General features: G+C 43.6%; 1 protein-coding gene across 1 annotated transcript; it reads right to left on the bottom strand.

Moving 5' to 3' along the window:
* Nucleotides 1-45,343: 45,343 nt before the first annotated feature.
* On the bottom strand, nucleotides 45,344-104,505 carry LOC134608431 (complement component receptor 1-like protein). Its single transcript, XM_063451235.1, has 10 exons — nucleotides 104,421-104,505; nucleotides 96,115-96,221; nucleotides 87,320-87,511; nucleotides 84,020-84,116; nucleotides 78,726-78,805; nucleotides 70,891-71,073; nucleotides 66,588-66,767; nucleotides 62,033-62,236; nucleotides 50,105-50,329; nucleotides 45,344-45,509 (listed from the first exon to the last, which is right to left on the bottom strand). The coding sequence occupies exons 2-10, from the start codon at nucleotides 96,158-96,160 to the stop codon at nucleotides 45,499-45,501; spliced, it is 1,218 nt and encodes a 405-aa protein (XP_063307305.1). The 5' UTR covers nucleotides 96,161-96,221; nucleotides 104,421-104,505; the 3' UTR covers nucleotides 45,344-45,498.
* Between the last annotated feature and the right edge of the window lie 14,338 nt (nucleotides 104,506-118,843).

Genomic DNA, 118,843 nt, shown 5'->3' with positions numbered 1-118,843 from the left:
TAACCCAGTTGCGTATCGTTTAGCGTTGCCTAATGCCTTACGCATTCCTAATTCATTTCATGTTTCCTTGCTAAAACCATTAATATGTAACAGGTTCTCCTCCACAATCGCCCCTCCCCGCTCAGTTCAGGTGGAGGGTCAGGAGGAGTATGAGGTCAATTCCATCGTTGATTCTCGAATCTCCCGGGGGAAACTGCAATATCTGGTCGATTGGAAGGGTTATGGTCCTGAGGAGAGAAGTTGGGTACCTCAGGAGGAGGTGCATGCTCCCCGTCTCCGCAGGGCGTTTCACTCTCGATTCCCTTCTCGCCCTGGTGTATTCCGCCCGGTGGGCGTATCTGAGAGGGGGGGTACTGTCAGGGTACCTGTGGTCTCTACCTCCGAAAGAGGTAGAGACTTAGCTGTTCCTCCATCCAGACGGCCTGATGGCTTCCTTCCCCACGGTCTATCCGGTCATGCAAGGCCGGCCGCGAGGGAGTGACTGCCTTTTACAGCATCTAGGCAGGAAGTTGTCATCAGGACACTCCTCCGGAACGACCTGTCACTCAATTGCTGCAGGACCAATCAGGACGCCTCGGAGGCGTGGTTACTGCTCTGAACAGGGTATTTAACAGAGCTTCTTTCATTAGCTCATTGCCCTGTCGTGGTTCTAGCTTGTTCTAGTCACTCAGTGCTTGTGTATTCTATTATCCCTTTTGGTTTTGACCCGGCTTGTTTACCTTACTCTGCTTATCTCTGTTACCCTTGATTCGGCTTGTCTCTCGCTTACCTGTCTTCTGTTACCCTCGACCTCGGCTTGTCTTTGACCATTCTATACTGTACTACTTACGTTAGTCCGGCCATTCTAAGGTCCGGTATACGTATCTGGCTACTGTTTGTACTCTGCGTGTTGGATCCCTGTCCCGATCCTGACAGTTTTAATGCCTTTTAACGGGGCTAAGGGTATGGGGGGAGGGCAAGCCACCTAAATGGTGGGTTTAACACTATAGGGTCAGGAATACATGTTTGTGTTCCTCACCCTATAGTGTCCCTTTAAATTTCTCATCTTTCATCCTTAGTTTCTCCTTGGCTACTTTTTGTCTCAACTGGAGTAACGGTCCTAGAATGTAATCTTAGAGGTTATCTTTCTAGACGTCCTATGGTATATTCACTAAACAGTGGAGTGAGATATGTTGACAATTGAACTGGATTTCATATTATGTTAAAATAGCCACGAAAATATAGAATTTCTCTAGTGCAGCTATTTTGGGTTACATTTCACAATTACGTTTTCAATTCACCGCAATAAACTCTTTTTATTAAAGTCCTTCAAGTACTAGGTTACATACTAAGAGGTAGGATTGTTTATTATTATTATTATTATTATTATTATATGATTATTCCTTTGCAGGGGAATTTCTGTAAATAATCCCTGGTCCTTTAAGATTCACTTCATAGGGATCTAATGCATGAGATTTCGTAAGGTGCTATTGCCCTTTTTTTAAGGAAAGAGGTGAACCAGTACACACTGTTCGATTATCCTCTACGTGAGCAAACATGTGCTGGATATATTTTTTAAAACCCTTTTTTTGTTCCGACAAAGTTATATAACTAAAATACAAAACAAAACTGATATATGCCTCACCTCTTTCACCTTGTCTAGCCTCTTTGAAAATACTGTCCTGGATGACCCCTTGCTTCCTACAAATGAACTTACTCTTAAAAAGAAACTCACATTGTATAGAACTTAAATTAAAGAAAATATTGCATACCTAAATTAAGAATTTAACTACAATAGGCCATGGCCATACCTAAATGAAGAGGTTTAGTATAAGGTGTCTTATAGTGAACAATTTGGTTCAACAACTCCATTGATAGATACTATTTTTTTCTTTGAGGTGCTTTTCAGTAACATGTGGAGACATGATATCTATTTCATTGTTGGTTTGCACATGGTCCACAACAGGGCCGGACTGGGAGAAAAATTCGGCCTGGGCATTTTTTTATCACAGCGGCCCACTAAGAAGGGGGCAGGGAAGAGGAGGTGTGTTTTGTCATCACCAATGACAAGCACGCCCCCTCTCAAAGATAGCATGTTGGTTCAATGCTCTTCCAGGGCAGACCATGCACAGAGCTCTGCTGAAGAGCTCTAGCATGAGAAAAAAGCCCTGTATTTGTTCTGCACAGTGCAAGCAAATTTAATAACATGCTTGCACTGTGTTTCCTTGCAACTTGTCTCTGATGTCTCTATAAATGGATACCAGGAGACAAAAATGCCAGGAAAGAGTATTGTGCATGTGTTTGGAGATTGCTTGTGGTAGAGTGAGCTGATTGTGGTTTGGTATTGTGTAATAAGGTTGGTTTTAGTCATGTTGTGTTTGTGGTGTAATGTGATGCATATGTGGCTAGGGGTTGTAGAGAATGTGTGCTTATTCTCTGGTCTATATCAGATGTTTTATAGCCGTTGATTTTTTTTATTATTTCTAATGTTTTCAGCTAAATAGAAAGTAAATACAATGATGGTGAAAGCGGACACCCTTGACGTGTCCCATTTCTAAGTTGGAACCATGGGGCAGTAATGTTTGGACCTCTAGTACGCGCCAATGGATTCACATAGAGGGCCATAATGGCTTTCTTGATCCAACCATCGAGGCCATAATGTGACAATGCAGCTTCTAGGTAACTCCAGTTGACTCTGTCAAATGCTTTTCCAGCATCGATCGACAGAGCCAAAACTGGGACCTTATTTCTATTAGCATCATCTAGAATATTGATGATTCTCCTGATGCTGGTATAGGAATTTCTGCCTGGGACGTATCCTATTTGATCTTGGTGTATAATCAGTGGTAAAAGTTTCTTTAATCTAGCAGCCAAAACTATACCAAGTTTATGTATTTATTGCTTCACTGGCATGATATAGAAGATTTACACATGTATTGCATTAATAGAATTACCCTGCCACCCATGTGTTTTTGCCAACCAGGGCATATATGTGTGACTGCGTTGATGTGCATGTGTGCGCGCATGACTTGGGGGAGGAGGGGTGGAGTCTTGGTCCCAGGCAGCGCAATGTCTTAGGTCGACCCTGTGGAGTTGGAAACATGAAAAGTTTCCAGCAGGGGGCAGGGAAGAGGAGGTGTGTTTTGTCATCACCAATGACAAGCACGCCCCCTCTCAAAGATAGCATGTTGGTTCAATGCTCTTCCAGGGCAGACCATGCACAGAGCTCTGCTGAAGAGCTCTAGCATGAGAAAAAAGCCCTGTATTTGTTCTGCACAGTGCAAGCAAATTTAATAACATGCTTGCACTGTTTCCTTGCAACTTGTCTCTGATGTCTCTATAAATGGGTACCAGGAGACAAAAATGGCAGGAAAGAGTATTGTGCATGTGTTTGGAGATTGCTTGTGGTAGAGTGAGCTGATTGTGGTGTGGTATTGTGTAATAAGGTTGGTTTTAGTCATGTTGTGTTTGTGGTGTAATGTGATGCATATGTGGCATGGGGTTGTAGAGAATGTGTGTGTATAGGGGATGTAGCAAGTGTGTGCATACAGGCTATAGTGTGTGTGTGTGTGTGTGTGTGTATAGGTGATGTAGTGTTTGTAGAAAGTGTGTGTTTAGGGGTGTAGTATGTGTTTGCTTACAAGGAATCTAGTGTGTGTATAGGGGATCCAGAGTGTGTATGTTATAAATGTTAGAATGGATTGTGTGTGTGTAGGGGTGGGGATAAATAAACAAATAATAAAATAACTATGCAGGCATTATGTCCCCCCCCTCCCTTCTTACCTTTAGCCTGGGAGGGGGGGACCGGCACGCTGGTATCTGGGACTGGGAGGCGGGGTGGCGGTGTTCCCTGGTGGTCCAGTGGTGAGTGAAATCTAGCCTGCGGGCTAGAGTTCACTCTCACGAGATCCTGTTATTGCTATGGCAACGATCCGGATCTCGCGAGAGGAACCCGGCAGAGCTGCAAGTTAGAGCTCCACCGGGTCCTCTCTCCAGGCTGGCTGTCTCCCTCCCTCTCTCCCTGCCTGCGGACGCATTTGACAACATGTGGGCTGGTGAGGGAGATCTTTGATCTCCTCACCGGCCCTTCATGGAAAACAGCGGGGCCGGTGCTCGGATAGTGCCGGCCCTACATATACCGGCAGGGGAGATCCTGGGACCTCCCCTGCCGGCCTCGGCCCCTGGCCACCACGGCCCACCGGGCATTTGCTTATTTTCTGGTCTATATCAGATGTTTTATAGCCGTTGATTTTTTTTATTATTTCTAATGTTTTCAGCTAAATAGAAAGTAAATACAATGATGGTGAAAGCGGACACCCTTGACGTGTCCCATTTCTCAGTTGGAACCATGGGGCAGTAATGTTTGGACCTCTAGTACGCGCCAATGGATTCAACCATCGAGGCCATAATGTGACAATGCAGCTTCTAGGTAACTCCAGTTGACTCTGTCAAATGCTTTTCCAGCATCGATCGACAGAGCCAAAACTGGGACCTTATTTCTATTAGCATCATCTAGAATATTGATGATTCTCCTGATGCTGGTATAGGAATTTCTGCCTGGGACGTATCCTATTTGATCTTGGTGTATAATCAGTGGTAAAAGTTTCTTTAATCTAGCAGCCAAAACTATACCAAGTTTATGTATTTATTGCTTCACTGGCATGATATAGAAGATTTACACATTTATTGCATTAATAGAATTACCCTGCCACCCATGTGTTTTTGCCAACCAGGGCATATATGTGTGACTGCGTTGATGTGCATGTGTGTGCGCGCATGACTTGGGGGAGGAGGGGTGGAGTCTTGGTCCTAGGCAGCACAATGTCTTAGGTCGACCCTGTGGAGTTGGAAACATGAAAAGTCGTAATTGGTTACTAAAAATGTTTAATCCCTTTATTGGCTAGGACTAATATTGGTGTAGTTTTAGGGTTAGTATTGGTGCAGGGTTAGGTCTAGTGTAGGAGTAGAGTTAGGTTTGTTTTTGGAGATTTAGGGATAAGTAAAGATTAGGAGGATCTAGGCTTAGAGTATATCTACCTTCAGTATGCCATGTCCTGTGACTACCATGATGATATGCCCTGTGCAGACATAATGTTACTGGCCCCTTACATGATCAGCCACTGCTAGGTGTGACTGCGCTGCAACAGGAAATGGATCAGCTGAACCAGGAGTTCTTACAATTACTGACTAAAATTGAAACTATACTGCTAGTGATATAAAGTTGCATTCCTAGCACTATAGGACCCTATAGAGCCCACCTCGCTCGCGCCCTCCCCCAGTGATAAAAGGGTTAGAACATTTTTGTCACTTACCTTAATCCACTGCCGATGTCCCTCTGGAAAAGGCTCTGTCACCTCTCCTCCGCCGCCGATGTCAGCCGGCCGGAGAAACCTAATGCGCATGCGTTACGATCACATTAGAACTTCCATATAGGAAAACATTGTATAGTGCTTTCCTCTGTGGTTTTAGCTGATTCTTGATGTCCTCGTGCACAAAGTGAGGATGTCCAGCATCAGTTAGGAGACCAAAAGTCACCTAACCACCCGGAAGTCCCTCTAGAGGCTGTCTCCACTAGAGGTGGAGTTAGCCCTCCAAGGTAATTATTACAGTCTATCAATAACTGTAATAATTACAATTGCAGGTTTAAACTGACTGGGGCACTGCACCCAGCCCACTTCAATGAGCTGAAGCGGTCTGGGTGCCTATAATGTCCCTTTAAGTCATGGCCAGAACCCAGGGCACAGTCAAGTTGTGTTGTATTACTAGTGCTTGTTTTTTCATAACCACTGTAAGACATTAACCCTAAACATTACATTTTACCTTTCTTTTCTTCCTATACTAGGAATCCCTTCCCCAATTTTTTATATCTTATACTTCATAATTTTTATGTTTCATTCCGCTTTTTGAATGATTAGAATTGTTAGTGTGTTATGAGCCATCATAATAGTGTCTGTAAGAACCCCCATGAATCTCATTTTCTCAACCGTCTCCATCAGTGGATAAAGGTAGGCTGCAACCTTGAAGACCATTATACTGTTGAATTTACTGGTTTATTGGTGTAGTTTCTAACTCCAGCGTGCAACATCTGGAGTTTACGCATATTTGCACAGATGTGTTCTCTAGGCCAGCCTCAGATTTGCGTTTTTTTTTTTTTAATCTAGGTTACATGGTACACATACTAGGCATTAGGCATGCATAGCTTGTAATACTTTGAAATGCTCTGTTCTCACATTCAGTTGTAATGATTTCACCTGCTAAATAAACTTTATAAAGAAAAATACAAAACAGTATTCTTTAGTATGTACAATGTATGATGATGTATGATTTGCCCCTGGGCGAAAGACTGGATGGCAAGTCATTTTAGAGATCTCAAACAAATTTGGTAGTCACCAATCGGAGATTTTTGTCACACTGAAGTTACTTTATTTATAACTCATCACAACTTTGGATTTAAATATTGAATTTTTTTTTGTTGACTGGTCTTATAACATTATTTCTCCAAAGCTTTGATATACTGTAAATTGTTATTTTCAGTCACAAAAATCTTTACAGATCTTTATAAATTACTTTTGGCCTATATATTGTTGTTTTGTTCCTGAGTTTGACAATTGTAGATTATGTCTTACAATCAACATTTGCCTTTTGTTGTTAGAAAATGCTATTGCTCTTTTCTGCATCAATAAAATATCTTTATAGTGGATATAAAATTGTTCTCAGTGACCTGCTGATAATAAAATTGTTTAATGTCATAATGCTGAATTTATATTTAACACATACATGGCAATAATATAGTATAACTTAGTGCCAGTAGCATGATTTTCAGGTGTTAGAACTTAGAGGAACACGACAGCATTAGGAATACAAACATGTACAGTATTCTACAGTGCTACAGTGTCCTGAGACCTGTCTATGTGTCTACCGAGGGGTGTGAGGGTTTAAAATGTGAGAAATACTTACCTTTCAGCCCCCACTACACCAGCCCTTATCGCAACATGCTTCTGCGACCTCTTTTTTTTTTTTTATTCTTTATTTTTATTGTGCTTCGAGTGAAAAATATACAAGCTCGTGGTGCCCCAATAGCATTCTTCGAGCATATTTTCAAGCACAACAGTTAGAGCATTAAGATTATCGTTACATTTTTGTTTAAACGTTAGAGTAATGCTGAGTAGATCAGAATATTAGTAAATGTGAGTTACAATAGCAAGAGTTGTGGTCCTAGCCACAAATTAATTGACATGACTGTCATAAGTTAGTAGCATGCTGAAAGATACATCATCCTAACAAGCGGAACGTACAATCTGTCCAGAGACATGTGTAGGAGAGGAGTAATGGGGCTTAACGACATGTGGATGTCTGGCAACAGACATCGATAGAAATTGTGGACATGCTTAATAATCAGTAGTATGTTGTTGGAGCATATTAAGTATTATCATATTAAGTGACATCATAGTGCACCATTTTGATCATGATAGCGTTCCCCATAAACTTCTGTTACGGACCGTTTCAGCATAAAAGGGGAAAAATCGGTTTAGGCGATAATCCCCTTTTCCCAAAAAGGCACAGCTACTGTAAAAGCACCAAAACTCACGAACTGGATGTAGATGAATAAGGTAGCACTCCAGCTGGAACCTCACAAATAGCTGCTAGCAGATGAATAGGAAAAGCAGACATCAGCTTACACTCCTAGCAGTCAAATCTCCAACAGCATACAGTGAATCCCCCCAAGAACGAGACAAGGCTCCGTGTTGAAGGTCAAGCAGTGGTCTGTTTATTCAGGGCTACCTGCCCCTGTATTTATGCAGGTCTCCCACCTGGTGGACACTCCCCTAGGGGACCAGATGGAAGACTGAAACAGCAGACAGACATGTATCATTTTCGTACACACAGCCACAATACTTTCCCACCATGCATCTTGGTTTCCTCCTCCCTGCCCTGGAGATAATTAATGAAGTAATTCAATTATCTCCTAAGACAAAGGCCAGACTCCATTATGCACATGGTGACACAGAAACAGACTATCACTTTAAAATACATACAGACACATTTTATACATAAAACACAGACATGTAACATATCCCCAGATAGCTCAGGTCTGGGTGCACATTATTAGGTGAATGGCACCCAGATCACACAAATACATTTTAATTGCCATGGAGCCAAAGTCTTTAATTATACGAACAGGCTCCACGGCAGGCTATCTGGGTTACTACAGTTCACATAAAACAAACTACCGAATTTCCCTGCATTCACCAAATTCATACGAATGAGAACCAGGGCTGGAGGTTCAGCGGTGCCAGCACGTAAAAGTGTCCGATTTTGGTGCATGAAAGCCGGGCAGAAAAGTGTTGGCTGCCCGGGGAGCTCCAGAACAGCGCCACCTAGCGGCCGCTAAGTGTAACAGCGGCCACACAGTTAACAGGCAATTAACCGCAGCTTCAGGGAGGTAAATTGGCAGCACACTCCAGCTTCTGGGTGGCCAATTAACAACGCCGGCCGGCTTCCCACGGCTCTGGGGAGGTTGGTGAACGGCTGTTTGTTCGGTAGATGAAATCTACCGAACTGCTGTGCAGAAAGGGATAAATAAATCCTTCTGCACAGTAAAATTAACCCTTTAGCTGCCGGTCCATAGTCCAGAGGCAGCAGGCGGGCAACCAGGCTCCTCCAATACAATGTGGCGAGATTGGTTTCGTCACAACTTCCGCTAGGTAAAGGTGCTGTCTGGACATGACAAGTAGGAATAGTGAAGCACACTGGGCTGACATGTTTACTTAAACTTTGGTATCACTCTTAAAAATAACAAAATTAAAAAGAGTATGAAAGTAAGTATGCTGAACTAACTTTTACAGCTAAGGTATACACTACATTTTTAGGGTGTAACACAGAGGCATGTTAGTGGTACATATTAGGCAAAACCAGATGAGCGTCCCAATGTGTGAGTGTGTACGACATACTGGTAGGCTCTTGCGCTGGTCATTCGGCCAACCTGCACCTTCTGGTAGAGGGCTGATGCGTCTCTTGTATGGTAGTTTTAGCCAATGCCCAGCTTGTGTTGGTGTGCTATAGCTGGGGTGGGCAGCAAGTCTAAGTCCCATCTTGTGGAGCAAGGCGACCGGCCCAAAGAGGCAACTCCCAATATGAAGGTGCCTTGTTGGTATTTCTGATGATGGGGGTGTTCAGCCCTCCTTTGTGGGTTGCCATCTGGCCTTGGTGCTTCCTACCTGATGTATGGTTGCTTTGCTGCCTGGAATGTCCATGCACAAGCTTCTTCCATTGGTGGTGGTGCGGGCCTTAACGCTTGATTTGGGCCACCTTTGGGCACCGAGCCACCTGTCCGCCGCTGGGGTTCCCGAGTATTTTTGCAGGCCAGAATCTCTGGAATGCTTGGTCGAGATGGTGTATCATGTTGTCCAGCGATTCCAGGAGGTCTGGCTCTGCTCTGCGCGGTTCGTGCCTCTGTATCGAGAGGTCATTGTCCGGCCGCTGTTCATAGTTTTCCAGCCGTTGCCATCTTGGCTGAGACTGGATCGGGTGAGTTCCCTGATGCCGCTTGTCGTTTCATGGCAAAACCTGTTAGCGTGTCGATTGTGCCGGGATATCCCTCACCGGCAAGGGGGGAAACGGGGTCCTAAGCGCTTCAGCGTATTCCTGCATGACAGCTCGCGAGGAGGTCGGCCGCCTCTCCCACACTTGCATCTGCTGGTAGGCCGCAACTCTGTGTCTGCTTCAGCGTATTTCTCCGAGCACTGCAATACACCCAGTTGAGTCTCGGGGTAACACCGATGCTCTGTTGCTACAAATTAGTAGGTTCGTCGAGTTATATCAGTAATAAGTCACTTATTTGCAGGTTCCTACTCGAAGCTCTGGTTTAGTGTGACCAGTCTGCTCAGTGGCCAGGTCCCGCCCCGACCTCTCTTATTTAAAACCCTGCAGGGTAGGGTCAACTCATTAGATGAGATCTTCAGTTGATCGCTCTTGGCAAAGAGATGAGCCCAGAAACGCTGGGAGCAGTCTCCACTAAGAAGTCAAACAATTCTTCAAATGCTTGGTTTGACTATTGACATTGTAAAAGGGGGGTTCAGGGCATTCCTGGCACCATATCCACTACAGTTTGATGTAGTGGTTATGGTGTTTGGAGTGTATCTCTAAGAAATTCCACTTCATACTAACACTTAATATAGGTGGTAGTGTGACTATGGCTATATAACCTATTTATTATCTTTAGCTAAAACAGATGTTAAGCTAGTGGCATGGCTAATAAAAACCGTATATTGTATTTAGTAGCAGAGCACTAGACATCCAGAGCTGCCTCCAAATACAGTAGCCACACTTGCTACCCACTTAATACTCTGCAATAAAGCTGCCTTGGATACTCTATTCAAGTATTTTTAGTGGCAGAGCCAGAGATACTTACCGTATCTGTCCATTCATGGGATAGGTGAACCTGTTGATATCTGTGCAGTTTCTTAAGCACCAGGTGGAGAAGGAAGAAACTACTTGGTTCAGAGTAATAGAGTGTTGTTCGGGTTCAGGGGCGTCTTTAATGTGGGGCAAAAGGGACAGCGACCCTGGGCCCAGTTACTTTTGAGGGGCCCAAAGCAGCTCCCCCATTTGCCCTCGGCCCGTAATAATTTTTTAGAATCACAGATCCTAAAAGAAATTAATGCGGGCAGTGGGCCCCCACGCACTTAGGGCCACCCAATGGCATTGTGTCCTCAGAGGCCAGGTCAGTGCTGTGGCCCTTTAATAGCGCGACCGGGCCCCTGTGATGTCAGCTGGTGCTGAAAGAAAGTGACAGCTGGCTAGTTACTCACAGCTAACTCTGAGCGCCATGCGGGAGGAAGGAGGAGAGGAGGGGAGTGTAGAATGAGTGCTTCTGATTCCCTACACTATCAGCAGCCTCTGGACCCCAGGGAAGCCACCTTCCTGAACTTAAAAGGTAGGAACAGGAGGGTGACTAAAAAGATGTACTTTTTGCATGTTTGTTTGTGTGTATCTATCTATATGTGCGTGTGCATGTGTGTCTGTATTTGTATCTGTGTACCTATTTATGTGTGTGCGCATGTGTGTCTGTCTGAGTATATATCTGTGTGTGCATGTGTGTCTGTATGTGATTCTGTGTGTCTATATGTGTGTGTATGTATGTATGCATGTGAATCTGTGTGTGTATCTGTGTGTCTGTATGTGTAAAGAGGCCATACTAGATTTAGTGTTAACAAATGGAGAATTGGTATCAGATATTACTGTAGGTGAAAGTTTAGGATCCAGTGATCATCAGTCAGTGTGGTTTAATATAAGAACAGTGACTGAGTCACACCACACAAAAACAAAAGTTTTAGACTTTAGAAAAACAGACATTTCTAAAATTAGAAGATGTGTATAGGAGTCATTGTCAGACTGGAGCAACTTAAATGGAGTACAAAATAAATGGGATTATTTAAAAGCTGCACTACTGAAGGCAACAGAAAATTGCATTAGGCTTGTCAGTAAAAGCAAAAAATTCAAGAAACCACTGTGGTACTCCGCAGATGTGGCCAAAATAGTAAAAAACAAAAAGTTAGCATTTAGTAATTATAAAAAAAACCAGAGTGAGGAAGACAGAATGACCTATAAGATTAGGCAGAAAGAGGCTAAGCAAGTTATAAGAGCTTCCAAATCACACACAGAAGAGAAATTAGCACAGTCAGTAAAAAAGGGGGACAAAACTTTTTTTAAATACATAAATGAGAAAAGAAAAGTAAAACAAGGATTAGTTAGATTAAAAACAAAAGAAGGAAGGTATGTAGATGAGGATAAAGGTCTAGCTGACTGCCTCAATGAATATTTTTGTTCGGTATTTACAGCTGAAAATGAAGGAAAGGGACCTCTGTTAAAAAAAAGGATAAATGAGTCATTTATTACACGTGAGTTTACAGAGGAAGAGGTTCTATTTCAACTGTCAAAAGTAAAGACAAATAAGTCAATGGGACCTGATGGAATACACCCAAAGCTATTAAAAGAGCTTAGTGGTGTACTAGCAAAACCATTAACAGATTTATTTAACCAATCATTGTTAACAGGAGTAGTCCCAGAAGATTGGAAGTTAGCGAATGTTGTGCCCATTCACAAGAAAAGTAATAGGGAGGAGTCGGGCAACTATAGGCCAGTAAGCCTTACTTCAGTAGTGGGGAAAGTGATGGAAACCATGTTAAAGGATAGGATTGTTGAACATCTAAAAACACATGGATTTCAAGATCAGAGACAACATGGGTTTACTTCAGGGAGATCATGCCAAACTAATCTTATTGATTTTTTTGATTGGGTAACTAAAATTATAGATCAGGGTGGTGCAGTAGACATTGCTTACCTAGATTTCAGTAAGGCTTTTGACACTGTTGCACATAGAAGGCTTATCAATAAACTGCAATCTTTGAGTTTGGATTCCAATATTGTTGAATGGGTAAGGCAGTGGCTGAGTGACAGGCAACAGAGGGTTGTAGTCAATGGAGTATATTCGAAGCTTGGGCTTGTCACCAGTGGGGTACCTCAGGGATCTGTACTTGGACCCATTCTCTTTAATATTTTTATTAGTGATATTGCATGGTAAGGTGTGTCTTTTTGCGGATGATACTAAGATATGTAACAGGGTTGATGTTCCAGGAGGGATAAGCCAAATGGCAAATGATTTAGGTAAACTAGAAAAATGGTCAGAGTTGTGGCAACTGACATTTAATGTGGATAAGTGCAAGATAATGCATCTTGGACGTAAAAACCCAAGGGCAGAGTACAGAATATTTGATAGAGTCCTAACCTCAACATCTGAGGAAAGGGATTTAGGGGTGATTATTTCTGAGGACTTAAAGGTAGGCAGACAATGTAATAGAGCAGCAGGAAATGCTAGCAGAATGCTTGGTTGTATAGGGAGAGGTATTAGCAGTAGAAAGAGGGAAGTGCTCATGCCATTGTACAGAACACTGGTGAGACCTCACTTGGAGTACTGTACACAGTACTGGAGACCATATCTTCAGAAGGATATTGATACCTTAGAGAGAGTTCAAAGAAGGGCTACTAAACTGGTTCATGAATTGCAGGATAAAACTTACCAGGAAAGGTTAAAGGATCTTAACATGTATAGCTTGGTGGAAAGACGAGACAGGGGGGATATGATAGAAACATTTAAATACATAAAGGGAATCAACACAGTAAAGGAGGAGACTATATTTAAAAGAAGAAAAACTACCACAACCAGAGGAAATAGTCTAAAATTAGAAGGACAAAGGTTTAAAAATAATATCAGGAAGTATTACTTTACTGAGAGGGTAGTGGATGCATGGAATAGCCTTCCAGCTGAAGTGGTAGAGGTTAACACAGTAAAGGAGTTTAAGCATGCGTGGGATAGGCATAAGGCTGTCCTAACTATAAGATAATGCCAGGGACTAATGAAAGTATTTAGAAAACTGGGCAGACTAGATGGGCCGAATGGTTCTTATCGGCCATCACATTCTATGTGTATATGTGTGCCCGTATGTGTATGTGTGTGTCTGTATGTCTGCATGTGTGTGTGTGTGTATCGGTGTGTCTGCATGTGTCTGTTTGTCTGCATGTGTGCCTGTATGTGTGTCTGTTTATCTGATGTGTTCTATATGTGTCTGTGTATCTTTTTGCATGTATAGCTTTGTGTCTGTTTGCCTGTTTGTATGTTTATATCTGTGTGTCTGTATGTGTATCTATCTGTGTGTCTTATGTATGTGTGTGTGTGTTTGTGTATCTGCATTTATGCCTGTATGTGTGTCTGTATATCTGTGTGTTTGTGTATCTGCATGTATGTCTGCATGTGTGTCTGTCTATCTGTGTGTCTGTGTGTCTGCGTGTGTCTGTAGGTGTGTCTGTGTTTCTGCATGTGTCTATATGTGTGTATGTGTGTATGTTTATATCTGTGTGTCTGTATGTATTTCTGTGTATCTGTTTGTCTGTGTTTATCTGCTTGTATGTATATCTGTGTGTCTGTATGTATATATCTGTGTGTATGTGTATCTATATGTGTATCTGTGTATCTGCATGTGTGTCATTGTGTGCCCTGGATACAAACACATATATGTACACACACTCAGATACAGACTGTCATGGGAGTCGTACCCCAACACACAGGAAAGAGGAAACCCACAAAAGGTAGATCAGAAAGGTGTATTAACAAGCCTTAGAATGGCCGTACTTAACGTATAAATACAACAAGAAACAGGGTTAAGATAAATCAAGGACAGGAATAACAAAAATACTGTTATTCAAGACAAAGCTGGAGTCAGGATACCAGAAATCACAAGTCAAAAATGAAGCCGGAGTCAGGAGACCAGAAATCAGAAGTCAAATACAATGCCGGGGTCATGATAGCAGAAATCAAAAGTCAAATACGAAGCCGAGGTCAAACACAGGAAATCACAAGGTAATTACCAGGAGCACTAAACGAGATCCAAACAGAAACCACAATAGGGCAAAGAATGGAGGCTAAAACAAGCCTTAGAGCTCAAAAGAGTTCCCATTGGTCCAGGTCATCTCTGCGAGCCCAAACAGCATTGCATCGCCTAGATGACATGGTCCCTTTAAGGTAATGACTTCATGGCTTTATCTTTTATTTATAAGGGTTGCAGTTTGTCCCGTGAACCAGCAGAAGGAGTTGTTCGAGTGACCGTAGGTAAGTATATAGGACTGAGGCAATGCGGTCATGCAGTGCATTGTGCCCGTGTGGCCAGAGGAGAAGCGCGCCGCGGGCGCCGGGTAAAGGTAAGTTTGTCACAAAAACAGACAGATTTACATAAAATCTGATACGCAAACATAAGTAACAATTCACATATTTTAGTCACACTCGGTTTTTGTGGGTGCAGAAGGGTGGCTTTTTTGGGTGTCCAGTGGAAGCCAGCTGGCCAAGGCTGATGGTATATCCCTCATTTGCATTCTGTGAAGCAGGACACTGTGGCGCAGTTCAGTGATGTGATTGTGTCACTGGCTCAGCCCATAGGGGCTAAACATGTACAGAAAGGGTTCACCCAAAGTATTGGCAGGTTAGCCTGGTCTCAATGCATGCCAAGCTGTCTGCCAATCAAGCAGTCAAACCTACTGAGGGCAGGATTTGCAGGTAGCACTGTTTCAGGTCCTAGTACCCTGAGTGCAGTATGAGAATGTCTAATGATGGGCTTACACTACACTTTTTAGGGACAATTTTATGGTTTTCCTTAAAAGTATGACACTAGGGAACAAAGTCAGGATGTCGAGAAAGGAACCGACAATTGTGACAGTCACACTCAAATTGGGACTGTAAGGGTGCATGTGATGGAAGTTTGGTCCTCCCACTCCCTCATTTGTGTGCGTGCCAACCCTTCCTGTGCGGCTCTCTCCAGGATGGGCTGACTTCTTCCCAGTAAGCCGCAGGGAAGACTTGATGGTGCACAGACCCGGTCCAGTGCACTATTAAAGGGCCACTGATCAAATAACCCTTCCACTTAGCCTCAGCTACTGCCCTCATGGCTGCATGACCACCAAATCGTGCACACATGGTTCTGGTTTTATTGTTCAATTTTGTGTGTGTTTTGGTGAAGGCTCTGCAGATGTTGTATAGGACAATCATGGAAAGCTTGGGTGGCATTTGCCTTGTGGTCCAGTCTGCCCTGGGCCTCAGCAAAGTGTCTGCGGAACCAGTTGAAGAGCGGGGCAAGGTGTAGTTCATTTACTGCGCTCACCAAGAGCCCTTCCCTGATGAAAATGAATCCTTTCCTTAGACGAGCTTGCACTTTTCACTTTTGTGATGGATTCTATACTGTGCAGGCATTAAAGATGTATGAATATTAACTCTTTTCTTTCTTTGACCATACACTCCACTTGTGTGATTGCATATACAAGATGGATTCAATATTATACTTGTACTGGTTAAAAGTTTCACTCTGTAAAATACTTCTAATGCAACTGAACAGCCTGAGCCTACTTAAATCTGGTTGAAACATTGCTGGGTCCACTTGTGGCGCAATAAAGTCAAACAACTAAGGGTGAGAATTGAATACTTAAGGGTGGAATTTATATTTCATTATTATTGTTAAATTGACATCTGTGTATGTGCACTGCACTCTTACTTGAGTGTGTATAACTATGTGCTGGCTTCCTTATTCCAATCATTCATTTTTTCTTGTTGCACGTGCAGAATTTACTGTCATTGCTGAGGTGACCGCTTCATGTTTCCTCTCCAAGCGCTGCCATTTGAATGGTCCTGAGCTGGGTGAGAGTTTTATTTTGACTATTGTAAATATGTCCGCTATTGATATATTTATATATTGATATATTTTATATTTTATATATATATAAATTTATTTTTTTGCCAGACTTGCGTACTAAGATCAAGACCTATGAGCGTGCATAACTTCCTAGTAAGGAGAGACAGTCCATATTTTGATCTCAAATCTCTCTTTTCTATCCCAATGTCGCTCTTTCCTAGATGTTCCATATTGTTGGTGTGTCTGAGTGTATACCAGATATCCACAACAATATTGCTCACAGTAATGTGTCTTGACTGCTGACCCAATACCAAAACCTGTTACCCCCCAATAACGACATGACACCTGAGTGTTGGATAAGGGCAACCGCCACAGCTTTATTTAAACTTTAACACAGCCAGCATTTCCACCTGTCAGCTGTTGGGGTGACTACCCAACAGACAGATACTCCGCGTCTTTATCCAGAGTTCGTACAGCATGCCTTCTGCCATCAGCCCTAGCAGGCTGCGACTCCCCAAATCCTTTTATTGTGCATTACATGCGCTGGCCAGGAACTCCGCCATAGCTGTGACAAAACAAGAACAGAAACAAACAACATCACAAGCCAAAACCATCACATAAGCATAGGTAAAGGGAGGGAGGGAAACTGTTCCAGACTGCTCCTTCTGCACTGTTGAGTACCCTCCCCTCTACTCCCCTTCTTATCCCCCATCTTGGCAACTATGTATCCATCTATCTCCCACCCCCTTACTGCAGGGCAGCAGTCATGCTGCCCCTTCCTTGCAGTCCAGGTGATATCTTTAAATTACAATAAATATGTTTAGAATTCAGTCACCGTAACTAAGATACATTGTTCTTGTTCTAATTTACAATTTAATTGCATGAATTGTTAATAGTAAATCCCCTAAACTTTCCCAGAACAGTCCCGCCTCTGGCCACACCCCTACTCACAACCCTAAAATTAAAATGTCCTTCCTTTTCCAATTCTAATGTTTGAAAGGTGCGTGGGTGAAGAAACCTGCCTCTGCTCACATTGTTGACTCATTATAGATAAAAAATTATTATTTGGCTAATTCCTGCCAACTTGTTTTTGAGATGTCATTGGGATTTTATTACAGGAAACAGACAACCATGAGCAAGTGCCACATAAAAGAGTTTTATAATCTGTATAGTCACTCTTGTGACTCACAAGACCCTACAAGTTAATAATGCTGAATATTTTTATTTTGTTCATTCTTAAAAAAGCACACTAATCGCCACAATCAATACCGTTCATTATGGTAGTTATGATGCAAAATGCCTTTGGTTGCTATCCTCCATGTCTTATCAATGTGTTTTCATGTTGTTTGACAGAAGACAGGGCTCTCCTTGGCACATTCATCTTTGCAGTGAACTTCCATATTATCTGTCCAAAGCAAGCTAACTTTGGGTGGTTATGATAATCTCATTCCTCCCAACATTTAAAATGGATGAAGAGGGACACTTTCATTTTCAGGGCCGGCGCTTCCTATAAGGCGAACTAGGCAGCGGCCTAGGGCGCCATATAGGAGGGGGCGCATTGCGCCCCCATCGCCGGCCCTTTAAATGTTGCAGCCGCCTGGCCTCACCTTCCCTTCCTGTAGCGTGGCCAAGCTCCTCTCCGGTCCGCGACCCGGCCGGACTGACAGGAAGTGCACACTCAGTGTGCACTTCCTATCAGTCTGGCCGAGTACAGGAAACAGAAACTCCTGTACCGCGGACCGGAGAGGAGCTTGGCCATGCTACAGGGGAGGTGAGGTTAGGAGGAGAACTGGGGCAGGGGGAGTAAGGAGAACTGGGGGAGGGGGGTAAGGAGAACTGAGGGGGTAAGAAGAACTGGGGGAGGGGAGGAGGTAAGAAAAACTGGTGGCGTAAGAAGAACTGTGGGGGGTTAAGAACGAGGGGATGGAGGTAAGAAGAAGAGGGAAGGTGGGGGAGTAAGAAGAAAACAAGGGAGGGGGGAGTAAGAAGAACACAAGTCCTCCACTTGTCTTCTTCTTACTCCCCCCTCCCTTGTTTTCTTCTTAGAAGAAGACAAGTGGAGGGGGGGTAAGAAGGGGGAGGAGGAGTAAGAAGAGGGGTGGGGGGAGTAAGAAGAAGTGGGGTGGGGGGAGTAAGAAGGAGGGGGGAGTAAGAAGAGAGGGGGAGTAAGAAGAAGACAAGTGGAGGGGGTAGTAAGAAGAAGAGGGGAGGGGGGAGTAAAAAGAAAGGGGGGATTGGGAGTAAGAAGAAGAGGGGAGGGGGGAGTAAGAAGAACACAGGGAGGGGAGGGGAGAAGAACACAGGGAGGGGAGGTGAGAAGAACACAAGGAGGGGGGAGTGAGAAGAACACGGGGAGGTGAGAAGAACACAGGGAGGGGGAGTGAGAAGAACACAGGGAGGGGAGGTGAGAAGAACACAGGGAGGGGGGAGTGAGAAGAACACAGGGAGAGGGGGGTGAGGAGAAGGGGAGGTGAGGAGAACACGGGGGGAGGTGAGAAGACACGGGGGAGGTGAGGAGAAGGGGAGGTGAGGAAAACACAGGGAGGGTGGGTGGGTGTGAGAAGAACACAGGGAGAGGAGGTGAGAAGAACACAGGGAGGGGGAGTGAGAAGAACACAGGGAGAGGGGGGTGAGGAGAAGGGGAGGTGAGGAGAACACGGGGGGAGGTGAGAAGACACGGGGGAGGTGAGGAGAAGGGGAGGTGAGGAAAACACAGGGAGGGTGGGTGGGTGTGAGAAGAACACAGGGAGAGGAGGTGAGAAGAACACAGGGAGGGGGAATGAGAAGAACACAGGGAGAGGGGGGTGAGGAGAAGGGGAGGTGAGGAGAACACGGGGGGAGGTGAGAAGACACGGGGGGAGGTGAGGAGAAGTGGAGATGAGGAGAAGAGGAGGTGAGGAGGACACAGGGAGGGTGGGTGGGTGTGAGAAGAGACCCCCAGGGGAGGTTGGGGGGAGAGGAGAGACCACTAAGGGGCAGGGGAGGGCTCTAAGGGGCAGAAGGGACAGCTCTATAGGACAGGGGGCAAGACAAAGAGCTCTTTCACACTACACGCAATCACACACAAATTGCATCCCAATACATACACAGAAACACACAATGCATCCCTTACACACACATGCAAACACACACACACACACACTGCTTCTCTTACATACACACAGAAACAATGCATTTCTTACACACACTCAATGCACACACTTACAGACACACATCTTGCATCTCTTATGCAAACAAACACAGATTCAAACAATGGATCCCTTACACACAACCACAAACACACACTGCTTCCACTACACACAAACACACTGCATCACCTACACAAACTGGTATGACTATACACTACATTCCATAAGCACACACATTAGATCCTCTACAATAACACATAACACATCCCCTACACACTACACTCCCTGTGAGCGAATGTAATGGGTGGAACATATAGATGGACTTATGGGTGGGCCTTATGGGCATACTCACCGTCAGGCCCTGGGGCCCAGACCTTGAGCTGTGTAAGGGGCCTCAAAAAATGGAGCTGCTTCCTGTTTTCCCAGAACATTGAATTTTGTGACCGCAGTTACAAACAGCATCCAGAGTTCTACACCAGACCAGTGCCAAACTGCAGCCAGTGCCCATCAACATCTTCATCTGGTTGTAAGTAGGCAATCTAGTATATTATTAGAGACACTAATCTCGAATTAACCTCACATTAAAGGGACCCTATAGTCCCCAGAACCACTGCAGCTTAATGAAGTGGTTCCGGTGTCTATAGCCTGTCCCTGTAGGCTTTTTAATGTAAACACAGTGTGCAGCACTGGCGTTAGTTCATATGGCAGATCATATGGGGGGGGGCATTGTGATGTCACATGGGGGGGGGGGGGGGCGGCAAATTTTTATTTTGCCTAGGGCGGCAAAAATCCTTGCACCGGCCCTGTTCATTGTGTTAGTAGGGGCTGTGGCCAGGGGCTGGGCGGGACAGTTCTGAGAAATTGTAGGTAAATAAAATTTAATTTAGAACAACGTGACTTATTTATACAGGCTGATTTCTAAATATATATTCCTGTAGTTTAAAGATATTACTGTGAGTATTACTACTGTGATGTTATCGGGGCTGGAGTGTCTGGCGGCATGTTACCTTTAGTAGTTAAACCCAAAGGTTGTCTATTGGTCTGCTCTCAGACTATCACAGCTGTTCTCTGACTATCAGTGGATGTCTATTAGGAGAGACAGTACATACAGACACTCTTAACTCACCACTAACCTGGCAAAACCTTCCAAATATTGTGGTGGCAGGGAGCAAAAAAAATGAGGGTCAGCAATGTTGATCGCTGGACAGATTCGGGGTTAAACTATTGGAAAATGGTTTAAACCCTGAGGTAAGACAGCCCATATACTCTTGCTTGGAGAGACAGGGTTATACCAGGAGACAGGCTGAGGGGAGGACTTAGAAGTATGGCCACTATGACATGCGTGCTTACAGCACATGCCAACTATGCACAGATTTCACATTAGACAGCCTCTCATTCTGGGTTGGTTAATAGCACTGATGGGGGTGGAGTTACGCTTCCAGCCGCATACTGCTCTAACACTGTATGTTGTACAAAATCTCTGAAGTGGTCATGGTGGTTGTAGTAACCCTTTAACAGGAAAATTGAATAAGCAGCATGGCTCTGACTGTGACATTTATCTCCAACACCACATAGGACACTGCCACAGACCTGCCATTTTTGAAAATTATTCTATTGTTTTTGCTAATGTGCTCGTTAGTTGACAACAGTGAAGTGAACGCATGAATTTCAAGTGAACACATGAAGCAACAACAATGATATAGTACTGTCACAGGGAATGATGTCACACAAGGTGACGCCACTTGAATTATCAGTTTAAAAAAAGGACAAGAGCTCAAATAAATGAAAAATAAGAGCCAGCGCAAGTAAGGAGATTAACATGTTGCTTGCAGTCTTTTCTGTTCTGCTCATAAATTCCCCAGAACTTGGGCAGCAGAGAGACACTCTTTATCACTGAAAACCTGCAACATTAGCTTTGCAGCATGTGGATTTGGCTCTGAGCTCTCTGTGTGGTCTGTGATTGACTTAATAGTGCATAATACTTTTTGCTACCCAGCCAATCACAGAAAGTTGTTGAGCTGCGCTCATATATGCATGACGCCAATATGCTGTAATAAGTAAAACACAAAATGTAAAATGAGGGAAGCACATCAGATGTAATAGTGAACACAAGGTTCTACATTTGTTTATTGGGAGGACAAAATACATTTCAAAATGTCTGTACATTTATTTTGTCCTTCTAATAAACCACCGGTAGCACCTTGGGTGCACTATTACATCTGATAGCGCTGTCCTCATTTTTCCTTTTGTATTCTATTGTATTTCCCTGCTTGAGTGGTAGATGCATGCTTCACTGAGTTAGATTGTGTTTAATCTACATTTTTTGGTACTGCAGTAACCTAACCTTACCTTACAGCCCAGACACTGTGTGAAAGAGCATGGTTGTCGGGTGATTGGGAGGAATGCTTGCATATCATGCGTCACACAATCACATCATGTGAATTAGCAACTCTGCTGCCCACTTCCTTGACAGCGACCATTATAGCTAGAATGCTACAATGGGTGGTGCCAAATCCAGCCACACACCCCACTATAAATGTTTTTTTTTTTTTTTTTAAATAAAGAAAAAGAAAAATAATAACTTTTTTTTTTTCATAGTGAGGTGTTTTGCTGCAATGTGGCACTGCTTCTCCAGTAGCTAATTGTGTTTTTTTTTAATTCTTTATTTTGTTGTGCTTGCAGAAAAACAAATAAGCATGCATTGCCCCAACAGCAGTTGCTTGCTAGTTAATTCAACATTTATGAACATGCGTTCAAAACAGGCAGAGAATAACAGTGCACATTTTATATTATAAAGTACGGTAAACATAGTTGTAGCCTACGTGTCAGCTATAGACTAGTGTAAAGTCGGCAGTTAGTACTATTGACACTGCTGGGATGTGTTTTGTAAGTATAAGCTTGACGGGAAGATATTTACGGATGTAGTGTTCCCACTCTATTCATCGCTATGATTTTTATTTTGATCTAATGGAGCATAGTACATGCATGGCTTAGGGTTACGCTTGTTTCTCTTACTGGTGTGCGACTTATATTTATAGATGTACAATTGTAGATTATGCTAGCTTTAGTGTACCTATAATCTTAATTTTATTAATGACAGGAGGCGAGTATTTGCTTAAGTCTCTCTTTACTAGAACTCCACAGCAGCACAGAAAAACAACCAATCAGAAAAAAGTTAGGTACTATAAAACTCCCCTCCCCATGCATCATTTCCTCTTTCAAGCTGCGACAAAACAGAATAAAAGGCAGAAAACATAATGGGGAAGAAACGAAGTCCTAGATACGATGAATACAACGATGTCCACCCTCCGAGAGTAACTGTCGAACCAGATAGCGATGAAGAACTGTAAACTGAAACGAGAGAAAAAACAGAATCGAAAGGGTTGGTTAGCCAATGAAATGTACTCTGAACAAAACATGTAGGTACCCAATGTAGCAACCAAAATTACCTTAATATGTAGATATCCCAACCCTACATATGAAAACAGACATGAGAACAAGTGACAGGTAGCAGAGACAACAAGCAGAGTTGCATACGTACCTGATAAATCTAAACTATTAACATTAAACAAGGGAGGGATAAGAATGAGTGGGAAATACTCGCCTCCTGTCATTAATAAAATTAAGATTATAGGTACACTAAAGCTAGCATAATCTACAATTTTATAACATGACAGGAGGCTTCGTATTTGCTGTTTCAACGCTCAATTCGCCAATCCAACGCTGTTTGTGTCGCTGGTACCTATTCCAGGAGATATCAGAGTAATCCAAAGCGGACATAACAACTGCGATAAAGGACAGAAGACGGATCAATGAAGATGCCAACCGCCGAAGCATCTCAAACACGGATAAAAAACACCATCTGCCTGTAGATCCATTGTACGTGGTGTTGCGATCTGTTTCCTAGCAGTCGGTCCATGAGCCAGCAATCTGACCTATCAGCCATTTTCCTGTAGTTGCAAAATATCGAAGGTCATTTGCGAAAACCCGCGAAAAGAAATTGCCACCCTGTCTCAACTCTTGATCTGTAAGGTGGCTCCTCCGATCGTGCCAGGGTCATCCGGCGATGTGGCCTTGCAGGTAGATCTCCAATCTCAAGAGTGCGTCTAAGTCCATCACCAATATCACAATAGAACCGAGTAGGATCTTTCGTTCCCTCCTGACCTACCCGGTGAGAAGTTTCATCCTAGAATAAATTAGTATGCAGGCAAGAGTGTGGTCAAACCAGCCGTATCCTAAGTGATTCCAATAAAGCAAATGGACTGTGTAATCCTCGTCTGCAGTAGAGAAAAGACTCCAAAAGGACGTCCATTCAGGGTTCTGAACTGAACTTGTGTGGATGAACTGTGGTCGACTAGCCTGGAAATAGAGAATCCCAGAAATATTCAAAGGCATGGGAAGCCGGAGTGGAGATTTCCATCCAGATATGTCATCATCTAAGAGTGACAGATGTACAGATCCAATGGTGATTGGGACCTGGAAACCACGAAGAGTCCTCACGTGCTGTAGTGAGAGAGTGAAATAATCCGATTACCCGTAGCACGATCCTGTTCCATGCCCGACCTGTCAAAATTTGTGTAGGGGTTCCTGGTATACACGCCACCTACAAGATGGGTTATAATATATGGGTTATAATATAGCGAGACCCTTAGGCCCCTGTACCCCTGACTGTCCCGGCATGTAACTCCCAGAGTAGACCCTAGGACAAGGGACCCAGGAATGTGAGTTCGATAATTGAAGTCAAAGCCTCCCTATAGAGGGGTACCTCCCTTCTTATCTTGGAGTCCCGCGAACACATAGCGTTCACCAATGCGCAGGCAAGGCGTAAAGTCCCCTCGCTCCTGACAGGCGACTCCAGAGAGCAGATACAGTGAAAAAGAAGGGTCCAGCTTCAGCCGTCCGAAACATGTGATGTCCTGTTAGAGAATGTCGGCAGCCCCGTCTGAGTCTGCCACCATCCTGAGCCGTACTCCAGCGGTAGGACGTGACCCGACTTTGGTGTCTGTGCAGGAGTCGGGGCACACCAGGTACCTCCATAGAGACTCGTAGGTCTCCTTGGCGGTAGTTGAAAAAGTGGGTTAGTGCGAATCCAAAACAAAACGGCTCCCTTGAGGGATATATAGAGTATAGATGGAAGGCCCACCATCTTCGAACCCTGGTCACCAGGTATGTGCTCCGAGGAGATGGGGCAGTACCGCCATCTTATCCCAAGATTGTAATGACCGGGGAACTCAAGACAACCGGGGTTTCCAGTCTTACCATGCAATCCATGCACACGGTTTACCTTCAGACCGGGTAGTAGGCCTTCTCTAGTCTTGTTACCTGAGCAAGACAGTACCCGTCTGCTCCATGAAGGTCTCTGTATCTCCTGTCATCTTGATGCGCAATGGTCTGGATATCCAAAACTGAAAGCAATTCCCCGATTTATATGGTGCAGAATATACCAAAACCTGTACTCTCGTACTACCCGAGGCTCATCCGTTAGCCCTACCATCTCCAGGAGTGTGTGTAAATAAGTGGGAGTCTCCCCCTGTATACCTCTGAGGGTATTTCTCTCGTGTGGTACAGTGGTCCGGGGTCCAGTCGATCCATTACCGGAGATAAAATAGAGGGATCCAGTCTAAATATGTATACCTTGCATGACCAGGCAGTCCTCCATAACGGGATCAGTAGCACGGACAACAGATCTAATAGAATGCCGGAGGGACGCCCCTCTATGCAGTCATCAATATCTTGTAGAGGTACAAGCCTGAGTGATGAACAAAAAGGACGGCACCGTAGAGCGTCGAGCGTATGAGAGAGCCGCGCCCTCTAATAATGTGATCAAACTCCGTGATAGCGTCCGGCTGATAGCCTTAACGGGCCGCACCCGTGAATAACCACACAGGAGAGTCTACATCCGTGACCGGTTCTCTCTATGGGAAAGCCGGGTCTGTATATGAGAGGGGTTCGCTCTCCGTTCCTGAAAATAAAATATCCTCGGATCGAGGTGATGGAGGGCCGCACCCTCTTGTGATCCAAACTAGGGTCCCTAGAGACTCGGGGTGACCAACTGCAGGGTACACCAATTCTAATATCAGCATAAGGCTGAGGGCAACCTACGGAAACAAAGATGGAAAACTACCAACTGACAGTCCGGATCCCGTGCGTGCGTGCGGGGTCCAGGATGACCGTTGGTAGCCTGAGGAAAGTTGGAGACGTTCTCCGCAATCCACGAGCGCCTGGGAGGTCGGAGAAGGTCAAGTCAGGCCTCTCGACGACCCGAGCGAAAAAAGAAAAGGAAGTCACGAAAACAAAAAACTAAAATAAACGTAGATAAGGGTAAATACGAAAATTCTATCTCAGATAGAAGGCAAATATCAGGCCGGAAGGCAAAACAAGTAAGCCCCACTGAACAGGGCCTGGAGCCAACCTTAGGCAGGAAAAACTACCGATACCTATATGGATACCCGGAGACAGATATAGAGTTAGTTGGTAAAGACAAGGAAACACCGCGGTCCCCTGTAGGTATCTGAGTACCGGTCCTTGTCTGTGCGAAGTTCTCCTTGGAGACGTGCCGTCGCCGGTCTGGTGTAAACCATGGACGTGTGCCCGGGGTCATCATAAGAAACCTTGCCCTTCAGACATGAGGTTTAGGGCCTTCACCCTTCCCACCACACTCAGATGGACGTATACTGGTGTCCTCTTGGACAGTATGGCAATGGTGTGTGCCTGGACACCTGCCTATCTCCATGACACTGGTGGGTACTGTGTTTTCCTCAGTGATAATCCCAGAAATGCACAGGCCCAGCAAACGAATGGACACAGAATGGACACAGAATAGTTGGCCAAGCAAATAGGCACAGACATAGCAGGCCGTTAATTGGGTACAGACATAGCAGGCCGTTTAATTGGGCACAGGCATAGCAGGGCGTTTAATTGGGCACAGGCATAGCAGGCCATTTAATTGGGCACAGGCATAGCAGGACGTTTAATTGGGCACAGACATAGCAGGCCGTTTAATTGGGCACAGACATAGCAGGCCGTTCTAATGGGCACAGACAAAGCAGGCCGTTCTAATGGGCACAGACAAAGCAGGCCGTTCTAATGGGCACAGACATAGCAGGCCGTTCTAATGGGCACAGACATAGCAGGCCGTTTAATTGGGCACAGACATAGCAGGCCGTTTAATTGGGCACAGACATAGCAGGCCGTTCTATTGGGCACAGACATAGCAGGTCGTTCTATTGGGCACAGACATAGCAGGCCGTTCTATTGGGCACAGACATAGCAGGCCGTTCTAATGGGCACAGACATAACAGGCCAATCAATGGGGCACAGACATAGCAGGCCAATCCTGGTTGTGTATTATTATATAGTATTATTAATATGTTATTTATATATAGCGCAATCCAATTCCGCAGCGCTTTACAATGGGTATTGAATAACTAATGGGGACCTCTGAGTTGGGTAGAGTTCCCAACAAATCGTAGCTCCTCAGAGCATCCTGTGACATAGGGCCCCCAGACTCCAACCCTTTTAGACAGCATAATACTGTGTTAACATATAACTGGGACTAGTAGTCCTTAAATGCCCAGCAGGCAATAGTGGTATCCCAATTGTAATAGGTATAAACTGAAAATGTTCCAGTGATAACTGCGTCCATTAAAAACGTGACGTAGTGAGCAATACATAACTGAGAATAGGGTATGCACATGGGCATGCAGACCAGTCAGATTTCTTCATCCATAGTATGCATCATCAGCATGCTGCCAGAAGGTTATATTACCCATGGTATAACTTCAGGAATAGGGCAAAAATAATAGTCAACTCAATGCACTGTCTTATTGAGCTTGGAAGGGACCACCTTCCAATTCTACAAGTCACAGAATCTGATGGAATTTAATCAGTGTCAGCATAGACTGGTCTCCCATACCAGTTTGAGCCATAGTCAGGTCTGCTTAGCTTTGTAGATATGCCATGGACAGAGCATAGCATGCTAGAGGAGTTGTCTCTCTGACTCCAGAGATGGATTAGGCACATATCAACTGATGTATGAGCATATGCACCAAATAACACTTGCTTACTTGGCAATAAGCAGGTATCACCTATTTGTTTTAAAAACAAAAAACCAACTGGTAGCAGAAAACTAATTCTGCTGATCCCTGAGCTCACTGGCAGACTGGCTCTGTATGCATCATGTTACAGAGCCAGAATGCCAGCGAGGAGAGCACTGCGGTCCGACCACCGCGTCTGGAGGAGGGGCTGCGAGCAGGTGCGCCCTCCTCTCGCCGGTCCGCTGCACGTGGCTCCATTAAGAAGCCGGCCGCGACGAGGCGGCCACGTGTGTGGGCTGACCCGGCCGCCGGGTACTCGCATCTGACCGCGAGTAACCCAGGGTGCCGGCATGCTCACACTGGAGCTCGGGGAGACAGCGGAGGCAGCCAAACGGCTAGTCTCCTGCCTCCCCGAGCGGAGCGCCCGTAGCCCGCGGGGGCTAAAAGAAGGGTGCTAGGGAGTGGAGTGGGGGGAGGGAAGAGGGGCAAAACTTAAAGGATCCCCAGGAAACCCCCCTAAAACCACCACCTGTAGGAAAACATCCCCAATAACAATGAGCAATGAGGAAAAAACGGGCAGAAGCCCAAAGCCACTATAAAACAAACTAAAATATATACATAATAAATATAAAAATTAAATACAGTATATACATATATAAACAAGAAACATATGACTAAATATAATAAACATTAAATATATATAAAAGGAAAATAATGATAAAAATATATAATAAATAACTAAATACAGTAATAAACATTAACCCCTTAAGGACCAAACTTCTGGAATAAAAGGGAATCATGACATGTCAGACATGTCATGTGTCCTTAAGGGGTTAAATATATAAAAAGAAAATAATATAATATATAACTAAATACAGTATATACATATATAATATATAAAAATAAATAAATACATAATATGGTAACTGAATAATATAAATATAAATCATAAATAAGTCAAAATAAAACCCAAAGCCACCCACTATAAGCAGGAGGCAGTGGTACTCTGACCTGTACTGTCTGCAGAGCAGCAAAGAAAGAGGAAATGATGCATGGGGAGGGGAGTTTTATAGTACCTAACTTTTTTCTGATTGGTTGTTTTTCTGTGCTGCTGTGGAGTTCTAGTAAAGAGAGACTTAAGCAAATACGAAGCCTCCTGTCATGTTATAAAATTTGTAGTCATCTAAGTGTGTCGTTTGGGCAGGATCATTTAACTCTGGCTTGGTCAGCCTCGGGCACCACCATGGGGTGTGTGGAGGTCAGTGGGGTCGGTTGCCTGCCTTTCCCCGGACGGGTCTGCTTAGTGGACGTCGGGTGGGTTTGTCACGGCCTGTTTGTTTTGTAGATGTCTGCAGCAGTGTGTGTCTGTCTGGAATGGTGACCTGTGTTGTATGTATGTGTTGCTCTATCTCCCATTTGTGCTGGATGACTGCCTTGTAGGTCCTAGCGTGTGTGAGTCTGTGGGTATAATTTGTTTCAGTGTGTGTAGTGCTAGATCAATGTTTTAGAGTCCAAAATAAAGTCCAGGATCAGCATTCGGTCTTATCCAATGCCTAGTCTCGGTAGTGGGCTCTTAGGGCCGTGGGAGACCCGGCAACAGAGACTAGTTACGCTGGTTTCACATTCTTGGGCACTTTGGGAGGTCTGCTGCTGCAGCTCGTGATGTGAGAACTTCCTTTGTAGGCTGCGGTCCTTCCCGTGTAGGGGCTGTTGTGCTTCTTGATGTGATGCTTCCCACTGTGCCGTCTGGTCCGCCGTTTCTGGGGTAGTTGTTCATGGTCTAGGCTCCTGGGCGGTTGCTGTCTGGGTGGTCTTATGTGGGAAGCTTGCGTCGTTCATTTGCTGCTGATGCCCGGGGGGGGCTTTTGTTATTTCCCACCTTTTGGTTCGCGGCTTGCGGGTACTTGCTGGTGTTTGTTACTGCTTGTGATGAGCCGCTGGTCCGTGAGGGCTCCTGTGGCGTTTAGCGGGCCCCTCGTTGCTTGGTGAGTCCATCTTCTGTAAGCCGCGTGGTTGCGAGCTGTCCGCCATTTTGGGGTATTCCTTCTGGGCTATGTTTTGCGGCCCAATTTGTATTTAGGCTCGGCCGACAGCATTGGTGGTCGCCCGTGGGGACCGGGATAACCTCCACCGGTCCAGAGGGGGTGGGGGTCCACTGGACGCCGTTCAGAGACCCAGGGGGAGCGGCCGTCTCTCCCTGGCTCAAGCCCGTGTAGGCCCCAGGCCTTGGTCGGGTTACTCCGGTGCCTTGCCGTTGTATGAGTGGTATCATTTTGTGAGTCCCCATCTGGTGGGTAGTTTGGTTGCCGATTTGGGTCGGTGGCTGTTCGTGGCTCCGATTTTCTGGCCCAGAACCTGGAGCTCAGACAAAACGTGTCTGATCCGTTCAGCGGCCAGGCTCCGCCCCCCGCTAATTGTGGTTTATGTGGTTTCATGCCCTCTAGTAAATACTAAGTAATTTTGTTATTAAACCAGCTGGCTTCACAATTTGTCTTGTGTTTTTTTCTTGATTAAGCTGTTAATTTTAACATTTGAACGTCCTATCCTATCCATTGTTGTGTGTTTCCCCACCATTGACTTTCCTTGGACTATTATTTCATGCCTGTTATGTTACTAAGATCTATTGTGTTAAGATTGACCATCAAGAAGCTTGGAGTCAGTTTTACACCCAGTCTTTACCTTTCTGTTCTCCTTTATCTGACCTATTGTCAATGTGGTGAATTTAATATTTTACTCCTAATAGTAAGGTCACCCGATTTAGAGAACTTTAGCAATTGTAAATGACGGAAAGGTATCTGAAACTGAATAACAAGCCATCACTTGTGTGAAAAGACGATTGCCTATGCTGCCTCTGGCAGACATTAAAAAAAAAATCAATTTGTGGAGTTTGCTTTATTTAGTAATGATTTTGTTCAGATGGACAAAATCTGGTGAAAATAGCTGACCAGAATGGCATTCATATTTACTGTAGCCAATTCCAGTCGGAATTCAGTCAAACTGATTGAATCTGCACCAACTGGCCAGTTGCATTTCGTGTCGGCTTTAAAGGGACACTATAGTCACCTGAACAACTTCAGCTTAATGAGGTTGTCCAGTTGAGAACTATAGCTCCCTGCAGCCTTCTCTTGTAAACACTGTATTTTCAGAGAAACTGGCTGTCGCTGGAATCCAGATGCACCCTTCATCTTTCCAGCCTAGTGTTTGAGAGCTTTTCTGGGAAACTCCCACCCTACCTGAACAAAATGCTTTCCCCAGCTGTTCCCACTTCCTATAACCTCCGATCCAGTACCAACACTTTACTTAGTCTACCTCAATACAAAAAGAAAGCCCGATCCTCCTTCTCCTACAGAGCGCCGCAATTGTGGAACGACCTCCCGCACAATTTAAAATCTTCCCTAAGCCTAAAGTCCTTTAAGAGATCCCCCTCTACATACCTCAAAACAGAATGCACCTGTCATGGTTGATTATATATTTCCTACCTGTTCTATGTTAAATTTTGTATTTATTGTATATTAATATATTGTTTTTGTATTTTATTGTACCCTAATGTAACAATGCAATGATTTGTGGACCCAGAACATACTTGAAAACGAGAGAAATCTCAATGTATCTTTCCTGGTAAAATATTTTATTAATAAATAAATAAATAATATATGCAGAACTGGCTTGTAAATGGTCTGTGTGCTTGGTTTGATAATCAACTCTAATCCCATAATCTCAAGACACAAACTTTTGGGATCTGAAAAATAATGCAATGAACTTTTCACAAAAATTTTAATTGTTGGTAATTTGAAGTGAATTTTAAATTGAAAGAAACGCTATAATGTTAAAAGGAAACTCCAGTGCCAGGAAAACGATCCGTTTTCCTGGCACTGGAGGGTCCCTCTCCCTCCCACCCCCCAATCCCCAGTTGCTGAAGGGGTGAAAACCCCTTCAGTGACTTACCAGGGGCAGCGACAGGTCCCACGTCCCTGCTTTCTCCTCCCCCGCCGTTCCTCCTTCTGCTTACGTCGGCCGGTGGGCGAGACTGATCTCGCCCGCAGGCCGAGGAGACCTAATGCGCATGCGCGGCAAAGCCGCGCATGCGCATTAGCGCACCCCATAGGAAAGCATTGAAAATGAGGACGTCCAGCGACGCTCTAGCACAGAAAACCTGTGCTATGAAGCAGGAAGTGTCCTCTAGTGGCTGTCTAATAGACAGCCACTAGGGAGGACTTAACCCTGCAAGGTAATTATTGCAGTTTAAAAAAAACTGCAATAATTACACTTGCAGGGTTAAGGGTAGTGGGAGTTGGCACCCAGACCACTCCAATGAGCCGAAGTGGTCTGGGTGCCTGGAGTGTCCCTTTAAAGGAACACTATAGTCACCAGAACAACTACAGGTAATTAAATTTGTTCTGGTGAGTAGAATCATTACCTTCAGGCTTTTTGCTGTAAACACTGTACCTTCAGAGAAAATGCAGTGTTTACATTACAGCCTAGTGATAACTTCACTGGCCACTCCTCAGATAGCTGTTAGAGATCCTTCCTGGGTCATGGCTGCCTAAACTGCATCCAAACATTTAGTGTCTCCTCCCTCTGAATGCAGACACTGAACTTTCCTCATAGAGATTCATTGATTCAATTCATCTCTATGAGGAGATGCTGATTGGCCAGGGCTGTGTTTGAATTGTGCTGGCTCTGCCTCTTTGTCAGTCTCAGCCAATCCTATGGGGAAGCACTGTGATTGGATCAGGCTACCACTTATGATGATGTCAGCAGACTGTTTTTTTTAAGGCAAACAGCATGCAGAGTTACAGCTTCTGGCTTGAATACAGTAAGATTTTGCTATATTTATGGAGGCGTGAGGGGCCCAGGGGGGATAGATGGTGGTGTTAACACTATAGGGTCAGGAATACATGTAGTTGCACTGGTGACTATAGTGTCCCTTTAAAATCAGTGTATTTTACATCTGAACCCTGTACAAAACTATAGGATCAGAAATATTTACCAAACACTTATGTTAAACTGATTTTAAACTAAAGGTATCAAGACTCGAGGCATTCAATAAAATTCACTTTCAAGTCTAACTTCAGTTAAAGGGACACTATAGTCACCAGAACAACTACAGCTTATTGTATTTGTTCTGGTGAGTATAATTAGTCCCTTCAGGCTTTTTGCAGTAAACAATGTTTTTTTCAGAGAAAATGCAGTGTTTACATTACAGCCTAGGGATACCTCCACTGGCAACTGGTGAGGTGGCTATTAGGTGTGCTTTCTAGGGCACTGCTGCACAGTGTGCAGCACAGACATTCAGTATCTCCACCCTGTGCATGGAGACACTGTACTTTCCTCACAGATATACATTGATTTAATGCATCTCTATGAGGAGATGCTGATTGGCCAGTGCCGTGTTTGGCTTGTGCTGGCTCTGCCCCTGATCTGCCTCCTTGACAAGCTCAGCCAATCCAATGCTTTCCTAATTTATAAGAAACCCGACAATTTAAAATCCATTTTGGCTCCTAGTGTTTTACCAGAATTGAAGAACAAAAAAAGAGTTGGATAACTCTAAAGATAGTTTCTTGAGAGAAAAAACGAAAGGGTTTTACAAGTGCGGCAGATGCAGCACCTGTAAATCCCAACCATATAAAACACTAGATTTTAAAATTAATATTACAGGGGAGTCTTTTACCATTAAACATTTTATAAATTGTCAAAGTAGATATGTAATTTATTTGTTACAGTGTAAATGTGGCATACAATACATAGGCCGCACAATAAGGAAATTACACACAAGGTTACTGAAACACTTTGGTGGAATTAGGAGGAAGACTACAAAACACAGTGTACCAAGACACTGTAATAGAATAAAAGGGAATTAAGGTTAGAAGATTATGGATTTCACGGTGCTCCAATCACCAAATGTGAGTCACGTATCCACATATAATTAATACAATATATCAACAAAGGTGAAAGGTGAGAGCACTCAATTCAAATGTACCCTTATTAGCACATAAAAAACAGCCTCCTCGCAAATCTGAAAGCAAGAATAAAGTGCATATAGGGTAATAACGTAACAGATAAATTGGTATATAGTCTGTAACTGGTTCAACTCACATGGTCTTGAGCCACTTATACAAGCTGGCTCAGACTAACAGCATATATCCTCAGTATCTGGATGTTGGTGCTTCAAATCGGATCCCCTCTTGGTCCTTAGATATCTTTTGTTCCAATCACTCAGGATGCAAAAAGTGTTGTAAACAAAAACTTTATTGGACGCACTCTGGGTACCAAGATACAAATAAAATGAATAAAATAAAAGTTACCACTTTCATAAATAAAGTCCTCTGGACATCAAAAACAACACGTTTCGGCAATTCGCCTTTTTCAAGAGTTATTTTTCATCTTCCTTTTCGTCCGTTAAAATATCGTCCTTTGGCGCCTTTTCGATGTATCCCACTTCCTTGTTCCGGTTTCCGGTCACGTCAGGCGTACCGTCCATTGAAAATGACGGCATGGCGTAGCGTCCATTGTAAATTACGTCATGACGCTCTCTCCGTATCAGTGTCATGACGTCCATATAGGGGCGGAGCTAACTGCCGTCCGGACTGCCCGATTTAAAAATGGCCTTTCAAGAGTTCAAAAGAGGGCACCAAATGCAATTTTTACATTTAAAAGTCTCTACATACATCCTGTATTCCCTTTCTTTCTAAAAGGGTTTATTTATTAAAACATAATACAAAGACATAAAAGAAGGACATATACATCAAGGGAAACTGGTTAAAAACATCAATTGGACCTATTTTATTGGAAGAAAAAGTTGGGAAAGACAATTAGCATTCTTATTTAACAATCTTATTTAAATTAAGCATCCTTAGGTAGATTAAAAGTATATCCAAATAAAATTTGAGGTCAACCCAAAAATAATCCTTAAATTGAGTATAAACTCTACTACCTAAAATCAATTGAAAATTAATTTGGACAAGTGAAAGCTATTATAAAAAATATATATAAATATAAAAAGGTATATAAATTATATACAATATATTATTTAAAAATCCTTTAAATAAAAAACCTTACTTAAAAAATAGGAAAAAGGGGATTATAGATATGGGGTAATCTCAAAGTCTACGTTAAGTCCTTGTGGTGTTAAAGTGTCCAAATTAAAAATCCACTTCATTTCAGTTCTATTGAGTAAAGTGTCTTGATCTCCCCCTCTCCAATTAATATCTACTTTCTCTATTGCCATAAAGTTTAATTCTTTAGGGTCACTATTATGGTGTTCCATAAAGTGTTTTGAAACACTATGATTAATGTATTGGCGATTTATGTTATAGATGTGCTCCCTAATTCTAATTTTGAGACTACGAGAGGTTCTCCCAATATACTGTAGTCCACATGGACATGTTAACATGTAAATAACATTTTTGCTATTACATGTTAAAAAAGATTTAATCTCGTATTCTTTTTTAGTAGTGTTTGATAAGAATTTGACTACCTTTCTATTTTTACTTATTCTTAGTTTACATCCCCTACATGTTCCACAATAATAAAAGCCATTTGGTTGTTTTAAAAAATTATTTTTATCACTCTTTTCAATGTCTAAAAAACTTTTAGTTAAAACTTGTTTAAGATTCCTAGCCCCCCTAAAAATAATTTTCGGCTTATCTTTGATAAAATTGGTTAGTTTATCATCCATTTTTAAAATATGCCAGTTTCTATTAATTATTTTTCTCAAATTATTACTTTGGGTACTAAAATCGAAAACAAGGGATACTTCCTCTTCTCCACTTTGAACCGGGTTTTTATTTTTATATTGCAAAAGGGATTGTCTATCAATTATTTCAACTTCTTTAAATACTTTTTGTAAAGAGGTATTTTTGTAGCCTTTTTCCTCAAATTGCCCCATTAGTCTTTCTGTCTGTTGTACAAATTCTTCATTTTCAGTACAGTTTCTTTTAATTCTTAACATTTGACCTTTTGGAATATTTTCCAGCCATGGTCTAAAATGGCAGCTCTCGCAATCAATGAAACTGTTGACGTCAACTGTTTTGAAATAGGTTTTACTTAGAATTTTCTGATTTTCTACATAAATTGTCAAATCCAGGAAATTAATTTTCTTGTTGCTAATATCATGTGTCAAAGTAATATTCCAATCATTATTATTAAGTTATTTAAAAAGTATTTTAAGTGATTGCTCACTCCCTTTTCAAATTCAAAACACATCATCAATATAGCGTCTATATAGGACCAGATTTGCCCCGATCTGTTCATTCCCAAAAATGAAGAGATCTTCCCAAAAATACATAAACAGATTCGTGTAACTTGGGGCAAATCTGGTCTCCATGGTCGTCCCTTTAACCTGTAATTAAAATTTATTTTCGAACCAGAAGAAATTGTTTATAAGTATTATATTGATTCCTTCTATAATAAAGTTAATTTGGACATTTGACAGATCACTAAACTTCTTAAGAAAATAAATAGCAGCCTCACACCCCCTTTCATGATCAATATTAGTGTATAGGCTGCTGACATCAGCAGTCGCCATTATATAATTTTCTTCCCAATTAAATTATCAATCATATTTAAAAGACTTATCGTATCCTTAAGATATGCTCTACACTTTTTTACCGGATCTTGTAAAAATTGATCTATATATTTTGAAAGTGGAGCTAAAAGTGACCCAATGCCGGAGACTATAGGCCTCCCTGGTGGATTTTCCATGTCTTTGTGTATTTTCGGAAGTACATAAAAGACAGGGATTTTAGGAAATTTGACATTCAGGAACTCAAATTCTTTTTTGTTTAGAATCCCATTCTCAAATCCTTTATTCAAAAAGATCTGATATAATTCCTTTATATCCTTAAGGGGGTTCTTTTTAAGCTCTTTATACGTACTGGAATCTTTTAATTGTTTATATATTTCTTCTAAATATTTGTCCTTTTCCCAAATGATTACTCCCCCCCCCCTTTATCCGCGGGTTTAACCACTATACTCTTGTCTTTTTGTAAATCTTTAAGTGCCTTTCTTTCCTCTATTGTAAGATTATTTTGATATTTATTTAGGGGTTTAATTTTTTTAATTTCTTTTAGGCAGGATCTTTCAAATGTTCTTATCGAATCTGTCTTAAAATTTTGTGGATAAAAAGATGATTTATTTTTTAAAAGAGTGTGTTTAAAATCATCCTCCACTTTAGTCATGTTTTTCAGGGGCATGGTACTAAAAAAATTCTTTAAACATAGTTTTCTTGTGAACCTAGGTCTATAAATGTTCTAAATTTATCTGCCGCACAGCTAGGAGCAAACTTAAAACCTTTATTTAAAATCTGAATGTGCGAGTTAAATTTTTTTCGGATAAATTAATAATTCTAAAACCGCCTCAGATCAAGACACTTTACTCAATAGAACTGAAATGAAGTGGATTTTTAATTTAGACACTTTAACACCACAAGGACTTAACGTAGACTTTGAGATTACCCCATATCTATAATCCCCTTTTTCCTATTTTTTAAGTAAGGTTTTTTATTTAAAGGATTTTTAAATAATATATTGTATATAATTTATATACCTTTTTATATTTATATATATTTTTTATAATAGCTTTCACTTGTCCAAATTAATTTTCAATTGATTTTAGGTAGTAGAGTTTATACTCAATTTAAGGATTATTTTTGGGTTGATCTCAAATTTTATATGGATATACTTTTAATCTACCTAAGAATGCTTAATTTAAATAAAATTGTTAAATAAGAATGCTAATTGTCTTTCCCAACTTTTTCTTCCAATAAAATAGGTCCAATTGATGTTTTTAACCAGTTTCCCTTGATGTATATGTCCTTCTTTTATGTCTTTGTATTATGTTTTAATAAATAAACCCTTTTAGAAAGAAAGGGAATACAGGATGTATGTAGAGACTTTTAAATGTAAAAAATTGCATTTGGTGCCCTCTTTTGAACTCTTGAAAGGCCATTTTTAAATCGGGCAGTCCGGACGGCAGTTAGCTCCGCCCCTATATGGACGTCATGCCACTGATACGGAGAAAGCGTCATGACATCATTTACAATGGACGCTACGCCATGCCGTCATTTTCAATGGACGGTACGCCTGACGTGACCGGAAACCGGAACAAGGAAGTGGGATACATTGAAAAGGCGCCAAAGGACGATATTTAAACAGACGAAAAGGAAGATGAAAAATAACTCTTTAAAAAGGCGAATTGCCGAAACGCGTTGAGTTTTTGATGTCCAGAGGACTTTATTTATGAAAGTGGTAACTTTTATTTTATTCATTTTATTTGTATCTTGGTACCCAGAGTGTGTCCAATAAAGTTTTTGTTTACAACACTTTTTGCATCCTGAGTGATTGGAACAAAAGATATCTAAGGACCAAGAGGGGATCCAATTTGAAGCACCAACATCCAGATACTGAGGATATATGCTGTTAGTCTGAGCCAGCTTGTATAAGTGGCTCAAGACCATGTGAGTTGAACCAGTTAAAGACTATATACCAATGTATCTGTTACGTTATTACCCTATATGCACTTTATTCTTGCTTTCAGATTTGCGAGGAGGCTGTTTTTTATGTGCTAATAAGGGTAAATTTGAATTGAGTGCTCTCACCTTTCACCTTTGTTAAGACACTGTAATAGTTGTCAAGATTTTAAATTTGAAAATTTTAGCTGTATTGGCATTGATCGGGTCAGCCCCCATTGGAGAGGGTGAGATATAGAAAAACGTCTGGCTATGAAAGAAACAGAATGGATCTATAAATTAAAAACTTCCATCCCAGATGGCCTTAACACAGATCTAGACATCTTGGTTTTTATGGACTAATTCCACCAAGATGTTACTACGTATACCAGGTTCACTGTTGCACAACAATATGTACTTTTAAACACGTTTTGTATGTACGATCACATGATATGATGAGTTGATTATGTTGGTAGTATATGTTGCTAATTTCCTCTTTTCCTTCTTCCCCATCATTTTTTAATATATGCTTGAGAATGTAATTTTTTAATATGTGCTTGAGAATGTAATTTTATAGATATAGACACATATTTTTAACATAAGATCATCCTCTATGCTTTTTGCCATTTTGCTATATATGCTATATATATCTTATGCTGGGTCATTTCTGCTCATTTAAATTTTAAATTAAATTTAGTATCTTTTGGAACCATTTTTAATTACTTTTTTCCACTATGTCCTTGTTTCTTATGCTTTGGAAGATAACGTCATTTTAATATTATGCTGTTATATGATTTTTTTTCTTTCTAAAATTCTGTTCTTGGGATTTTCGAAGATTCGGTTTGGTAAAGATTATGCTTTTTTAAAACTATGTTTTTTTTAAACTATCAATATGTACTGTTTATTTATTTTATATAAAGTTTTACTATATATCTTTGATGATTGTAGCTGTTTTGATTGTGATTTTGATTATGACAGTATGTTGGATTCATATATTGTCTCTACATACATGACAATTTATTTTTCTCTCTCTCAGATAATTACTTATTTCGTTTTCATTTTAAGTTTTAAGTTCTTAAGACACTCCTAATATGTGCACCCAATATACTATAGCATTGGGGCACATATCGGCTTTTTTATGTGAGTTTGGATGCTGTCCCTGGTGCTTAGAACAATAAAGTTTGTCTGTGTTCCATGGTGGAACGCACATGCGCGACGGACGCTGGCGGATGGTATGTCATCACGTCTGCGTCCGGTTGCGCATGCGCAGACGCACAGAAGGGACGCCACCCGGCATATTTAAATGCCTAACTAAGAAGATTCGTACAAGCTCCTGAAGAAGTCTGAACATTGAAAAGACGAAATGCGTTGAGCAGCCTTCTACCTGGACAGTTGAAGCATCTGGTGGTGAATAATTTGGTTTATATCTTTCTGCAGTTTTGCACAGACCTCTACACAGATTGCCTTACCGGGAGTTTTAGCCTATTTAAGGCACCAGCTTTTTAGCACATATTGGAGATTTTCAATTGTGCCACATCGTTTGTGAGTGTTTTTATTATATATGTTTTACCACTCTTAAATTAAAGTTGATGTTTTCTCTTTCTCTATTTTTTATGTGAATGTTCCTTATCCATCTGCTGGAGGGTAACTATATTCAGCATTTGTATTTGGTGATAAGTGGCGCCCTATTTCTGTATAGTATATACAGTTTTGTTTTGCACATTTCCTAAGGGAAAGCATTGGGTTGGTTGAAATCACCACTTCTGATGATGTGTCAGGGTACCTGCTGTCTCTACCTCTGTGGAGGTGAGACACTTGGACGTTCTTCCTCGCAAAAGGGTTGAATCACTCGTTCCTCGCGGTTCCCTCGGTCGTTTACACGCCGGGCGCGAGGGATCCACTTCCTTTTATGACGCGGCGTTCAGTAGCCGACGTCATGACGACAACCCAACCCGATCTGTCAATCAAGTCCCAAGCACGAATGAGGATTCGTCGGGGGCGTGATTACCTGTTTAGAATCAGGGTATAAAAGAGGGCTTTCTACGTTTGTTCATTGCCCTGTCGTGGTTCTAGCTTGTCTAGTCACTCAGTGCTCTTGTATTCTGTTAGTTTCTTTGGTTTTGACCCGGCTTGTCTGTTCTACCTCGTTTACCTCTATTACCCTTTGACTCGGCTTGTCTCTCGTTTACCTGCTCTCTCGTTCCCTCGACCTCGGCTTGTTTTTAGACCATTCTTTACTACTACTTACGTTAGTCCGGCCATTCTAAGGTCCGGTATACGTACCCTGTACCTGTTTGTACTCTGCGTGTTGGATCCCTGTCCCGATCCTGACATTACGACAGGGCCATGGATCCTGCAGGTACAAACACTCAGGTTGGTCCTTCCGATTCTAGATTTGATGCCATGGATCACAGAATGGACCAGATGGCTCTAGCGCTGCAAGCTTTATTATCTCGATCTAGTAATCCACCGGAGGAGATGCGTGCTACGTCCATCTCTCCTGTAAGTTCAGGTCTAGAAGTAGCCACTGTAGGTGCTTCTTCCCGTATTACACCTCCTGTACGTTATGGTGGTTCTCCGGAGAAGTGCCGTGGTTTCTTAAACCAAATTGGTATTCATTTTGAATTACAACCTCGCTCTTACCCTACAGATAGGGCAAAGGTTGGATTCATTATCACACTCCTCATTGATAAGGCTCTGAGATGGGCCAATCCTCTGTGGGAGAATGAGAATCCGTTAGTCTATAATTATAATGCCTTTGTCGCTGCTTTTAGAAGAACTTTTGACCCTCCAGGTAGAAAGGTCAATGCAGCTAGATTACTATTGCGCCTTAGACAAGATAACCAAACCCTTGTGGATTATGCACTAGAGTTCAGGTCTTTGGCGGCAGAAGTTAAGTGGAATGAACAGGCCTATATAGACGTATTTGTAAACGGATTATCTGATGTAATCCTAGACGAGGTGGCTACTAGAGAGCTCCCTGAAAATTTGGAGGATTTAATTTCTTTTATTTCTCGTATTGACGAACGTTTAAGAGAGAGACAGAACACTCATGATAATATTCGTAGACCTTCCTTTAAACTAGCGCCTTTATTTCAAAGTCCTCAAACCACTATCCCAGTTTTTTCTGAACCTATGCAAATAGGCAATACTCGCCTCTCAGAAGAGGAGAGACAGTACAGAAGAAAGGAGGGATTGTGTATGTATTGTGGAGTAAGAGGGCACCTTCGCCTAAATTGTCCTAATCGTCCGGGAAACGCTCGCACCTAAGTTTCTCTAGAGGACAGGCCTTGGGTGTTTCTATTTTGTCCTCTATACACAATTATAAAGATCACAGGCTTCTACTACCGGTTTCTTTAGCATGGGAGAAGGGAGTAATAAAGACTATGGCATTGATAGACTCCGGAGCTGCTGAGAGCTTTATCGACCAAGTTTTTGTTTCTAAACACTCTATCCCATCTCAGCTAAGAGATACTCCCTTGGCCGTTGAGGCCATAGATGGTAGACCATTATCTGAACCTGTGATTTCTCATGAGACTATACCTGTTATTTTGACTGTTGGTATCTTACACGAGGAGGATATATCCCTTATGCTTATCTCTTCCCCTTCTGTTCCTATAGTTCTGGGGTATCCATGGTTAAAGAAACATAACCCTATTATTGATTGGGAGCTAGGGGAGATAACTTCATGGGGTCAGGGTTGCCAGGACAGGTGTTTACAGAAAGTCTCACCACTTTGCGTAGGTAATACACCGGTTAACTCCACCCAGTCTACAGACTTACAAATACCGTCTCGATACATAGATTTAAAGGCAGTCTTTGACAAGAAGAATGCTGATACTTTACCTCCACACAGGTCCTTTGATTGCAAGATTAATCTCCTACCTGGTACTATGCCTCCGAGGGGCAATGTATATCCTTTATCCACTAAGGAGAACTTAGTCTTAGAGGAGTATATCCGTGAGAATCTAGACAAGGGATTCATTAGGAGATCATCCTCGCCTGCCGGGGCCGGGTTTTTTTTTGTGAATAAAAAGGATGGCACGTTAAGGCCTTGCATTGATTACCGAGGTCTGAATAAAATAACTATCAGAAATGCATACCCAATTCCCTTGATTACTGAGCTCTTTGATCGTTTAAAGGGTTCCAAGATTTTCACCAAGTTAGATCTCAGAGGGGCGTATAACTTGGTGAGAATTCAGCAGGGAGACGAGTGGAAAACAGCGTTCAATACTCGATATGGGCACTATGAGTACACGGTAATGCCTTTTGGGCTCTGTAATGCACCGGCAGTATTTCAGGATCTGATCAATGAAGTTCTTAGGGAATTTCAACAGGATTGTGTTATTGTATATTTAGATGATATACTAATACACTCTAGAGAAATTGAGACCCACCACAGACAAGTCAGAAGGGTATTGCGCAAACTCCTACAACATGGGTTGTACTGCAAATTGGAGAAATGTAGTTTTGATCAATCTCAGATAAACTTTCTTGGTTACGTGATTTCTGGGGAAGGCTTTAAAATGGATCCGGATAAACTCCAGTCTATTTTAGATTGGCCATTACCTAGGGGTCTCAAGGCCATTCAGAGGTTTATTGGATTCTCCAATTATTATAGGCGCTTCATTAAAGGATACTCTTCCATTATTGCTCCTATTACTAATATGACCAGACAGGGGGCTGACACTAAGACTTGGTCTACTGAAGCTCTCGTTGCCTTCAAGACACTTAAGGAACTTTTTGCTTCTGTACCAATTTTAGTTCACCCCGATACAACTTTACCTTTCCTACTCGAGGTAGACGCCTCAGAGACAGGTATAGGTGCCATCTTGTCTCAAAGGTTAGGCGTGGATAAACCATTACATCCATGTGGTTTTTTTTCCAAGAAACTATCTGGGACTGAAAGCAGATATGATATTGGTGACAGGGAACTACTAGCTGTTATCATGGCCTTAAAGGAGTGGAGACATTTATTGGAGGGGACCTTGCATCCTGTTACTATTCTGACGGATCACAAGAACTTGTCTTATATTGGGGAGGCCAAGCGCTTATCCGCCAGACAAGCTCGTTGGTCCTTGTTCCTCACCCATTTCAATTACGTGCTCACTTATAGACCTGGTTCTAAGAACTCTAAGGCCGATGCTTTGTCTCGCCAACATGAACCTTCTACTATATCTGAGACGGTTTTCTCTTCTATAGTTCCCAAGTGCAATATTATCGCCAACACTAGCCTCAGGATTCATTCTCCGTTGCTTGCCGAGATTATGAAGCTACAACATCTGGCTCCTAGTCAGAGTCCTGAGTCACGGCATTTTGTTCCTGCTGAACTTCCAACTAGAACTGCTACAATGCTTTCACAATAGTAAGGTGGCTGGGCATCCTGGCATTCGTAAGACATGTTCCTTAATAGCCAAAGATTTCTGGTGGCCCACCTTACGTAAAGATATTAGGGATTTCGTCGAAGCATGTGAGGTCTGTATGAAGACTAAACGACCTCAGACGCTTCCATGTGGGCTTTTGCATTCCTTGGAAATTCCCGAGAAACCATGGACCTGTTTGGCTATGGACTTCATTGTCGATTTACCTGTTTCTAAAAAACAGACTGTGATTCTCACGGTGGTTGACAGGTTTACTAAGATGGCTCATTTCGTGCCCTTACCTAAACTTCCATCTTCCCCTGAATTGGCTGAGATATTCGCTAAAGAGATATTTCGTTTACATGGGATACCTTCCGAAATTGTTTCTGATAGAGGTTCCCAATTTGTTTCCCGTTTTTGGAAGTCATTCTGCTCTCAAATGGGTATCGAATTGAATTTCTCTTCTGCCTATCATCCCCAGTCTAACAGAGCTGCTGAACGCACTAATCAAAAGATCGAACAATATTTGCGTTGTTTCGTTTCCGAACACCAGGACGATTGGGTTGGTCTGATTCCTTGGGCAGAGTTCGCACACAACAATCTCGTTTGTGATTCTACTCGTTCTAGCCCCTTTTTCATGAATTATGGCTTTCATCCCTCCATTCTTCCCTCGGTTTCTCCTTCCCAGGGAGTACCGTCGGTTGATGTTCATGTTGCCAATCTGAGGAAGTTGTGGGATCAGACTCGACAAATTCTTCTGCATAATTCCATGTTGTTCAAGAAACACGCTGATAAACATAGAAGGGCGGCTCCAGTCTTTGTTCCAGGGGACAGGGTATGGTTGAGTACCAAAAACATTCACTTGAAGGTTCCTTCTATGAAATTCGCTCCTCGTTACATTGGACCTTACAGGGTCCTGACTCGAATTAACCCAGTTGCGTATCGTCTGGCTCTTCCATCTGCCTTACGCATTCCTAACTCCTTTCATGTTTCCTTGTTAAAACCCCTAATATGTAACAAGTTTTCCTCCACTGCATCCTCTCCTCGCTCTGTTCAGGTTGAGGGACAAGAGGAGTATGAAATCAATTCCATCATCGATTCTCGTATCTCCCGGGGGAGGTTACAATATTTGGTTGATTGGAAGGGATATGGTCCTGAGGAGAGGTCTTGGATACCTCAGGAGGATGTGCATGCGCCTCGCCTCCGCAGGGCTTTTCACTCCCGTTTTCCATCTCGTCCCGGTTCCTTCCGCCCGGTGGGCGTTTCTGAGGGGGGGGGTACTGTCAGGGTACCTGCTGTCTCTACCTCTGTGGAGGTGAGACACTTGGACGTTCTTCCTCGCAAAAGGGTTGAATCACTCGTTCCTCGCGGTTCCCTCGGTCGTTTACACGCCGGCCGCGAGGGATCCACTTCCTTTTATGATGCGGCGTTCAGTAGCCGACGTCATGACGACAACCCAACCCGATCTGTCAATCAAGTCCCAAGCACGAATGAGGATTCGTCGGGGGCGTGATTACCTGTTTAGAATCAGGGTATAAAAGAGGGCTTTCTACGTTTGTTCATTGCCCTGTCGTGGTTCTAGCTTGTCTAGTCACTCAGTGCTCTTGTATTCTGTTAGTTTCTTTGGTTTTGACCCGGCTTGTCTGTTCTACCTCGTTTACCTCTATTACCCTTTGACTCGGCTTGTCTCTCGTTTACCTGCTCTCTCGTTCCCTCGACCTCGGCTTGTTTTTAGACCATTCTTTACTACTACTTACGTTAGTCCGGCCATTCTAAGGTACGGTATACGTACCCTGTACCTGTTTGTACTCTGCGTGTTGGATCCCTGTCCCGATCCTGACATGATGTCAGCCAAGGAGGCAGATCAGGGGCAGATCCAGCAGTAGCAGAATGGAATAAAGGTAAGATGTTACTATATTTAGGGTGGTAACAGGGGCTAGATGGTGTTTTTAACAGTATAGGGTCAAGAATTCCTGACCCTATAGTGTTTCTTTAATAATCCAGTTAGTGGAGCATCAAGACAACCATATTCTGGGCTGCCTGCAAATTTTGAGAGTCTTACTCCAGGACAAAATATGTGAATCATGGGACAGCAACAGAATTTATTAAGTCATAATATTCAACCAGCCACAGGAGTGAAAAAATAAGCCTTACAAATTACTGATTTTCACAATAGCCCTTTTAATCAGATTTGTTGTATTGAATATATCCCAAGGTACTCTGTTAAAATATCTCTGCAGTACGGTCAGACATTAGAGCTCTCTTCATTATGTTGAATATAAAATTGTTCATTATTCCGTTACATCAATGTGAGTTTCAGTTCTTGGCTAAAACCAAATATAAAAAGTCAGCATTAGTCACAGAACAAAAAAAAACAAAAAAAATCATTGTTAAATACGTATTTTGTTGTAAATTAGACTGGATTAATTGTAATTGATATGTCCAAAATGATATACATTAATATATTTTCATAAATGGCATTTTAAAATAACTATTTTATTTAATAAATATTTGAATAACTCATCAAGGCCCATGATTATGGCAAATTCCTTCCAATAATTACCACCTGTCATGTTATTGGAGATTACGGGGTTAAATAAGTGTGTAAATGTGCACATTAAAACCCATAACTGATTGTAATAAGAACTATTACCCTATGGTTTTGGCTATTACTAGAGTCTTAGCTAAATTCCTAGTAACCCATGCCTCCCACATTTGGAAAATAGAGCTAACAGTTTACTCCTTATATAATAGGTAAGACACGATCAGGATTATTCACTGTGAGAATTGTTTGGAATACCAATGAATTTTAAAGGGACACTATAGACACCAAAACAACTTCAGCTTAATGAGGCAGTTTGGTGTATATGCAGTTTCACTGCTGAATGCTCTGCCACTTAAGAGTTAAATCACCTGGTTTATGCAATCCTAGTCACACCTCCCTGTGTCTGACTTGCACCGCCTTCCTAAACACTTCCTGTAAAGATGGATCTAATGTTTATACTTGCTTTATTGCAAATTCTGTTTAATGTGTAATTTCTTGTCTCCTGCTCTGTTAATAGCCTTCTAGACCCTGCATGAGCCTTCTGTGTGTGATTAAATTATTTTTTTTAGAACAGGAGATAACCAAGGGTGGTGTGACTAGGGCAGCATGGACAGAAACAAAAATAATTTCACTCCCACATGGCAGAGAATTGAACAGTAAATATACAGGGACAGAATCTATGCACCCAAACTGCTTAATTAAAGAGACACTCCAGACCCCTAAAGCACTCTACCTTGCTGAAAAGTTATGTGGTGAATAGCTCAATCCTCTTTTTTTCATTTTGCTAAAAGTGCAAATTTAAAAATGGACACTTTTAGGAATTAACCTGGTTACACCCCATGACTTTTAATCAGACAACATATTCTTTAACTTCCTGGTTTTGTTAGGTCATTGGAGCTAAACTCAAGAGGCAGGAATTGCTCAGAGCACCTGCCTTGCAAATACTTTTAGTTGAGCTGCATTGGGAAGTATGTGATTGGGCTACTACAGAAAGTTTGGGCTGGTTAGAAAGGGGAGGTTTGAAAAGGCAGCAGATAAGACAACTGCAGCTTTTATAAGCTGTTTTAGATTTCCTCCCAATTACAAAAATTCATAATTAACATAATTAAATGCATGCAAGTTTTCATTTGGGGTATGTCAACTAAGCAGTGATTTTCACTTATTTTGTATTTGGGCAGTGGAGTGCCCCTTTAAGCTAAAGTTGTTTTGATGTCTATAGTATCCCTTTAAAAATAGTTAAAATGAAAACATCCTCCAAATTAGCTTTGTTTCCAGTTGAGCAATGTTAGACTTAATATTGACATTTATTTAAATTCACTATGAATTCATACTATTCTCACTGTAGTAAATAGTCATGTAATTTTTTTTTTCAATGTTATTATTAAAAATAAGCATACAATGTTATTCCTAACAGCCAGCAGATATTTGCGTCCAAAAATTACCAACTAGTTTCCATGTTTTATGGACTACTGGGACTAATGACTCTACTCATTGAGAAGCCTCTTAATCTCAGCCATGAGTGCAGGTGATGAGGGTGTAGGGCAGGGATAAAGCTGCTGCAGCCGGGAAAGAGGAAGCAGGAGCCAAGGAGGACAGGAAGGATTGAGCCCTGTGGATGCTCACAGGCTCACTGGCACCTGTATAAGTATTCAGGTGACTGTCACATCAGTTAGCTCAGGGCAGCTAAAGGAAGGAGGAAGAAAACCTGTCTGGCTGGCTGACTGATTGACAGACAGGGAGGTGTTTTGTAACAGATGTATAAATAAAAGTGCCTATTTTTCAATAAAATGGTTTACTTCATAGACATAAAACATTTCAACTAACTGAAATACTGTGTGTGTGTTGTGTTATCCTTTAACAAGAATATGTGGCTCGATCGGTAAGCTGGTACAATAACGTACCAGTTTGTCTACAGATGGGTGTCATCAACTAATTCTAAAGAGGAGGAAAATAACTCGGCAAAATGTATGCAACAACTAGAAACAAAAATTCCTATAGAGAATACGTTTAAAATCCAAACTTTACTGATTTTTAAACCTCAATGCATCATTCTATTAAATGGTATGCACATATAGTGTTGGACAAAGCAATTTGTGACAAATATCGCAGAACAAAAATATAATAAAGTAAATGTTAGTGATAGGACGAGTGGGTTATATTGGATAGAAGCTGTCATCTGGGGATTCTGCTGTCGAAGGACAGCTTGGTCAAATTCATCAGGAGTTTAATAGATACACATTGAACCAGACAAATTGGAATATCTGGATATGCATACCTTACCAACGAACCTCAACTGAGTAAAGAAAGATTGATCAATCAAATTAGTCCAGAGGGAGTTAATTATATACACCGTGGACTGGACTAATACAGGTTTACAGTTATGGGGATTATTGGAGAGGATACAATGTACGTTAGGTACATCATTTAGTAACAGAATGTGTTTATATATGGCAGATACAGTGTGTATCAATTAGCACTGCATGGAATTTATAGCTGCTATCCTATATAACCTACTCTTCCAATCACCAACATCCACTTTCTTATTTTTTGTGGGATATTTATCACAAATTGTTTCGTCCAGCACTATATATGTCTATATATTTTTAGTCTTCTGACATTTGTTTTTTTTAAATCAATAAAGTTTAAATGTTCTCCTTATTCTTTATTTACATTTTTGGACTTTAGGTCTAATAATTTATATCTGTAGTTGCTGTATTATTCTTAGGGTTATTTCCCTCCTCTTGAGAATGCGATGACACCTACGGTATCTGTAGGCAATTTATTAGTCTAATAATCTCTATTTCTAGTTGTTGTGTAATGTGCTAGAATTATGTGAGACCACTTAAAAGGATATCACAACAAGACATCCGACACTGCACAATGACCCGAATAGCTGAATACTTAGTAGGTTTGTTTGAAAGGTTACTCTTATCCTTTAGAAAAAAAAATTATTTTCTTTTTTTTTTTTTTTTTTTTTACAGTTAATATGCCATATTATGCCCTATTCATTGGATCCTCCCTAAACTAAGCAATAAAACATGCAAATAAAGTCGTTGTTTTTTTTGTAACTTATCTGGAATCCAGCAGCGGGCGAAGCTCCCTACGCTGCCTTCCACGCCTTTTCCAACACGGAAGAGCTTTTGATTGGACCATTTCGCCAGCTCAGAGCACATGCTCAGAGCAAACTGATTACATCTATCGCTGTGCATGCATGTCATTTTTGCACAAATTTTATATTGGGCAGCCAGGAACAGAACTGTAGTGAAAGATGGGGTAGGAGCCACACTTTAGGCCTTTACCCGGCATGATTGGGGTCCTGGTGATCGTATATATAGTAATAAATATAGATTCCAAAAGAGAGCCAGCACTCAAGGACTTGTATGAAAAATATGAAGGCTTTTAATCCAAACAGTCAACGTTTCAGTTCACCATAGTGAACTTTCCTCAGGACATAAGCCTTCATATTTTTCATACAAGTCCTTGAGTGCTGGCTCTCTTTTGGAAACTATATTTTCGTGCAGTTGAGCACCGGGCCATTTAAAGGAGGAAAGCTGGAGTTCAAAACTTCTACTAAATAGTGATAAATATATATATATAGATATAGCGTAGATTGGATTAGCCGTAATAGTCCAGTACACAAGATGCCAAAATACCAGAGTATTGCAGTATGCAATATGCAATGATACCTTTTTTATTGGACTTCTGAAGAAGAGAGGGAAAACTCTTGAAAGCTTGTCTTTGAAATATTATGTTAGTCCAATAAAAAAGGTATCATTGCATACTGCAATACTCTGGTATTTTGGCATTATATATATATATATATAAAAATTAGTTTTACCTATGGAGCACAGATCAGATTGGCATGCACATTTACATGTTCTTCATGTTTATCTTTGAATTACAAGATAACTTTCACTTTCAGTGCCGTAGGGGCCCGCAGCACATTGCAGCATGAAAAGGTCCATTTGACCTTAAAGCTGGTCTCACTAGGTGTAGCATTTACGTCAGAAAAGCTGGTTGCAAATAGTTTGACAACCTTCCTTTGGGCCACTGAGCACTGGTTGCAGCTTTCAGTGGAGCTTGAAGCTCCCTCTAGGAGGCCCAGCTCATTGGCGAGAGCTTCAGCACTGCCAGGCTTAGCTCAGTGCTTTAACTAATGGCTTCACTGGAAGATCCACCCAGGATCCGGCAGGTACCAGGTAAGTTGTCAAACTATTCTAAAATAGTTTGACTATTTACACTGAAAAAACACCAGGGTATTCCTGGTACCATAACCACTACAATGTGCTATAATTCCCTGCTTGATTGTCACCTTACCACAACACACTGTTATCACAATAATATAATAAATACATAATATAGTAGTAAATAACTCACCTGGAACACAAACTGGGAGTTGTGGAGTCCATATATACCTTGCTTTAAGGTATTTATAATCACACTTACTAGTTTCACTTTCTTGAATTATAAAGCCAGGATCACACATTATCTGAATTGTGTCACCATTTGAAAATGCATGACCATCTATTTCAGGAATATATTCCTTGTTATTCTTAAGGATAACTTGTCCATTGGAAATAACTGGGGAACTGCAACCTAAAGCTAGAACAAAACAAATATCACTGTGTATTATATTTTACACCATGACAGGAGGCTTCATATTTTACATTATACTCTTTTACTAAACGCCAGCAGCAAACAGATCTTACACTAAAGAAAGAACAAAGATCAGCACAGTATACAAGGGCACCTCCTCTTTCTTTGATGCTCCTGCATGCAACAGGTCAGAGTATTGATTATCTCGATCATTATTTTATTGCTTATATTTCTTGATTTGATTGTATTAGTGCTGTTTTTATACCTTATCTGTGCCCCCTCCTGTCTACCCTCTGTTTTCGACTGTATTTCTCCCCCTCAGATAGGGGCCTTTCAGGCCTCCTGCTCCGTATTCCTGTTTTACCTCGCTTCAGTTAGGATGAACTTGCTTTCCCACAGGTGAGTCCTGTTGGGGTTATCCAACCTGCGGGGTTTACAGCAGGCACGCTAACTCTCTACTTTTAGAATTGGATATTTCTAAAGACTGTTGTGTTCTGAAGACAATCCAAAGCTATGTCGTGGAGTTTCATTCACCACAGCCTCCTCCTCCCCTCGCAGGGTCCTCATTGACAAAAAGATCTCCATGCTTTCCCTAAGGGTGGAAGAGGTCAATGGTGGCTTCTTCAGCAACATTTTCCTGGTGCGGAACAAGACCGGAGACTACCGACCTGTCATCAATTTCCATTTTTTTTGGCAGGGGCATCCCTGACAATTCACTTATCTTGCATTCGGTCACAGTTCTGCTCCATGGTGCTTCACAAAGCTTCTTTAACCTTTTGTTTCTCTTCTGCTGTCCAAGAGCATTTGATGCCTTAATTACCTGGCCAATTTACTGATTTTATGCAATTCTGCTTCTCAGCTGAGGTCTCAGACGGCATTTACTGTTCACTTTCTTGAATCTTTAGGTTTTGTGGTGAACAAGGAAAAAAAATCAGCGCTCTCTCCATTGCAGGTTATACAGTTTCTGTAATATCGCCCGCGGGTCGCACTTACCTTTGGCGCAATCCCACGTGGCGGTCTGGTGTACAGATGGCTGCACAGTCTCAGTTGGTTGCGCTCGCGGCCAGCATGACGTATGACGTCTGCCTCTGCGCATATAAAATATTTAAAGGGACAGTAGGTCCTATAATAGATAAACACAAAAAAATGTACAAGTGTATATATGGCGCCAACAGTGAAATATATAAAATATACAATGTTAGGTAGTGGCACCTTATTAGTGAATTCAGCTCTAAAACACTAAATAGAAAATATCAAACCAAGAAATAAAGTGTGCTGTGCCTTTAAAATCGTACCATACATTATCATGCAATTCAGATAACCAAATATCTGCAGAAAAAAGTGCTTAAATCCTGTGCAAATATTTTATCAAAAAAGTGCTTTAGTTTACAGTGCAATAACCTATCACATGTATGTGTAAACAGTCAATTAAAGTGCTTATTGTGCCAATACACTGTGACAATATAAAAATATTATATGAGGAATTCAACATGAAAGATAAAACACATATAGTGTAATATTGTTTAAACACCAAATACATATAGAGAACCAGTTATGTGCATAGCACTCACAAAAAAGGAGCAGGTAAAAAACTGCTCAGACTATATGCACCTTGAATATATATCCCAGCCTTGTATGCAGGAAAACAATGAACAACCAAACTCCAATGTGAAAAAACTTTATTCTTTATCCCCTTAACGCCGTTACGGCGTTCTATGCCGTCCCCATTTAAATGGGCTTTAAAGCCGTTGCGGGGGCATAGAACGTCGTAACGGCTTTCAGCCCCTGGAGCCTCCAACTACTCACCTCTGCCGCGATCCTCTTCTGGAGGACTGCCTGACAGCCCAGGCAGCCCTCCCATGGCAAATCATGGCCCCCTATAGATGGCTGTGGATCTGCCAGCAGGGAGACTGTCTGGGCTGTCAGATAGTCCCTCTGCTGGTGGGAGGTGTAAAAAAAACAATTTATTAAACATGTTTTAAAATAAAATACATTTGTGTGTGTGTGTGTGTGTATATATATATATATATATATATATATATATATACACACACACACTGTGTGATCACGGTAATTGGCCACAGGGGGAGTGCGATCTGCAGGGGGATCCTGCCAACAGGCTGACACATAGTAACTCTGATCGCAGTGACAGGCTGTCACTGCGATCAGACTTAGCAGATCGCGGTCACTGACTAAAAGTCCTCCTCAGTAATCCCAGTAGCCTGCACTTCTGGATTCCCATGTAGTAGCGTTCGTACTCAATGTAGCGTAATTGCGTGCTTATGTTACTACATACGGCGTGATTACACGTTTTGCCACTACTGGCTTCCTCAGATCACATCCTCCGCCTGTGTCCATCGTAATTTAAAGCAGCCCAGTGAGCGTGCCTCAGTTCATAAGTCCGATATTCTAAGTATTTGGTCATGTTATTTAAACACATTGTGCATATATTGGTCCTTTGAACGAGCCTCAAATTATAAGTCTGATATTCAGAGCATTTAATTGGTTATGTTGTTTAAAACCACATTGTGCATATATTCAGTGGTGTATCCTGGTTTTGTGCTGCCCTAGGCAGGACAAAACTCAGGCGCCCCCCTCCCACCCACGCCACCCTCACCCAACCCTCCCCCCCCACCCGCGCCACCCCCACCGAACACTTCCCCCGTCCCGCCTTCTAAATACACACACACACACACACACATTCACTGACAAATACGCATACACTAGGTAACAGAAACACACACACTAACAGACACACTCACTAGCAGACACACTCACTAGCAGACACACACACAGTCTAACAGACACACACACAGTCTAACAGACACACACACTGACATACACACACACTGACATACACACACACTAACACACACACACAGACCCACACACATACAGACATACACACACACACACAGACACACTAACAGACATACACACACTAACAGACATACACACACTAACAGACATACACACACACACAAACATACACACAGACATACACACACACACACAGACCCACTAACAGACATACACACACTTACAGACATACACTTACAGACATACACTTACAGACATACACACACACACACTAACAGACATACAAACACACTCAATCACTCACATATTTAGTACATTTTTTTTTTTTTTAAATTTAACCCCCCCAGCCTCCTTACCTTTGGGAAAGCTGGGGGGGGGGGGGGGGATATCTGTCTCCCTGGTGGTCCAGTGGCTGCTGGGCAGTGCGGGTAGGTGGGCGGCCGGCGAGGGAGCACTTCCTCTGAGCGGTCTGCTCAGCTCCCTCGCGCGCCGCAGAGTGATGCTGGGAGGCGGAGCCGGAATATGACGTCATATTCCGGCTCCCAGCCTCACTCTGCGGCGCGCGAGGGAGCTGAGCAGACCGCTCAGAGGAAGTGCTCCCTCGCCGGCCGCCCACCTACCCGCACTTCCCAGCAGCCCGCCGGCCGCCCAGCATGCCTTGTTAGCCGCAAGGCTAACAAGGCATTTGCCCTGGGCATTTGGGGGCGGCTTTTTTTGCCGCCCCCTGAAAAATGCCGCCCAAGGCAAATGCCTTGTTTGCCTTGCGGCTAATACACCCCTGCATATATTAGAACTCTACTTTGAATATGTTCCTTTCATGGAACAAACAAGGAAAAAATAATTAACCCCTTAAGGACACAGCTTCAAAAGGTTGTCTTACCCTTAAAGGACCACTCTAGGCACCCGGACCACTTCAGCTTAATGAGGTGGTCTGGGTGCCAGGTCCTTCTAGGGTTAACCCATTTTTTCATAAACATAGCAGTTTCAGAGAAACTGCTATGTTTATGAATGGGTTAAGCCTTCCCCCTATGTCCTCTAGTGGCTGTCTCATTGACAGCCACTAGAGGCGCTTGCGTGCTTCTCACTGTGATTTTCACAGTGAGAGCACGCCAGCGTCCATAGGAAAGCATTATGAATGCTTTCCTATGTGACCGGCTGAATGCGCGCGCAGCTCTTGCCGCGCATGCGCATTCAGCCGACGGGGAGGAGAAGAGGAGGATCGGAGGAGGAGAGCAGGAGGAGAGCTCTCCGCCCAGCGCTGGAAAAAGGTAAGATTTAACCCCTTTCCCCTTTCTAGAGCCGGGCGGGAGGGGGTCCCTGAGGGTGGGGGCACCCTCAGGGCACTCTAGTGCCAGGAAAACGAGTATGCTTTCCTGGCACTAGAGTGGTCCTTTAAGGACAAAAGCCATTTTTGCATTTTTTGCTGTTTGTGTTCAAACGCAATTTGCATCTCTGTCATTTTTTGCACCAACACATATTATATACAGTTTTTTAGAGGGCAAACAGCTTTAATTTGATGTCACATATACATAGCCAAGATCTCATAAATTATAAAGAATGCCAAAAAAAAAATGGGGGTAAAAAGTAATTAAAAATAAATTCATTTATGTGTCATGATTTATAGAGTACATAATATGTATAGGATTTCAGCTTATTTTGAAAGTTACAGGCCACAAAATACAAGGACTAAAATACAATTTTAATGTGAAACAATTTTAGAAGTTGGTATGTTTGTCTTGTAGGTTTAGTAGCCATCAAAGAAAACAAAATTGCCACACAAAGATATATATTTATATAAAGTAGACATCACAGGCTATTTACCTAAGGTTAGTTTGACACTTTTTACATAGCCATTTCATCGCCATTCTCTGCTAAATATTGGAGAAAAATTGTGTTTTTTCTCTATTTTGGCATATACACATATAACAAGGTTTTTGTAATGTGTATTCCGTCAAGCTGGTGTGTGCTATTCCTGCACAGAACCCCATATTTTGTTCAGCTACATCTGCTTAGTATAACGATACCCCGATTGCATGCCTTTGGCACTATTCTGTAAAGCTACAATGCCATATAAGAGACAATGCTATTTCAGTTTCTATAGTTAGAATTTTCGTAGATGGATTTGACAGGCCTATGTCTCATTTTAGGGTATTATAGCAGTGTGACTGTTCAATTAACCCCACAAAGGGCTTTCATTTGATAAAGCAGACACCCCAGGGTATCTTACATGGCCTTAACTTGTCACCATTTTTTCACCAATTTATGTCAATGTTTGTGGTGAGGGAAAAAAATGCATTTTTACATATATGTTGCATTTTTGCTCAGTATTTCTTACACTTGATATGTACCACTGTCATAAAACCCCCCAAATTATGCTCAGTTACATCTTCTGAGTAAAACAATATGCCCAATGTATGAACTAGACACTTTTTTGTGAAGTTACAGTGCTGTAAAAGAGAAGTGACAAGTTAAGGTTTTTAAGTGTGAATTTCCATGGAGGGTTTTTATGCGTCTATGTCCCACTTTAGAGCACTTGAGCAGGCTACATATTCCAACTACACCATAGAGGCATACCATTTCTTAAAGAAGACATCCCAGGGTATTTCAAAAGGCATATTTTGTACCTTAGCGTGGGATCATTTTTCCGCTAGCTTGTACCAAGTGTAGTGGCATAAGCGTTTTTTCTTCCTTTTTGACACACAAAGTGAGTTTGCACAGTATATTTTGCAAACCTTATGTGTGCCACGACTGTATAATACTTCATATGTTGCTCAGCTATGTCGACTGAGTACAGCAATACCCCCGTATGTACCTTTGCCAGATATATGTGGATGTTGAAGGAGCACATTTGAGACGCAACCATTCAGTTTGTTTCTAACTTTGAAGTTTTACGGTGTGTCCATGTTCCATTTCGGAGTAGTTTAGCTGGTTGGTTATTCAAACTTCTCCACAAACACATACTATTTATTAAAGAATACACGTTGGGGTAATTCAAAAGGCATATTTTGAACTTTAGCGTGGGATCATTTTTTTTCTCTGGTTTGTTCCAGGTGTAGTGGACATTTTTTTTACTTTAAAAGAACACTATAGTCACCTAAATTACTTTAGCTAAATAAAGCAATTTTAGTGTATAGATCATTCCCCTGCAATTTCACTGCTCAATTCACTGTCATTTAGGAGTTAAATCACTTTGTTTCTGTTTATGCAGCCCTAGCCACACCTCCCCTGGCTATGATTGACAGAGCATTTCAAACAGATGTAATTTACCTTAAATAATTGTATCTCAATCTCTAAATTGAACTTTAATCACAAACAGGAGGCTCTTGCAGGGTCTAGCAAGCTATTAACATAGCAGGGGATAAGAAAATCTTAATTAAACAGAACTTGCAATAAAGAAAGCCTTAAATAGGGCTCTCTTTACAGGAAGTGTTTATGGAAGGCTGTGCAAGTCACATGCAGGGAGGTGTGACTAGGGTTCATAAATAGTGATGTCGTGAACGGCCTGCCGAACCGTTCGCGAACTGTCCGCCTGGCTAACAATAGCGTGTTCGCGGCGGACGAACATACGCGATTTCCGGTCCGCCCCCTATTTGTCATCATTGAGTGAACTTTGGCCCGGAAGCAGACACATCCTGGGAGGGAGGGTCTGCTGCTGATTGGCTGGAATGTGTCTGCTGACTGTGAGGTTCCGGGCCAAAGTTCACTCAATGATGACGAATAGGGGGCGGACCGGAAATTGCGTATGTTCGTTCGCCGCGAACACGCTATTGTTAGCCGGCGGACAGTTCGCGAACGGTTCGGCAGGAAGTTCGCGACATCTCTAGTTGTTGGTGTAAATAATTTGCTTGTCATCTATATTTTTGTATGCACCGTGACTATTTTTTTGCTCATAATAAATATTCCTTTATTAAGTTCTGCCTTTGTCTGGTAAAGGATCACGTTACCTGAAGAGACTAATTGGTATTTTTGCAATTCCTTAAATATTGTGCGAATTTGTATTTAGTGGGTTTTAATTATTGATTTACCTGGGGCACCAAGGCACCCCATTTATAAATTGTCTTGGCGGTGGCAGCGTTAAAATAGTAGTAGTTATATTATTATGTTTAAGTGTGGGTGGTGTTATGTCATTATTTCCCATCTAGTGCAGACAAATAGTGTACTTTAACCCTTTCACCACCACAACTACGTCATGCACACTCTTGAAGTAGGGTGCGTTCGTGACAGCCTAGTCTTGAGTAAAAATAAAGTTTTGTGTGTTATTTTCCTTGGGAATGGCGTGTCCTGTCTGATTTGCTTAGGGATTCCAGTAACAGAGTTGTTGTGGCTGTTTTCTGGCTGCACTGAACCCAGGGACATGTTAAGAGAGAGCTAGTCATGAGAGCCACAACGGCCTTTGTAAAGGCATTAGTTTGTGGCAGCACAAATAGACGTTTCCAGATACTTGCCTGGTAGAGGAACAGAAAAGGCAAAAACAGAGGGGAAGATACCTGCCTGGAAGAAGAGAGATGCAGCATGGTCCGGTGGAAGAGGTCCTCGGCAATTCCAGTCAAGCTTCAGCAACTGGTTTTGAAGCGCTCCAGAGTCCCCTGGTAGCAGCAAGGAAGCTGACCTGGTGGATGAACTTAGTACAGAAGCTCAGTCATCAAAAGAAGTAGCATTTTTAAGAATATTTGAAATTTTGCAACTTGGGTCACATAAATGTAATGGATCCCCTATACTCCGGCGAGTATATCCGCTGTAGTTCTCACAAACCCAGTGAAGCAGTGATTATAGGTACTAATTCCTGAAACATCAGCCTAGACTTGATGAAGTGTAGAAACAAATGTGTTTAACCCCTTAAGGACAGCAGCATAGTACATCCCAGCCGTCCTGGGGACTTGCCTGCTCGCTGGCGATCCCACGCCGGCGATCGCGATGGGGGGACTTGCCTGGCATCCCAGGGAGTCCCCCTGCGTCTGATCCGGCCCTCCTGGGCCATGTGATCGCAAGATCCTTGCGAGGACCTCACGTTAACACGGACGGAATAGCCGTCCATAACAGTGCCAGCAGGGGGAGTGTCTGGAATGACAGGTAGTCCCCCTGCTGCCTGTAATAAAGTAAAATAAAGTTTTAAAAAGTTTACAATTAAATAATATATACTTGTATATATATATATATATATGTATATATAATCTAAGTGTGTGTATAAATATATATATATATATATATATATATACACACACATATATACATACATACACATATACACACACTTACACATACACGGTCTAAGTATATTTAAATATTAATATACATTAATATCAAAATACACGTAGAATACACGTAAAAATGAAAAATAAAAAAATAAGTCATTAAAAAATATATATATGTGAAATTTTGTTATATCAAAATACACCTAGAACGGATTTTTTTTTATATATATATATATATATATATATATATATATATATATATATCCCTATATGTAAATAAAAATAATTAGAAAAAATATATATGTATGTATATGTGTATATGTGTGTGTATATAGTTAAGATCCTGATGAAAGTTTCTGCCTCCTGCTAAGACGTTCCATATCAGATGGTGGTGCTGGTTGTTGTGGCGTGCTGACAAAGCTTTTCCACATTTCGGCCATTCTAACCCTGCCTTCTGAGGTGTTGGCGGTGCCCCAGCTGCGTTGGCGACCTCTTCCTTCACCTTGTACTTCCACTGAGCCCCCGGTGTCAGTTGGGAATGCCCTCAGCAGCGCGTCTACCAGCAGTTGTTGCGCAGGCACTGCAGCATGCAGTTGCTCATGTGTGCCAGGCTGCCCAGAGGCAAGCTGTCCTCTGTGGTAGGTGTATTGTCTGTTTCCTCCATATCCCCCCAGCCACACTCCAGTGATGCCCACGAGCTGCGTTGGGTGCCACCCTGCTGTGAACACGGTTCCTCCTCATCCTCAAGAACTGTGCCTTGGCTGGACAATTGTGTACCTGGCCTATGCTGGTGCAGGAACCCACCCTCCAAGCCACTGGTGAATGACTGACCGGATAACCGTGGAAATGACCTCTCTTCCTCCTACTCTTCCTCCTGTGCCACATCCTCTTCCATCAAGCGTTTTTTCAAGGAGACATAGAAGCGGGATAGCAAGGCTGAGAACGGCGTCATCGGCACTGGCACCTACACTAATAAGAGCTCATGTGACGTGCGGCACTATGTGACTCCAGCTTATATATAGAGCCTGGGTCACATGCTGCACTGGCTAATCACAGCCATGCCATTACTAGGCATGGCTGTGATGGCTTCTAAGGGCACACCAGTCAAACGCTTGTTGATTGGCTGGCATGCAGCCTTTCAGAATGCGCCATTAAATCGCCGAACACCGAACTCCAACCCGAACATACACTGAAATGTCCGTGTTCGGATCCGGGGTCCAAAAACTGTAATGTTCGGTACAAACCCGAACTTTCCAGTTCGGGTTCGCTCAACTCTAACCAAGACTATGGAGTATGAGAAAAAGTGAAGATCAACAGTGTTAAAAGCAGCAGAAAGGTTTAAGGAGAATTAGGACAGAATAGTGACCACAAGATTTAGCAACGATTAAATCATTAGACACTTTGGTCACAGCCGTTTCAACAGACTGACAAGACTCACTCGAGATAGGGCGGTAGCTGGATGGGGAGTTAGGTTCAAGGTTGGGCTTTTTCAGAATCGGGGTTACAGTTGCATGTTTAAAGGGTGAAGGAAAAATTCCAGAGGAGAGGGAGAGGTTGAAAAGTAGTGAAAAGCAGAGCAATAGAAGGAGACAGAGTGCAGATGAGATACGAGGGAATAGGATCAATGGAACAGGTTGTGGGGCAGAAGGACTGGAGCAGAGACCACTTCCACTGTAGCAGGTGTGAATGAGCGTAGAACAGCAGAGGGAGTGGGGTTGGGGGAGCTATTGGTTGGAGACAGAGAAAGATGAGAGATTGTGTTGTATGTATTAGTCAGTGTGCAAGTATGGATAAAGGTTTTAGGTAATTTGTGTGTGTGTGTATGAATGTATGTATTAGGCAGTTTGTGTTAATGTGTGTGTATATATATTATTTTCTGAAATCGGGGGCAATTGCAGTTCAGACAGCAGCAGGCCTGATATTACCGTCACACAGGCGCTGCCCTGAAGACGCTCTCTCACAGCCCAAGTCAGGCCTGACAGCCGGGACTGTCGCAGAGCAGTCTGAGACTCAGGTAAAAGCTCAGGGCAAGTGCTACCATCAGGTGGCCACCTTAGGCCATAAAGCCATGGGGGAGCAATATCTAGACTCTGGGTGACCGGCAGGAGGAGAGCGCACAGCCAGTCACTTCATGTAGTATAGCCGAGCCGACTGGTCCAAGGTAGAGAATCTTTATTCTCTACATGGTCTAAAAGAAAGTTCTAAGTGAGAGAACTGAACTGTTGGTCCAGGTAGAGGAAAAATAAGCTCCTCTACTGCGATCTGCTTGACCACACTACATAAACTGAAGTAAATAGGTGTGCAAGGGAAGAAGGAAGGAGGGTACACAAAAGAGCCTGGGGAAGGGGACAATAACACAGAGAGGGGGATGGGACAATGATATACAGAAGGGCTGGGGAAGGGGACAATAATACACAGAGGGGCTGGAGAAGGGGACCACGACACAGAGAGGGGCTGGGAAAGGGCACCATATGGAGGCATTATGACAGCACTTGCAAGCTACATAAAGTGAATCAGCTGATCATTAAGTTTAATTTTAGTTTTATGTATCATCATATAACAATGTATGAGGGCGTGTTTTAGTGGGCATGGTTTTGGGCATTTCATCCTTGGACACAGGCAACAAGATTTCTTGGGCCGGTTGTTTGTTTATCAAAATGTCCTACCCACGTCACTTCCGTGAGGGGTATCATCTGTCCCTTGTGCTGAACATGCACGCTAGCACTCATAATTGGCTTGAAAACCTGATGGAGGCTGGGAGCATGTGCGAGACCAGTGCATACTCCCATTGATGAGAAATCAGCTGGACTGGGAACTCCTTCACAGCAAAGTCCTGGAAGGTTTTACACTTACATTATAGTTCGTGCATTCACTAAGCACAGGACATGGGACATTTAGGGTTAATGTTGGGGTTAAAATTAGAAGGCATTTTTTTATTTAGAGATTAGTGTACCAAGGGAAAAACATTAAAATTAGAATTATGGCAAGGGTTATTTGCCTTTTACCCCAAAGGGTCAGGGTAAGGAGCGAGAGAGGTTAAATTTGTGTTTTTAACCCTCACTTAACCGTAAATGTCCCATTTGCCTGTGCTGTAGTAAATGTACTAACTTAAATTGTCAGTGTGAAGCAAGCATTACTTACTTTCCAGCACCTTGTTCCCAGAGTTCCCAGTCCAGCTGATGCCTCATCATCGGCATACTCCCAGCCTCCCTCATATTTCCCTACCCCAACAGGAGTGCTAGCGTGCATGTGCAGCACAGGGGACAGATGTGGGTAGAGAAGTTTTACGGGGTAGGGGGTTTTGATAGAACACCAGCCCAGAGAATTCGGAGGGATCACTTTATTTCAGACTTCACAAATAATGGAAATATTTCAGAGCCATACATGAATAACATATGCGTTGTAAATACCAGACATTGTGTACTTTTTGTCTTTTGTGTATTTACACCTCTAATTGACATTTTTGATGCTATAGCTTCCTTTATCTACCTGGAAATATAAAATAAAAGTACAGTTCATATATAAATTGGGATAGTGGTGATGGACAAGTAAACAGAAGAAAAATATTCAAATAAAGCAATGTTTTGAAAGAAATTAAGCTGTAAACCTGATAGAAAATCTTGATTTGCACAAGAATATATTAAGTTCTCTATTAATACCTATATATTTGTGTTCACAAAAAAGAATGCACACTTACATTTCTCACAGATAGGCACAGCAGGACTCCACATGAAATCAGATCCACAGGTTATTTTATAGTCTCCTTTTAAGGAATACCAAGTATTACATTTCATTTGTATGGTATCCCCCACATTATATCCTTTTTCCAAAGTATCATGGAAGGATGTTGGGGTTCCAGTGGTATATCCATTAATCAATGTAGGTTCTTTACAGTAGGCAGCTGAAAAGAGCAGAAAATTTATTTTTTTTAAAAAAGTGTGTGTATATGTATATATATATATATATATATAGCGCTTATATAATCTTTAACAGCTGTTTGTGATTGGTTTTATAATTGGGATTTGTATTGGCAATTATCATTGGCATTCTCAGTGATGTAAATCCTCTATACTTTGTGACACCAGATGTACTCAATATCAGATAAGCAAACATAGTCAAAGACAAAATACATAGATCTGCCTCTAAAGATCAGAAAAGTCAAGGGACAACTGGAATCAGTTATGATGACAAGAAACATGAATTCAACAGTAAGCTAAATAGATGAAACATACTGCTCTGACAAGAGTCTGCAGGGTTTTTGCTAAATAGAGAATTTAAGGTAAATTCAAATTGAACTTCAAATTTAAGGCCAGGGAAGAGAAACTGGAAGCATAGCTGACAGAATTTTTCTATTACGGTTTGTCCATTTTGACCGCAAAACCCCTTAAGGACACATGATGGAAATATTCCGTCATGATTCCCTTTTATTACAGAACGTGTGTCCTTAAGGAGACACTACGCATTCAGACCACTTAATATCAATAATAGGACACAGGATGTAGGTTAATCCTCGGAATGAAACCTGTGGACCAGAGGGTTACATGCAGATACCATACTCATCCTCTTGTAAGAGGTGTTATTGTATAGGTAAATTTACACTATAGCACCGAGACCACTTAATCTCATTGAAGTGGTCTGGGTCCAGAGCCCCTGTTCCCTTAACCCTGTAAGTAAAAACATTGCAGTTTTAGAGAATGTTTATATTACAGGACTAAGACTGCCTCTATTGGCTTTCTATCAGACAGCCACTAAATGCACTTTCTGCTGCTTCATATAGTATAAGGTCCTCAGCGCTAGAATCAGGTAAGTGTTTTAAACTCCTTCATTGCTGGGGAGGGGAGGGGGTGGGAGTAGTGGGATACTATAGTGTTAAGAACACAGTTTTGTATTGCTAACATTCTAGTGTTCCTTTAAGCGTTGCTACTTTAAAGTCTTGGTATGAACCTTTCCATTCTCTTTGTTTTGTTTTAGTTCCCTTTGTATTCGATTCATTTAACCCTTGCAGAGCTGTTGAGCAGACAGCCTGTAGTATCTGCATTCAGGACCAAGGGAGAGTGCACAGCTTAGCGGACAAGGGCACATGTATGAGTGTGGGAATGAATGAATTATGATTGGCTGTTTATGTGTGGGAGTGTTGGATGTGAGGAAGTAGGCGGTGAAAAAGTAAGCTGACATCAGTTCCACTTGGGATCCGGGCCAGCAACAGTTTGAAATTCCTCCTGTTGTTTGGACCTGTTGGTGATTTCGGCCTGTGACATGGATGTTGAGGCCATCCGTTCAGCCCTCAGGGCTGAAGCAGCAGTGGACGGTGGACGGCAGCTCTGCCTACTCCAGCCCCAGCCGTCTGGCGGTGCGGTCTCCCCTACCCGCGGTGTGGCTCCCCCTGTTTCCATTCCCGCAGCAATCCTCCCTGGGTGGCCGCGCTAGCGCGGGTCAGCTCACCCACCCTCTGGCTCGTCTGAGCTCACGTGCCCCTCCTCGAGCCCAGTATGGGAGTCGCAGCCCGGGCCAGATTTAGCAACAGGTCCATGCACATGAGCCACATGGCGCGTGGCATGCATCTCCTGCAGTTTCCCTTTTTCTTCTGCTACCCCTCCTCCTCTTTTCTCTCCCTCCCCTGCTCAGCTACACCTGTCTGGACTGTTCCTGAGGCCCCCTCCTCTCCCTGTCCTTACCTGTTTTGGCAGCCTCTTGATCTGGGGTGTGGGCTCACTGACTCTCCACTACTTCGTCAGGCTAAGGGTACAGTTGCCGGATCTGTCCAGCAGTTGGCGTCTGGAGCTCCTGTGAGCATAAGAACCACAGTGCAGTCTCAGGATTCCATTTCCCAGGTGTCTGCTCCGACTTCCAGGGGCGCCACCAGGTTGGAAATTAGGACTAAGTGGGTTTATGTCGGAATTGCGGGGTGTCCTTTCTCAGTGGGAGCGGGGTGCGCTGATGCAGGGGCCCCAGGGGTTGGATAGTCAGCTGCGCTCTGTGTGGTAACTTCTGTCCCCGTGGCGGGTTCACAGGCAGGTGGGGTGGTAAGCTTGGTTCCCAGAGTGGCAGTTGGTTGCGGGTTGGCGGCCCCCTTGGTGGGTTGGCGGCCCCCTCGATGGTGAGCAACCCTGGGGATTTAGAGGATCCAATGGGTGTTGTGGACGTGGCATAAGGGGCGCCGTATATCTGCTGGTTGGGCGCCCTGGGTTTGCATCTGAAGCCGAAAATTAGGGAAAAAATCTGGAAAGGGGAATTTGTCGAGATATTTTCACTGTTGCCCTTGGAGGACAGTCCTCCTCTGGGGTACAAGAATGGGAAAGAGTCTGATAAAGATAAGGAAAAATGTTGCTATGGGAAGATTCCCAAGTCTTTCGGCGCCATTTTGGCCAGCGTGATTGGGGAGAAGGCATTGTTCTGTTATCAGGACACCATATGGAACGCTTGTCATACTTATGGTGGCCAGGGTTGGTGGCTATATGACGAGCAATTTTGTCGACGGCTCGAGGTTCGCCCCTCTATATTGTGGTATTAGATGGACATTGGCCTCTGGCTCTCCATCATGACTCGCCTGGTGGCGCACCAAAGGGGGATTTCGTCCTTTCTTTGGGGGAGGGCAGCCCATCGGCCATACATCAGCAACCAGGTTGGAAATTCAATGACGGTCAAGGCAAGTGGGGTGCATCGTGCCAGTTTAAGCATGAATGCTCCCACTGCGGAGGTGCCCACTATGCCTCGCGATGCTTTAAACAGGGTAAGCCAGGGGACAAGGACGACTTGGGAGCTAAGGGTGATGATGCTGGTGGACGTAAACAAGATGTGCCCCTGGCTCGGCTGCTATAGAAACAATTGGGAAGCTGGATTACTTATAGAGGGCTTTGAACGTGGGTTCTGGATTCCCTTCTCGCAGCACCCGCCCTTGGGGGTGGTTCGGAATTTGAAGTCGGTGCAGGACTTTCCTAAAGTGGTCCTGGACAAGCTTCAGAAGGAGGTATCGCTGGGGCATGTGGTGGGGCCCTTTGATGTTCCTCCACTGCCCAATTTGCACGTGTCCCCCTTGGGTGTGGTGCCCAAGAAGGAGGCGGGGAAATGTAACTTAATTCATCATTTATCATACCCTCATGGGAGTTCTGTAAATGTAGATATCTCTGCGAAGCTGTGTTGGGTGTCTTACGCTTCATTCTATGCAGCTGTTCGCATGGTCTGGGTGGCGGGCCCTGGGGCATTGCTGGCAAAGGCGGACGTGGAATCGGCATTACGCTTGTTGCCAGTGCATCCGGCCATCACCTCTTTGGTTGTGTTTTCGATGGTCGGTATTACATGGATATGTGCCTACCGATGGGCTGTTCCATATCCTGATTTTACTTTGAATGTACATATCCTGTTTTTACATTCTTGAAATGGGTGGTGCGTCAGGAGTCGGGATCTAGACGACTTTCTGTATGTGGGCCCGGCGAATTCCCTGCCTTGTCGAATCTTGCTCAACAATCGCCATCAGGTCTTTGAAAAGGAGGCGGACAATTAATTTCGCCCGGATGGTGTACATTTGACTGAGGTTGGGCTCGACCTCTTTAATTTGGCGATCCTGGAGGTGGTGGAACAGGCCTTGGGTTGTGAGATGGTTTGTCCTTGCCAAATAGGGTGGGAGATGGTTTGCGGGTAGACGAGTAAGGGGATAATGGCCGGGTCTCATCCTCCCCTGTCGCTTATGGTAAATCGTAAGGGGTACCAGGTTGGACGTGTCCCCACCAAGCTAAAAGCCAGCTGGTGGGGAGCATTTTGGTCGGGCCCCCACCGAGCTAAAAGCCGGCTGGTGGGGAGCCCAAAAGGGAAGAGGAATTTATTATGCAGAGGGGAAGATCCTTTGGGGTGAGTTAGATTGGCAAGGACGTTTTGAGTACATTAAGAGCATACTGTATGACATTATGCACCGTTATTTATATGATAAGTTATGTTGTACAGTTTTATACAAATTGTATTCGTTACAGTATTTTGATTTTTAATAAATGCTGTGGCCTGTTATATCCAAAGTTTTAGTGTCTGTCGTTATTTGGAGAGTTCATGGTTGGTTTAAATGGGATATCTCATCCAATGCCCACTACGTACATACAAGTCCTTACCCTCATCCCACATGTTATTATTCTAGTTTCACTCTTTATATTTGTTCCAGACTTCTCATTTAACCACTCTGGTCCTTGTGTCTTAACAATGGATTAAAGACTAATATTGGTGGCATTTTTGAAAGAAAAATAAAATGAGTATAAAGCTGTACTTACCAAGACAGTCTGGTAGTGAAGGCTCCCATTCGCTTTTAATATTGCATTTTACAGTGCTGGTTCCATTCATACGAAAACCATTATAACAATCAAAAATCACAACACTGTTCAGTGAGTATGGAGTAGTAAATCCTGATATCTTTCTTGAATAGGGCACATTTGGAATAGGGCAATCAACAGCTGTTATACAAATATAAAAATGTAGATTAATGCCAAGTATATAGAATTCAATTCTGGAAAAGCACAGCATGTAAACATTGAATGTCATGCCATATCATGCCAGCAGGAATAAGCTCTGCCATTCTCTTCTCTACTTGCTCTGTCATATTAACTGAAATTAAATGTTACTACATCTTATCAGATGAGTAGAAGTAGAAATATACGTATATGTTTTATTTGCCAAACTTCAAAAGAAACTATGATTTATAAAATGTATTTAGATTTTAAAAAAATATGGTTTAAGGTGTGTTTTATCAATGTGTACAATGTTGGAATAGCTTTCATTAAGGCAAAATATATATATATATATTTTGCCCCTACATTGTCCTTATTCTGCAATCGACTGCCATCCAGTGAAAGAGTTTACCCTGCCATTTTCTATAACTATGACTTAGCAGCTTAGCTGCATTGGCCACAATTCTGAGGATTCAAAGTTAAACCATAAATGCTTAAAGTGATGAAGAGGTGTTTCCAAACAAAGTGTGCAACTAAACTGCTAACAAATATAAATTGGCACTGTATTGGCAGAAAATGGCCCAGTGGGCAGGTTTATTTTACTTTTCGTCATAGTTTAAGGTTGTCAGATGAGTAAAACATTAAAGATAAATCTGGAACAAGATTTTTCTTTTTACTGATTGTTTTAAATGAATAAAAGCCCACTGGAAATCACTAAATAAATCACTAGAAATAAAATCACTGTTAATCTGCAGTTGCGGTATCAGTTATGCCTCTAAATTACTATTGCAATGCAGTACATGCATTGGGAAGTGAAAAAAGGTATTGCTTCACTTTAAGTACATTTTTGTTTTACATACATGCTTTGGTCCCATTGTGCACTTAAAAGTGGGGTATGCCTGTACTGTGTTACCCTGTTGTAACACAGGAAGACTTGGCTGACCAGTGATGGCCGATATGGCTGGAGTAACAGCCAAATTTCCTCATTACAGTCTTTCAAGTCTGTCATTAATTTGGCCTATAGATGACAAGACTAAAGTCATCATGGCATGCAAATCAGTCATGTTATGTCTGTTGGATCCAGAGGCGGCTCTAGACTTTATGAGGCCTTAGGCGAAATGCAAACATGAGGCCCCACTAACAAAAAAGTGTCACATATACACATTGATGCACTGTCTACCTGTGTATGTGCCTGAGAGTGTGTCTGACAGAGAGTATCCTTGTGTGTGTGAATGTATGTCTCTGTGAGCATGTTTGCGTTTTTGTCTGAGACCCTATGTGTATGGGGTAGCTGCTTGAAGTGTGTTGTGTGTATAGGGGGGGTGATGGTGAGAGGGAGAGATGGGTGATGGTGAGAGGGGGGTGATGGTGTGGGGGTGATGGTGAGAGGGAGAGGGGAGGGTAATGGTGATAGGGAGAGGGGGTGCGATGGTGAGAGGGAGCGGGGGTGCGATGGTGAGAGGGAGCGGGGGGTGCGATGGTGAGAGGGAGCGGGGGGTGATGGTGAGAGGGAGCGGGGGGTGATGGTGAGAGGGAGCGGGGGTGCGATGGTGAGAGGGAGCGGGGGTGAGAGGGAGCGATGGTGAGAGGGAGCGGGGGGTGATGGTGAGAGGGAGCGGGGGGTGATGGTAACGTGAGAGGGAGGGGGGTGATGGTAATGTGAGAGGGAGGGGGGTGATGCTAATGTGAGAGTGAGAGGGGGTAATGTGAGAGGGGGTAATGTGAGAGTGAGAGGGGGTAATGTGAGAGTGAGGGGGGTAATGTGAGAGTGAGGGGGGTAATGTGAGAGTGAGGGGGGTAATGTGAGAGTGAGGGGGGGTAATGTGAGAGTGAGGGTAATGTGAGAGTGAGGGTAATGTGAGAATGAGGGGGGTAATGAGAGAGTGAGAGTGAGTCATGTGAGAGTGAGAGGGAGTAATGTGAGAGTGAGAGGGGGTAATGTGAGAGGGGGTAATGTGAGAGTGAGAGGGGGGTGATGTGAGAAGGAGGGGGTGATGGTGAGTGGGGTGAGGCTGAGGGTGGTGACTGATAGTTATGCTGAGGGTGGTGAGGGGGTGATGCTGAAGGTGATGCTGAGGGTGGTGGGGGGGTGATGCTGAGGGTGGTGGGGGGTGATGCTGAGGGTGGTGGGGGGTGATGCTGAGGGTGGTGGGGGGGTGATGCTGAGGGTGGTGGGGGGTGAGGCTGAGGGTGGTGGGGGGTGAGGCTGAGGGTGGTGGGGGGTGAGGCTGAGGGTGGTGGGGGGTGATGGTGAGGCTGAGGGTGGTGGGGGGTGATGGTGAGGGGTGATGGTGAGGCTGAGGGTGGTGGGGGGGTGATGGTGAGGGTGGGGGGGTGAGGCGGAGGGTGGGGGGGTGATGGTGAGGCTGAGGGTGGTGGGGGGTGATGGTGAGGGTGGGGGGTGAGGCTGAGGATGGTGGGGGTGATGGTGAGGGTGGTGGGGGTGAGGGTGGTGGGGGGTGATGGTGAGGGTGGGGGGTGAGGCTGAGGATGGTGGGGGTGATGGTGAGGGTGGTGGGGGTGAGGCTGAGGGTGGTGGGGTGAGGCTGGGGTGGTGGGGTGAGGCTGAGGGTGGGGGGTGAGGCTGAGGGTGGGGGGTGATGGTGAGGCTGAGGGTGGTGGGGGGTGATGGGTGAGGCTGAGGGTGGTGGGGGGTGATGTACATTATGTACACACTTGGCAATTAGCAGGGTCTCACCTGTCACCATCTAGTGAATACAAAATATTCACTAGATGGTGACAGGTGAGACCCTGCTAATTGCCAAGTGGCTTGAGAGGCTCTACCTGTGCATTGGACCTAAAGGAGTTGAAGCCACTGAACGATGTGGTGGAGTGTTGGCCTCTCAGTGACAATTATCAGCATAAGATAGAATAGGAGTGACCGGTGAGGGCCTACTTATGCAACCTTGCGAGGCAGGTAGCTATGCGTTGGGTCAAGGGGCGAATTACCTCCGAGAATGAGGATGGGTGTTGGTCTTGTATGACCACTACTATCAGGCCTCTGTAAACAGACAATGATTCATCTATATAATTACCAGAATTCCTGACTTCAGAAATCAAGAACCTAATACACAACAAATGAATGGAATGTATAAGCGTGGTGTAGAGTAACACTGTGAATTGGCAGGGTCATAGCGTGGACCCAAACCTAACAATATTATTCGTAATGTATGTAATACCCACCTATTCAGATTAATAACTGAGAATAACTGAGACCTATAAGTATAACATTTATAGTATGTAAGAGGCAGGATAATCATGAGAACTAAGAAGACAACCCTGAACAGAATTATATGCCTTTATAGAACATATGTGGCATGCTTAGGAGGTTGGTCAATACTTGCAAATGCATACACATAAGTTAGAGTGAAAGAAAAATAGGTCACTATCAACTGTAAACGCTAGAATTAACATTGACATCATAATTAATTCTATAGCTTAAATAGACCGTACTGAATGAGGAGAACTGAAAGGAGGTAGACCGTAATGACAGTGAAATACACTGTAATACCTAAGCCATCCAATGCAAATATGTGGGCAAACTGGCCAAAATGCAAACTGTGCCGTATAACATAATGAGGATGCGATGTATAAGGAAACTTAGTGGATGAACGCAGACCAAATGCCTGCAAGGAGTTCTAACCATAAAATATACAATGCCAATAACAAATCTATATGAACAGAGTTGTTTACAGAAAATAAAACATGCAAAGCCGAGAACCTATTAATAACATGTGGCCAAATGACAGCTGGATGAGACAATGCCGAATGTGGAGGACACTGCCCTGACAATTCGTCATGTAGGCCGAATGTGGCCGAGTATAAGATGGGATTGTGAGGTCTTGAGCATTGCAAGAGGCCAAATAGTTAATAGTTTTTAAATCAGGACCTCAATGTTTGCATTTTGCATTCCCTGTAGTGTATGGGGCCATTTGAACTTTAGTGAATTACCCTGTAAGTAACATTAATTCCAAAACATTCTTCAATTTTTTATTAATTACATTAGAATAATGGGTCACTAAACAATTTTTCTATTGTAGAATGTGGGTTACAGACAAAGGTTTACGAGCTAGTTATTTGCTTGAAGAATATAGCGTTTTGTAAGTTCTTAATTATTTCAATGTCTTACCCACACATTCTGGAGGAGGAGAACTCCAGCTCCCATTTTGGTTGCAGTAAATTGAACCTTCACCATTCATGAATTTCTTGGGGTCATCACATGAATATCTCACAGAGTCCAGGTATGTGTATTCATCTTTTAGAGGATGAAAAGTGCCATTCCGTATTGGAAAAGGAGGTGGACAAATTGTAGCTGGAATAAAAGAGAATGTTAATATTTTCTTTGGTAGGTTTAACACATGATTTTTACTGAGCAATAATAACTGAGCAAGTCTTTATTGGAATTAGTGAACAAGGAACAGTTAGGAAATATTTGGACACTGACACCATTTATATAATTTTGGCTCTGTACACCACCACAATGCATTTGAAATGAAACAACCGAGAAGCAATTGAAAGAGCAGACTTTCAACTTTAATTCAAGGGGTTGAACAAAAATATTGTATTGAATGTTTAGGAATTGTAACCTTATTTCAGGGGCTCAAATGTAATTGGACAAATTAACACAATCATAAATAAAAGGTAAATTTGTAATACTTTGTCAAGAATCCTTTGCAGACAACAACTGTTTGAAGTATGCAGCTGTCTTCAGTTGTTGTTTGTTTGTGGGGCCTTCCTTAAGTTTTGTCTTCAACAAGTGAAATACATGCTCGATCGGGTTGAGATCAGGTGACTGACTCGGCCATTGCAGAAGTTTGCAATGGCCGAGTCAGTAGATTTCATGCTGGTGTAGAAGTTTGCTTCTATCTCCACCCCTCTGTAAGGGGGGAATGTGATCAAAGGCTATTAATTTTAATGTTGGTGTGTTTATTTATTCTGGGCATAAGAACTGGATAAAAAGCGAGACAGCCCACCCTGGGGGATAGGCTTGTCTGCTTTACCAGTATATGCAATAATTCTTGTCTGAGTCTCACTACCCTATTATGGTGTGGATACTCACATGTTTAACTTTGAGTATATTACCTTAGCAGTCTTGTGCGTAAGGTTTATTACATTAATGTACAGTAGCCTTGGTATTCAACTAGTGTGGAATTATTGTAGAGTACTACAATTGCAGTTTTGTACCCGATTTTCCTGATTCCTAGATGGGGTATACTAATATATTAATGATTGACAGAGTCCCACTACCTGGGGGGGGCGGATGGTGGGGATATATATCATACTCGAATTAGTGCCATATTATCTCATTGGCTCCTATATACATAGTGTATATATTGAGACTTAGGACTTTATGTCCTGTTCAGCTTAGCCCGTCCAGCTGTGTGAGAGGTTTTGTTTTTATTTTGATTCCCTTATGTCGCAGGCATGTCCAATAACATGCTGTTCAGCAGTAAACAAGTGCAGGTCACTAGTAATAGACTTTGCTACACGGAACGGACTTGTTGTCCGGTAACCAAGGCGATGGCCTCTGGTGACGTCAGGACGCCAGACGCAGTGTGATGATGCAGTCGGGGGCAACTTTCAACCCGGGCACCGGTGATCCCAGATGGAATCCTTACACTGATTGGTAAGTTAATGTTTTGGTGGTGGGTATATAAAATTATCTTTTACTGTATTAGCCGATCCCGTTTCAGTGCAAACTAAAAACGTTGATCTTTTAAAACTTTGAGCAATAAAAGCTGAGCTTTATTTCATTACTCTGAGTGCTATCTATACCTATTGGGATCTGTTAATGCTGACATGCACAAATACCAGTAAGTGGAGTGCAAGACTGTACATATTATATATATATATATATATATATATATATACACACACACACACATTATTAGTATGTTTCTTTTTCTAATTCAAAATATTGGGTCGTCCAGGGTAAAAAACTGAATTGTACAGTAAGCATACTCACATGTAGACACAGACAATCTCACTGACACAAGCTCATTAAAACACAGGCTCACAGAGACAATATCATTGATACACATAAGCTCACTGACATGAAAACACAAGCTCGCTGATACACAGAAATAGGCTCACTGATTGTCATGGAGTAACACTTCCGGGTTCGGCACTCAGCGGTGAGGAGCCGGACCCCGCCCCTCTCTGACACAGCTCTGACGGTATTTAGGGAGACTGGGCCAGAGAGAGGGTGCTTAGTGATTGATTGATGAGTGAGCTAACGTGTGAGCTGCCTCCGCGAGACCGCAGGCTCCACAGGCTCAGCTACTGGGAGCTACTTCCACCAGACTTACCTCTCCACAAGCTCAGACAAGCCGTTCCAGCCTTTGAACAAATGCAAGGATTGCTGCATGCCATAAAGGGTTACTGGAGAACGGATACGTTGCTACTTTACAAGTGGACCATATCTCTGAACTATTGGAGGACTACCCATATTAACCTTAAGTATATCTTTCAGCTATTTGTCTGCAATATCATTTATTAATGAACTAATGCTTGCTTACTCAAATCTTCATTGCTACAAGTTACTAATCTCATGGACAACTTCCATCATGCCTATTCACTATGAACTGTTTCTTGCTTTTCAATTACATTCAGTGCTTCAAGTTACTAATCTCATGAAGGACAACTCCCATCATGCTTATTCACTATGAACTGTTTCTTGCTTTGCAATTACATTCAGTGCTTCAAGTTACTAATCTCATGAAGGACAACTCCCATCATGCTTATTCACTATGAACTGTTTCTTGCCTTTCAATTACATTCAGTGCTTCAAGCTACTAATCTCATGAAGGACAACTCCCATCATGCTTATTCACTATGAACTGTTCTTGCTTTGCAAATATCCTTAGCTACTTGATTATTGTTCCTATTGAAGATTATTCTCATTAACTAATGTTACTTTTAATGCATCTCTGAAGAAATACTTAATAATGAACTTTGTGTTGTTGATTACGGTACTTGCACTTCTTATTGGATTATTGCCTACCGTATTTTTCGCTCCATAAGACGCACTTTTTCCCCCCTCAAAAGTGAGGGGAAATGTCTGTGCGTCTTATGGAGCGAATATGAAGCTTTACTTACCTGTCTTGCAGCGTTGGCCGGCAGCACAGGGCGCACCGCGGTAGTGGAACTTGAATTTCATGTTCCGGTTTCCGGCGGGACTGAAAGGAAGTGTGCACAAGCTGAGTGCGCACTTCCTTTCAGTCCCGCTGGAAACCGGAACATGAAATTCAAGTTCCACTACCGCGGTGCGCCCTGTGCTGCCGGCCAATGCTACAAGACAGTTAAGTAATTATGGGACAAGGGGAGGGGGACAGTAAGGGGAGGGGGACAGTAAGGGGGGGGGATGAAGTTTATGGGGAGGGGGGGATGAAGTTTATGGGGAGGGGGGGATGAAGTTTATGGGGAGGGGGGGATGAAGTTTATGGGGAGGGGGGGGGATGAAGTCTATGGGGAGGGGGGGGATGAAGTCTATGGGGAGGGGGGGGATGAAGTCTATGGGGAGGGGGGGGATGAAGACTATGGGGAGGGGGGAGATAAGGTCTATGGGGAGGGGGTGGATGAAGACTATGGGGAGGAGGTGGATGAAGTCTATGGGGAGGGGGTGGATGAAGACTATGGGGATGGGGGGATGAAGTCTATGGGGATGGGGGGATGAAGTCTATGGGGAGGGGGTGGATGAAGTCTATGGGGAGGGGGTGGATGAAGTCTATGGGGAGGAGGGGGATGAAGTCTATGGGGAGGGGGGATGAAGTCTATGGGGAGGGGGGGATGAAGTCTATGGGGAGGGGGGGGATGAAGTCTATGGGGAGGGGGTGGATGAAGACTATGGGGAGGGGGTGGATGAAGACTATGGGGATGGGGGGATGAAGACTATGGGGAGGGGGTGGATGAAGACTATGGGGAGGGGGTGGATGAAGTCTATGGGGAGGGGGTGGATGAAGACTATGGGGAGGGGGTGGATGAAGTCTATGGGGAGGGGGTGGATGAAGACTATGGGGAGGGGGGGGCGGAGTCTAACTGCGAAGCAGAGAGGTCGCATGGCGGAGGAGCTCCTGAGCAATTACCGCAAAAAGCGCTGCTACAGCCCGAAAAAAACGCTAAATATAACCACGACCACCAGCACGAGAGAGCAGAGAGAATATGGGTCGCAAATCTAAAAAACCAAAGCCGGATCGGCCGAGCCAGAACCATGACATCGGGGCAATGTGGAGACAGGCCCTCGAAACCTCAGGTCCCAATATGGCGACCTTCGCCGACCACTACTCTGACCTATCGGATGAATACTCCCTGGAAGAGGACCCGATAGCAACACCGAGACAACCGGTGGCCGTGCCCAAACCCCAGGATCCTGATGGAGCACCGATCACAACGGCGGTGCTAAAAAACCTGCTTGCAGGCCTGCAAACCACACTCCAAGGGGACATAGCCGCGCTCCGCACGGAGCTTCAAGGCATCACCACGAGGCTGGACACCCTGGAAGTCACCTCAACAGCTCACGACCAATCTATCACATCCCTATAATCGGAGATTACCCTCCTTAAGCAAAAGACCACGGTCCTCGAGCGGCGGTTCACCGCAGCGGAAGACGGGCGCAGAGCCGCCAACATAAAGGTACGGGGGATACCGGACGATTTGCCCACCGAAGAGCTGCGCCATTACGTGCGCAGGCTACTTACCGGCCTCCACACACCAAAAGCTGCCAAGGCCATTCCACTGGAAAGTATATTCCGGATCCCAAAGCCCCAGCGACGTCTTCCCGCGACCTCATAATCCGCTTTCAGCACCGAAAAGACAAGGCCGCAACCATGGCAGCAGCCAGAGAGAGGGCGCAACTTATATTTGAAGGACATACGCTAGCTTTCTTCCCGGATCTAACGGGCGACACATTGGCCTGGAGAGGCTCACTAAAGCCCTTTACCACGCTCCTCAGACAGAAGAATATACCATACAGATGGCGCCCAGACCGTTCTCTTCTCATCGTACAGGGCGAAAACAAGCACGTGGTCCACGACCTTCAAGACGCCCGAAACATACTGCCAGTGTTGGGCTTACCTCAGGACAGCATGCAACAGGCGGTGTCTCAGAAGACCGCAAGACCCACGCACGACTGGAACCCGGAGAGGGCTAACATTTTTGTGCCACGACAATCGAGGCGGGAACCCCCTGAAGGGGCTGGTGCACGAGCACCCTGAAAGACACTCAAGCTACACATTGTCTATATTGGGACTTTGTATGACAACTTGTTCAGCTATTGCCCCTTGGCACCATGCTCTGACCTGCTTATAGCCCTTCATTTGATTTTGTGACCGCAGCTAACCTGCGGAAAACGGCCCCAGGAGGCCATTGACATAGTCGCCTCTTTGCTCCCACCACTCACCACTCATAGCCAACACGACAGGACACACGCAGACTTCCCTCCCCCTCCCCGTTGGTCTAGTGGCCCTCGGGGTGACTCACGAGGAACAACAACACGCACCATGACTGCTTATGCATACACCAACTTAAACTGAGCACTGACCGGCCTGACGCTCACCACATAAGCACAAGCCCAACCTCAGACATATTGTAAAAGTCAGCATGTTAAGCAATACTACCAGACAGGTTGACCGAATGTGTAAAATGTCTAGCTCAACTAAGCTTCACTGGCCGACTACCCGACCATGACTCTCTTGGGCCTCCACAATTACTCCCACATATGGCATCAAGCTGTCACTCTACCCCAACGTCAGCCACCAACGATGCTAATTTCGAGTATCAAATATCAAAAGTCGGCAGTTTTTTATTATTGACCGTTAATATAATATAAAAATGTGCAATGTTTATATGCCACTACTATATCACAATGTGAAATGTTCAAGCTTATGACCGCTGTCGTGGCAGAGTAATCTATGTTGTATTTCTCATGCACTCAAAAATAAAGAATTTCAAAAAAAAAAGACTATGGGGAGGGGGTGGATGAAGACTATGGGGAGGGGGTGGATGAAGACTATGGGGAGGGGGTGGATGAAGTCTATGGGGAGGGGGTGGATGAAGTCTATGGGGAGGGGGTGGATGAAGACTATGGGGAGGGGGTGGATGAAGACTATGGGGAGGGGGTGGGTGAAGACTATGAGGGAGAGGAGAAGACTATGGGAGGGGGGGACACTATGGGACAGGGGAGAAAAAAAATATTCTGTACAAACTGTCCCATAGTAAGAAACACTATGGGACAGTTTGTTCAGAATATTTTTTTTCTGGGTTTCTTCCTCTAAAAACTAGGTGCGTCTTATGGTGAGGTGCGTCTTATGGAGCGAAAAATACGGTAAATGCAATTCATTTAAGTTTAACACTTATTAAAACTTCGGTTGAATCAAGTTACCAGTGATTCTCTCTTTTCTTAAAGCTACAGTATTGATACTTAAGGATTCTCCATTTCTTCACTATTGTAATTAGGGAGATTACAAGCTGCAGTTGAGTTCCAATCCAAATCACCCCTAGTAGCGTAACACTGATAGACAATTTGACTGACGCACACAGGCAAACTTACTGGTACACACACACACACACACACACACACAAACTTAGTACAAACTCTGGCACTCACACAAGCTTACTACTGACAAACTCATTGGTATACAAACAGAAGCTGACTACTCACACTCACTACAGATAAGCTCTCTGACACACATACCCATACTCATTACAGACAAGTTTACTGACACACACATGCTCATTATAAACCAGCTCACTGGCACACACTGGATCCCTACAGAGAAGCTCACTGTCACACATACACATGCTCACTACAGACAAGCTCACTGACACATACATATACAAGTTCCGTCACTAGCAGACACACACACACCAAATCACTGTCATGGGCTGAGGCCTATCTGTCACAGAAAGCTGTGGGAGCACTGGGAGAAGAAGTCTCCATTTTCTGACCTCTGTAAGCAGCATGTGTGTGGAAGATGGGGCTTGTATATAGAGTCACCGAATTGCTGGTGCTTCAGGAAAGGGAGACTCAGTGCTCCGTCCGTCCCCCAGCAGCTACACCAGCATCTCCCTCCTTCATTCCCTTGGACTGACACCGCTGCCGGCCCTAGGAGGCATGGCCCACCGGGAAATTTTTCTCTGTAGGCTTAAAGTGCAGTCTCTCAGCTTTAATTTGAGGGTATTCACATAAAAATTGGAGCAAGAGTTCAGGCCCGCACGCCCTGAACTCTTTCTCCAATTTGGATGTGAATACCCTCAAATAAAGCTGAGAGACTGCACTTTAAGCTAATTTTTTATTATTTAACTGTAACTTGAAATAATTTTGATGAACAGCAGAAATAACCAAACTTGTGTCAGTGTCCATTATTTCCGGACCTAACTGTATATAGAACTAAATTTCAAATTTTTAACCACCTGGAGTGCTGCATCTGTGAATATCCAGAGATGTGGATCATAGTCCCTCATTACCATCCATGGAGGTACCTTATACAAGCCTGATAACGCTACGGTCTTGTGAGTGCATTTGATTACAGCGCTTATAATTCAATTAATAGGGATTTACACTATGTTTTGTACATTTCATTTTTAGATAATCAGCTGGTTCCCTTTTTTCTGTACATATTCTTTGGTTGATGTGGGATCACTGACTGAGGGTGATTCAAGGGAGGCTGACACTTAACGAATCGTTAAGTGTCAGCCTCCCTTGAATCACCCTCAGTCAGCGATTGATAAGTATTATTTGTTATCACCTTTACATATAATTAGGGTGATTTTGTATTTAGACATACATAGTAGCAATGCAATTGCCTTTCTCAGGTCTGTTCCCTACTAGAGTTCCATAGATGGACCCACCCAAGCCCCTCATAGATAATACACTATTTATTGAAGTTAGCAACAGAGATCATTGAATCAGTCAAAGAATATTTTGTAGTCATTGATCCAAGATTAGTTAACAATTTATTGTCATACCTTCACATACAGGGGCAGCATTACTCCAAGATCCATCAGCAAGACATTCCCTAAAATCTTTTTTTGAAATCATTGTAAATCTAAAGAAAAAAATAAATAGAGAAAACATAGAACTTATCCAACTATGCTTTAAAACCAAATTAAAACTTTTTTTTTTTGTTACAATACCCCTTAGGGTAAGTATGTTTACGGAATTATAGGAGAGATTTATGAAAACAAAACCGGTGGTGCTTCCTCCTTTAATATTATAGTTAATGCCCCTACCTGCTGGCCATGAGTGGGGTCTTGAGTGGACAGAAATGTGTCCACCCTACATTATTTATTGATTTATTTATAATAAATAAATACAGGTGGGGGTGAGGAGTCAGGGACACCATCAGGGCTTGACAACCATGACTGTTGTCACGGACCAGGCAGTCCTGGGGGGCCTGATCCCACATTCCCAATGTGTGTACACACACACATATATATATATATATATATATATATATATATATATATATGTTATTGCTATATATACTTCCAGAAGCTCTCTCCAACTCTTGCATGCCTCGAGCTATCAAAGTTTTGCGGCAGGTTAACATGGCAGCGCTCCACGCAGCACTCAGATCGGGCTCGCGAGAGATGGAGAGAGGAGCTGCTGAAAGCTGGGTCCTCCTATTCACTACAGAGCACCTGGCAGTCTGCATAATGCCACTAGACCACCAGGGAGTGTAATATCCCCCTCCTAGGCCACAGGTAGGAGACAGGAAGTGGGGGATAAAATCCGGTTATATTTTTAGTGACTGGTCAGCATTGGCTGCCCAGTCGCTAGTTTTAAAGGTTGCCCTGCCACCCCTCCTTGGGGTGGCAAAGGGAGATTTTAAACCTCCCTTAATGTAATATAGGAGTCTTATTTTATTTACTTCATTATTTTTTTAATACTATTTAATGTGGCATCTGGATAACAAGTGCCAAGTTTGAATTTAAAGCATGTGGGCCAGAATATGAAGCATTCTGTTGGGATTTCAGCTGTCAACTGTGGCTGAAATCTGGACCAAATTCAGGTCTGTTCAGAATCTGGACAGGTCTGGATATTGCAGTCCGAACCTCCCTGTTTACAGACAGATATTTTTTCCCCCATTAGGTACTGGACCATACGGAGTTTGGTGAATAACCCTGTGTGAATGTATAATTGATGTTAGCATACATTATACATCTTAAATATAGATAATGGAGTGAAGCTTGTAAATAGAGTAGCTGGACAGAAAGTGAAAGGGTTAACCCATAGAGCTGAATAGTGAACAAAGAACTGGACTGTCCAGTGACCATAAGGAAGAAAAGGAAGAAATATATTAAAATAGAAATAGTAGTCCAGGATAGCGAGAGATATAAATAGATAAATGTCCTGTCTAAATCACAAAGGGTATTTGACTAAAAGCCGCTTACAGGCGAAACGCGCGTCGGGGCTTTGCTTCGTGTAGCTCTGTCAAGCCGTGTTACCTTACCGAGCTAGCAAGTTAGCTGAGCTTTAGAAATCTTTGCAGTATTTACTAGCGGTTCTTTAGACTCTCATTGATTGTAGTTCCGTTATTCAGCATTGGTTAGTACCATACCAGCGGTCTCCTACACTTAGACGCTCCGTACTCATTAGCTCAGCATCTCCATTTCTATTTATATTTTGGGGACGTTTATGCTCGTATTTAACTTGACCACATTATCAGACGTTGTTAGGCTGAGGCAGGGACTTCTTACCTAGTGTAAGGACATGAAGGGGTGCTGCCCTGCAACAGCACTGTCCCTTTAAGTGTGGGAACCAACTTAGCAGAGAAATAATGCTAGGACACGATAAATGGAGTAATAAAGAAAATGTATTAAGGAAAACCAAAAGGATATATATATATAAAATATAATATAATATAATATATACAAAACAAAATATGACAATGCCACAAATATATAAATATATACAATAACCCAATATATACAATAGAGCAGGCAGAGTCCACGATAGTCCTAGGCAAAGGTAAAGGCTTAGTCAGGGTAGTGCAGCCACCAAGTACTAAATGAACATCAAGGGGCAAAGCCCTAAGCAGGTCACCAGAAATAATGCAGCAAGGTCAGAATCACTGGAGAAGGAGTCTAGGCAGGAACACTGCAGGCGAACACTGGAACAGGAGGCACAGGACACAGGACCAGGCAGAGACAAGAACACAGGACCATAAGGACATCGGAACACCGGATCAGGAAACACAGGATACTCAGGATACACAGGATACACAGGATACACAGGATACACAGGATACACAGGATACACAGGATACACAGGATACACAGGATACACAGGATACACAGGATACACAGGATACACAGGATACACAGGATACACAGGATACACAGGATACACAGGATACACAGGATACACAGGAGCAAGAATCACGGGAACCAGGAAACAGCAGGTACAGGGTCAAGGATAGAGGATAATGATCTGACAGGGAGTGAGGGGAGAAACCAGAATATATAGGTGCTAAACAAGGGCCAGGTGTAGTACCTAACGAAAGGAAATGAGAAACAGTGCCAAACAGAAAGAGTGGTGAGTGCGAGTACTGCACGAGGGCATATTGACTAAGGAGTGTCGTGACACCTAGCAAGTTACATGATCAAGAGTTAGTCCAGGTTAGCTCAGGGTATTTGTATGGTCGGCCCATTCAGGACTATCCACTCGGACTAGACTAGATATTTATCAGTATATTCAAATACCCTTTGGGATTTAGACAGGACATTTATCTCTCGCTATCCTGGACTACTATTTCTATTTTAATATATTTCTTCCTTTTCTGTCCCTACTATCAATTTTTCTCTAGGTGTTCTGGCTGTTACCTGTTATTATATCGATACTCTCCAGGGAGTTTCCCTGCTTGAGTTTTCGCCAGCACCCTGTATGAATTCCTTTTTTCTTCTCTCTCCTGCTAGATTTAGATACTTTGTTTAGATGATTTTGCGTTACAGATATATTGTGACCCGATATCATCCTTTAGCCTAACTATTTAGTGCCAGTTTGCACTTTCAGTTTGAGAGACTTATTAGCTTAGTAGGGACTTATACTTTCATCGATTTTCTCTTTTTTCCCTCTCTTATGTTATGTCCGTTTAGAGCTTGGTAATTCTTCAGCTCTTGTTATCTTGAGAATTTATTAAAAGTTAATTTTTATTATACTTATGGTCACTGGACAGTCCAGTTCTTTGTTCACTACATTATACATCTTTACATAGACGTGAAAAAAATCCTCTATGTGTTGGTGTGCAAAAAACATGGCACTTTCATTAAATTTGTAGAGAAAAATAGCTCATTTTACATCTTTTTATTGTATACTTGGCAAACTACCCAATAAAAATATTATCGAAATAATATTTTGTAGGTGAATTCAATTGCTTAGTACTCCATATCGAGACAAAGTGCATTGACACTTAAATCTTATATTTCAACTGTGAATTAAAGTTTAAAAAAAAAATGTATATAAAATACCCAACCTGTGTACATTTAATGTAAGACCACCTGACCAAAATGTGATATATATATATATATACACACACACATACAGTATCTCACAAAAGTGAGTACACCCCTCCCATTTTTGTAAATATTTTATTATATAATTTTCATGTGACAACACTGAAGAAATGACACTCTGCTACAATGTAAAGTAGTAAGTGTACAGCCTGTATAACTGTGTAAATTTGCTGTCCCCTCAACATAACTCAAAACACAGCCATTAATGTCTAAACCATTGGCAACAGAAGTGAGTACACCCCTAAGTGGAAATGTCCAAATTGGGCCCAATTAGCCATTTTGCCTCCACAGTGTCATGTGACACAGTGTTACACAGACTCAGGTGTGAATGAGGAGCAGGTGTGTTAAATTTGGTGTTATCACTCTCATACGGGTCACTGGAAGTTTAACATGGCAAAGAACTCTCGGAGGATCTGAAAAAAAGAATTGTTGCTCTACACAAATATGGCCTAGGCTATAAGAAGATTGCCAAGACCCTGAAACTGAGCTGCAGCATGGTGGGCAAGACCAAACAGCGGTTTCACAGCCCCACCTAGAATAGGCCTCGCCATGGTCGACCAAAAAGTGGAGTGCATGTGCTCATTGTCATATCCAGAGGATGTCTTTGGGAAAAAGATTCCCAATATGAGGGCTGCCAGCATTGCTGCAGAGGTTGGAGGGGTGGGGGGGGTCAGCCTGTCAGTGCTCAGACCATATGCCGCACACTGCATCAAAGTCTACATTGCTGTCATCCCAGAAGGAAGCGTCTTCTAAAGATGATGCGCAAGAAAGCCCACAAACAGTTTGCTGAAGACAAGCAGACTAAGGACATGGATTACTGAAATCATGTCCTGTGGTCCAATGTGACCAAGATAAACTTCTTTGGTTCAGATGGTGTCAAGCGTGTGTGGTGGCAACCAGGTGAGGAGTACAAAGACAAGTTTGTCTTGCCTACAGTCAAGCATGGTGTTTGGAGGGTCATGGTCTGGGCCTGCATGAGTGCTGCCGGCACTGGGGAGCTACAGTTCATTGAGGGAACCATGAATGCCAACATGTACTGTGACATACTGAAACAGAGCATGATCCCCTTCCTTCTGAGACTGGGCCACAGGGCAATATTTCAACATGATAATGACCCCAAACATGCCTCCAAGACGACCACTGCCTTGCTAAAGAAGCTGAAGGTAAAGGTGATGGACTGGCCAAGCATGTCTCCAGACCTAAACCCTATTGAGCATCTGTGGGGCATCCTCAAACGGAAGGTGGGGGAGCGCAAGGTCTCTAACATCCACCAGTTCTGTGATGTTGTCATGGAGGAGTGGAAGAGCTCTGGTGAACTCCATGCCCATGAGGGTTAAGGCAGTGTTGGAAAATAATGGTGGCCACACAAAATATTGACACTTTAGGCCCAATTTCAGACATTTCCACTTAGGGGTGTACTCACTTTTGTTGCCAACGTTTTAGACATTAATGGCTGTGCAAATTTACACTGTTATACAGGCTGTGCACTCACTTCTTTACATTGTAGCAGAGTGTCATTTCTTCAGTGTTGTCGCATGAAAAGATATAATAAAATATTTACAAAAATGTGAGAGGTGTACTCACTTTTGTGAGATACTGTGTATATACACATAGTGATTGATTTTTTTTTATATAAAATTAACTGTTACCGGATAATTATCTATTACATTTACCCAAGTGTGTTTGTTATATCAATAGTTTACTTGTTTCATATTGATTGTTCACCATGCTTGTGTATAACTTACCCCTCATTACAATGATATGTTATTCTTGAGCCAAATAAAAAATCTGCTGCTTCAAAATAACCATTTTCTATATCACCAGGATTCACACAAGTTCTTCCTGCAGGGAAATAAAATTGTTAAATTACTGCTTTTAGTCATTTTGGAATGCACTGTAAAGTCGTTAAAGACAACTGTCATCTTTTAATGTCAGCTCTAATAAGTCAGGTACCAAAAAAAAACAGAAAAAAGAAAGAACAAACAGCTGATTAACTAGCTCCTGGCACTGCATCTTTACCATTTATCTGAAAATAAAAGCTTTTGACCAGAACAAAACCAATCCGCAATATTATTTTTACATTGCTGTTTACTAGATTGCTGGGGGGGGGGCAAAATTCTAACCATAGTGGAAAGATTCACAGGGTACCAATAAGAGCCCATTTAGGTTACCAACCATTGCCTGTCTAGAATTCCACACATGACTCGGTTTTAAAGGGACACTATAATCACCAAAACAACTTTAACTTTATGAAGCAGTTTCGGTGTATAGTTAATGCCTTTGAAGCTTCACTGCTCAATTATCTGCCTTTTAGCAGTTAAATCACTTTTGTTTTCTGATTATGCAGCCCTAGCCACACTTCCCCTGGCTGTGACTGACACAGCCTGTGTGAAAACAAATTGGTTTCATTGTCAATCAGATGTTAAATTACTTTAAAAGTTTATATCTCCTGCTCTGTAAATGGAACTTTAATCACAAGAGTTGGCTCCTGTAGGCTGTAGAAGGTTGTTAATAGAGCAGGAGATACAAAATTATAAATTAGACAGAATCTGCAATGAAGAAAGTGTAACAATTAGATGACTGTGTACAGGAAGTATGTAGGAAGGCTGTGTAAGCCATAGGCATGGAGGTGTGACTATAGCTGTATACAGGCCCGGACTGGCCATCGGGCACACCGGGCAAATGTCCGGTGGGCCGAGGTGGCCATGGGCTGAGGCCAGCAGGGGTGATCACAGGATCTCCCCTGCCGGTCTATGCAGGGCCGGCACTATCCGAGCACCGGCCCTGCAGTAGTCCACGACGGGCCAGTGGGGAGATAAAAGATCTCCCTCACCGGCCCACATGTAGCATATTCCGGCCGCCGGCGGGGAGAGAGTGAGGGAGACAGGAGAGGAACCCGGAGGAGCTCTAACTTACAGCTCCGCCGGGTTCCTCTCGCGAGATTCGGAGCATTGCCATGGCAACGCTCCTGGTCTCGCAAGAGTGAACTCTTGCCCCACAGGCTAGAGTTCACTCACCACTAGGACCACCAGGGATGGGAGCAGCCCACACTGCACACACTGCACACACTGCACCCCTGACTCCCTCACACACACACACACACTGCACCCCTGACACTCACAGCACCATCACACACACACTGCACCACTGACTATCACAGCACACTCACAGCACCCTCACACACACACTGCACCCTCACACACAGCTTCCTCACACGCACATAGCACCCTCACGCAAACACAGCACCCATCACTCACACACAGCACACACACTACACCCTCACACACCTAGTGCACAATACGCTTTCCTAGCATTTTTGTCTCCTGGTATCCCATCTTTGGAGACACCAGAGACAAATGTCAAGCAAACACAGTGCAAGCATGTTATTACATTTATTAAACATGTTTTAAATGTTATTAAACATCAATCTGAGAAGCCGAAAATTGAAGATACCAGTCCTTTTGGAATTCACTCCTGGGACGGAGACAGGCCTTCTTTTTGATCATCTTGTAAGATCTCTACCTCCCTGGTCCTCTGGTTTTAATAACTTACTTAACCATATACAGTTCATTTTTCTTTTTATATTTAGCACCTGGTTATGTTAATTTTTTTTATCCTGATTTTCAGGTTGTATTTTTTGCAGGGCTCGAGTCCTGCAGGAACGTGTGGGAACGGCGTTCCTGCACTTTTTTTAGAGCAGGAACGCCGTTCCCGTTTGTGGTCCTGCAGGCAATCAGGGGGCGGCAAAAAATGCCGCCCTCATATGCCCCGAGGTTCCCCCCGTCATGGGGGGCCCAAGAGGTGGCCTAATGGCCACCTGAAGGACCCCCCGGCCGGCTCTTGTCTCGCTGTCAGACACGGCGAGGGAGCTGTGTTCTCTCTGCTCCCTCTCGCCGCACCGTTTCCTGATGCTGGGAGCCGGAATATGATGTCATGTCCAGCTCCCGGCATCAGTAGACAGCCCACGCGGCGAGAGGGAGCAGAGAGAACACAGCTCCCTCACCGCGTCTGACAGCGAGACAAGAGCCGGCCGCACTGAAGCCCCACTGGACCCCAGGGACAGGTCCACGCCAGCTCTCCAGGTAGGGAGGCTGGGTGGACATTTTTAAATTTTAGAAAGATATACAAATCATTTGTGTGTGTGTGTATGTGTCTGTGAGTGTGTGTGTGTCTGTGAGTTTATGTGTGTATGTGTCTGGGAGTGTATGTGTGTGTGTCTGGGAGTGTGTGTGTGTATGTGTCTGGGAGTGTATGTGTGTGTCTGTGTGTGTCTGGGAGTGTGTGTATGTGTCTGGGAGTGTGTGTGTATGTGTATGTGTCTGGGAGTGTGTGTGTATGTGAGTGTATGTGTCTGGGAGTGTGTGTCTGGGAGTGTATATGTGTGTGTCTGTGAGTGTATGTGTCTGTGAGAGTATGTGTGTCTATCTGTGAATGTGAGTGTCTGTGAGTGTATGTGTGCACCTGAGTGTGTGTGTGTACGCATTTATATATGCATACAAGATTTGTTTTTTTCTGGTGGTTGGGTGAGGGTGGAACTCGAGTGAGTTCCAACACTTTATTCCCCAGGACTTGACCCCTGATTTTTTGCATATATATCTCAAGTGTATATTATACAGTAATTGCACCATCCTTTTATATATCTTTTGTGTGTGTGTGTGTATATATATATATGTTCTTTGGTTTGTTAAAAATGATTATAGAAATATGAAGAATGAGACTATGGCATCTCTTAGACAAACATATCTAGATTCTTATGCATCTACATTGTCTTCATGTCCACCTGACATTGTTTCACCAACATAATGGCTCAACCATGAATAGGGAAACTGCTCCCACAGCCTAATGGTGCTATAATCACTACAAGTATAACTTCTGCATTAGTAATATACCACGTGAGGGGTTAGGATACAGGTCCTGCTCATTCTTACCAAAATGGCTGAATGCAGAACCATGGGACATCGCTAGGAGCATGCTGGCACCATAACCACTAAAGTGGTCTGAAGTGGATACGGTGTTTAAAATAAATAGAAAACAAAACTACTTACTTTTACAAAATATTTCTGGTTCTGGTACCCATTTGGAGTTGTCCGAGCAAAAAAGTGTGTTCACAGTCCCAGGAATACGGACATATCCTGGTATGCAAACGAACTGCACTTTTGAGCCTGCTGGGTAAGTTTCTTGATTGGTGTACTCAGATTTCAACATCCCATTTGGAAGTTTTGGAGGGCCACAAACACCTAGATTAGAACGATCAAATATTAAAAAAAAAGTCACCAGATAATTAACTGCTTGTATTGCTCATAGACCAATGTGAGTCAGTGATTATACAGTGAGGATTCTGATTTTCCCTCTGTGACAGGAATACAAATGGGGTCTGAAAAGTCCACGTGAAATGTGCACACAGTCATTAACCCCTTAAGGACTGGGCCAATTGTACAAGTTGTGATAAAAAAGTAAACAAAATCTGGAATTTGCGCTATATGTCTGTTCAATCGTAATTCACCTCTTTCATATTAAGTACACCCACACTTATTATATATAATTTTATGCAGGAGAAATAGGACATTCATTTAACATCAAATATTAAGCTATGAAATATAATTTAATATGAATAAACTATAAAAAAAAATGTGAGAAATTTTTTTTTTTAATTTTTTTTAGATTTGCATGGCATTTGAACTGTGAATGTCATAATACTGTTAGCGGTTACTGCAATAAAGTAGATATATTTGTATTCAGCAATGTCTAACAGGTAAAACAGTACTCCCCATGTGACTAAGTGGCTAATAAAAAAGACTGAACATTGTCTTCTTTTGCAAATGGTATGCCATCATGGGGGTAATTCTCATTCCTGGGCTACCATACGCTCTCAAAGGCAACATAACCAACCTGGCAAATTTCAAGGTAAAAAAAACAGAAAAGCAAGCCTTATATTTGACCCTGTGACTTTCAAAAAACATTATAAAACCTGTACATGGGGGGTACTGATATACTTGGGAGACTTTGATGAACAGAAATATTAGTGTTTAAAAACACTAAAATGTATCACAACAATGATGACATCAGTGAAAGTGCTGTTTGTGTGTGAAAAATTTGAAAAACATCACTTTTACTGACAATATCATTGCTGTGATATGTTTTACTGTTTTGAAACACTAATATTTGTGTTCAGCAAAGTCTCCCGAGTAAAACAGTACCTGCCATGTACAGGTTTTAGGGTGTCGTGGAAAGTTACAGGGTTAAATATAGGTCTAGCCAATTAAATTCTCTGGACTTTCTGCCTGGGTTGTCAGGCAGGTCCCTCAAATTGCAATCAGTAAAACTACTTAATTATGTAAATTTGTGACATGTTTTAGGTTCAAGTAAGGATTGTTCTCTCCACTCAGTATACGTCATACAAGTTGTTTATCAGTATGTACACCGGTCATACCCAGGCAAGGTTACAAATAGGTTAAGCTCGCCCCAAGTTAGGGAAAGTCCCATAGGCCTCTTCGCCTAGCAGTCGAGTGGTCCCGCAAGGCATACTATCAACCATGACGTTCAGAGCTTCATGCCCAATCGTCCCAATTCATAGTTAGAGCCTTGCACCAAGTCATAGTTAGGGCCCCACACGTCACGGCCAATCATTATTACACTCTGTTAAGCGTCACCGAGAGGCCAACACCCCGCCACCCACCTCAGTGGCACAAAGGCCCCACGAGCCAAATCATAAGTAGAGCCTCTCATAGCCACTTGGCAAATAGTCAGGGCCTCACCTGTCACCAACCTAAACTAGTTAATACAATTTCGCCAGTAGGCATTAGCCTAGTAAGCGGGGTCACCGCTGTTCTATTCGGTACCATACTAACCTTATTCCATCTGCCTCACTTCCATAGCATGTCTAACGATTCCACACAAGGAGATGATTTGTCGGTGGCCAGCACCCCACTCAGATCAAGCTCGCAGAGACGAACCAATCCACCAAGTCCAGCTTCCAGCTATCGTTCTTGGACTGTCCCTAAGATCACCTCTGAACTCAAAATGAGGAATATTCCTTTTCCGGCTACAGCCAGGAAATTCGAACTGTTTAGGTTGTTAAATGTTACTGAAGACAACGAAAGGCCAGGCCCTAGTTCTGATTTCAATGTGCAAAATAGCCTTGCAGAATTACACTCCATGATGTCCTCCCTTGTTTCCTCAGTAGCAACTATTAACAATAGATTGGATAATCTGAAGTCAAACAATATTACAACCGTTCCAGAGGTTCCAGTACCCGTTACTCAGGCCACACCTAACGCAGGAGGTAAAGATAACCCTCAACTAGTGATGTCGCGAACATAAAGTTTTCGGTTCGCGAACCGCGAACGCGAACTTCCGCAAATGTTCGCGAACCGGGCAAACCGCCATAGACTTCAGTAGGCAGGCGAATTTATAATGAGGGGGGGGACCTACTGTCCTCCCCCCCACCCCCAGCCCCTACCCCTGGGCGGCAGGTGGGGGCCACAAAGATAATGATGGGGGGACCTACCGTCCTCCCCCTCTCCGGCCCCCACCCCTGTGTGGCGGGTGGGGGCCCTAAAAATAACAATAGGGGGGGACCTACCCACCCTGAGCGGTGGGTGGGGGCCCTAAATACAAAGGGGGGGGGACCCTAGTCACCCCTCCTCCCCCCCTCCCAAAAAAATTATCTCCCTACCTACCCCCCTCACCCTAAAAACAATGAGGGGGGGACCTTTAACTAAAAACCTGTAAAAAAAAAAATTAGATATAAACAACTTACCATTCGATGTTTTCTTTCTTCTACAATCTTCTTTTTTCAGCCCCAAAAGGTGGGGGCCGGGGGGAACAATAGGTCCCCCCTTATTGTTATTTTTAGGGCCCCCACCCACCGCTCAGGGGTAGGGGCCGGGGGGGACAGTAGGTCCCCCCCTTATTGTTATTTTTAGGGCCCCCACCCACCGCTAAAGGGTGGGGGCCGGGGGGGACAATAGGTCCCCCCCTTATTGTTAATTTTAGGGCCCCCACCCACTGTTCAGGGGTGGGTAAATTTCTGTCCTGAAAACGTAGCGTCCCCTTCTACCAGTAGCGCCAATACTGGTTCCCAATCCAACACAACACAGAGGGAAATGAGAGACAAACTTGGTAGGCCTATTGTAGGTAAAGCACAAGTCTGCAACAATTTGAATACAGGTGGTTGCAGTTATAGTGCTTGCAGGCTGTTGCATGTATGCTCATTGTGTTTTAGAGCACATGCCAAAACAATGTGCCCCAACAGATTGTACCCTAACCAAAACTTCCACTCCAATAAACTCCAATAAACGTACCTAAGTTGCAACGCTACCTGTCTAAACATCCTTCTGTTAATTTGGTTGAATTTCTCACGGCTGGTTTCACTAATGGGTTCCACACAGAGTTCGTGTCACTCCCCACAGGGGTTTGAGAATGCCCCAACTTACAGTCGGCACTCGCAGATCCAGACAGCATACGCGAACTATTACAGAAAGAAATCACAAATGGTTTTATGATAGGCCCTTTCTCTACTCCTCCTTTCACTTCCTGGAGGACAAACCCACTAGGAATTGCCAAAGGGAAATATAACAATAAAAAGCGACTGATTATTGACTTCTCTGCACCACACTCATCCCCTACACCTAGCCTTAATGCTCTGATTCCATCAGGTGACTTTTCCCTGCAATACGACAGAATTGACAATGCCATCCAAGCAATCATTCATGCCAGGAAGGCTGCTTGGTTAAGTAAAACTGACATAACAAACGCATTTAAATTGCTTCCCATCCACCAGTCACTCTGGCATCTGCATGGAGTTAAGTGGGAAGGAAGCTACAATTTCGCTACAAGACTGACCTTCGGATCCAAAAGTAGCCCTAATATATTTGCCGAAACTTTAACCTGGCTCCCACTCAACTCTTGCAGATGTCCAGTAGTCATACATTACCTAGATGACTTCCTCACCATCGAACCTCAACAACACACACCCCACAGCCTTAATCACATGCTCACTCTTTTCAAAGACTTAGGAGTCCCCGTTGCACAAGACAAAACTGAAGGTCCCAACACGGTGATTACATTCCTGGGTATTACACTCAATTCAGTTTCTATGCAAGCCAGCTTGCCTCAAGAGAAAGTAGATCAGATACTTTCTTACATAAACACTTGCACATCACAAGGCACTTGCACAAGGAAACAACTACAGTCACTACTCGGTTCACTAAATTTCGCTATGAGAATAATTCCCCAGGGTAGGTCTTTCATTTCCAGAATCCTCTCACTATTGCACGGCCTCCCCGACGACGACTCCACAACTTCCCTAAACGAATCAGCTAGAGCTGATCTACAAATGTGGCAGCTGTTCCTATCATCCTGGAATGGCAGGTCGCTATTTGTTCCACCCATATCTGACGATTCCCCTGTAATTTGGACCGATGCTTCAAGTGCATTAGGATATGCAGCCATTTTCGGTGATGAATGGCTATATGACTCTTGGCCAGTTGAGACTATCTCACTCGAAAAGTTCAATACCACCTCAGCGCTATTTGAAATGTATCCAATAGTAGCAGCCGCACACGTCTGGGGTAAAGAATGGAGAGGACAGTCAGTCAGATGCTTTTCGGATAACATAGCTACCTGTGATATAGTTAACAAAGGCCGCTCTTAGTCCTAACGATTATGAAATTAATAAGGAGACTGACCTGGCTAGCGGCTAACCAGCAATTCTGCATAACATGTTTTCATGTTCCGGGTGTTCAAAATAACGCTGCTGATGATCTCTCACGCTTGAATTTGCAGGAATTTTTCAGGTATCACCCTGCAACCCCGCAACCCAGGGGATCTCCAAGCTTCACAGAACTAATTATGCTTTAAGTTCTCTATTACAGCAAAGTAGCTCTCTCGCACAAGCAGGCTTGTCCACTAATACAAGGAAAGCCTACTCTAGAGCATACAAGTTGTTTAAAGATTTTGTTCGTGATTATCATATAATAAATGTTTTTTCTGTTGAAACTGTTGTTGCATTCACAACTTTTTGCCATATTGCTCTTGATTTAGCCTACAACACCATCAAACTCTACTTAACAGGCATACAACACTACATGTTGACCAGCCATCCCAACAAACCTCCATTCCTAACATCCTACCCAGTAAAAAGTGTCCTAAGAGGTGTTCACAGATTATCAGCACACAATCCCATCAAGAGACTTCCAATAGACCGTAAACTCTTTAAAAGTATCTCCGATATCCTTGACATGTCCCCTTTTGAACACACCACAAATCTAATTATAAAGTCCGCAGCTTACTTAGCTTTCTATGTTTTTTTTGAGACCCAAAGAATTTTCAGTGGAGAAAGCAACCGATTCTAAGCTTTGCCTCCAAAAGAAACACCTACACAAAAGACAAGACCACTACATCTTGTCCATTCCCCATATCAAAACAAGCCAAACAGGTCCTCCGGTAGAAATTAAATGCTATCCTACCTCTACCAAATGGTGTCCTGTCCTAGTTTTAGATAAACTATTGATGTCCCTATCACTTCCAACCCAGATTGTCCACTGTTGGCTATTCAAGAGAAACCCCTAACCACTAAACAATTTATGTATTACATTCATACGTTATTGCTCCGGTTAGGACATAACCCACACGCATTCACGGGTCATTCCTTTCGCATTGGTGCAGCTTCAGCTGCCTCAGGTAACCACGTACCAACACACATCATCAAAAACATGGGTAGATGGAAATCATCAGCATACAATAGGTACATTCCTAACCCTGAAAAATAAATAAGAATGGCTTTCCATGACATGTCTAAATAATGTTAAACTTATGTTTTTGAGTAATCGCTTCTATTAATTTTTGCTCTCCTTTCCAGGCCTAACCTCACGTCAGTTTTGGCACACCTCAACTGACTTGCTATTACTAGTACTGCTTCTTTTACTATCATTGCCTTACGTCCTCGTAATGTGCCGTATACACAAATAGAAGGCTTGGCCTGTAATTGTGGAAGGTACATTCCCTATATAAGTCGCAATAAGCCCAGCTTACCTGTCCTTGACGTTCCGGAAGTGCCCCTCCCACCGCACCCTCAATTCATTAACAATTCTCCTAGGTGGGCCCTCTTTTACAGGCCTAACCTCACGTCAGTTTCGGCACACCTCAACTGACTTGCTATTACTAGTACTGCTTCTTTTACTATCATTGCCTTACGTCCTCGTAATGTGCCGTACACAAATAAATATATATATATATATACACACACACACACATATATCTATATATATATATATATACACACACACACACATATATATAATTTAATTCTAAGTGTATTTTGATATAAATATATATATATTATCAAAATATAGTTGGAATAAATTACATATATATCATTTTTTTAATTTTGTCTTATTATTTTTAAAAATTGTCATTTATTTTTATTTACTTATTTCCATTTTATAATATATATATATATATATTGTTACAAATCGCTATTTGTAACTGGCCCTTTAAACGAGAAATTGCCCTGCTTCCCTGGATTGTGGAGAAGCATGTTTGCCAGCCTCCTGCCTCATGACTATGGCCCCTGGAAGATTGTGCCCCTGAAAACTTATTAACATTTATTGGGTGTGTATGGCCCTTTAAGAACCGTCTGGGGACATATTGTGACTTTGCTGAACAATGCCCCTTTAAGACTATGTCCCCAGACCGGTAAAATAACTTGTTCCTGGCTTTCCCCCACTTGGTTCAGTAAATAGGGCTTACTGAACCAAGTACCACACAGGCGGACCACCCAGAAGCTAAAGTGTGCAGGCAATTTACCTCCCAGGCTGTGAGGTTACTGCCGGTCAATTGCACGTGGCGGCGGCCATCTTGGTTTCCTCGAATGCGGTCAGCGGTGTATGCTAAATATTCTGTGGAACTAAAATCGGCTACACATTCTGCCGAACACCGCTGACCCTTACCTTCTCCCATACTGAACTTGCAGCTCCAGAGACTAAGTCCCGTTCGAAATGGGACTTAGTCGTTTTTTCGCATGAAATTGACCGACCGCACAGCCCAAATCTATGGAACTGTTTTGGGCAGGAAATTGTGCTTGCGGTCGGTCATAAAGGACTTCCAGCTAACTTTTGATCCACTGGAGGGATTTGGCTGATTTTTGGAAGTGTTTATGTCTGATGTATGCTGAGTCTGAATATGTAACTTTTATTGAAATTGAATGTATGGTTTTAAAGTTACAGTGTGTATGTGAAAACTGTATTTTTATTGTATGTAATAATTGGTTTAACTGTTTATCTGAGGGGAGGGAACCTGTGGGCTGTACTATGCATGTGATTGGTCAATTTCATCCTCCCCCTGGGAGTGTCCTGTGTGTACCTTATCCTAATAAAAAGCAGGCTGGGTGTTCCAGTCCTCAGACCTCTTCTGACCCTCAATACGTAGCCGTGTCTCGTTATTGGAGGGAACTGCTATATCACACTGGGGATTGCTATGCTCTGCATATTCCCCTGAGCTCTTAATCACTTAGCTCTTGTAAGAGCTTGTTCCGGATACGCTCTCCTGGAGGAGAGGTCTTCCCCACACGGTCCTGGAGGACAGAAGCCGATCCAGGGTGGAAGGAAGACGGCGCGGCTCCAGTTAAGCTACGGCGGTTGTGGAGCCTGCGGTGGTTGTGGTGTCGTCTGCAGTGCTTGGAGTCCTCTGAGAGCGCTAGGAGCATCCATCAACGGAGGGTACTCGGTCGGGGTACACGGAGCTCCGTTACATATATATATATATAATAAATGTGTGTGTATATAATTTTGATTCAATAAACTTTCAGTTTAGGCAGTCCCTGTAGGCAGATGCATGGATGGCTATTGCCACCATGCGACCGCTCTTTCAGAGCGATCACATGGCTCGCGGGGGCCTAATTTGCCAAGGGGGGACTGTCTGGGCTGTCAGGCAGTCCCCCCAGACCAGGAGCAACACCGATCGCCGGCGGGGATTGGGTAAGTAATATGGACAGCGGGGATGTTCTATGCCGCCCGGTGGCGTTTAGAGCCACCTTAAAAATGACTGCATAGAACCCTTAATACATCTCTATGAGGAAAGTTCAGTGTTTGCATGCAGAGGGAGGAGACACTGAATGTTGTGATGCACACAAGGCAGTACTGCTTAAGGAAGCAGCTTTGGCAGCCATCTGGGGAGTGGCCAGTAGAGTTATCACTAGGCTGTAATGTAAACACTGCTTTTTCTCTGAAAAGACAGTGTTTACAGCAAAAGGCCTGAAGGTGATGATTCTATTCACCAGAACAAATTCAATAAGCTGTAGTTGTTCGGGTGACTATAATGTACCTTTAATGTTTTAGGCAAATATATATTTCGCTTGTAACAAGGGAGTAATGATTTATAAATGCGCATCCTGCTGGATTCATTAATTTCCTGTTTAGTTTAAAATCTGTGCTTTGTAAATATTCCAGCTCATATAATTGGTATATGGGTCAGATTCAAAAAGCACTAATCTTAAACCAGACACCGAATGCATCTAGACAATTGTTGTAAATCTGGTTTGTTTGACTGAATTCCAATAGTCCTTGGAATTTCACTGGATTTCCCCCATCTGGTCAAAATCCAGTCTTCAGTAAATAGATCCCAAAGAAGTAAAAACGTTTTCTACACACTTTTGCAATGTTACTACAATCTATGTCACGTGAACATGCAATATCCTTTAAATGATAGTGTCGCTTTAAGATCTGTGACAGTTTAGAAATAATTTGTACTCTTGTGAATGTCTTAAAGAGTCTTAAAGAGGTATTTTACATCATTTTGGTCAAACACCTTTACAAGCAACCAGGTGATTTGAGGGTCTTACAGTGAATAACTGTGATAAACGAGTAGACCAGAGCTATCCGCAGCATGGCTTTGGTGATGCAGAATGAAATTCACAAGTTAAAGTCCTTGACCTGTTCCCAGCTGAATCTAGATTGAAAAAGAGAGAACAAGAGTAAGTAAACAAACGCACTATGTATACAACCCTCCTGTCTGTCTCGGTTTTGACAGGCTTATCTATGTTATCCCTATCTTTCTCTCAGAGATACCAGAGACATTCTCTTACAATTGGCACAAACTATAAAATAGCATGCTTCATTTGAGCTTTCCTTCTTTTTTTTCTTTTTAGTGAGAGCTTTAGGGATTCTTTAGTGTTTATGTTAAATAAAGAGTTGAAACACGTATTATTCTCCCCCATTCAGTATGATGACAGCATGATGACACTCAATATTTTGAACTCACCATTTTTGACATGACTGTTTTTAAAGTGAATTGTTTTAAAGGAATATTCCAAGCGCCATAACTACTACAGATCACCCTCTACTCCCCATTGTAAGAAGTCAACTTATTTTTGAACAATTTGACTTCTTACCTGAGACCGGTGGGTGCCGTTCTCCTCCACCCAAATAAACAGATGCTCCTATGCTGCAACTTCCATTTGCTATTGCGAGAACTATTGTTAGTTCATTTGCTGAGAGTGAGCACCCAATCATGAGATGTATGTATGTTTGTCTGTATGTAATGTATGAATGTTAGTATGTATGTATGTATGTCTCTGTGTGGATGTATGTATGTATGCCTGTGAACGCATGTATGTATATTATTGACTCTTGTAATTGTTCGAATACGATGAGTATTCACCTGTAAGAAAATACATATCATTTAAATGAAATCATAATAATATGTGAAAACATTTAACCATAAAAGGTACATTTAACATGTTTTGCTAGTTCCCAAGTGTGTTTTGGGGATCTAGATGTTGTCCCTTTAAGATAAGTAATATTATAGTCACCAAAGCAACTTAAGACGAGTCAAGCAGTTTCTGTGTATAGATCATGCATCTGAAGTTTCACTGCTCAATTCACTGACATTTATGAGTTAATGTGTTATTTGTTTCTCTGCGTGCATGTATGTATGTCTCTGTGTGCATGTATGTGTGTATGTCTGTGTGTCTGTAAGTATGTATGTCTCTGTGTGCATGTATGTATGTCTCTGTGTGCATGTATGTATGTCTCTGTGTGCATGTATGTATGTGTGTATATCTCTGTGTGCAATGCATGTATGTATTGTATATATGTCTCTGTGTGCGTGTATGTATGTATGCCTCTGTACGCATGTATGCCTGTATGTGTATGTCAGCATGCCTTTACGTCTTTGTATGTTTCCCCCCTGTATGTGTCTGTATGACTGTATGCCTGCATGTCTCTGTATCCCTGTATGTCTCTGTATGTGTGCATGTCTCTGTATGTTACACAGTGGTGGATCCTGGTTTTGTGCTGCCACAGGCATGACAAAACTCAGGCACCCCCCTCTTCTAAATACAGATACACACTCACTGACAGACACATATACACTCAGTGTCAGACACACACTTTTACTGACAGACACACATACACTAGCTAACAGACATACACACTCACTAACACACATACAGTCACTATTAGACACGCATACACTCTCACTAACCGACATGTATACACACTCACTAACAGAGACACTTGTACATTCTCACTAACAGACATGCATACACACTCACTAACAGACACACACACTAACACACTCACTAACAGACACATACACACACACAAACTAAAAGACACACACACTCACTAACAGACACACACACATATAGTAACACACTCCCTAACAGACATACACACTCACACAACAGACACTCACATTTTTTTTTTAATTCAATCCCCACAGCCTCCTTACCCTTGGGAATGCTGGGGTGGATTATCACTTTTCCTGGGATCCAGTGGGGCTGCTGGGCGGACGGTCACTGCAGCCGGCGAGGGAACACTAATCCTCCTGTTCAGCTCCCTCGCACGCCACGTAGTGATGCCGGAGCCGGAATGATGTCATATTCCGGCTCCAGCATCACTGCGGTGCGCGCAAGGGAGCTGAACAGGAGTATTAGTGCTCCCTCGCCACCCACCCGGAAAGTGCCGCCGCTGCCAGCCTGGGGGGCCCTGAGGTGGCCAGGACAAGAGAGGCTGGCAAGGCTGCCAGGGCAATTGGGGGTGGCTTTTTTTGCAGCCCCCCAGAAAGTGCCGTTCAAGGCAAATGCCTTGTTTGCCTTGGGGTAAACACACCCCTGTGTGTGCATGTCTCTGCCTGTATATCTCCGTGTGACTGTGTCTGTATGTCTCCGTGTGACTGTATGTCTCTGCCTGTGTGTCTATGTCTCTGCCTGTGTCTCTCTGTGTCTGTATGTCTCTGTATGATTATGTCTGTGTTTGTATGACAGTGTACCTGTATGACGTTGTTTGATTGTGTGCTTTAAAAAAAAAAAACAATGTCTGTGTGCCTCTATGATTGTATGTATGTATTTTTGCCTGCATATCTATGTCTACGTGGCTTGGAAGAAAAGACACACAAAGGGAGGGACACACAAAACAGACTAAGGGGAGAAATAGCCACATAGAGGGACTGTGGTGGAGAAAAAGAAAAAACAAAGAAAGGGGCTGGGGGTAAGAGACACAAAAAGAGGACGGGTGTAAGTAAGAGACAAACAACGGAGGTTGTAAGACACACTAAAGAGGGGTAATACATTCAAAAGAGGGGATATGAAACACTAAAGAGGGTAATAAAGTGAGAAATTCAAAATGGGGGGTTACAAGACACATAGGTGAAGATGCAATTTTTTTTGCGGGGAGGGGGGGGAAGGGGGCGGCAAAATGCATCTTCACCTGTGTAGCTAAAAATCCTTGCACCAGCCCTGACTGCACGCACAGTACTCACTAAGAGGGGGGAGCTCCTCCCCCTCCTTCCGTTCTGGGTAGGTGCGCCGGGTGTCACGTGACTACCCGGTGCTCAGTGTGAGAACGCACCGCCACCTGCTCTAGCAGGTAAAATGGCAGGGAGGGCGACCATCAGAGAGAGACAGGGGAGAGGGGCATGGGCAGAGCCAGGGGAGGGGGCATGGGGGACAGAAATAAATGGGAGGGGGCATGAGGAACAGAAATACATGGGAGGAGGGCATGAGGAACAGAAATATATGGGAGGAGGGCATATGGGGACAAAGACATGGGAGGGGGCATAGGGGACAGAGAGAGACATGGGATGGGGACATCATGGGGGGCAGAGAAAGGCATGGGGGGGCATGGGGGATGGAGAGAGAGACATGGGAGGGAGGCATGGAGGACGGAGAGAGAGAGACATGGGGACAGAGACATGGGAGGGAGGCAAGGGGGACAGAGACACGTGGGATAGTGACATGGGGAGAGAGAGGCATGGGAGGGGACATGGGGAGAGAGAGTGACATGGGAGGGGGCATGGGGAGAGGGGGACATCGGGAGAGAGAGTGACGTGGGAGGGGGCATAGGGAGAGAGAGTGACATGGGATGGGGACAAGGGGGGAGAGTGTGACATGGAAGGGGACATGGGGAAAGAAAGTGACATGGAAGGGGACATGGGGAAAGAAAGTGACATGGGAAGGGGCATGGAAAGAGAGAGTGACATGGGAAGGGGCCATGGGGGAGAGAGAGGCATGGGGGGAGAGAGACACGGATGGGTGGGGGACATGAAGGGAAGGAAGACACAGATGGGTGGGGGACATGGATAGGAGGTAAGGGACATGGGAGGGGGACATGGATAGGAGGCAAGGGACATGGGAGGGAGACTGTAAGTAACTTGAAGTTTTTAAAAAAACTAAAAAAATCTGTCAGCACCGAAGTTGCTGTTTAGTGGTTAAGGGAGTGCTCTGGATTTTCTCTTTTTTATTCTATAAATTGGCTCCCAGCAGAACCCTATTTATGCATGTTCAGGTGAGTGCAGCCAGCCCCCTGGTTTCGGCACTAATATGGTGTGATTACCCTGTGTTATGCTTGTAAAAAGATGTGATGTGCCTGTGTTAAGCTTGCAATATGGTGACAAGCATTCCACTGGCACATCACCATCATCACCAAAGTGTTAATATATATTTATGATTTAAAGCTGATAACATATTCATTAGAGCACTGGTTCCCAAACCAGTCCTCGTGGCCCACCAACACTCCAGGATTTATGTATTTCCCTGTTTTATTTCAATGGAGATACTAACAAAACCTGGACTGTTGGTGGGTCTTGAGGACTGGTTTGGGAAACGCTGCATTAGAGCAAACCCTATCATTGGCATTATTGGGAAAGCATTGTATAAGAAGATTTGTGGTTTCATGTGCACTAGCTGATGGAGTTTTCCTTGTAGTGGTTTCATATAGAGAGGGGGGCTTTGGGTGACTTTCAATTCCTCTTCTTCACTTTTTATGGGACATGGTGGATGAGGAGACAAAATATAATGCTAGATTTATTTATTTAGCTTCCCTTTACATAGTGGAACACTTTGATATAAAAAAATTAAATTTTTGTTTTTTCATGACAAGGAGAGGGGGGGGGGACTGGCCAAGGGCACTGTAGACCCTAGGTACGCCTCTGTGGCCACTCCTCAGATGGCTGTTAGAGATCCTTCCTGGGTCATGGCTGCCTAAACTGCATCCAAACATTCAATATCTCCTCCCTCTGCATGCGGACACTGAACTTTCCTCATGGAGATTCATTGATTCAATTCATCTCTATGAGGAGATGCTGATTGACCAGGGCTGTGTTTGAATCATGCTAGCTCTGCCCCTGATCTGCCTCCTTGTCAGTCTCAGCCAATCCTATGGAGAAGCACTGTGATTGGATCAGGCTACCACTTCTGATGATGTCAGCAGACTGCTTGTTTTTCTGAGTCTAACAGCATGCAGAGTTACAGCTTCAGGCTTGCATATAGTAAGGTTTTTACTAGATTTATGAAGGCATGAGGGTGCCAGGGGGGCTAGATAGTGGTTTTAACACTATAGGGTCAGGAATACATGTTTGTGTTCCTGACCCTATAGTGATTCTATAAGAATACGAACAAGTATTATTATTATACAACTATTTAGAATCAGGGCTCCTTAAAATGAAATGGAAAAAAAGTAAAAAGTGGTTTACTCACCTATTTTCAAACACCAAGACTCACTTCGTGCAGCCACGTGCTCTGCTCGGGGTTACATAGTCCCATAGGAAGTCTCCTATTTGTCTTCTCGTTTAATCCAATGCTTCTCATAAAAAAGCATTGGGAACGAGAAGCAAAAGGAGTATGCATAGTGGACATTTGAAGCCAATCATCACCCAGCACTAGTGATAGTCACTAGAGGTGTGTTTAGCCCTGTAATGAAAACATTGCTGTAGTTATAAAACGGCAATGATTTACACTGCAGGACGAAAATGACAGGCCATTGCACCCAGACCACTTCATTAAGATCAAGTGCTCTGGGTGTCTATAGTCGTCCTTCAGAAGCTGAACTGGAAACATACCTGACTTGGAGAATTTTCAGCTATTTTTAAACTTAAAAGTTGAGGAACCAGAAACCAGTGACGAGTCATCTGGTACATTTCATTAGTGATTACTTCACTTTTACAGCTTTACACAATTTTTCAGACCATGACAAGTTGATAAATATCCCCTAAAGTTGGGACAAAAGCAGTTTCTAGTAGAACTTCATGTTCATGTCTAGCACACACTGCCCTCGCCCACCATAAACATCCCAGTAAGTGTGCCAATAACCTGAATGATGTGCAAGACTAAGTATACACGGATCCCTAAAAGTAAATATTCATTATTTGCTCTGTTAGTGTCTACACTAAAAACAAAGTTACATTTCAAACATCTTCCTGCGAATCAGAGATATTTACAATTGTGCAAAACACACAGATGTTCAGGGTTATTCACAAAAAATGAATTGCTGAGAATTCAATGCGAATTCAAAAGTTATTATTAAGCCATATTCAACAGTAAATTGTAATTATTATCATTATTATTATTATTGGTATTTGCATAGCGCCAACTAATTCCGCAGCGCTTTACAATATTATAAAGGTGGTGGGGGATTTACAATAAATGAGACAATGGCACAATGACACAGGAACAATAGGTAGATGAGAACTCTGCTCAAACAAGCTTACAGTCTAGAGTAGGCATAGGCAACCTTCGGCACTCCAGATGTTTTGGACTACACTTCCGATGATGCTTTACCAGCATTATGGGTGTAAGAGAATTATGGGGGATGTAGTCCACAACATCTGGAGTGCCGAAGGCTGCCTATTCCTGGTCTAGAGAACTGATAACCAAGGTGCAAAATTAGCCATTTTGTGATTAAAGATGAACTGGTGAAATTTTTCCAAATTGTTTTTTTTGACTAATTTTGCATTTCTGGTTTTCAATGAATTGCAATTTGTTGCTTATTGATGAAACCCCAAATTGAATTTTACATTTTAGATCAATATCAGGCATTTTTTCACTTTAGTTTTTTTTAATTGCTCTTCTTTTCCCCCTTTTTTGGTTACTTTTTCTCCCTGGATCTGTAAACCAAATGGCATGAAAATGTCATAACATTGGGTATATATTTTGCCATACACTGATTGGCCCATTTTGGCTGCCTTTTGGTTTGTCTGATTGGATTTCCCAAATCTTTTTCGGCAGAAGAAATTCTTCACAAGCCGGATGACCACCAGCAAAGGGAATTTCTCCAATTCTCTTCCCCTTTATAAAGGTAGTGGGCAGGCCAAAGACAACCAAACAGTACTTACTATTGAGCAACACAGGTAGCAGGCAGACAGACAATGCCAGAAGAGCAGACAGGGTGCCTAATCTCTTGTATGTTTGTTAGCAGAGAAAAAATATTATGCCCATCGCAAAATTTACCAATGGTAAATGTTATCTGTTGAATCAAATATTGTTCAAAAGAGTGGGTGAGGGCACTTCAGGGTGTACTATATAACCTGTGTTTATTTTATTTTACTTTCAAAGTGCACTTAAATGTGTTTAGGTACTGCTACTTACTTAAAGGATCACTATAGTGTCAGGAAAACAAAGCGGTTTTCCTGACACTATAGTGCCCTGAGGGTGCCCCCACCCTCAGGGTCCCCCTCCCGTGGCACTGAAGTGGTTAAAACCCATTCAGCAGCTTACCTTTATCCAGCGCCGGGCTCCCTCGGCGCTGGTGACCTCTCCTCCCTGTCCGATGTCAGCTCCCCCGTCCGTCACTGGAGCCGAATGCGCATGCGCAGCATGTGCCGCGCGCGCATTCAAAGAGTCCATAGGAAAGCATTTCTCAATGCTTTCCTATGGACGCTCTGCGCAATGGAGGCGAAATTCGCCTCCAGCGTCGCAGATGCGCCTCTAGAGGCTGTCTGGAAGACAGCCAGCCACTAGAGGCTGAATTAACCCCAAATGTAAACATAGCAGTTTCTCTGAAACTGTTATGTTTACATGTAAAGGGTTAAAACCTTAGGGCCCTGGCACCCAGACCATTGAGCTGAAGTTGTCTGCGTGACTATAGTGTCCCTTTAAAAAAAAAGGGACTGCATTACATAAGATTCTGACACTATTTTTCAGGACTGCATATCTGCACCTTAATGTGTTAGCATATTAGCGGCAAACAAAATTGTTGTTTTCTGCTTTTTTATTTAATAATTATAGTTATATTGCATTTGCACATTTAATACAGGTGAGTCAAAATATATATATATATATTTTTACCAAGCTTATTAATTTTTTTTATTTTAGGATACTAGATTTTAAATGGTGGGAGATACTGGATGAGAGTTGTGGCCAGGGAGGGACGCTGTGAATATTTATAGGAAACAGAAGTAGTTATGGTGCCTGGAATCTACCTGACTGGATTCCACATCACTACTAACCGGTATACTCACAAATTAGTAGACATGCTTTTACAATGGCAGCCTGCAGCCTTGTCCCCCATGGTGACAAAGCAGAGCTGGAGCACCTTTAGCCAACTGCTGCTCCAGTCCATAGCTATGCCAGCCTCCACCATATCTACATTTGAGGCTAGGATGCGGGAATATGTGACCGAGAATATCTACTAAATGGCGAGTATATTGTTTAATAGTGGTGTGGTACCTGCCTCCTAGAGATTCTAGACACCATAGCCACTTCAATTCGTTGAAGCTTTTTATGGTGCCTGCAGTGTCCCTTTAAATAAACCTTTCCTATCTTTCCGACATCTTCTCCCAATCCACCAAATAAAAAAAATCAACAAAACTGCATTTTAACATGCATACAAAAATAACTGTGGATACACAATAGAAATATCTGTAACATACCTGCTGAGATTATATATGCTGTTGTCCTTTTTGTAGTGAGAAGCCCTTGACTCTAATTTATAGTCCATCTGACTGGTGACTAAACAAGTTAATAATTATCTACTAGTATTTATTATTTCAGACTGCTCTTACAAAGAGAACAATTGCAAACACTTCACTAGAAGCTTTGAATTGTCATTATTGACTCTATAAATACTTTGTGAGTTGGGGAGGATCTCAAAATGGTGTTTAACCCCTTAAACGGTATTTCATACCATCACAAAACTCTTATCAATCAAGACCCTTTGGATTTTTAAATGCTGATTTGTTATGATGGCATTATTTTGTAATTGGTCCTTAACGGGTTAATATGGATAAATGTGTATGCTAAAGCCTGATTAACCACCATCAACTGCACTGATGAGTTAAACTAGGATGACAATTCACTTTATGCCTTTAATTGCATAACTCCCAACCCCAGCGTCCATAGATTTGGGATGCTGTTGAGAGGGGGTGCTATGCTTGTTGGGGACGTGTCAATGGTGTACCCACAAGCAGGACACCAGGGAAGCTAAGTTAGGACGGTGGGAGAGGATCTAAAAATCAAGACCGTCCTGCCAGATTTGGGATAATTAGGAGACATATAAAGAAGAATCCCAGAGTATTTCATTTTCAATACAAGTACATCAATCAGGACCAGATTTACCTTCCTTGTTGCCCATGCTCCCGCACACAGCCAAAATACCAGAGTATTGCAGTATGCAATGATACCTTTTTTTTATGGGACGAACATAGTATTTCAAAGACAAGCTTTCGAGAGTATTCCTCTCTTCCTCAGGTCTGAAGCAATACTGATCAATCTGATTTAGCAGGAGTACTGAAAAAGAGCTATATAGGACAATAGGATGTATGTTTATATAAAGTTATATATAAAGTTTTGGTAATGTATCAGAAAGCCAGAATATACATAAACTCCTTTTATGGTATTGAACTGTGTGATAAACTTCCCTTTAAGAACTTTAATCTTGAAGTGTTGGATGGAGTGATCAGTGTTCAGTCTGGGAATGATTCAAGTAAAGGGGAGTGGAGATTGCCACAGGAGAAGCTCCGTGCGTTTTGTCGGGCTGTGGAGGAGGTTCGGGAGACGAGGAAGGTTAATTTGCGTACCTTACAGTTCCTCATTGGCCGCCTAAACTGTGTGCACTTATTACGAGGGGGAGGCTGCTTAGTAGGTTTCTTTCAGGAAAGAAATCCCAACAATGAGATTTCGATATGGTATTTAAAAAGAAACAAATCCTTGGTGGATAGGAAACATGGCTGTAAATACTTAGTGGGGAATAGTGTTGTCGCGAACCCGAAATTTTCGGTTCGCGAACGGCAAACGCGAACTTCCGCAAATGTTCGCGAACCGCGCGAACCGCCATTGACTTCAATGGGCAGGCGAATTTTAAAACCAACAGGGACTCTTTCTGGCCACAAAAGTGATGGAAAAGTTGTTTCAAGGGGACTAACACCTGGACTGTGGCATGCCGGAGGGGGATCCATGGCAAAACTCCCATGGAAAATTACACAGTTGATGCAGAGTCTGCTTTTAATCCATAAAGGGCAGAAATCACCTAACATTGACACCTGTCCTCAAAGCCCCTGATACACACTGACACAGAGCAGAATAGAGACTGTTCCCCGTCCTCAGAGACCATGATACACACTGACACAGAGCAGAATAGAGACTGTTCCCCGTCCTCAGAGACCATGATACACACTGACATAGAGCAGAATAGAGACTGTTCCCCGTCCACAGAGACCATGATACACACTGACACAGAGCAGAATAGAGACTGTTACCCCTACATAGGGTCACTTGGCAGATATGGCGGGGTCGTGGGAGGGGGAGGATGACTTTCACCTCTTCCCCTGTTACATTCCCGTTGTGCTGTGACATCACCCTTATACGCTGTGTAAAGCATACTATTTAATTTGATCAGCATGGCCACTTGAGTTTTTATAGTTTTCACGCTGCTTGTAGTTTATATATGGTTCACAAAAATCAAACAAACGATAAAGTAAACATGTAAGGATTCAGAATATTCTTTCAAACCCTTACACATTGTGTGTACGTATTTTTTGTCTTAAGTTTGTGGCTTTAACCCCTTAAGGACCAAACTTCTGGAATAAAAGGGAATCATGACATGTCACACATGTCATGTGTCCTTACGGGGTTAAAGAGGTTCACGTTGTTTCTATGATGTGCATAACATGTTCTTGTAAATGTTTGTTAAATTTTTCCTGGAATTGTAATTTTTGAATCTGAATAAAGATAGTCAAATCCCTGATACACACTGACACAGAGCAGAATAGGGACTGTTCCCCCTACATAGGGTCACTTGGCAGATATGGATTGACACCTATCCTAATGATCCCTGATACACACTGACACAGAGCAGAATAGAGACTGTTCCCCCTACATAGGGTCACTTGGCAGATATGGATTGACACCTGTCCTCAAAACCCCTGATACACACTGACACAGAGCAGAATAGGGACTGTTCCCCCTACATAGGGTCACTTGGCAGATATGGATTGACACCTATCCTAATGATCCCTGATACACACTGACACGGAGCAGAATAGAGACTGTTCCCCCTACATAGGGTCACTTGGCAGATATGGATTGACACCTGTCCTCAAAACCCCTGATACACACTGACACAGAGCAGAATAGGGACTGTTCCTCCTACATAGGGTCACTTGGCAGATATGGACTGACACCTGTCCTCAAAACCCCTGATACACACTGACACAGAGCAGAATAGAGACTGTTCCCTGTCCACAGAGACCATGATACACACTGACACAGCGCAGAATAGAGACTGTTCCCCGTCCACAGAGACCATGATACACACTGACACAGAGCAGAATAGAGACTGTTCCCCGTCCACAGAGACCATGATACACACTGACACAGAGCAGAATAGGGACTGTTCCCCCTACATAGGGTCACTTGGCAGGTATGGATTGACACCTGTCCTCAAAGCCCATGATACACACTGGGGGGAGCTACTGTCCTCCCCAACCCCTGCGCGGTGGGTGGGGCCATAAATCACAATGGGGGGACCTACTGTCCTCCCCCCCTCGGCCCCCACCCCTGCGCGGTGGGTGGGGGCCATAAATCACAATGGGGGGGCCTACTTTCCTCCCTCCCGGCCCCCATCCCTGCGCGGTGGATGGGGGGCATAAATCACAATGGGACGGACCTACTGATAGGAGTGGAGTATTGTTCATATTAGTTTAATACCTTCCGCGTCTCTTATCAGTGGACGTGTATATGGCAGCCATTTTAGGAACCGCACACCTGGGACCCGACCAAGGTCACCTCGTTCAAGCTGCTCTGGTTCCTTGATGATCCAGCTGCCTGTGAGTTAACATGTCCCGTGGAGAAGCACTCTGTCCTGTAAAGCCTCACCACAAAAAAATTAAATAAATAACAGCACTCGGAGTGGTGAGTTTAGTAAATGTTCATATCAGTTTAATACCTTCCGCGTCTCCTATCAGTGGACATGTATATGGCAGCCATTTTAGGAACCGCACACCTGGGACCCGAGCAAGGTCACATCTTCAACAGGTGACAAGATTTGGCCCTGTAAAACTCTCCTGGATATTATGTACAATTTCTATGGATATGGCATTGATTTATGTAACATGGAGATGGAAGAAGATGCTTGGTCGGTCCTCTTACTTGAAATTTGGGGCACTGCGCGGGCAAGCTAATGTGCCACCAGATAGGAGTGGTGAGTTTAGTATTGTTCTGATCAGTTTAATACCTTCCGCGTCTCCTATCAGTGGACGTGTATATGGCAGCCATTTTAGGAACCGCACACCTGGGACCCAAGCAAGGTCACCTCTTTCAACAGGCGACATGATATGGCCCTGTAAAACTCTCCTGGATATTATGTACAATTTCTATGGATATGGCATTGATTTATGTAACAGGGAGATGGAAGAAGATGCTTGGTCGGTCCTCTTACTTGAAATTTGGGGCACTGCGCGGGCAAGCTAATGTGCCACCAGATAGGAGTGGTGAGTTTAGTATTGTTCATATCAGTTTAATACCTTCCGCGTCTCCTATCAGTGGACGTGTAAATGGCAGCGATTTTTAATTGTTGAATCACCTCCCCTTTTTAGGCCAAGGTGGGAAGATGCTTAGACCACTGGTATATTGGTGCCATCTTGGAGGATTTTTTTTTGGTTTGGTTTTTGAAGCCACAGTGCTGCACCAGTGGGCCTAAAAATTAGGCATGTACACATGCCTGAAAAATTTGGTATTGTTGCAGCCGCTGCTGTAGCAGCGGCCAGAAAATTTGATGTTTGTTTCACAGGCAGAAAGTGCCCTAAAACATGGTGGCTTGAACCCTAGTTGGTGGCGGATAAGTCACGCAAGTCAAACGTCATTCAGAGCTAAAATACAGCAGCGTGGGGGCGGAGCTTAACCAGCTAAACGGACGCCATCTCGACAAGCTCCCCAGTAAACGGGCACAATCTATTAAAAATCCCGACACCCTCAGCCGATCCAACCTCCTCCAGCCCCCAGCTGGACTCCCTACCTACTCCCGAGCCGATCGATGCCCTTCTTTGCGGCTTCCACCCAGCAGAAGCGGAGACGGAAGGTTGGGGCCTAACCCACGCTCACAATCCCAGACCTGGAGAAACTACTCGGCTGCTACTGAGCGCGACAAGCGCGGGACGAAGCCTCCCTCCAAAGGTCAGACCATCCGGCACACACACCAGCCATGGGCCGCCGCTCACAGCGCCCACAAGCCATAGAACAAAACCGGGACATGCTTCAAAGGCCTGCTCCGGCTAAAACTACTCCCGCGGACACGCCGCGTACGGCGCCCCACTACCAACACACGGATCAACCGGAGGCAGAAACAACCTCAGAAGCCCACATAGGGCCACAACACCAACTAGACCCTCCAGCAGACATGACCCCAACATCCAGGCATGATTTAAAAATCCTATTATCGGACTTCCATAAAATCCTTGCGGCAGAACTGGCCCCCATCAAAAAGGACATCACTGCCACTATAAACAGGGTACACACTAATGAAAAACACATTACAGACATGCAAACTCACCTAGCTGAGCTGCAAGAATCAATGCACCACCTTCAGGCGCAACAAAGAGCCATAATGGCACAGCAGACAACCATGGAGGAACGCCATCGGCGCACTAATATAAAAATTAGAGGCATCCCGGCAGCCATCTTGCCAGATGAACTACCGCACTACACAAGGCGCCTTCTGGCCACTATTCTGCCTCACACCACGGTCAAGAAGATGGTCACTGAGGAGATCTACCGCCTGCCTACGTCCTCAAAAATACGCTCAAACACACCCAGAGATGTGATACTCAGGTGCCCAAATGTACACGACAAGATTCAGGTCATGTCTGCATTAAAAGGTAAAACACCCCTGATATTTGAGGGCGCTAGCCTAACCTTTTTCCAGGATCTTACAAAGTCTACCCTCATGTGGCGCAAAACCTTCAGCTCCCTCACCAACAGACTGAGGGCAGCAGACATCACCTATCGATGGGGGGCACACGGATCCCTGGTGATACCACAGAACGGATCCCAACTCACACTTGCCTCCATGGAAGAGGCACCCACAATAATACAGGCCTTGGGACTGGACCCACCGACCGCCAACTCACCCTCAAGACCCTCTACTACCAATTGGGACCCAGAGCGCACCGCAACATTTGTACCGCGGAACAGAAGCCCTCGGTCCTCGGACCCAAGACAGCCTCAAGGGACTGGCTGACAATGAGGCACAGTAGGGACACCTTCCCAGCGCTCACCTTTACCTCAGGTCTAAAGACTGCAAAGTTATTTTCATTGAACGTTTAACATTTCTTATAGTACCCCACTGTTCTTGGGGGCAACAATATATATATATATATATATATATATTTTTTTTTTTTTTTTTGTGAGCCCAATTTTGGTAACCAAGTGCCGTTTTGGAAACGTTACCATAATTCCTACAGTTCGTACACTCAATGCGAAAATCACAATTGTTTATTACCTTGTTCTTTCTCCTGAACCCTGTTTTTGAGCCGGTGGCTGTCAGTTTGTAAGGTCTCCAAACATCTGATAGAGGTTAAAGCCAAGCTCAGTGTCCCATGACTAGGGGCAGGGGCGGACTGAGAGCCTTTGGGGCCCCCGGGCAAAATTAGATCCCAGGCCCTTTGAATGCACAAATATATGTGCATTAAACAAATGTTAAAGGATCACTATAGTGTCAGGAAAACCGCTTTGTTTTCCTGACACTATAGTGCCCTAAGGGTGCTCCCACCCTCAGGGTCCCCCTCCCGTTGCGCTGAAGGGGTTAAAACCCCTTCAGCAGCTTACCTTTATCCAGCACCGGGCCCCCTCGGCGCTGGTGACCTCTCCTCCCCCGCCGACGTCAGCTCATGAGTGGAGCGAAATGCGCATGCGCGGCAAGTGCGCTTTCAAACAGTCCATAGGAAAGCATTTCTCAATGCTTTCCTATAGACGTTCTGCACGTCAGGATGACACCCACTAGAGGTTTGATTAACCCTGCTAAGTAAACATAGCAGTTTCTCTGAAACTGCTATGTTTACATCTGAAGGGTTAAAACCTGAGGGACCTGGCACCCAGACCACTTCATTGAGCTGAAGTGGTCTGGGTGACTATAGTGTCCCTTTAAATACAACTTTCATGTAATACAGCATCTCCTTGGATGTGTATATTGTGAAGACCTGTGTATTAATGCATGTTTGTATTTGAGTCTGTGTGAATGCACTTGTGCATGTCTGGATGTAGTGTCAGTGTGAATGCATATGTGACAGGTGACAGAGTGTGTGAGGGAGAGGGTGACAGGTGGCAGAGTGAGGGGGTACCTGGAGGCAGAGTCAGGGAGGGAGGGGGTGACTAGTGACAGAGTGAGGGAGGGGGTGACTGTCCCCCTTACTCTGTCACTAGTCACCACCTCCCTCCCTCACTCTGTCACCAGTCATCCCCTCACTCACTCTGTCACTAGAGTGAGGGGGTGACTACTGACAGAGTGAGGGAGGGGGTGACTAGTGACAGAGTAAGCAAGGGAAAGGGTGACTAGTGACAGTGACAGAGTGAGTGAGGGGGTGACTAGTGACAGAGTGAGGGGGTGACTAGAGGGGGTGACTAGTGACAGAGTGAGTGAGGGGGTGACTAGTGACAGAGTAATGGAGGGAAGGGTTGACTAGTGACAGAGGGAGGGAGAGGGTGACTGTCACTAGTCACACCCTCCCTCTGTCCCTAGTCACCCCCTCCCTCCCTCTGTCACTAGTCACCCCTCCCTCACTCTGTCACTAGTCACCCCCTCCCTCCCTCTGTCACTAGTCACCCCCTCCCTCCCTCTGTCACTAGTCACCCCCTCCCTCCCTCTGTCACTAGTCACCCTATGCCTCCCTCACTCTGTCACTAGTCATCTCCTCCCTCTATCACTAGTCACACCCTCCCCCTCCCTCACTGTCACTAGAGTGAGGGGGTGACTAGTGACAGAGTGAGGGGGGGTGACTAGTGACAGAGTGAGGGAGGGGGTGACTAGTGACAGAGTAAGGGAGGGGGTGACTAGTGACAGAGTAAGGGAGGGGGTGACTAGTGACAGAGTAAGGGAGGGAGGGGGTGACACAGTGACAGAGGGAGGGGTGACTAGTGACAGAGGGAGGGAGGGGGTGACACAGTGACAGAGGGAGGGGTGACTAGTGACAGAGGGAGGGATGGGGTGACTAGTGACAGAGGGAGGGATGGGGTGACTAAGGACAGAGTGAGGGAGGGAAGGGGTGACTAATGACAGAGAGAGGGGGTGACTAGTGACAGAGGGAGGGGTGACTAATGACAGAGGGAGGGGGTGACACAATGACAGAGGGAGGGAAGGGGTGACAGAGGGTGGGGTGACTAGTGACAGAGGGAGGGTGGGGTGACACAGTGACACAGGGAGGGAGTGATTAGTAACCCAGTGACGGAGGGAGTGAGTGATTAGTGACACAGTGACGGAGGGAGTGGTGACTTGTGGCAGTGAGGGAGGGGGTGACACAGTGACAGAGAGAGGGGGTGACTAGTGACAGAGGGTGTGGTGGAATCTCGGTAAAAATAAATTTAGTAGGCCGAGATTACCACGTGGCATGTGTACGTGCATATGCTGACGTATCGGTCGGTTGGTTGCACGTGGCAAAGATACGATCAGTAGTGTACGGAGCATGTGCAAGAATACAGGATATAGTATTCCCCTCCTCCATTGTGCTGGACAGGCCATGCGGTCAAACAGGAAGTTAATTCTTATTTGTGTTGATTGGTTAAGAGAATGTGCGGGTGGAGCTTAATATGGGAGGAGTTATATGCCTATATAAGGAGCCTGCACTATTGTCCGGGGCTCAGAACTTGTGGTATTTTGGTGACGCTAGTCCCTCTGAGTCCCGATCGGTGATCCAATAAAGAATCTCTTCCTTCCTGAAGAAACCTGTGTCCATCTCTCTGTGCTTGGCTTCCGTCAGTTTCTCCGGTATCATTTGGTGCATTGGCCGGGAAGCTCATCGTTCAACGGTAGCTGAGAGGCAGAGGCGTGAGACGGTCTATCTTTGCCCACGTTCTCTACGGCTGCACCCCTGAACTTCTGCGTGGACCTCCCTTCGTCTCGGCACCACTGGGCCGTTGTCCAGGAGATCATCGGCCTCTACGTGAGAAGTGCTGGGGTGTCCCCGTCGATGAGTGTGAACTCAGGAACGAGGAGGTAAGACAACTGCTGTTTTAGACGGCAGGACCCACTAGGGGTATACCGATTGTGCGGTAGGCCCAAAGGGGTTTTGAATCTGTGTATCTGCCCCCTCTGTCAGAGGGAAGGAGCGAAGGCGCACCGCTCGATCGAACGCTCTTTAGTCAGACCGTTTGATTTTGTTAGTCAGGCGGGGCTCTGGTGTAAATAGCCCTAGCCGGACACCGGTGTCTTGTCTAGACTAGCGTTCTAGGGTGTATATTTTGTTCACTAGGTCGGAGGGACCGGGAGACTAAGCGGCGTCTGTGTAAATTCGGTTCGCTAGCTCTCAATCTATCTGGGCTAAGTGGGAAGGCGTGTAAATTTGGAACCCACTAGACTTTTGATAGTGCGACTAAGAGGCGTCTGTGTAAATTCGGTCCTCTAGCTCGCTATATATGTGGTGATTGGGCAGTGTGGCTAACCAAAACGTATGTAGATTGTTTTTAGGTAGTCCATTCAAGGTACTGGCCAATAGTTTAGTTGGGAATTGTAAATGTGTTAACGATTGTTTAGTAAAGTGTATATCTTGTTAGATAGCGCGAGCTCAGCCGTCTAGCGAGAGTGTTAATAGTGTGTTGCTGTATCATAGTGCACGGTACCATAACCCTGTATATTTACTGACACTGTATATAAGTACTAATCATTGTCGTCTATTGCATGTTTTAACACCATAACCACTAATAATTGTATTGTGACCGTAACTTGTGCTTTGACCTATGCTAACCGTATTGTAACCGCTATTTGTAAAAGACGATGTTACTGGGGTGTGTTATAGACGGGTAATTCGTATATAGAGAATTATAGCGTGGGTGACTGTATAGTTACGCCAAAGGGCATAATATTGATTATATAGTGACTGGTGTAACAGCTGTGTGTGTACGGGAATTCCCTGAGTGTTTATTGTTATTGTGTACGTTTCACTTGGTAACTGTACCACGTGGTGCTGTTGCCAGAGGAAACGGGTGTGACTGTTGAATAGTACGCGTGTATAGTATTCGTTGTCGACGACGTTCCATTGTTAAGTATGGGTGCGTCGCAGTCAACGATTCCGGATCCCTTAGGTTGTATGGTGAAGAATTTTAAAAAGGGATTCAAAACTTGTGATTTTGGGGTTAAGATGTCTCCTGTACGTTTGGTCACTTTGTGTACTAGGGAGTGGCCTACTTTGGTTGCGGCATGGCCGCCACGTGGCAGTTTGGATCCAACTCTGGTACAGCGCTTACACGTGGCTGTATCAGGTAGGCCTGAACTTTACGGCCAGTTTCCTTATATTGATTGTTGGAGACAGGCCGTAAATGACTCGCCAAAATGGCTTCAGACATGCCACGAGGAGCAGTGTCGCCTCATGGTAGCTAGGACTTGTTTGGCCCATTTTGGACACGCCCCCTGAGTCCGAGATCCCTTTGCCGCCCCCTTACTTTCCGTTAAGAGGAAGTGACGCAAACGCAGGAAGTCCTGCAACCCTCCCCTCATTACCCCCATCCACTTCCGCATCCTCCTCCAGTACAGGATCCACCCCCCCTCGTACTAAATCTCCCCTTTCGGAATCAGAACCAACCCCCATTAAAAACGAATATCCTGATTTGGCGCCACTTCAGACTTCCGGTCAAGCTTCATCTAGCTCGACTCGAAGTGTTTTATTTACAACCTTTTCCCAAAACCAAGCTCCCACATCCCCATACCCTATCTCTCCCCGACCGGAACCCATGACTGACGCCCCTTTACGTAGCCCCATCCAAACCCGACAACTGACTGGTACCCAACAATTAAAGCACTATCAGATGCCTCTTCGCCTGAATCCCGGGTCAGCCTATATCGATGCCGCAGGTCAAATGGCACACGCTGACCCAGTCTTCGTATATGTCCCATTCACTACCACCGATCTTTTAAACTGGAAGACCCACAATTCCTCGTATACTGAGAAACCACAAGCTATGACTGATCTGTTCACCTCAATAGTACAGACGCATAATCCGACATGGGCTGATTGCCAGCAGTTATTAATGACTTTATTTAACAATGAGGAAAGGACAAGAATTAACCAAGCGGCCATTAAAGCACTAGAGGATAAAGCCCGTACTTTAAACCAAGCCAATCCATCAGCATGGGCCGCAACACATTATCCCAACACCGATCCCGATTGGAATGTAAATGGTGCTGATATGGTTCAACTCAGAGCCTATAGAGACGCTATAATTGCTGGCATGAAAGCAGGAGGAAAGAAAGCTATTAACATGTCGAAGACAGTTGAGGTGATTCAGAAAAGCGATGAAGCGCCCAGTGTCTTTTATGACCGATTATTGGAGGCATACCGCTTGTATACCCCCTTTAATCCGGAAGACGCAGATAATTCCCGAATGGTGAACTCCGCCTTTGTCAGCCAAGCTTACGGAGATATTAAGCGCAAGCTACAAAAGTTAGAAGGGTTTGCAGGTATGTCCATCACCCAACTAATGGAGGTAGCGAATAAGGTTTATATGAATAGGGAAACAGAAAGTAAGAAAGAGGAAGAGCGTAAGATGCGTAAAAAGGCTGATATGCTAGCGGTAGCGATCGCAGGCGTAGATAGACGGGGCCCGGATAGAGGCGATAGTAGATGGAATGAGGAACCTCTAAGTAGAAATCAGTGCGCTTACTGTAGGGAAGAAGGGCATTGGAGAAATGAGTGTCCGCGAAGAGAACAGTCTGAGAGAGACAGACCTAGGACAGGTTATGGAAACTTTAGAGGCAGAGCGAGAGGTAGAGGAGGCCCCGGAGGGAGTAATGGTAATAGAGGGAGTAATGGGAATAGAGGAAGTGTTAGGGAAGACAGATATATTCCAGCAGCGCAAAGGCCCCGCGATAGAGAAGGTAGGGACTTTGTAGGATTGGCTGACACGGTCATGGAGGACTATTGATACCGACCGGGCTCCATCCCCCTTGGTCGAGCGGAGACTATGGTCGATGTATCAATAGGGGGAAAAAGGAGTGCGTTCATGATCGACACTGGTGCTGAACATTCAGTGGTGACTAATCTAGTTGCTCCTCCATCTGGAAGGACTATTACTGTGATAGGAGCAACTGGAAGAAGTGCTGAAAAACCGGTTCTTAAAAGTCGACTCTGTACATTGGGAGGCCACGTAGTAAAACATCAATTCCTTTATATGCCTGAATGTCCAGTCCAATTGCTGGGACGTGATATGCTATCAAAATTGCAAGCGCAGATTACGTTCCTACCAAATGGAACAACATCCTTAAAGTTTAATGGACCTTCAGGTATTATGACTTTATCCGTACCAAAGGAAGAAGAGTGGCGACTTTATACAGTGTTGACTAGCCAAAACCCTAGGAGTGATGAGTCCTTATTCAACATACCAGGAGTTTGGGCAGAGAACAACCCACCAGGACTGGCCCGCAATATTCCACCTATTAAAATCGAACTAAAACTTGGGGTTTATCCAGTAAGCCTAAGACAATACCACATCCCGCAGAAGGCTAAGAAGAACATCCAATCTTATCTGGATAAGTTCATACGGTATGGTATCCTAAAATTCTGTACTTCCCCCTGGAACACCCCATTGCTGCCTGTTCAAAAGCCCGGTACAGATGAGTATCGACCTGTGCAGGACTTGAGAGCAGTCAATGATGCGGTTGTTAGTATACATCCAGTCGTGCCCAATCCATATAACCTGCTTGCTTTAATTCCGGGCGGGGCTACTTACTTCACAGTCTTAGATCTCAAAGATGCCTTCTTTTGCCTCCGAATTGCCGCAGAAAGTCAATGTATCTTCGCTTTCCAATGGGAGAACGCTGTAACGGGCTCAAAACGCCAAATGACCTGGACAAGACTGCCCCAAGGGTTTAAAAATTCACCTACCCTATTTGGTTCAGCTCTAAGTCAAGATCTATTGGATTTCGAGTCCATCCCAGGAGAGTGTGTATTGCTACAGTATGTAGATGACTTGTTGATAGCAGCAGTTACAAAAGAAAAATGTCAGCAAGCAACGCACGATCTACTACACATTCTCTGGAAGGCAGGATACAAGGTGTCTAGAAAGAAGGCTCAGTTGTGTTTGCCAACTGTCAAATATCTGGGATTCCATATCTCTGAAGGTCAAAGAATTATGGGGCCAGAGAGAAAAGAAGCTGTTTGCCAAATACCAATACCCAAGAATAGAAGACAAGTGCGAGAATTCTTGGGGGCAGCAGGCTTCTGTAGGATATGGATTCCCAGCTACGCGATACTGGCAAAACCTCTGTACGCAGCTATCAAAGGTACAGAGCACGACCCCTTCTTATGGACTCAAGAACAGCAAACGGCATTTGAAGATGTGAAGAAGGCTTTGATGAGTGCCCCAGCATTAGGTCTACCTGATCACACACGACCATTCTACCTGTATGTACATGAACAAAGAAGAATGGCTGTGGGAGTATTGACACAGTACTTGGGATCATGGCAAAGACCTGTTGCCTACATGTCTAAGCAACTGGATGCAGTGGCCAGCGGACTTCCACCTTGTCTAAGAGCCGTAGCTGCAGCCGCCCTGCTAGTAGCTGAAGCCGATAAACTCACTCTGGGTCAAGAACTTTATGTACGAGTCCCACATGCAGTACAGACGTTGTTGGATTACAAAGGAAATCATTGGTTTAGTAACAGCCGTATGACCAAGTATCAAGCAATGTTGTGTGAAAACCCAAGAGTGCATTTAGAGACTGTAAACACCTTAACTCCAGCTACCCTTTTGCCACAACCTACTGAAAGTCAACATGATTGTTTGGAAGTAATGGATGAAGTATTTTCAAGTAGACCAGATCTTCGTGATTTTCCCATCCAGAACCCCGATGTTCAATATTACACCGACGGGAGTAGTTATGTGAAAGAAGGGATCCGCTATGCAGGATATGCAGTAACAACAATAGACAAGGTGATAGAAGCTCGGCCACTGGCAAAAGGAACATCAGCACAAAAGGCAGAATTGATAGCACTGACACGAGCGTTACAATTGGCTGAAGGTTTAAGAGTGAACATCTATACGGACTCCAAGTATGCGTTTTTAACCACTCATGCCCACGGAGCTTTGTATAAAGAAAGAGGACTACTGAATTCAGAAGGCAAAGAAATCAAGTACGCAGCTGAAATCCTACAACTATTGGAAGCAGTGTGGGAGCCGAAAGAAGTCGGTATTATACATTGTCGAGCGCATCTGAGAGGAGATGGTGATGTAACCAAAGGAAATCGGATGGCAGACAGTACAGCTAAGCGTGCCGCTGAATCAGGAAGACAGGAGTATGTGGGGCATATAGCTGCTCTAATACCAACCCCACTGTCTCAATGGACTCCAGTTTATACAACTCAAGAAGAGGAGTGGTTAAAGACTGAACCGGGAAAGTATTTGGAGAACAAGTGGTATCAGCTAGAAGATGGAAGAATAGTCATACCAGCATCACTAGCAGTAGAAATTGTCCAAAACTATCATAACGGGACACATTCTGGGAGAGACAGTACAGAAGAATCTCTTAGGAAACATTTCTACATACCAAGATTGTCCAACTTGACTCAGGCCATTGTACGTAGATGTGTAACGTGTGCTAAAAATAATGCAAGACAAGGACCAGTAAAGCCACCAGGAGTCCAGTTTATGGGGGGACTCC

The sequence above is a fragment of the Pelobates fuscus genome, chromosome 1, assembly GCF_036172605.1.
Source record: "Pelobates fuscus isolate aPelFus1 chromosome 1, aPelFus1.pri, whole genome shotgun sequence".
NCBI classification, from domain to species: domain Eukaryota; kingdom Metazoa; phylum Chordata; class Amphibia; order Anura; family Pelobatidae; genus Pelobates; species Pelobates fuscus.
This window is presented reverse-complemented; position numbering and strand designations above follow the sequence as displayed.

Coding starts and splice junctions, on each gene's coding strand:
- LOC134608431 (XM_063451235.1), bottom strand. CDS start 96,160: ATGCTGCGGATAGCTCTGGTCTACTCGTTTATCACAGTTATTCACT. Junction 71,074..78,725: donor TGCTGCCCCTGTATGTGAAG/GTATGACAATAA, acceptor CTTTTATTCCAG/CTACAATTTGTCCACCTCCT. Junction 66,768..70,890: donor TCCTCCTCCAGAATGTGTGG/GTAAGACATTGA, acceptor TTTGTATAACAG/CTGTTGATTGCCCTATTCCA.